The following is a 144,179-nucleotide window of genomic DNA, read 5'->3' as shown; positions in this document are numbered from 1 at the left end:
GCACTCTCTTGCTCTCACAGCCATATAGTGGAGGACTCTGTAGCAACAGAGAAGTCTGGCATGACAGATGCAGGCAAACTGAGAAGAAGCAGCTGAAACTCCCAAGTCAAGTCTAATAAAGCCTCACCATGTTTTGATGGCCCCAACAAAGAGAAAGTGAGTCAAGTTTGGCACAGTCACGTAGATTACTGCCACCAACAGACCACAAATGCCAGCTGGTTTTGAGGATGAGTGAGGCTTGGGCAGAGGAGCATGATTGTGGCTCATCAGGTGGGAAGGAGGTCTGAGTCCAGGCAGCCTTACAGCAGCACATCGCTGCACTGAGGCTGCAGCATGGTCCCCTGGCTACGTACATGCCACGTCGCTGCACTCTACAAGGCACACACTGCAGGTGTTACATCTGCCTGATGGGGACTTCTATCACACCTGTCACATGAGGACCGACTAGCCGCTGCCATTCCCAAAGTTGTCATACAGGTAACCTCCACAAAGGTTAGCTCTGCACAGCGCAGAGCAGACCACTTTATTGCTTTACTAAGAAGTCAGAGACATTTGATGGCTCATGTACCTCAATACCTTTATAAACTAGTTCTTGAATAGGTCAAAACTCCACTTAAATCAAAACCCATTACAGATTTTTGAAAGTAATCTGCAATGTTGTGCCTCTGCTTTGAATCACCCAGTAGGCTTGAGGATTGACACCTCCGTATTCTTGGAAAAAAAATGACTGCTTGAGGTAACTCAAGGTTTCAGGCAGGCTACCTGATGAACCAGTTGTTCACAAAAGCACACAGAGAAAACGAGGAAAAAAAAAAAAACAGTTGTAAATATCAGATAGATTTATTCCTATACTGTAGGAAACACTGATAAGCAATGAAAATCAGAAGTCTTACTACAGTACCTTCCCAAATGTAATTATCCTATGATTTGAAGGCTGTGCTGTCCCATTTTTCAGCTCAAATAAATTTTTTTTGCTTCAGCAGATTAACAGTGTCTTCGGAAGAAAACAAATACATTTTTTTTGTTCTTCCCACTATTCCTCTGCCTGCTTCAGAACTATCACCTGAAGACCACAGCTGCAGAAAGAAGGAATTGAGAATGGGAGAAACACGTTAAATTCTAAATATGAAAGCATATAATAGCTTTTAAACTAAAGCATGTTTACCAGAGCAAGGCAAATAAAGGTTGCTGAATAATCTGAAAAGGGTAAATTGGATTGTTTTACACTGCTAAAGAAAATCAAACCAGCATCATTCAAGTTTCTCAACAATTAAAAGACATCATGACAGTAAAACCTAAGTGCATGCAGAAGATTGCATAGAACACGAACACTAATACTAAAAGAAGACAAACATCACCTTCATGACAGTCATTTAGAGATTTAAGACTTTTTGAAATCAGTGTGGATGAGATATCCGTGCCACAACATCTGAGTAAAGCAGCAGATTTCTTGTGGTTAAAGGGTTTCAGAAAGGATTCATCAGACCTAGCATCATTTTGCAATCCCACATAACATTGATTTCTTCATAAACTCATCTTGATTCCCTCATTGTCCTGGCAGCAATAAATCACAGCAGTTTAAAAGAAGGTCATGTACACATTTTCATATTTCATACACAATCCTGTTGCACAAAACAAATGATCTGAGATACTTTGCTTGAAGGTTGTAAAGTCATCAGACCACTTTGGATTTACTTTAATATATCTCCATGGAATACTCTCATCCTTTTCTCCTTCAGAAGGACTCTGCACACTCATTTGTTCCCTAGCTACTTTCAGGAAGGCCCCAAACTCATCTGAAATTTAACAGACCACAAAGTTTTCTCTTACAGGGAAGTGCAATACATGAGAACATGCAATCCACCTCACTCCTGACTCCTAAGGGGGATCTCTAACCCTCATTTAGGCACTTCAGCTCCCTGCATAGTTTGTGAAGAGGTAAAAGCACCTGAGAGTAAGACACGAAACCCACACACACACTTAGCACCTGCACATCACTGGGAACCTCCGATCACCAGTATTGCCTCTCAGGAGCCTCCATCCAGCTGCTTCAGCATGCTACAGCCCAGCAAATCCAGCCCCCAGCCACCTCCTCACGGCATACCTATGCTCTTTCCCTCAGGTGCCCAGCAAGGCTGCTCTGGTTATTATTATTTATTTTATAAGTCCAGCACAACCCACAGCACAAGGGAACGTGGTACACAGGGACCCACATAATCACAGAGTGACCAAGTTACATTTATCAGGGAGAGTGTTGGACGAGAGTTAATAATTTCAACTGGATCAGACCTGGCTCCATGCTAAGTCAGTCTGATGCTTTTGCTCCCTTTGTGCCCTGGTGATTCTCTGTTATTGTGGTTTTCCCATCAACCATGTCACATCAGCATGTTGTTAGGGAGAGCTGCGTGTGGTATTGTGTACATGGTAATAATGTCTGATATTATGAGTCTACTATACAATATCAGTTCAGGACAGATCCTAAACCTGTGTATATATGTCCCTGACATCTCTTCATTCCCATTTGAGTTTAGCTTTAACTTTGCGTCTCCAGGTTTTGTAATTGCTAATTAGAGGATATTACTCTGTGTCTTTGCCATTTACTAATAATTTTGCACAGTCTTGTACAATTATTACTGGGTTTTTTTGGAAATATGTTTGCATTTACTAATCTTATAAATAAGTATCAACTTCTGCCTGATATAAAATGTAAAACAAATTGCTGCATATCAGGAGCTTATTCTGGATTATCACAGAAACATATCTGCTTACATTTTCATTACATTTTTAGACGTACATGAAAATCAGATTCAAGACAATATAGAAAATGAGCACCAGCACCTAGAATAGGTCTAATTTTAAAACAGAGGTTTGGATTTCATACTTTATGCACCCTTTTTTATGCCAGACCAAAACACCCCACATGCTACTAACTTGAGCCACAACTTTTACTGCAGTTGAAATCCTGATCCTTCCTCCCAACAAAACTGTCATGGTCCATGCTATAAACCCCAGAGCTAGCAACAGATATCGATTAGGAAGAGATTAGGGGCCAAGAGAACTGCTCCAGACCCAATTTTCATGCTCCAGAGAAAAGTTATTGTATTATTTCTGCTACTGCTGCCTGCTGTCTCCTTGCTTCACACATGGTCAAGAACCCTCCCTGCTCTCACTCTCTCACGCCCCCAGCCAGGCAACAACCTATAATAAAAAGCTGACGCCAAAAATTAGAATCATAACTGTATATTGAAACACTCCTCTGAAGTGCTTACATATCCAACACCATATGGGTCCAGCAAAGGATCTCAGAGAGAGAAAGGGGAGGAGATAGAGACAAGAGCTTCTAGCTGAGAAGCACGTGGACTCATGCTAGCAGCAGCACAGCAAGCTGCTGGAACTGATTTACCACTAAAGCTGTTAACCAATAACTGACTTCTTCCAATTATTGGTTTCACAAACAATAATCAGGTTAAAATTAGTAATCTGAATATAAAACTTTTCTTAAAGGGAAGGGAGTGCTGTCCTGCAGGGGTAGGGGAATAGGGAACACTCAGAAAGGGGAGACATGAAAAAGTGTCCTGAAGGTGGGAAATGTGTTTTGTATTGGGCAGAGCTCCAGGACACCATACAGCACACGTTCAGCTCCCTCTCTCACCTCAGGGACTGCCAAATGCCACTGCAGTGACAGCAGAGATGAGTTGAGAGCCAGAGCAGAGAGTATGAGGCCTGAAGACGCGTGTGCATAAGAGAGGGAGAGAAAGACAGAGAGAGACAAGATTTAATGGCAGAGATTAAAGTCTCAAATATGTAATCCAGTTCTATATGACTTTTCCTACTCTATTGTCAGTTGTCAATTACAGACCAAAATTAACAACCTAGTCTACCATCCACACATTTACTTTATTAGATTTAACAATTGCGCTGGAAGCATTTACCAAACAAGCAAGTCTGTTTTAAGAAATATAACATCATTAAGAGTTGACAGATAACAGAGGTACAAAGGCAAGAGACAACATTTTCAAAAGGGGCGTGTGTGTGTGTGTGTGTCCATCTGTCCATCCTGATTCCAGGTCCACCACCTTGTTTATCACAAACCAGAGAGGATTTTTTTTAAAGCTTTGGTTTTGGTGACTGTAGCCAAATACAAGAGAGAAAACTGGAGCCTGAACACAAATGTCTGGCTCCTATCCTTTTCTTAGACCACCATGCTGGATTACCACCACTGCTAACAGCACTTCCACTGAGAATTGGCAGCTGGGCCCCTTGACAAAATATGGAGAGATGTTGATGGGCTCTGAGTTGAAAACAGTGAAATATTCACTTCATTTAATAAAGAAAAGCATCCAAATCTTTTAAGTCAAAAGTTCTACTGGGAAATAAGCAATAGGCATTGCTGTGATCCAAATGTCAGGTCTTCCATGCTTCTCCTATAAATCGTAGGCAGGGCTTAAACACAAGAGGGGAAATTCCCAGCACAATCCTGCTTGCCACGTGGACCAGAGATCTGGAAAAGGACAACTCAGAGTAACTGCGTTATCCATATAGTTTTCCAGCCTTCTCGCCTGCCCAAAGAGGAGATTAAAAAAAAAAACAAAAAACAGCCCACCCCATGACAGGAAGTGATTTTACTTAACATAGTGGAAATTATGGTGCAAATTATGGGAAATACTTGTACAGGAAGAATTCAGCTTCCTACACACTTGGCTGTATCACTGACTATGAAACAATAATACTAGCTGTTCAGAGATTGCACCGCCCTTTCTAATAACTTGTGCAGTGTGAAATGTTTCTTCCAGTCTGCAGAATCCTGTATAATTTTGAAGTGTATTAGAGTTGAACAAAGTGAGGACCACTGGCTATAAAACACAAAGGTCAAGACATAACCCCTGCCCTGAGAAGCCCTTACATTGCAGATTACCAGCTGTTTTGACAGTTTAACAGTTAAAGCATCACTCTAATACTGCTCTGGTTATAGACTCCTCTCACTACATCCACTACAGAGCACCGTATCCTGGGCTAGAAAGGAGGGTGTTGGCATTTTTCTCAACAGTTCTTGATTTTTTGCCCCATATATTGTTGTTTTTAGGTTTATTTTCTTCCTTTTCCTGCAAGTAAAAAACTTTTTGTCAGAAAACAAGAACTTCACAGCCATTCTTTTAAAAAGCACATAGGAAGTTAGATTCCAAACTCCGTATTTAAGTAAATAATAATTCCTAATCATAACAAGTTCTCATAAGATTTCCTGACACGCTGAAAAACAAGATAAGAAGTTCCAGGATAGCCAGGCTGACCTAAACTGATCTCAGACAACAGACTTTTACATAAGGCTTCTTGCCCACAGTGTCACCACTTCCTGCTCTTCTTTGTTCCACAAGATAGGATACTTCATAAGATTTGCAACCTCCAGCTCATTCTCATGGCAACTCATGGTACAACAAAACATAAGACATTAATCACCATTCTCAAATTCCATCAGGAGAGAAGAAACTGGGCTGTGAGCTGTCAGAATTGCATGACTCACAAATAAATAAGTGCAACAAGGGAAAGCAAAAGTGTGATAGCATGCTACAGTGTCCTAGGGATGAAGGGGATCCAAACCACACTGCATAGATCCCCATCCAGATCTGGATCTTAGCTGTCCTGCTGTTTGGCAATATTAAGAGTAAGTACTTCAACCTGCAGCATTCGGACTCAGGAGGGGAGGAATCTGGGCTCCACAAAGATCATGTATAGTCACATTCCCTGGTCTGTTCCTGCTGAGGGCAAAATCAGACCTAATCCACAATGAGGTCCAGGGTCAACTGACCCAGAGTTCAACTGACCCAATTATTTCTCTTAATTGCACCTCTAGTGGAAATGTTTCCTTATCAGAAGCCCCAGTTGCAAGATCCTCTTCTGAGGGCATGTGAGAAAGACTGTTTATTCTTTTGCTTCACTCCTTTGAATGTTTAATTTCCACTGATAATCCTATTTTATTGCCTGGCTTTTCTCTCTCTCTGAGATAAAGCTACATCAGTGCTAGAATCTTACTGCTGCTGGTGACCTGCTTTCAGTGGGACTTCTCTGTAAAACATTTTCAGAATAAAAGATATTGCAAGACTCACATATAAGTATTTTTTGCAAATATTCAATTTTGTGAACTTGTATCCAATATTCTGGCTTCAAAAGAAAGTCATAACCATTCTTTGGATAGTAAAATAAATATCAATACTAGAACAAAAGCAGAGGAATAATGCATATTTAGATAAACTAAAAAAGTTTCAGACAGTGAGCATTTGAATCGATTTTATACCTATATCTCAAGATGAGGCCAAGTCTGATCTGTGGAAAATGCCCCAAAACAATCTTGGATCATAAAAAGTTCACTGTGCTGTATTCTTCAAGTAAATATAATTCCCCTTGTTCGGATCTCCTTGGGCCTTCTGATTAGAAGCTAACCTTCTTTGACTTGCTGTGTAAACACGGTTGCACATACCAGGTTAAGTATAGAAGGTGTTCCTGCATCCTGCTGGCATAGACATTTCTCCTAAGCCATTATCTCTAGAGAATTTGTTCATTAATATCTTTCTCCCACTCAGTGCTCCATTGCATTAGTTTCATTAGGAAAAACAAAACAAAACAAAACAAAACAAAAATTTCAATAGGATGTTCCTAGAAGCTGAATGAGTTTAGAGTGGTTTTATTCAAGCATACACTCCAGGAGGTAGTATTTCAGAAAGACGGAGTGAGATGTGAATTAAGGTGTGCAATGTAAGTATGTCAGACTGAAATAATCCATTCAAAAGTACTGATGAAAATCATTCCTTAAACTACAGCTTTCATATACAGAAGAGAACAGAAAGCTAGTTGAATTTCAAAAATCTGGAAATCCCACAAAATTACTGAATCCCACATAGCTCCTGTTCAAAAGTATAAACTAACTACAACTTGTTTGAGAGTCCCATCAAAAATCTGTGAACAAGCCCAGTCTGAACTTTGCAACAAACAGTTATGTCTTCAGACTTGCTACCAAACTGCTATTCTGCAGGCTCACCAAAGGAAATTTAGTTATGTACTTTCCTAACAATTAATTTTCTTGCATCTGGAAGGACACTGGAGTACAGGCCCTATGTTTTCACCGCACCTGTTTCTTAATGTTTGTAAGAGCACTGTCATCCCTGATACAGTCTCAGAAGTACAAAATATATGAGAGCTAGGCCAGGGTAGCACTTCTGGGTGTTTTCAAGCTGGAGAACCCTCAGGGAACATACCATAGCTTCCTTAAATGTAATATGAGACTACAAATTTGACCCAATGATAACTGTGGTGGATGATGGGGTATGTGTGGATAGTTTGACAAAGTGGATAGAAATCTTGATTGCATTCCTCACGCTGCTGTGAATTTCTTACATTAAATTCTACTGGTAAAATCTTGCAGCAAGAAAAATCAACTAGTGCCTTGCCTTTAACATCAGGAAGGTCATGATGTTATCTTTGATACTAGAGAAAATTTTTTTTCTATAGAACAGAAATTATAAACTGCTCCCCTGTTTCCCAGAGATCTCCACAGATAAACATCAAGAATTCAGATACAGTGATTATAAGGTTAGACAATGAAAGTTACTATATTCACTTCCAAAAACTTGATGGAATGAACACTATATATTCATGTATGTGTTCATTTTATGACCTTTCTTTTCTTTGCATTGTTTTGCTTAATATAGCTCAGTAATGTTGCTTTTAGTGTTTTTTTGTAAGTTATCTTCATCTGACATGAAAGATGTCAATAGAGACAATGTCAGGTGGGAAACAGTCATCTGTTTTCTAGCTAAATTCTCCTACAAAGACAGCAACTATCAACTAGGATGTATAGCAGCTGAAACTGTAATGGTGCATACAATGTTTAATTGTGTATATGTGATACACGCTATTTAGCTTTCTCTTCGTTTAATGCAGCACATAGAAATTCTCAGGAGGCTGGGGAGGGTCATATCCATGGCTGAATGAGAAAAGAACACTAAAATTAACATTTTAGGCCTTCCTTCCTTTGACTTAGCTGGGTGAACTCTAGAAGATTTAGAGTTTAGGTTCAGTTCAGATAAACATCCAAAAGTTCACAGGTTTACCCAAACTATCCCAATCTCTAGAGCCCCAAAATGAGCTGGAAAACTCCAGAACTGCTTTTCTTGAAGGATTTCCTGCACTTCCACTTTTGGACAAAAATCAGAAATGGAAAAAAAAAAAAAAATAAAAACCAAACAAACGGAGAAAAAACACTTAACATGAATTAAATATTGCAGAACCTCAACACAACTCATTAAAGTTACACTCTAAAAGTCAGTCTATGAACACAGATATCTTAAAGTGTTTTGGTGATTTTTTTTTTAATATCAGCTCTCATGTCTGAATCAGAGCATATTTACTTTTTCACCTGACTTCTCTTAGTCTATCCTACTCATTTTTACCATCAGATTTTTGTGAGTAGAACCCAGAGCAGGTAGTAAAAGGAGGATCTGTTCTACACATTCACAGTACTTCTACACAGCACATTCAGGTCTTGCAGAAAATATCTCTCTATCTAAAATATTTATTAAAGCAGAGGCTAAGAGGTAAAGAGAAGAGACGAGGAGTATAGTGAAGTAGTTTACAAAGTGCTGACATTCGTAACAGATAGCCTTCTCATTGGCATAGGAGCTGCTGGTTTCCCTCTTTGACACTGATATGGAAAAAAACATCAGCAGGCACACTATCAGCAAGAACGCGACCCTCTGATCAGCCGCTGTTCACTTTCCCAGGGCAGATTCCCATCTACCAAATTAACTGTGGCCATTCATTTTCTCTGTTGTAAAAATGTGTTTTCAATCACCTTTGGGACTTAGACAGATGATCTGTATTAAATGAAGAGCACGTTGCCTTGTAGTACTTTCCATCATCCCCTCCACTTGTAAAGCCAGGGACAAATGTGGGCATCCTTGCCACGAGCGTGATTCTCCTGGCACACTGTGCAGAGCCCACCTCATCACAAAACACCCTTCCCGTTCACTTGGTGATGCGTTGTGCCATTTGTACCAGGCTGACAAGAAGTCACTTCTTACACTACCAAGTGGAGTAAAAATATATTTCATAATCTGACACTGCCATATTGAGCCATTCAAAGGTCTGTGTAGTCCAGTCAGCTATAAGAAAAGGGGTATATACAGAGTAACTCTTTCCCTGCCGTACTGACCCAGCTACCAGCAAAGTACTAGCTTAGGGACTTCCTGAATTGAGTATTTGCACCTGCATCACCATGTTTAATAGGTACTCATGAACCCATCCTCCTCTAATTTGCCTAATCCTTTCCTGAACCTGCTCATGCCTTTATACAGGACGATATCCTGTGGCAATGAGGTCCACGACTTCATTGCACTTCCTATTACTTGTTTAAAATTGTCTGAGAATTTAAGTGACTGTTCATAATCCTATTTTAGTGAAAAACATTGAATATAGAAATAGAGCTCCTTATTAACCTTCTCTAGCCTTCATTCTCCCTCACTGCTTTTAAGGATAATGACCATCTTTCCCTGACAGTCACTCTTTTCCAGCCTAGGAAGTCCATCGAGCTCTTTGTCACATAGAAGTCATTCCACAGCATCCTTATGAGCCATCTCTTCATTTTTTCTTAAAATCCTTAGGATTTTAAAATTACAGTGTTTCCAGAGGTTCACATAGAAGACCATGGGTGAATGCTCTGTGGCACGATGCTCCGTACTCTGATTTCTTTTCCCTTCCTACCAACTCCTAGCATTCTAGCTGACTCTGCCAACCATTTTTAGGTGACATTGTCAGAGCTAGCCATAATGACACCTGAAGTGCTTCCCCCCAAGATGGGAATAGCTATTTCCTGATAATCATGACATCTATATATAGTTTACATTAGTGTCATCACTCTTTGTTTATTAAGATTAGAAAATGACCTGAAAAAAGAGATTCAGCCATTCAGCATCCTAATAGCATCTACAGGGTTAATATGAGTTTAGATTTTCCTGAATAGTTTTGTGCCATTAGCAAATCTTGTCCTTTTACTTCTTATCCTCATTTTTAGATCAGGAATAATTTGAATAACGTGGAACAGATTTTTGTCAGTAACTTCCCCCTCCTGTGATTGCTTTTCCTTCTATTACATTGTTGTGATGTTCTAGCTAATTGGGGAGGTGTTTTCTGTGTAATTTTCGCTCATTTCTTGGAGGCTTGCCACATCCATCCTCATAAAAGCATGAAATACTTCTTAACTGACACGGGTTATGAGTTAGTAAAGCAACACATTTCTCTTTCTTACCTTCTTGCTGGGTCTCCATCAATGCTATGATACATGTCAGCTCTTTTCTTAAAGACTCAGCTTCCTATATCTTTTTTGTTTTCCTTGGCTGTTTTTTTGGTTTGGGTTTGTTGGTTTGTTTTTTTTCAACCAGTTCGGTGTTGATCTGGGGCTTGTCTCCTATCACCATTGGCTCAAATATCTGAAGTTATCCAATATCCCAGCAATGTTCACATGCTTTTACTCCTGTGCCTCCTCCTGCACAGCAAACCCAGAGCCTGCTACAATTTCACACCCTCCAGAAAAAGTTACCAATCAATCTGGCAGCTGAAGCTTATGTTTGCTGCATCTCTCCAGAGAAACATATCTCATGGGGTCTGTTCAGCTGCTGATGAAAGGCAGGCTTAAGCATGAAATCCACTGCAGCTCCAGTGGCAGATGATCAGTGTCACTGTCCTGGGTGCATTAATTCAGGGGAAAGAGGAGGGGCACACTATCCATGTATAACCAGGCACACACAGTACATCTTCTCACCAGATGGTGCATCAGACCTGTTGGAATTTAACTTTTAATTAACTAAGAACTAAGGGCCACATTCAGTCACAGCATCAGTTTCTTCAAAACCAGATGCCTGCAAGATACCACAAAAATTGTATTCATGTGAGCCCAAACCCAGGCTGCAGGTGGCCACTGCCCAAGCTTCATATACCATCTCTGTTTGGACAAGAAGTCTTCTCCAGCAGCTAACTCACAGTCCCTTTGTTCTGGGCCACCATGCCCTGAAAGCCTCCTCTCTCCTGCATGGCATGTGTGAAACCAGCACTCCTGCAGCACGACACTACTGCTAACCGGGCATAGAAAACAGCCTGGATCAGAGCAGGAAATGTTCTGTAAGGTTCACCCAAGACTTCCCACAGCAGCATACTCCTTGCCAAGGCACCAGGTAACTGTTCAGTGCCTGCATAGTTACCTTAATTTTTCTCAGCACAATGACCAAGATGCCCTCTGTGCTGAAATCCTAGATGTGCACTGTAGTCCTGGCCAAGAGCAAGCTGGCAGGTGGTGTCTCAATTGATAAGCCTACCAGACATTTGGAAAACAGATAAATCTATGAAGCCTTCAAAATCCCCTGGAAAACATTTTCAGTAGGTGGATGGAAAGAAAATGAAAAAAGACTCAGGCCAAGTTGCATGGCAGCCCTACATCTTTCTTGGAACCCTGCCTGTAGATCTCATCAGTACCATACAGTGATTTTAGAGAAGTGAGGTCCCTAAGGCTCCAAAGAAGCAATAATGATTTAATTTATGTGGATAAAACCCAAATCCAGCAGCCTACCTGTAACATTATTTGTCAAGCAATGGCAACAGACTAGTACAGATTTTTATATCCTGGGCATTGACTCAGTGTCAACTATTTAATGAAAAAAAAATAAGAAAAATAAAAAGTAGCTGATCCAAGGACTGGCAATGACTATACACAAGGATCCAATCCCTCTCTTGCCTCCAGTCCCCTCCTCACGCTTCACCCTAAATTTCCCCTCCCTCTCTGCCTTTCTCACTTGGAAGATGTTATTGTTTTACATGGCACATTCCCAAGCTGCTAGACCTGGACAGTAAAATTATTCACTGACTTTACTGTACTCTTCTACCAGTCACTCGTTTTTTAAGCTTTCAGCCCTCCTTCCCTCCACCTCCACCTACTCCATTCCCCAATGAAATTTGCTTTTTCCCTTCTCTCCCTCCCTCTTTGCTAGGCAGAATCTGGAAAAAAGAAATCAAGGCCAAACTCAACAAAACTACTGCTGCGTAATAGCAGTCCTTTTTCGCACACAGATGGTCAGTCAGAAGAATGAGCGCTTTATAAGACAGACATCGTGCTGGTCTTTGCAATCCTGTTCTCCCAGACCTCAGCAGGAGTTTTTCATCACCAAAGTGGATAATAACTCTGTCAGACACCTCATACACACAGGTATTAATAAAAAAAGAAAATACTGTAGTGACTGATTTTACAAGAAACTGGGAATCTTAATGTGATAGTTAAAAATGCGCACGATGATTACGCACAACCAATAGCTATGTCAACAGGGGTTTATAGCAGGTTGCTAATAAGCAGGGAATGTGCTTATGTATACATCTATGGTTTTTCACTTTATTGACAACATTTCCGCAGCCAAAGTCCATGTATCGTTGCATAGTCATAAACATGCACACGTTGTGTGCTTGTAAACACCTAAGTGACCATAGACTTCTATGTGTTTGCATATGGAAACACCATTTGCATGGCGAATAGCAGTTTACAGCATTGCTGTCTGATACACCACAAGCTGCTAGAAGTTATGCATGCCTTTATTTCTGAAGTTTGGCTGAATCTATAAATAGGCTTTAATGTGTTATTTTTATAGATAATTCCTTTTTCCCAAAAGTGAGTTTTGATGACAAAGAAGGTAGATTCCCATCATTATTAATTAGATGCCAAACCCTCAGTTTTTCTTGTGGTAGATACAGAGTGTCAAGATCGTGTATGAAGACACAGACAGCACCAGCATTCACTAACCCAGAAACATAGTTTCCTTTGTTTAAAATGGAAACATATTTTCAAAAGCTCTAAATTTTCCTACAACAAAAGAAGAAATGCTAAAGAAAATCAGTGCAGCAAGTTAGAAGTAGGAACTCTGTTCTAAGTCATCTTCCTCTTTCTTCCACAAATGGAAATTCCTAGTATGTTTGTAGCTCAGCAGTTTCAAATTCAAATAGAATGAAATTACGTGTGAACTCTCACACTCTCACTTCATTAGTCTTTCCCTTCATTAGTCAAATGAGAAGGGGTAGCACTTAATGCTTCTGTTCATGAAAGAAGTTCTCACAATAACATAATTGAGAGATATTCTGCCATTAAAGTTTAAGAAAAATTGTACTTTGTACTTGATCTGATTCAATGAAGACATAAAAAGAAAAAATATGCCATTTTAGAAGCTTAAAGATGATTCAGATCCCAAAAAGAAATTAATTTCCTGACACCCTTTTATTACCAGCAGACCATTGCACACTAAGCACTGAACAGTTATGGTGTATGTGGAAGGACAAATCCCTGCTAAGGACACACGCTTTCCACAGGTTAAGCAGTGCCCAGTGTTCAGCCCTTGGTCTGTATTCTTCCCTGGACAGAGCAGTAAGAAATATCCTCTTTTCCTACTCTGGCTACCCCATTTCTCCTGTTTGTCCATTCACCAGCCTATGTTTCAGAACCATTTCTTTGTACTATTGAAGTTTCTGGAAAATAAACACCATCAACAGCACCCTGCTGATGATTTGTACTCTCCCCTGGGCGCAAAACTAATTCAGGATTTTGTTCAGGAGCTGCCAAAGAGCAGCATATAACTTATGATTAAAGAGGTGCATGGACAAAGCTGAGAGTGAAGATTGCCAAGAACAGGGCTTTGCTGTGCCCACCTCAGTTTGGTGCTGTCAAGCCTTCAGCTTCATTCTCTAAACATAATGAAACAAATTGTCAGCCTTTTCAGCATCAATCTAATCCATCATAAATTAATTTTTAGGGGCATTTTCCCAGGGGTTCAATCCAACTGACCTGGACTCCATGCTTCTCTTTTACACCAATCATAAAAATTAACAGTAAGTGTTCAAAACAAGATCTCATGCATATGGAGCACAGAATAAGATTTAGGAAAGGGAGGTTAAAAGTGTTCAGCCACTGCAGGGGGAAAAGAGAAAAAAAAAAAACAAAACAAAACAAAACAAAAAAACCCACATAGTTTAAACAGCAAGTCTGAAAGTAACAAAACCTTATTTAAAAAAAATTTATATTATACTGTAGTACAGCACAAATAGAATGTACATTAACTCTGGATGCACAATCACATATACTCCTGTTTTCAATCAGCGTTTTCAAACTTGTAGACACTATTTTTTAATTATTATTAATGACAAGCCTTCAGACTTCACTACATCAGCAGAACTCTTATTAAAGGGTGTGAGAGGAAAGAAGAAACTTACCCTAAACGCAGGTTGTTCTGCAACAGCTGTCTCAGCAACTCATGAAACTTTCTCTGGCATAGACAGTGCTGGCATCTGTGAAACAGAATGTAGGATTGGGCTGGGGACGAGGTTAGCAGGCCCATCCCAACAGTAAGCAAACCAACTTCTTTACTGAGGATCTTCAACAGGAGAAAATAAAAAAAAAAAAAAAAAAAAAACCAAGAAAAGTTTTTCCTTGACAAGAAAATACATGGAGAAAAGGGAAACTGCATTCTAATGTATATTCTCACCTTCTCTCTCTGGATACCTTAGTCTCATAAACTGAGTTTCCACTCCTAAGAGAATCAGTTGCAATGACTATCACAGCAGTAATTTTTGATGGCTAAAGGCAGAGGAAGTCTAAAAACTGATAGGGTGATGTACCCTCAATCTCCTACATTTATCAAGCCATCTTAGGAGAATTTTTATAATGCTACATGAGCTCCAGAGTATTTAACAGGAACTTCTGTGTTCTCTTTCAGAATTTCACTTTTTCCGTGCTGGGTTTCAAAACATTTCCACCTTAGCATGAAAATAAGAAAGAGTATAAACCAAACCTGCAGAGCTCTAGCAACCTTGTGCAAGTCAGAAATACATGTATGTGAATGATTTGACAGGGGCTGAAACCCCAGGCTTGTAAAATCAACCAAGAGTCTCCAGTGCCCTCAGTGGAAGCAGGATTGCTCCCTGGCAATCCCGGATTACTGAGGCTGTAGTTTTTAAAATAGAACAGAGAGTGTATTTCAGCTGGATTTTAACCCAAGAAAACCTTTCTGATTGTAATGGCATTACTACCTTTCTATTTCCCCTTCCACTCTTTCCCTGTTTAGTTTTCTCTGCCAGCAGCTCCCCAGCTTGACCTCCAACACACAATGCTCTTTCTCCATTTCAGCCTTAGTCACATAAATTGCTCTGAAAAGCAGGATCCCCAGGCTCTCACGAAGCTCATGCTGAAGTTAATGAGACTTGGCACAGGATCTTCTCATAGAGAATGATTTGCAAGAGCAGCACCTTACTATTGGAGACAACACAAAAATCACTTCTCCACTGACAGTTTTCATCCTCAGCTCTAATTTTTACCCAAGTCAGGAATACTTTTTTGCTTTACATCCAACTTGACAGTTACTAATACTACTGTGAATATATACCACCTGACTTTATATGATTTAGAAAGAGGAGAGAGAGCAAAGATAACCATTTCATTGTAAGTTTTAAGTGCCCATAAATCTTTCTACATCAAACCATTCCTGATCTCCCGTGGGGGACTCTCCAAGCACTGAAGCCATGCCTATTTGGCAAGAACTACAGACAGGGATTTCTTTTTAGCCTCCTTCATCTCTACAGAGGGCAAAAATCTTGGATAGAAAACTTTGGTCCAGAAGCTTTTTCCTTTTCCTCCAGCAGTTACAGACACAGTGATGGTTTTAATAGAGTTCTCTAATGACTCTATTGCTACTTTTTATGACTATTTCTTGGAGTAATAAAGTGGCAGAGGCAATGATATTGAATCATTAACTTTTCTGTAGCAAAGAAGAGAACATAATGAGTCTATCAAGTTATTTTCATTCAAAGCCCAGCACCAATGCATTTCTGCCTACTGCAAAACACAGAGTAAAAATTCCTTCTCACCTGTGTGCTCTCCTAGTTAATGTCGGGAGGTAAGCTCACCCTGCCCAGCTACTTGGGGGGTAATTTCAGAAGTCCCACCTTGACTTCTGGTTTGTGATATTGCAGTGATTATTCCTCAGAATGCCTGCGATAGAGTAGACCAATGCCTGAAGATCTCATGTTCTCCAGGGAAGTGCAAATTAATGGGCATCTCCGCGGACTGGCTTCTCCCACCTGTGCATAGTGCAAAGCAACTCCCTCCAGAGGCTGAATCAGATTCCAGGTGGGAGAAATTACCCCATCTCTCTCGTCATCTGACCTTGAAAAGGGTTAAGGCTCCTAATTTTGGCACTTCAGTTTGGTGACAAAAACAGAACATGATGGTTCTAGACTCTCATACAAGTAGTTTTTCTAATGTCAGGGACCTTGCAACATAAGATAAAGTGAATATTTTTTCACCACAATCTTTATAAAAAGTAGAGACTGAGATTTGGAAAGCCCATACAATGGCTGTGAGGTAAATACAAGTTCCATTGAAGGAAACTGATATATATTTTACCACAGATTTCAATGGCTCTGGAATTTCACTTCTACTTATGCTCAAATGACTAGGTTTATTAGCATGAGATCCCCCTATCTATTCAGTAGAAAACTTATTAAGTTTACAAGAGTGTATCTAAAATTGCTATCTAAACCAATAGCAGCTGAATGAATGTACCTCGTTAACCAAAACCAAATGTGTGTTCCTCTTCAGTTCTTGCTACAGCTGTAGCTGTGACACAGTTCTGTGCTATGCTGTACTATAGCAAGTCATATCAAAAATGCAAACTGAAGGATAAAATTATTTCATTTCCAAAATAAATAACTGCCTTCGGTCAACACCAGTACACAAAAGGCAGGTATTTTAAATTAAGGGACCTTCAGGGAATTGGTTCTTCACAAAGTTTCAGTTAGCTTTCAAATTATCTCTCACAATGTGTACAAATATTACTAACCAAACCACTGAAAAATGAATTATCAATACTTTTATTTACCTAATAGTTAACACAAGGATAACAACACACTTGCAAATTTAAAATAAAAACATATGTGGAGACTTTTTGCCCTAAATACGAATTTGAAACAGATGTGCTCTTTTAACTGTATTTCTTCACCCAATGCTTTTCTCTTCACTGTTTTTATTTTTTAATGTATTTTTTTCCAAAGGTACATAATAATTTATTCTCCCTTTTATCTGACAAGCATGGATTTCAAATGACATATTCTATCTTTATTTCTTGCTGACATAACTCATTCATATCCATTGGTGTTTTGCACAAAGGGAGCTGCCTGCAGTTCAACTATAGGCAGGGATACTATTTTTGTTAAAACTGTATTTAAAAATCAACATAACAAAGTTGCAGGATGAAAACATTTTAATATTCACCCCTGCTTCTGCCATTCTCACATCTTCCACTGAAGCCATGTTTTTATTGTACACTGTCATCCTACTTATTTCCTCATGTTTTCAAATATTGGTGCCTAATGTTGAGAGATAAATTAGATGTAGCAGCTTTTCAGTCCCAGAAACAGAAAATACTGGAAAATACATTTGATGTCTCTTTTTCTCCTCATCTTTAACTGTAACTTTTGCAGAAAAGCACTGAAAATGTGGTAAAGCAAAATTCCATGCAGTAATGAAACACAAGAGGTATCAAAGAGTTAGCTCTCTACCAAATGTATCAAATCTGAACGTCTTCTCCAAGACTCACATTTCAGGGAATGCTCACTTACACTGCTCTCAGTTAAAGTTATTCAACAGATTAGCAAGAAAGATCTCAACTAGGAAATAGCAACTTGAATTCCTGTAACAAAATGTCTTCAAATTTTCTTTTATAACAAATTGTCTTCAGATTTTTCAGGGACATTTAATCAAGGCAAGCTTCATTAGCACTCACCTGGTCATGAGGTGTCTTGGCCTGTCATTACAATACAAAGTGCTACTGCATGAAAGTGTTTTAATTCAAGCAGAATCTAATTCCAAATAGCACACCCATCTATATGACTTCATATTCAGATGCTCTGAAAAGAGATTTATAACAAGCCCTGTATTTACAAAAAAATATATTTAAGGTGTAAACCCAAGAACTGATAAGTTAGGAAATGTTCCAAAATTTCTACTGGGTCTAAATGTCAGGAGTGGGTATCCGGGGGCTGCATGGGCCCTGCGTGGCGGAGGGCTGGGGCTGGTCACCACAAGGTCCTGCTGTCTCCAACCCCACTGTGAGCACCTCAAAACTGCAGCCCATCAGGGGACTCTGTCGCACATAGTTAAAGAATGTAGCCACTAAGACAGGAGATGTGAGGAAGATACATGTTTTGAGGAAGTAAAAGAAAAAAAACGGAGTGGGACATGTGGAGAGCAGCATTACTGGTAACATGGCTGGAGACATGCTCTGGGAAGGAGGTGCTCCCTGACATAGGAAGGACAGCCCCACAGGACTGAGGTTGCCCCACACCAGGGCAGGGACAGTCCTGAGGGACTGCAGCCATGGGTGACCCACACTGGTGCAGAAGAAAACAAGTAAGGAACAGCAGAAAGCCATTAGGCCAGTGACCCCAAGCTGCTGTGCCACCTGTCACCTCACTGAGGGGACTGGGGCACTCTGACAGCACCCGTGGTGATGGCGAAGGCTGAGGCCAGGAAGAAGGAGGAGAGGAGTCGGACAGAAGCCGAGCCTGGGCAAGGCAGAGGAAAGGTGTTTCCCTAGGTGATAATTTAATTGTCTTTTTTTTCTCAATACTTGAATCAGTAATTAAAAGTTTAGGTTGATTGTCAATAAATTAAATTAAGTAGAATTCCCCAAGCCAAGACTAGTTTGCCCATGAAAAACTTAACATTTAGGAAAATCCTTATCTGTCCCATGCCAGTATTTTCATTCAGTCTCTCAGTGTATTCGTTACCTGACAGGATCTTCAACTGCACAGCTGTAGGCCACCTTCACCACCAAACCCTGCCACATTCACCACGAATAATTTAACCATGAGCACAGAGAAAGAGTCTTTATATGACAATGGAGAAATGTCAATGCTTCATATAATTCAGACTTCATATGCTAAAAGATTTCTGAAAACAATATTAGAATTCTGATTTCTAAAAAAAAAAAAAAAACAAACAAAAAAAAAAAAACACAAAAAAAAAAAAGTGATGATTTCATTAAATGAGGTAAGATTTTTTAGGGTAGATGTCAAAAGATATATTTCTGGCCCAAATACTCAAACACCCCGGCTTTGTCAGGTCTCTGATTCAAAACACACAGCTACAAACACTTTTTTAATCTTTTTAATACTTAACAAGTAAAATATAAATGAAACGGTGTATTTTTTTTTCCTTTGCATTACTCTGAAAAATGTTAGAGGATGTTGATGTGTATTTGGTCTAAGCAAACACATTCTGCTTGATGCAGACACCTGACAAAATTTAAATTTAACAGTTAAAGTCTGGCAAAGCTGAAGTGACTGAAAATAAGGTCTTATTTAATGGGGTCTTACAAGAATAGTTTTATGAAAGTGGACAGAAAAGTCAGGCAAATTCAATAACTGGGGAACTTACTGGGACAATGATATATAATTTGGATACCAAAGAGTAAATCAGAATACTTTGGAAGCTTTGGGATCCTTGAAGAAGTGCAGTTTCACAACAATCAGATAGAAGGGGAAAAAACAGAACCATGTTGCAGACCTGGCACATCTCACTGAAAGTTCACAATAGAAAACCAAGCTGTGATGGCCCTACACCAATCAAAAAAGCCTATAAAGACTGAGACTGAGAGATGGCACTATAAAAATCGTAATCAGACTCAGGAACCAGACTGAGTCAATTACATGTTGGCCTTTGAGCAGCAAATCAAAACAATCAGCAGAGAAATCCAAGCAGCAATTGAACATTGACCATTGGAAACTAAGAGCAGCAGCAATTCACCGAGATTTTTCATTTTTTTAAAGTGAACTCAAGGAAAGCTAGTAAAACTCAGCAATTGCTAACATACCTCCATAACTACAGGTTTAATAATGTCCCATAAACTTTAAGAATTTGAAATTCATTGCTGCGGAGCAGCTTATGCATTCGGTTTGCAACACACCCATTTTCACACTCAAAGACATCAGAAAAGCAGATGAAAGTTTATTTTTCTTTTGATAAAGAAGTTAAACAGATTTTGGCAGCTTGCCATCAATTTGACCCTAACCCTCAGCTTCCCCCCTGCTCAAACACTATAAATTAATCTTACACTGGTTGGAGGGGGGGGGGGGGGGGAACAAAAAACAAAAAAACAAAACAAAAAAAACCACACCAAAACCTGAAAAACTTCCAACATTCAAGTCCTTTGGCTGAACCTCTCAGGGGCATATCCCATGGTGACAATCTTTAGTCTTGACTATCTCAGCTGGCCTCTTCCCCAAAACTATGCTTATAGCGCAGACTTCTCACTTAAACTCCAATTCCATTTTCTCTTGGTTTTGATATTACCATCAACCACAATTTCTTGTTCAGACACTCAAGAAATACCCATTATGACTCTCTTCTTCTGGACTAGCTGCTGGTCTCCACACACACACACGTTTGCAGAATAACTTCACTCAACTGAAGTCACTCCAGGTTTCCACTGCAAAACCTAAGAGCAGAGTATGAGCCCTACAAAGTTAGTCTCAAAAATTAACGATCAAATCCAGGAATTATGCAGGGAGGGAGGAAAAAGATTTAGTTGATTTTGACTGCAAGACAAACTAGATGAAGATTTTTATAATTTTTCTGCATAGCAATGAATATACAAACAGTGAACAAATAATACAAGAGGATTTCCACTTTACACACACACAGAAGTGCAAGGCACACAGGTTATCCTAGGCCAGATTTCAATTCTAAGAAAACTGATATCTCAATCTTCCTTATGAAACCTTAACCATTTTTTTCTCATAGTCATTCTGCGATAATTTCCTCAAATGTCAAATCCCCATCTTCCTCACTTATATAAGTGACCATCTGAAATGATTTTTCAGGACAGCCTGAAAATGGAGGAAAGTTTCAGAGTTTCTAGTAAGTCTGAATTTTGTGAAACAAAAAGCTGGTTGTTACATCACTCCATGAAAAAATATTTATATTGGCTCTAGCTTTAAGGTTACATTTCTCAGTTCATGCAAGTGGCAGGAAACATGCAGAATCTAATCAAGAGATAGTCCACAAGGCTTGTTAAATGAAATGTTAAATAAAGCCTTGTTATGAAAACAAAAAGATGCAACTCAGGAAATGAGCTTGGTCATCTCACAACTCCCTGTTGTTCCACAGCCAAACATTAGCTAAACATTACATTATCATTATAAACAATACACAGGAAAAAATCTGCATTCAAGATTTTACCCTAAAAGTAAATTTGAAGAGCACCTAAGTGACTTATGAGCTTCAGCTTTATTTTCAAATCTAACTTAAAAGATTAATTGAGATCTTAATGAAAACCAGGGAATGTGGCTTCCAAGTCACGTACTTTTGAAGCATTTACATAAAATCTAAAGTACAGTTTTATGCAGGAGCCAGAAAAACCTGCAAGAAAATATAGTTACAAAATGCGAACTCATATACAAGAAAAATCTTTTCACATGGAAGAGTCCTTCTTTGAGGAGAAAGCTCTTTATTTTTCAATGCAGAAGGTCAGTGTTACTAGAAAATAAATAACATGAAAGAGGCGGAAGAGGGCAGGGGAAATTGCTCTGCAGAAGAAAAACAAAGAACAGCAGTCACAAACTTCTCATGAACTCCTGAACTACCAAGTTAACCAAGGTAATCTGTTCCTATCTTCCATATTTCTGGTCCAGCCCTTCTTTCATTTGTTTGGTCTCACTGTTGTAACTTTCATACATTTGTAAGGGTGAACTATGTTTTACCACAGTGAGTACAATCTCTGAGTTTCCAGTGGGGTTCTCAAACTGGTACACAGTCTCAGACCAAGAATTTTTTCAGATTATACAAATGCATCAGCGGTGTCTTGTATTAAGCCTCTGTTTTTATTTGACAGTATGATTGCATTTACATTTGGGGTGAAGCCTGTACAAAGGGATGGCTTTTGAGCTTGGCTCCTGTATACTCTCTTAGCTCCTAAAATGGTGAAATTAATAGCTATTTTTATTTCATCTGGCAGGGAGATTTGCAGTCAATGTAGGATTGCATCTCCTGTGACCACAGGGTTTCTCAGATTTCCCAACAGTTTAATTGCTCTATGCTACGTGAGGTTGCATTTTCAGAGAAGGAGCTATCTCATACAGCCAGAGCTCTGCAAACCAGCCAGCATTCTTGAAATGCAGTCTTTGTTCAGTGACTAGTAGGAAAAGAAAATTAGTAAAATTTCATTGGATAAAGAACCATAACCAAATAAGGAGCTTATGCTTAAAAATTACTATCAGTTTGATAAAATTAAACTAATGAAGCAAAGGAAGTTTAAAGCAAAACCTAAAATTTTCAGTGAAAGTTTGACTATGATGGAATGATTTGTTTCATTATCTCCAGTGTCTTCATTGCTGACATTAAAATTTCATAACACCTTGATTTCTAGAAAGGGAAAAAGGTAAAAAGGGAAAAAGAAAAAGACAACCAAGTGAGTTGGTTGTCTGGACAATCAATGTAAACTGGACAATCAATGAAAACAAATACTTGGTTTGTTTTTACTTTCCTCTCTTCCTGAATGAATTAATGAAACTGTTGAACTTTGGCCCCTTCTTCAGGCTAGAGCAGCAAGGAGACTGGCTGACTTAATATCCCCCACAGCCCACAGCAATGCTGATGGAAGATTTTAATGTGAGAACACTATGTGCTCGTTTGGCATTTCATTCCCTAGAGGGAATATGGTAGACAGTGTATAGATTAAATTTAGCTAGAATTGGACATTAACACACACATACTTGGTGCCTTGATAATAAAGATCAAGAGAGGTCACTCTATACTTGCTTTGCCCTTTGCAAGTTTATAATGCCTTTGCCTTTCTCATTTCTTTTTTTCTTTTTATGGCATAATTGTTGCATAGCAGACAACCATTTTGTCTTTCTTAGTGATGCTAGCTAGACAATATAGGAAGCTTGTGTCAGGAAAATAATCAGGATTCTCTGAAGTACTCTTGAAGTCCTTTCAGCATGCCTCATAATTGATTTCAAGTGTCTGATGAAAAGTCAGGCCCTGTGACACAATTTTTCTTTCACTTCAAAATCAGACAAAGAAAAATTCCTTCCATAGGAAAATCAAAACTTCAGGTCTGAAATGAGAGTTTTCTTGGATTTTCTTTTTGTACATGAAACACTACTATTCAGAGGTATCTTCAGCATTGCACCAGCTAATAATAACACAAGGATAGTGTTCTGCAGCCACTGCTTTGCAGACAATAAAAAGGCTCACTTTTAAAGTGCGGTGCCAACAACAGTTTCAGGTCATTTCCCAACTGGCTTTTCCTGTCTGGTATGCCTTTCAGAGTTTTGGCTCTGTTGACACTGCAGGTTAAATGAAACAAAAAATCCAAACAGAAGCCACAAAACTCAGCAACTCAGACTTTTTGATCTACCTAAGTGTTTTTAAGCCTGCTCATCACCATGGGATCCAAGTGTCCTTTTTCACATTTCAGTGTTTCCAAAAGGGTCAAGCCATGGTAAGACCATAATGCTTGAGTGGTTGCTGCAAGCAAAGATTATTTTAGAGAAGAAACAAGTCCTCTTCTCCAGAAATAAGCCTGAACAGGACAAATTAAAGGAGGAATAGGACAGAAAGGAAAGGCTGTTTTCCCTTGGCAAAAAGATTAGTAGAGTTGGCAGCATATGGAAAGCAGAGTTGTAAAGAGTTGGAAGAAAATGCTTTCCTCTAACCTTCAAGAGCAAGGAGGTCACAGTTCTTTCAAAGGGCTTCCCTTGGGATAGTGTGAATATGGACCGTCCCATACTTTATGGATTGAATAACCATCTGAAAGTACAATAATTTGAGATAAACTCAGATTAGTTTCTTGCATTGACATCTGCTTGGAAAATATAATGGAAAATAACATGGAAAATCTAGTGCAAGGGTCATTTGGCTTGCTATGTTAATGACAATACTGCCAACATCAAGTACCAAAACAATGAGTAATTTGTAAAGATTTGGCATATTACATCCTGTTTAATAAATTCAAAGGTTTGAACATGACAGCGTATTGTAATGTAGTAACATAATACTGTAAATTTGCAGAGCCAGATTCAACCCATAAGCAGACCCAACATTGATTTCAATATACATGCTTACTGCAAGATGAATGAATAATCTGAATACATACTTGGCTGAATACATCCTAACCCCACTATATATACAATGAAAAAAATGTGTGCTGCTTCTTTCTTGTTATTTTATATAGTCATGTAATAAATGTGTTTTTTTATACATATTTGCATCTCTATTTTGGCAATGAGAAAAGTATACATTTAAATGCAAGGCAAGATAATTGGTCTTTGAAGACCTGGCAGGCAGACTTTAGTTAGCATAAGTTAACAGAAGCACAGTCAAGGCATTCATTCAAAAAAGGCACAGTAACTTTGGGATGAAGGGAAAATAGTCAAATGAAAGGTAAGACCTGCTTTAGTAACCCAACATAGTCAAATCAATAATGGAGCCTACAAAGTGGCTGAGGGGACAGTGGAGAGAGGGACAGGATAAACAAATATCAACTATGGCACAGGGGAGAGGCAAGTTAGTACTGATTTTTTAATTTCTTCCAGCAAATTGCTAGACAGATCATCCACTAGAGTGTGTGAAAAATCTCTCTCTCTCCATCTTACAATGTTACCTGGGGAGCTAAAATGAAGACCCAGGATAAAAATCCAGCTTCTGGGAGTCCTGCTGGCAAGATTCTATCATATATCTTCCCAGAAAGAAGAAAGTTTTCTGTTATCAAAAATCAGTCATGGCATTTCTGCAAGGACAGGTTAACCACCACTGTCATCATCTCTCTCCTACAGAACACCCGATGAGATTGTGGTCAGAGCAAGAACTCATCTGGAAGGACCAAGGACTGGGCATAATGCCGGACAACGCTTACGCTTCCAAAAGATATAAATGGAGATGCACAAATGAAACAGACACAGACTAACAATTCCTGTTCTTGCTCCAAAAATGGATTAATTTGCTGTGTGAAGAGTGAAAGTTTCCTCTGAGTTCCTTTGTCACTAACAAATGTGGGAGAAGCGGCCCAATGTTATTTTGTTATCCAAGACCTAGCATGCCTCTTTAGCCACATCGAACGAGCTGGTGGAGGCAGAGGGGGAAGCTGGGCAGTGTGGAGAGATGACTCACTAATCGTGTCAGGAGAAAAAGTGTTTCATGTCACTCAACAGCATCTCCACAGGGCAGTTACAGGAGAAGCGCTGACAGCCTCTGAAAGGAATCACATCCAGTCGTCCTCCAGCAGGAAGAGGTTGGCTTTGACACGAAGCTAATAGGGTGGGTGAGATGAAAGTGGGGGGAAGGGACCTCTGGGCTCCAGGCAGGATTTTGCCTTCCTCTACCCCACGAGGAGACGGAAGAAGAATGCATTAGCAGTCCTGACTGCTTTCAGCTAGCCTGTCCTTTCTGACCCCTTCACCAAGCAGTTCTGTATCTCTCTCATTCCCCTCCTTTCAAAATTTAAACTTGCTAACCCTGCTGCCAAAAATAAAGACAGAAATAACACCAGGGTTGAAAGCAGTTTCAACGTAAGGAAGAGCTGCAGGGACAGACGAGGGATTCTTGCCACATGACATGGAGTACATACCATACCACAACACATGCAGATAAGTGCATTTTGCAACCAATTTTACAGACTTGTCCTGCTTTTCTTTAGAAAACGTTTAGTCAGGCTCTTTCAGTCACTGGTGTGCTTGAATGATTTTCAGCAGTACAAGCAGTAAATAAGTGTAGACAAAGAGGGGAAACATCTACAGAGGGGATGAAGTCACCCAGGACAAAAATGAAGCTAAATAACAATGCATTTAAATCATATAATAAATGTCTGTATTGGTGCAGAGTTACCATCTCCAATGTACAAATCAGAAAGCATAAAAAATGAATGTAATTTACATTCTACATAAGAGCAACAACTCCTTACGGGGTGCATGGGATTCACCATCCCCACACCACACCAGAGCACTCTGAGGGACAGGGTATTCAGCTGTGACCAAAGACCTAAAATCCTCCTCCCAGAAGACACTTCTAGAGTCATGTTTTTAAAACACATAGGTGTCTAGGGTTACAGATGGGCATCTAGATTTTTACCCAAGGTATTCCTAACTGTCGAGGAGTCTGTGCAGCATTTTAACTGCAGCACACTGACTGCTTTCTGCCATTCCCTCTGTGGCAGCAGGCACACATCCCCCTCAGAGACCCTTGTCCTTCTCTTCTAGGCTCTCAGTACCCCTTTAAAGAGGCAATAATTCTCGCCTCAAAAAGCGAGTAAAAATTGATTTTATTTCTGACACTGAATAACAACACAGAGAGCAGCCCCTCGTCCATTAGTGGGGAATAAAATTCAGAGGTCCGGCTGCTCCTTTGCTTCAGTTGCACTTCAACATCACGTTTTTCCCCGCTTTGGTGGATTAAAGCTGAAAGGCTTTACGGGAAACATGTCTGTTACAGTATTGTAAACAATAAATAATAATAGAAAAGAGAAAGAAAGACTGATTTATTGAAGGCTATTCATTTCTATATAGTAAATAACTGAACTTTCAATTTAAGTGGACATTTTTACTGCCAAATAAATCTCCTTGCACAGATATGAGAGGAGCAGAGACTTCGTGTAGCACACAGAGAAGGAAAAGTAACAGAAATTCAGATAAAGCAAGTGAGCGCACAAGGCCAGACTCTTGATGGATGCTGCTGTTTTACACCAACCTAGGACTGTTTATATATTCATCTGCCATTGAATGATAATATTATACGCCAAGATATAGCAGAAATAAACAATTTGCTTTTGAGTAAACAAAAAAAATTGCCACATGCCAATTCAGCAGCCTTCACATCATGAAAACTCCAGAGAAGTTGATAGTCGCTTTGCCCAAATAAGGACTACTAAGATAAAGTTAGGTACTGCATCTATTTTTATACTTATAAATGTCCTGCTCTGATAAACATTTCAATACCCAGCAGTTCCCCCCGACCACAAAGAGGAGTGGCATTTTTCAGCACTGGACCACTGATCTACCTCTGCAGAGCCTGATGGAGATGGGTCTGTGGACTGATATGCACATCCAGAACCAGAGCTCAGGTATGTTCAGTGTTGGTCACTACTTGCCTCATTGTAGAAGTTTTCCCAAAGCACCAGAGGCCAAATTATTGTTATTGTACAGCGAGCCCCACTGTAAATGAGAATGGAGTGATAGATCTGACCAACACAAGAACAATATTTACACCTGGCTTATTACCTGAATTAGACCCTAACTTTGGACCCATCCAGTTTCTACTAAAGAAAAGGTCAACCTGAGTTTCTTATCACTTCTTAGAAATGTTTAGGCCCAAATCTGGGGTCTTCTCCTTAATATTCTTTGCTGATTTCTGCTCTGCAGTTTCTGTACAGTGCAGTGCTAGTAATAATACCATTTCCTCAGTCTGTGTGGATTCTTTCAATAACCTAAAGAAAGGGAATTTAAAATCTACCCTCATGAATTTTCACCAACTCCATTCTCTCTGTCTTTTTCCAGTGAACCAAATCTTGTTTCTTTTTGACTTCATTTCCCACAAAGTCAAAGTACAGTTGACACTCGCCAAAGTAACGTAACAGGTATGGGTATATCTAAAACATGGGAACTCAGGAGTGATTTGGAAAGTTTTACGTGTGTGAAATAATTGAATTCACACACCAGTGACTTTTATCTCAAAGGATGGCCACACAAAATGCTGAAAGTGATTCCTAAGTGGTGAGATACTACTGCACTTATTAGATTTCCATCTGATCTGGTGAACAGTCTTAACAATTTTATGGAATGTGATATATCCCTCAGGCTTAGAGTGAACTTTGACAGGTCACAGTTTTGAAGCTCCAAAACTTGAATTTGTGGAACAGATTTACAAACCTAAAAACTTTTTTGGATAAAAAACAAAACAAAAACAAACAAACAAAAAAAAAAAAAAAACAAAAACAAAAAAAAAAAAAAAAAAAGAGAAGACGACAACTATGGGAGAGAGAATTAGGGAAAGGAAAGAAATACATCCTGCATTTTTTAATATTTGTTTTACTGATTTACTTGATTTTATTTTCAGTTAGTTTAAACACCCGAGGCTTCTTCTATTTGCTCCTTTAAAAAGTAGTAGCCTGTCCATTAGCAGTGGAGAGCTAGTTAAGATTATTCACTATCCAGGTACAAATACAATGGATCTTTCAAAACATATAGTAGACTTTTTATTCTTGGCTGATCTATTTCAAGAGCTCTCCCTGGTTTTTGATCACATACAGCAAACTCACAATTCTGTAGCCAAATCAAGGGGATTGTGAACTTTTCTCTAGACTTGGAGCAGGCTTTGAAGTCAGAGAGTCAGTGATGAAATTAAAATGCAATAGGACATTAGTTCACTGAGTTCATGTACCAGGAAAAATCTGTTTTAAGATTTGAAACTGAAGTTAAAAGCACAATAAAGATACAAATTCCTACTAATCTGAAACTTTCTCTTTCTCACCTTGTCATAAAAGCCCTTTGTGCCTGTAACCACAGTCCCTTATCTATCCTCAAGGCTCTGCCAAAAGGAAGCTGACACCTCATCAGAAGATATCTGGGGAGAATGGTACTGCTTGAATCCCGACTCTATCTTCAGAATGATATTTTAGTCTTCAAGAGACGGCAGAGGATTTCCACAGGCAGATGGATCAGCAGAAAATGTAGCCGAACAGCTCATAAACAACATGTCCTCCTCATAACCAGCTAGTTGGTTTTCTGTTTCATGTTCTTACTTTTAAGAATTCAGCTGTGATGCTGTCTTTGTCTAATACCTGTGAATGTCTCTTCCCTAGCTGTTACCCTGATTTAATAATTATTGTAAATTAAATGTAAATGAAAATAGGCTTTCTCTTCACTGCCAATATTACTCTGGTTTTGCTGTGGTAGTTTCATAACTTTGTAGTATTAAATGTTAGCTATCCCACTTAGCAGAAACTAAGCACTGTAGTTTTTCTAAGAGATTGGAGTTGGCAAAGTCAGTCGCTGCTGAGTGCAAAAGAGTTAAGCCTACTTAGCTACCATGTGGTTAAAATCTGTAATGCCTGTAGGACCTTGCAGGATAAGACTTAGCAGGCACCAGTTATGCTGCAGTAAAAAAAATACCCTTTTGCAGTGAAAACATGCATATAGTCACTCCTTTCCTGCTTTCTTATTCTTTTGCTATATTTCATTTTTCCATGTGTTTACACAGCATTTCTGCAAAAGAAATCTTGGACTTCTAAAGTTTTTGTTCAGTCATTGCCTCTGACTACTTGTTATATCAAAGTGCAACTTTTCATTGATGCCCCTCTACTACAGTTTTTGATCCAAGATAAACAGTTCATCAGGAGCATAGTTAATGATGAATATAGAGTAATGGAAAATGAATGACAGAAAATAATGATCTTTATTCAATAACATCTTTTATTGTGCATGCCACAGTCATTAAAAATAATGTTCTACTAAATACTCAGGAAAAATGAGTCTCTGAGTTAGCAAACCATTTAAGCATGTGCTTACCTTTAAGTCTGTAGAAAGTCTTACAAATGTTAACTGGAGTAGTCATGTGCCTGGAGTTAAGCATGCTTAGAAATACTTCACTGGACTCAGAGCCAAAACCTGTTTGCATTATGGTTTGGGAATAGCAAAGGACAGAGAACAAAAGGAACAGTTATTCAGAATTTGGACAAATAGCTGTAAATACATTTTTTGGTGTTATTAAGACAATATTGGCTCTGCTCAGAATTCACTGACAGAACACACAGTCCTAATAATCACAGCTGAAAAACACAGACCACGGACATTTATTGATTTAGACAAGATCACTCCACACAGGAGAGCGAGCCTCTAGTTTTACAGACCTTTTAATTCCCCGTACACCATTCCTTTCCCTTTTACAAATCTCCTGCTGTGAAACTCTAATGCACTCTTGAGACACTAGAAATCATGGAACTCACTCTGCAAATTGTCCATCAGCCAAAAGAGGAAGCAGCTCCCAAGACCAAGGAGTTTAGTAGTTACCCATGCTATATTTTTGTCCAAGGCATAAAGCAGCAGAGTCACCCCATGCCCCCAGAAACTGAAATGCTATTGCAATAGAGATAATAGCTGCATATCGTTGTTGTTTCTACTGGTGTTATTATTAGCCACCTCCCATCCCCCCAGAAAAGGTACCTAATATCTGCTGTGTCTACTGGCCAAAAACGTCATTTCTTGTTTTAAGCAAATCCAACTTTCTATGCAAATGGAAGTAATTTCTTCGGTACAAAAAGTCCTTTCAGAAAATGCTGAACTGATTAGTATTATGGAAAAGTGGAACTAATTACTATAGTGATACAACAAAAAAACAAAACTAGAAATTAAAGCCATCCAATTCTTGCAAAAAAAAAGATGGCGTATTTCCCGTATACACAGTCTTTATGCACACTCATTAAAAGGTATAAGCAAGATAATCATACATCTATTTAACCCATAAGCACATGCCTTTGCAAATCCTTAAGGACCAGGAGTGTGTATCAAAAGCCCGTACAAACTGTTCACTCCTAGGCTTGGTTGCTCTTCAGCAACCCACCAGAAGCACTAGTTTACTCCCTAAAAATGAGGTTTGCTAGCACAAGGCTTATCTATCAGTCAAGCCCCATGTGAGCCTGAGGCAGAGACCTTTTGCTGGCCCTTCACTCCATGGTAAATTGCACCTTTGGAAAATAGAGGCCATGGGCTCGTCTGAACAACACGTGCCCCTTTTTTGAAGGAAGACTGTCGAGGCCACAGGGCCAACTCATTAACCTACCCCCCAGCAGTCCCATCTGGACGGTCTTATCTGTAGGAATTTGGTCGTTCATTTATTTTTTCAACCACCATTTGTGACAGAGTTTCTTAAAAAGCAGACTCGTGACTTATTATTAGCACATGGGCAGGTCAGCACACAGGTTTATTTGCTGTTAACCAACATCCTAACATGCTGTGTTTAAAATATCCAAAGGGACTATGAATAGGCTGTAAAAGTATGAGGTTGAATTCCTAAAGGTAAGAGCTTATGATGCTACCACTGTCAAAGCAGGTCATATTTTGCTCTGATAACCCACAAAAATTGCTATGCAAAGACATAGGTCATACGTATGTGAATTCCTGACAATTTCCTTTTTAAAAATCCTTTGATGACCCGCCTGTAATACTTCAGCCATGTCACTTAGGGAACAATGTAAAAAAAAGCAAACATTCAACTTTGAAAATGTACAATCCATCCAGAAAAGGTAAAAGAAGGGAAGAATCTAGGGTGAGGAGAGAGGGAGGGAAGGGCAAGAGCTAAGAGAAGAAAGAAAATATTCCCACTAAAGCATATGTAGAACAATTCCTGCAGGCTATTAGGAAGAATAAATACTCCCATCACCCTAGTCCAGGGGCAAGCCTCAAGAACAGGGATGTGACCTGTAGGACATTGGCAGGAATGTTTGGAAGGGAAGATCCCACTTTCTATCAGATCCTAGGTTATTCAGAGCTTCATCAGTGGAAACACTCGCAAAATACCTGTGTCCCACATTGTCAAAATATATTGCATGCACACAGCTGGACACCACATCCCAGGAAATTATACTTCATGGAAGAAAAAATAAAGCATCACCTCCAGAAAAGATTATCCACTTGCTTGCTTTCATCTTGTGCAAAGCACTGAAAAGTCTGGAAAGAGATAAATGTCTGTTATACAGGGATTTACACATTTCATCCAGACAATTGACTTAAATTTCAAGCATGAGGCCAGAATTGATCATTTATCAAGTTAATCTTCATGATGTATTTAGTGTCTAACTATAATACCTTCAATTGCTTTCACAGTTTGCAGAGCACTGGGCAGGGGAGAGCACCTGTTAAGAATCAAGAACTGAAAAAGCGCTATGCAGTAGATTTGAGTTATAAATATTGGCACCAATCCTGCAAAGGCCGGGCATCCGCTGAGCACCAGTGCAAATGAAGCTACAACTGGCCACCTTAGTGGTCTGATGATTGTCTGTCTGTTTTAGGCAAGGACCACCTTCTTAGTTCATTGAAAGGCATGAAAAAGGATTAGATGCTCAGCGTGGTCCAATATTTCTATCTTAATGAAACAAAGGAGCAAATGAAGGTAACTTGATTACAGCATTAACTTAAACTGTTGTGATATCCAGCAGCTTCCTTTCACCACTAGTGCCTTGATGTTTAACCATCACTAAGAAACTTTTGTTTTGACTGTCACTTTCTGTAATGCTCCTGGCAAGTATTAAAAAATATATAAAATCACAGCTCAGACATCTCTCCATCTTCATATACAAGACAGCTTTTTAAATCATGAGCTCTTCCACCCACATAAGAGTCAGAATCTTAATTTCTTTCTTGAATGAATAAAAGAAAGCATAGTTTCACAACTAATACTTTGATGTCTGCAACACTGGCTAAAACTATGAAACTGCTGGTCAAAACTGAATATTTAGTAAGTAAACATATTCAAAGATAAATTAGTCATTTCCCAACGTTCTGCATCTTCAAAACTAAACATTTTCTAATAAACTTTCTTTTTGCTAAACTTACGTATAAATACTAGAGAAAATACTCAAAACTTTATGTGGTGTTTAGAATACAAATCCTGCAGACTTTCAATAAAATTTATGCTCCTAAATCTCTTGAGCATATTTTCAAAGCTCTGCCTGTTTTGTAAATGGCCACTGCCAATTTTTAACGTTTGCTTTTCTTTTCAATCTATCCTTCCTACATATTTCAACTAATCTCATTTTCACTGAATCTTTTCTCTAGATCAGCTTAACTGCAAGCAAAGTGGGCAAACTGCTCATTCTTAAAAGCAAAGGGTCCTGTCTCTGCTGTTACAAATCTAGAAGAATAGATGTACAGGCCAGTTTCTTGGCTGCCTGTAATCACCACACATCAATAAATGTTGACTTACAACAATACTACATGCTGGGGAAAATAAATTGACCCCTTAGATCTCTAATTAAATCACCATCTTCCTTCCCTCTAGCTCTACCCTTTCATTTGATGACCACTTCCAAACTCAGTGGGAGGAGAGGTAGCATCCAACCGCTACTTGAGATCAAGCAAAGGAATGGAGGAGGCTTATGGGGTTATTTCCAAGCCACGTGTCACACGAGGTGATTTTTCATTCTGGTTTTGTACAACACCTTGACACCACAAAATCCTGGTTAGAAAGAGAAGGTTTTCAGCATTCCTGTAATCCAGTAATTCAATTAACAGACTTGGAGGACACTGAAGTTATTCTTTGGCATCACTGTGTGAAGAGTTGGAGTGCCATAGCTCTGCAGTCACAGACCCAGTGTAATACAATTATTTCCATTCCAGGCTTCAAAGATTGACATTTATATACTGAACAATGATAATGGAGTGTTTTAATTACCCAAATGAATGAGAAGCTCACGTTCAAAATCATTGCTGCATGGATTGTCTAAACGATACTTAAACATGACATTTTTCTTTCAGTCCAGTAATCCCAAGTGCAGATCACTAACACGTGTGAAAGTCAGAAATTGCAGAGGGACTAAACTTGTAAATTTGCATTTGTACATTTTTTAACTCTCTGGGGTTAGTTCTGGATTACCTCTGATTAACAAAAAAAAAGGGGGGGACAGGGGGGAGGAAGGGGAAATAATGATGTCAGGGTGAAAATTCACACATCTGGGTAGCAGGGAAACAATGCTATTTTGTCCCTTTATACTCAAGAATGGTTGTATTTTAAGATGCAAAAAATATATAGGATCTGTATTAATTATTAGCAATTTGAAAAATATCAACAAGTACAAGCTCAGCTATGCAAGGTAGATAAAAGCTACTTTGGTCTGACTTTTGCTTTCTTTTCTGAACTGCCACTTCACTAAGTGGCAAGCAGTGGAGGTCAGAGGCCAAACAAAAAGGATAAGCGTCAATGGGAGGCCCTGTGGTGTGACACAAGTGCATAGTGGTATATTGTCCACAGCCCATGAAGAACTTGTCAACAGCTCAGTGAGAATCCCTCAAAGGAGTGTCTACAGTTTCATTGCATCCTGCTCCCTGGAGGCAGTGGCAGATACCCAGGGAAGGAACAGCTATATAAGCAAGATGGCTCTCTAGGAGATCTGCTGTCTTCTAGTATTTGTTTTTATTTATCAGCATAAAGGTTATCAGCAGAAAAAGCTTCCAAATAACTGGAAAGTTCTATACAAGCAAAAACTGTTAGAAACAGGTTAGACTAAAAATTAATTACAACTTAGAAAGCCAGATGTGAAAAATAAATACAAATACTATTTTCTAAATTGGCTCACGCTACATTAAGCCTCTGCAAAATCTTCTTGTGACATCCTAATGTCTGGTCTTTAATTTTCCTGTGAAACCTGAACTTACCTGAGCAGCAGGCCAGGCTTTGATGAACCAGACTTTCCTACAAGGGAAATAACTAAGACATAGTGTCCTTTTCAGGAAAAATTAATTATCAAGTTATTCTCTGAAATACAACCTCTTGCAACAGGCAAGATGTCAGTTAATTCCTTCTCATCACCAAAGTTATCAGAGACAGCAAGCATCTACTATTAAATGATAATGGTCAGATTTTTCAATCCTGGTATACACTTAATGGAATTGAAAAGAGAATTTCTCTCAGTTAAGGAGAATTCCTGTCTTTCTAGAATAACCAGTTAAAAAGTATGCAATATGGACACACATCGCCTTTGTTCTGGTTTTATATAGCTCCTGGAACAACTGAGTAAGAGCCCAGGAAAGGGCTTTCTGGCCTAACATCATATAAGTAAAAAATCATCAACCATATTCTGTTTTGAAAAGACACCAGGAAATAAGCTGAAGAATTTTTAATTGTGGCTGTAACAATACAGACAATGGAACGGTTCATCAGGAAAAGTGATCAGAAGAAATTAAACAGTATTTGCTTGCCGGACGAGGCACATCACAAAAGTATTTGTGGATGGACATGTGGCCAGTTTTATTCATACAAAAACAATAGGCTTAATCAGAGTAAAAAAAAAAAAAAAAAAAAGAAGTGAAAGCAAGCAACATTTTGTTCTCTTGGCAGTGGATTTTAAAGAAGCCACAGCTTGTGTTTCTGCATAACAGGTAAGGAACTAGTCTGGGGTTGCAAAGCACATTTTAATCAATCTCCTCTGCCTCTTAATGAATTCAAGCGTTCTATATTTTCTACCTCACTCTCAGACTCTTCTTTAATCATAATTTTAAACACAGTAAAATATGCAAGTAATGAAGATGGATACCAGTATACTGGCCACATAACTTTAATGCAGTGGAGGAATTCTTGCCATCTGAGAGGCTGAGTCAGGTTGCTGTATTACTTTTAACTGTTTATAGCGGCCTACAGACATTTTTCTTAACTTCTCTATCACCTGTATTATTCCAGATCACCTGTGTTGAAATAAATGGGGTTAAGGCAGCATGAACTGAAACACAGAGGTGATGCAGACCCTTGCACTGTAAACATGATGCCATTTGTGGGGTGTAATGTCACATGTTTACATCCGCTGCTCCCAAGACCAGAAGAGCTCAGGCTGTTTCACTGAGAGAAGCAAAATCTAGAGCACCAAGTTTTTGGATAAATGACTGGCAAGGAGCCAGACCATAACTCACAGGTATTAGAAGATAGATTGAGCCGCTCTGCATAAAATACTGACCAAGTTACAATGAAATAAATACTTTATGATAGATAATAACAACAGTAATGTACAGTTGTTTAAACCTCTGAGAGGTCTTAAAAAGTCTGACAAATACCAGTCAGCCAGCCAAACAAAACAGCATCCCACATCTTCAGAAGACATGCATCGACACTAGAAACAGAACTTTCAACAGTTATCTTGAAACCAAGAATATCCAACTTGAATCAAATATTGCTATTCATCAACACTGGCACCTTCATCTCCTGTCAATGCTAGCAGTCCAAGCAAGATATTTGCACGCTTATGTCACAGCTGAGCAGACAATGTCAAACAGGAGTCCCAGCTCCTGGACTGACAGGCCACAGTTCCTCAGTCTTTGGAGCCTGCTACAACTAAGTTTACAACTTAGTGTTACAATCACTCAAAAAACCTTGGCACTTTCTTCCCCATAGTTATAATGCAATCCCACTCTTTATACTAGGCTTACCTAAAACCAACCTGACTAGAGAGTAGCTGCCTTCTGAGAGCTGCTCATTCAGAGAAGAGGAGCGATGTGGCAATCAGGCTTACTGGGAAGCACAGGCTAACACTCAGCCACGCTGCTGCTTCTACAAGACAGCAACTTCATTTGGGTGCCTGTGAAGCGTATTGTGCCATCTTTCACAAAGCCATGCTTTGATCAGCTGCCTTTAGAAACCTGGAGGAAGCCCCTGTTAAATACAGTATTTGGACCTTTGGTAATAGGAAGCTTTTTGCTTTTTGTCTGAAAGTTTCCCAGTAGGATCCAAAGGCTTGGGAAATCACAACAATACTCATCCTTGGAGGCCACCTTTACTGTTTTTGTCTTGTGAGTCCATTCCCCATTAACATCAACAGGAATTGGACCTGGAAGTTGAAGACCTTAAGGGATCAATCCACTTTTCATCCCTTAGTGCTTGAACCCCTAATAAGAAGGGCATCTAAATTAACTAGACGCAGCTTTCAAATCCACTTTCAAAACTGACTTTGGTCCTGTTCCTTCCCTCTTCAGAGCCAAAAGTGGTTTCAGCTTGTGCAAGCAAAACCAGGCTGTTTGCCTATCCCCACAAAGATAGCATTGGCCCTAGCCGCAGGCGGTCTGCCTCATACGTGGCACTCGTGGAGCCATTCCCCACGGTCACGCTGCGCCTGCCTGCCGCGACACACCAGCACGCTATCGTTCCTTAGAGGTTGTGGTTCTGAACACAGCTGCACTTACTCCCTGGGATAGTCAGAGTGTTAATGGAAGGAAGGAGTAGGAAACCAGAAATTTTTTTCTGCAAATCCCACGAAGTATTCCATTGCAATTTCATAAATGATAGAAGTCATTCAGAAACCGCAGCAACTGTTCAGGGATCACAACACGGAAACAATAAACTCTTCAGATTTCTTTGTGGAAAATGGATGAGAACAGTCTTTTGAACGAAAGGATTATCTGGGCTCTGAACACAGAGAGTTGGCTGACTTGAGAGAAAACCCAAATGACTTACAGGATCCTGCTAAACTTCTGCTCCTCTGTCCAACGAAGGCTACCCAGCAGAGAGCCAGTTTTGCATTACGAACTGCAACTTGCCTTCAGTGGATGATGGGCACTGTAAGGAGATGGAGAAAGGAGAGTGTCTAAGCAGAAAGAGAACAAAATTTACATTAGTTTTATTCACAGACCTGCCAATCCCTGGACAATCATAGTGTGGGAAACCAGAATGATGCACTGAGCCCTAAAGATGAAAACCATGTTGAAAGGACTAGATGTCAGTGTGAAATTAAAAGATAAACAGCATCTTTCCCTTCAATAGCACCAATACCATGTGACTTAATAAATTATGTGAGAACAGATTTACAGGCTCATGACCTAAACTCATTCCTTCTTTGATAAAAAAACATGCAAATATAATGATCTGGAGAAGAAAATTAAATCCCCAGGACTGGATCATATTCAGAATAAAAACAAAGAGGTTCTTCAAAAGCTAATCTCTCAGAAGTCTCAGTACAACATGATACTCTCTCAAGGTGCAGATTTCTCTACCTTGCTGCTTAAGTATGCTTTACTATGCAGAGCGTAACAATAAAGAGCATTTTTAAAAATTCAGTTAAAAGGTAACAAATTATCTTAAATGACAAAAGAAGAGAAACAATACCCTAGAGCATGAAGCGGTAGAAATCAGATTCTCAGACAAATACAGAGATGTCACTCTGATTATTGGCTATTAGATATATTTATTTTCTGAAAATCTAGCATAGCGTTCTCTTTATCAGCTACTATATCAGACATTTCTGAATAAACATATTCAGATATCCAAAGCAACCCCTCCAACAAAGGGAAGTGGACTTTATCATTACACTGACCTGTAAACGAAGCCAACTGCCAAGGCTGTTTCAGGGAGCATCACCCTAATGAAACCGGAGCTGGCAGCTGCCTTCCTGCTGATTTCTCAAAATCCAGAATAATATGAACTGTCCCTCAGGATTTACAGACCCTCCTACCAAAACCTTCCCCACTCACACCTTTCCACTCTGTTTTCAGCTGGACAAACCATTTCTCCTGCCCATAAAATTTGCCTGCAGAAAGGACCCCTTAGTTTGTACCACCACCATAAAATGGGAAACACACCTCATTGCAAGAGGCCACCTGTGGATTCTGAGATCTGGTCCAGTTAAAGTTGTCACCATGGAAATACAGAAACTCTGGATCCTGTGGATAAATGGTTATACAGGAACACCAGTGGCAACAAACGTGCTGACTTGTGTTTAGCCAGATTGTGGCTTTAGGGCCGGTAGTGAAGACAGACGTGGGAGAGAGCTGTAGAAGCCGTATGTTCAGATAAACCAAAGGAGTTTCAAGTTCATATCCCTCTGTGGAGGGTTAACCTCCAACGTGCAGGGAGAGTGCAGGAGAGTAACTATCACACATGTAGAGGAGACTCTAGGTATTACATGGTGACAAGCCCACTCTTCATGGGTTGTCAGAAATCTGGACCCAAAGCTTTGGGGCAGGGAACACCAGATTCTTCTGCAACTTTGGTTCGTAACTTGTAGCTCCTGTGTTGGCAGGGTCAAGGACAGAACCAGGAGCTCTGACTCTAATTCTCCATCTCCACTGAGATGACATTTCTTTCTCCTTTTATCTTCCTGAAAATGAATCTGAGAAGAAAGCACCGCCACAACTGCTGTTCCCTAACCACAATTAGGGAAATGATGCAGCCCAGCATCTTTCAAAAGCTCTCTTCCATGTGGTACAACTTGACAAATGATGAAGAGAGGAGGCAGTCTGTCCCACCTTTGCACGGACCACAGTCTGGCCTTGCACCCTCCTGCTGATGGGAGCTTCTGCACACAGCTAGCATAAAAGCAGAGGAGTGTTTCCTCAAATCAGAGCCTGGCACAGACTGTGGCAGAAGAGGACACCACAACAGTGAGGTGCAGACTCTTTCGATTGACAGCTCCTTCCCTGCTATGGACCCTACCCCTTCAAAATCCCTGCATAACCACAACTCCAAACAACTCAAAGAAGAAGAAGGGGACGACCAATGCATTGCATATTTACTATATCTCTTCTGTGATCTTTGGTGCTGAAATTTTGCCCACCCTTCTACCTTTTGTCTGTCAGCTATTGTGTCACAGCTAAGGATCAATCCTACAAAGTGCTGAGATTATTAAATGTCTTTCAACTTGGTTCTTTGGGCATTCATTGTGTAAAGGGGCTGTTCTGGAAGCGTCTTGAATCAAGATCTACACATTAAACCCATGATTTATTTCCTTTCCCACAGTGCTTTTTTCAATCTCCAAAAAGCTACAAGAGTAGCTCTAGGTAGGTAGGTAGGTAGGTAGGTAGGTAGGTAGGTAGGTAGGTAGGTAGGTAGGTAGGTAGGTAGGTAGGTAGATAGATAGGTAGATAGGTAGATAGGTAGATAGATAGATAGATAGATAGATAGATAGATAGATAGATAGATAGATAGATAGATAGATAGATAGATAGATAGATAGATAGATAGATAGATAGATAGATAGATAGATAGATAGATAGATAGATAGAAATATAAAAATGTCTGGTTCCCTGACTAGCTTCTTCCTACAAAGTTCTCTGTGGAGCAATCCCAATTTCTGAATCAGTGAGGAAGACTTACGTAGGCATCTCTTGCATTCTAGAGGCATCAGGTCAAGCACATTATTGATCATACTCCAGCTGGTCACTTTAGGCCAGTTACAAAAGTGCAAATAAAATTTACTTTAGCAAGTAAGAAATTATGGTGTTTATAGATTAGAAACATACATCTTTAAGACACTCACCTTTTCTTCCACTGGACCTTTGGAAAACTTAAGGATATGTAAAATACCTGCAGGCTGATATCACAATAGTCCATGCAGCTTCTGTTTTTTCCACATATAGATTGTTCCTCGGGGTAGTCACTAAATGTTGAGTGTTCATAGTACTAAAAACTGGGTAATTGGGTAAATGCATGAATCTAGAAATTGCTAAATTCTTTACTGTGTTGTGCTATTTAAAAATGTATGAGGCTACAAGGAGGAAACTTAGATTTATTTTCTAATTTTTTTTTAATGAAAGAACATTCTCTCACATTGAGTCTCTTATATGTATATGCACCAAAAATTTCTCTGTCCTGGGACACACTGATAACTTCTCTTCAACTCACCCTTAAAAATTAAAACTCTTTTTTGACAATTTCTTACTTAATTATATTTATTAAATTACACTTATTGGTAATAATCCTATATTGTTCTAAGGAATTTCTCAAATAATCAAGCATGACTGAAAAAAAGAGTAATATTGCTTTTATTGTTTCAAAAATAAAAGTGCATACACAAGATGCAAAAAAATATATTAAGTAATTCAGTGTAATCTGGATAATTATTTTAAACACATACTCCAAAACTCTGAATGTGTCAGCCTACAAATCCACTTCCTATGTTTTTCTATCTGCAAGATCTGCAAGTAATTTAGTCTTGTTTTCACAGAGCGCAAAGACATTCCAGTTGTTTACACTAGAGACAAATTTTACTAAATTGACGCAATTCCATTGATTAAATAATGGCTTTCTTCCTTATTTTAGGCAATTTTGGCCTTATATCATGACATAAAAGAGGTAAGTGATTGTCATCTGTGTTCATATTATGTGACGGGCAGATTATCGGGTATGAGCCTTACTGCCTAATGACAGGACCTTTTCAAGGGCTGATTTAAGCCTGAATGCTCACAACCTGTTCAGAAAACTAGGCAGATGATTAAGTAAGTCAACAAAGAGTCAACTGTAGGCGAACTACAGGTGATTTAACTGGAGGGACCTCTAGTAGGTCAAGTGAAATAAAGCAGATACAATTTGTTCAACTTACGCATTAAAAACACTGGTGAAGACCAGCTTCTGTTTATCTGCCATCTTTGTGATAACAAGATTATTGGACATTCAGATGCTTTTTACAGATTTTTTTAAAAGGGAAAAGTATACAAAAGTATGCATATTCCTTATCAGCATGGAATTTTGTCTTGGAATAAAATGCAGAATTAGCTGTTGCATTTGGAAGATAAGAAAATAAAATCTTTAACAACCCTAGTAAATAGAGCACCACTGAAACACTTCCACAAAAGAGGCATTTGCCTGAATGTGCTTGCACAGTGCAGATCCCAAAAGCATTACTGTACTCATCCCCAGGCTCTTCAAAACCTGAACATATAATACAGTCTAATTTTCTGGTCTTAAACTTGGGCGAGGTATCAGCCAAGCCCCACACAAGCCCAGCTCAGGTCACCCAGCTTAGCCCAGGAGCGGCCCTCAGAGGGGTGCAAGCCCCGGGATGATGCTCACCTGTACCTCATCTCCTTAACCACCTACAGAAAAGGCTTTTTAAATCTTATTTCAGTGAAGTACCAGTGACATCTAGTGGACAGCTCTCCTACAGTAATGGAGCTAATGGGGCAAACGCGGGTACCTTTCCCATTTCTTTAGAGGCTACACAGCAAGGCTCAGACCAGAGAATGGCAGTTTTAAAAGGAAACTTTAAAGGTTTTCTAGTCCATCTCCCTGCTCTAATGCAGAACCAACTATACCTGCGTCATTCCTAACAAACACTCAGACAACCAGATCTTAAAAACCTTCTGTGATGGAGCCACAGCCGCACCAGCCACACTTCTTCCTGAGCTCTTCAGCAACAAGTTAGGCAGTGAATCACTTGTTCTACTGCAACACCTTTTCTTTCCCCCTCTTGTCCTACTCATGACAAGCATGAAGAACAGCAAGTGCTTATAACTTACCAAGTTACCTGGATGGGCAATTGTAACATGATATATAAGTGGTCCAGACAGGTTAGCTACCTGCCTAGCAAGTCACTCTGCAACATGCGCAGTCTCAGCTTCTCACAAACACATGGTTTGTCCAAAGCTGGGTGAAATTTCACAGATGCAGCAAAAAAAGCACATCCCTGGCAACAGGACAATGCCTCCGCCAGATTGCGATACCTCATTCCAAAAGGAAAAGCACAAAACCCCATTTCTCAATCTCATTTTCAGTAATAGTTTCAAAAATAGCCTACTGAAAGCTCTCTGCTCACACTGAAGCTTTTAGCTCCAAAAGCTAAGGTTTAGCAGACATGTGCAACAGTAGCAGGGATTTTATAAGGGACAATATGAGGCAGTTGTAGCTCTAAGTACGATTTACCTGCATTTGCCTGTATATAATGCATGGGCAGCTAATCCTTTCTTAAATAACACTGCTCAAATGATATTTCATTTCTTAAACCATGGTAAAGACCTGTTGGGTTTCAGCAGTAATTCCAAACACTAAAACCATATAAAAGCTATAAAAATAACAGTAATTTATTTTCTGAATAAGATTCTACATAAGTACTTTGTAGACACTCCTGAAACTTGCTTGAATAACACAAAGATTATTTTTTTCTAAGCCAGTATCCAGACCTTGGTGGTTTAGGCTGCTGTGTGTGCTTCACACCACACAGCAACATCTGCTAGCAGTTAATTTGGAAAATGGGAGACTGTCACCACAAAATGTAGACCTTTTAAAATAAACACAAGAAAAATATTACCAAGCTAAAATAAAACTGCATAATAAATATAAGTGGGTGGTAGCTACACACTGGTATAGATGATTTTATAATAGATCAAACAAATCACCACATTGACACTGCCAACCACAGTGCTGCTTTTGAGAGACTGCTGTTGTCAGGCTGAGATCTGGACCTCTCTCTCATCCCCCCTTGCCGTTTCTTTCCCTGTTAAAAAGAGAAAAAAAAAAAAGGTTGCAATTATCTATTTACTTTCATGGGATGGTCATATTAAAAATATAAACCTCAAAACCTAAATTTCCAAAGTACTCTGTCAGCAAGAAAAGCTCAGTCGTTCTTCTTCACGAGCTCTAGCTAAAGAGGAGCAGAGAAGTACACTCCTTCCCAACGTTAGATAGAATATGGCATAAAAACAAAGTCAGAACTAAGTTACTGTGCCTTCGTGGAAGTGTCGTTCTCAGATGGACAAAACTATTTGCATTAAATAATGGGGTCTGGAGAAAAAGTAAAGTTTTTCCTTATGTCTTTATATTCCTCAGTATGAGCAAAAAAATAATAGTTCTACAATTAAAAAAAAAATACAAACAACTAACATACAGTGAATAGATAATTTTAAAATGTCGGGCAAAAATTCCAGTGGTCCAGGTGATATCAACTGGTAGAGGTTATTTTGTGAGCCTTGACAAATGAGGCTTAGTAGATGTTATTATCAGGATCGTATTGAAAGAAATATCCCACTCTCATATGCCATTAAACTTCAGTCGGGAATCACAAGCCCTCTCCCTTTTGCATTTCACTGGGAAGCACACTGGAAAATGAACTTTTCAGCTACCACTATCATTGCGAGGATGGGAGCTCCTGTACTGATTTTTCTCACAAGCTGATGCTCTAAGGGAGTCACTCCCAAGTTTTCAGAAAGACTGTGGCATCATTAGTCTGAGAGCACATTGCCTCAGGTTTGTGCTTGGCTCTAACAGTTCAGACCTGTTGCCTGATTACATGGGAGTCTGTATCATGAATGTCCGGAGAGAAGGGTTTTGTGGAAAGCTACCCAGGAACCACACTAAAAAGAGTATATGTTAAAAACCAAGTCAGAGCATTAAGGCTCTCCACTTGACCACTGAGTGTTTTAGTGCACAAAATGACCTGGATTTGGTCAGCAGGTTTGAGAGAGTTCCAGATGAAGATGGGGGCGGGAGGGAGGGAGGGGGGGAATGTATTCTCATCAGTAGGGCAGAATAAAATCCCTGTTGAATACTGACACTGCTGGGGAAGATTTTTTAAAAACCCACAGAAACAAATTGCCTATTTACCTTTCACAGGTTTTTACATCTCTGTTGCTTTCTTCCTCATTCTGCCTTTTTGTTGGGAAGACTGGATGGTGCAAAGTGAATGCAGAGACAACCATTTTCATGGCTCTAGCACATGAATGCTGCTCTCAGCAATCCAAGTTTATTCTTGCTGATGGGCAATGCTTTCAGGTGGCTCTAGGCAGCTCAGGTACTCCCAATTCCCCACACGTAATCACCAATTCTGGGAGTTCTACCTTGGGGCGAGGGTCTAAACCATATTTGTCTAGAGTGCTAATTGCCCACGAAACCAGCTGAAATTATTGGAGACTCTCAACATCCTTGTTGCAGTCTTAATCCCCTCTACCACTGGTTTGGGCCATTTCCTCACCTCACAGGGGCAAAGTGAAAACAAATGCATTGATATTAAAGTCTCAGATAACTTCGTGATCAGTACCATAGAAAAGAGAGCACTATATATATAAAGGATTCTTTGGAAACATACATGACCCAGAAGAGCTGGCAAAAATCATGGAATAATAAAGTGAGACACTGAGTAATGGTTCATTCACTGAGCAAGCGCTACCCATCCTGTTCCCTGTGCAAGGTTAAGCTGCCCTCAAAGGTGCACGCTACATATGAGCAAAGAGGGGGTCTCTTCTACAGTGGAAATGGGCATTTCAGACCTGCCCAGTGAGTTCTCTGGCCCGCTGGGTCTGCCAGGAGCTACAGGAAATGGTTTTCCTACCTCAGAAACCTGGCTTTTGTAGGCAATTGAATGTGCTGCAACTGATAGTACTCGGGTCAGATGTCAAAGGAGGACTGGTGCCAAAACAGTGATATATGGCTGGCATGAAACAGCTTGGGGCGTCACCATCACCTTCCATCTGAAGATATCAAAGACACAGTCAGACATGAACAGATAACATCCACTCACACTTGGAGAAACAGGAATTCCAGTGCTTCCTAATATTTCTATCCCCATGGTAGTCCAAACGAATTAACTCCTGTAGAACTTGTAAGCATGCAAGTATATTTTGTTACCAAGCTAGAAACAGGAAAACAAGATTCTGACAAGCATTTCCAGGTGTGCTAAGTGGCCAGTTTTGCTCTTTGATCTGATAAGGAAGAGTAGTCTAAGGTTTCTTTTCCTTCAGTGTGGGTAGATCTAGCACACACAGCTCCCTTTGCTATGGGGAGTGAAAGCTGCTACTGCCACCCTCCCTGCCCCAAGGCTGTCCCTCTATACCCCAAACAGCCCTTGATGAGCCAAGCCTGGGTTAACCACGTTAGACCAGCACTATTTCTCTGCTCCCACTCCTCCGCTGCCATGAGTGTAGCTACGCATCTGTCTTCATCCTTCTGCTCTCAGGTGGGGTGAAGTCAGAGCACATCATCTCCTCAGGCCCCGCAGCACTGGAAATGTGTATGCCCAGGAATCGCTCTCTGCGGTCAAACCAAACTGGACTAGAGCTCACTTGCCTGAGACCCTTGTGTTTATTTCATAGCAGTGATTTTGAAACCAGATCTGTTCACATGGGAACTGTGCTGTGTGTTGGCTGCAACTATGCCCATAATCCATAGGAATCACAGGTTGGGAATAGCACATCATCTGACTCTTTTACTGGAGGTTCTCACTACCCTTTTATTATTACAATATAAAGTTAATGATACAGCCAGGCATTTAACTTTAACAATATAACTGTAATTGTCTAAGGGGCTCAGCTCTTTCTGATTGGGCGTAGATGTCTCACATCTGTACTGAGGACTGGGAGTCTTCTCACTATGGTAAAAGGGAATCCCTGGTGGTTTACCTGATTTACAGGCTTTTACAGCTCATATCACCATATCCCTACATTGCATTGTTTCTCCAGAAACTGCACTATTATACATTTCATAGTTGTAAATTATCTTTCAAATTTCTCTTCACTTATTCAAAGCAGCCAATTCTCCCATGAAGCATTTAAAGTGCTATACTTACCTAGCATGTTTTGAAACTGGCAGTCAACGATGAAGATATGCACAAGTCAGTGGAGCTTTTGCTCACATGCTTGATTTGCTGTTCAGATTCCAGAGCTGGTTTTTACATCTGTCACAGGGTGTCTGTCATCACTTCTCTTCAGAAGCTCAGCAGGGTATCCCAAACAATACCAGCTTTGCAATGGGAAGAAGGTTCCTTTCTTCCCAAGGTTTTTGTGGCAAAATCTCAAGCAACAGAGTGAAACTTTGTGTGTCAGAGCCCAAACTGGAGAAATAAAATTTAAAAAACAAAAAACAGCTTTTCCACCCACCCATCTTTGTCATGAGCCCAAACTCTCTCTGACTTATGGCAAGCACCCTGGAAAATATAAGGTTTTTCCAAATTAAAAGACCATATGTCCCAACCACAGTTCCTTTCCAGAAAAAATCATAGAAAGCCCTACTGCATTCACAGTCTATTCCAGTGGGAACAAGAAATTCTTGTTTATCCTTTCTCCAAGGATTCTATGGGAAGAATGAACAGGGAGTGGCTTCAAGGAGGACTATGTGGTACTAAGACTCACACATCACCAGCACCACTAATTTATAAGCAGATACCTTGGGATCAGTTACATTCTGCTGGTGCCTCTCTTTTTTCTGCAAAGAGGAAAAAAGTTCTTTGTTTCAGAGACGCCCCTCTCAGCTCAGGGCATGTGCCACAGCACTTTTGGTGGCCTGCCCATCAGCCTGCTGTTGTCCCAGCTGCTGGCCCCTCTGTTACAGCCACCCCAGGACCCCAAGAACTAGAGGGCCACAGGTGCCCGTCTCCTCTGCACGCAGCTGTGTGCACGAGACCGGCTGAACATCAACTGAACCTTCGCAGCAACAACTTCCTCCATTCCCACCAGCTCCTGCTGATGGTACCTGTCCCACACAAAAAGAAAAAACACTGCGGTGACAAAGAGGCCTCTACTACAGAGCTGACATCACACAGGCCAGAGGACACGGGAGCCACAAGAAGGTGGCTCATCAGGCCAGGGTGCAAGCACTCCAGCCAAGGACCACTGCACGGCTGTGATCCCTTCTCAGAAAGCCACTTCACACCTTCACCGCCTTTGCTGCAGCTCTGGGAAGAAAATAAAGGTTACACTAAAAAACTGCTCTCTTTTCCCAGAAACCTAGCCCAGATCCATGTCCTTTCCAGAAGCTTTTTCAATCAGCTGCCCACGTAGGGTCCATTTCAAGTCCCCTTGCAGCATTTCTTAATCATACCAGATATCTTCTGCATTGTGTCTGGGAATTGATAAAACAGATCCCAGGTTCCTGAATTATAATTTCTTTGCAGTGATTTGAGGCTGTCTCAGCAAAGCTCTTTTTTCAGAGAGATTGAGAAACATCATATTGATCTGTGGGCTCCTAATCCCTTCAGACCAAAGACTACTTTCAACAGATTTTTCAAATTACTTTCAACTTCTTTGGTGAGATCTTGCAGGAAAAAATCCACAGAAGATCTTATCTGAACCCTGGCATGCAATGACCTTGTTGCTCCATTTCATCACTGATTCCAGGGTCACATTATTAGGGATAACACTTGGAATTATAGGATTACTTTAGGCTTCCAGATACATTTTACTTTGGTTAATTTATTCTGTCTTCCCTTTCATGAATGCCTGGTGTAATATATGAGACAGAGGTTTTATAAGACTCTAAAGGTATGAAGCTTTCATCTAATCACTATTGTTGGAGGTTTTACGGAAACTCAGCCTTATCTGTAGCTGGCTATTACTAGTATCTGACCCTAGACATGTGATGGCACATTAAAAGTACTAGTAAAGTATCTGGTTAGCAGATTCACAAAGGGAAAGTTAATGAACTAGTACTATATGTACGCCGCTGTGCATGTAAGTTATATCTGGCTGCCATGTGTGCCCAGAAGCAGTTCTTTCTCAGAGTATGCTGAAAAGCTCTGTCACCACAAGTCAGGCGCACCCTTGATACTTTTCATAAGGCTCCAGAGGAAATTAATGTTGGTTCTTCCAGGTTACAGCTTTTATACGATAAAAAACCCTACACCAGCTGTATCATATGGAAAACAGAAACAGATCAGAACAGAGACAGGTAACATAATCCACATGCAACTGATAATTCAAGTACAGGTCTGATGTTCAGCATTTGACAGAATAATAGATGAGGCCAGGGTTTACCTCCTTAAAACATCCAATATCAGTGGGAGAAATGAAAGCAACACAAAAACGTGCAGCCTGATCGTGACTGAAGGTGAGCTGTAAAAAGGGAATCATTGTTATTGAAGGTGACCTTTCAGTCTGTAGTAAAGTCCCTGGTTATTTCAGTGTGCTAAATGCTGGGACATATGTGACCAATTTGCAGTATCAAGAGATCTTCTTTACACCACCACACTCTGAATTATTTGGTCCTGAAGATGTAGTGGATATACAATAGCAACGCACACTCAACCCTTGTCAGAGTCGCCAGCCTTATTCACAGGACTGAAAGCTGCTCAGTTAATGGCTGGACACTTAATAAATGCCTCAGTGAGACACATCAATAAAAACTTGGAGGTCACTCCCATCGTGTTACATCAATATAAAACTGGAATAATGCAGCAGTGAGTCAAACCAAGGACATACCAATCAACTAACATGAGGGCTCATTTCTTGACATGCTGCCCATGAGACTGGTGAGAGCACCAGAGAGAACCCTGCAGACAGCATTTTGGGTAAATCATCCTTTCTATCTTGTAGTTACTCGTTCTCAGACACTTTTTGTGGAATAAGACAAGACGGACTATACATACAGAGACAGTCTACGTTTGATGGGACGGAAAAGGTGTGTTTGCAGTGAAATCCATCTCATGTCCAAATTTCAGCTCCAAATTTTTCAGTAATTATCTGCACCAGTACCTTGTAAATGCACCCCTTAAATCTTAACTGAAATGTTAAAAATATCCAAGTATAACTGTACAGAATTTGTCATTATTCACACAAAAATTCCTCATCAGGATCCATCATTTCCCCTGTATCCTAATTTGCCATTTTCACTATCTCTGGGTTTGCCTCATCAGAAGAATTCTTCTTTTAATCCAGTTTCATATCAAAACAAGTTCTACCTTCATTAACACACAATTTATCACAGAAAGAATGAAGATTTACATCTTGTCTACCCAAAACAGGAAATATTCTACCAGCACAGGTCAGCGTGTCTGCAGCTGTAAAGTCACTGACGCTCGTTGTCCCATGACATGAAAAAGATCTCACTTACAGAGAAGGTCTCATAACTTTGCCAAATTTATAAATCTTAAGAGCCTAATTTTTGCACAGCTGAACTACTTTGCCAATACACAACAAAGACCTTGAGCCAGGGCTCCGGTATTTCAAAGAAGAAATGAATTGTAGTTCTCGGATACTACAGCAACAAGCATACTGGATACACCTGGTTTAGCACATAGAAGTCAGATAAAATTTAAATCCCCATTCCTTTGATTCTTGGCTGTTTTCTGTCACCCAGTGCATTACAGCTTGAACCTTCTCCCACACACATGATGCAAGTAACCCAGCTTGGCGATAAGGAGACTGGGGCAAACAGTATTTGCCTTTCACAAGCTAATGAACTGCTGTGCTGGAAGGTCCTTGGTGACAAAGCAGAAATAAGTTCCTTCTTTCCAATTCTCTTCTCTGCTGAGCGAAGGAAAGAGAAGGGAAGAAATCACTCACAAGGAAGATTAACATGTCATTGACTGCATCTTCCCTTTCTTTTCCTGACTGTGTGCTCCCAGCACAGCCCATCGGGTGGACAAGCAACTGTCTGTGGCAGGAGCTCCAGCATCATGTGGCGGGAAGTCCAGGGAACTTGTTTGTCACCTCTTTCACCAAAAATGGCATTGTCTGTGGAAACGAGTCCACTGGGTTAAAGGTGAAATACAGTAATTTGAGGTGATCAAAGCTCTCTACACCCACGTTTTTTGAATGGGATATTTAGACTTTCCCTCTATTTTTTTTAATTTTTTCAGTTCGAAAAAAATCTTGTACAAAATGCAAAAGTAAAAAAGTTCTTCCCCCCCTCAAATCCTAAAGGAGAACCTTTTGAACCTGCAGACAGCCTCAGAAACAGACTCTTGATTCAGAGTAGTGACAAAGCAAATCAGACTTCAGAATTCCAGTACTTAAAGGGGGCCTAGAGGAAAGATGGGGAGGGACGCTTTATAAGGGAGTGTAGTGATAGAACAAGGTGTAATGGTTTTAAACTAAAAGAGGATAAATTTAGATTAGATATTAGGAAGAAATTCTTCACTGTGAGGGTGGTGAGGCACTGGCAGAGGGTGCCCAGAGCAGCTGTGGCTGCCCCCTCCCTGGAAGGGTTCAAGGCCAGGTTGGACGGGGCTGGGAGCAACCTGGGCTGGGGGAAGGGGGCCCTGCCCAGGGCAGGGGGGTTGGAACTAGATGGTCTTTTAAGGCCCTTCCAACCCAAACCATTCTACAAGTCTATGAATTCAAACCAAAAACAATTAATCAGATTTATGTCTGGCCTGATGCATGATTTCCCAGCTGGTAAATGCATTACATGTGGCATCTAGGAATAAAGCATTCAGCCTCAAATAGGAAGGAAATACATATGAACAAAACCTTGTGTGGGAATAGTTAATGCTGTTCTTCCCTGATTAGCAGTCTGAAAATGCTGCTTCAGCTTTCGCTATGTTTTCTCAACTTTAGCTGCACTATGACCTCAGATGACCCAGACTGCTATGAATCTGGCCACTGTACATTTGATCCAGAACACTAAATAACTGGTGTCATTTTCAGTCAGTGCCAAATCCAATCTGACCTAGATAGAAAAGCCCTTACATCTCAATGCTAATCCCTTCAGTCCCATCCAAGCAGTGAAGCCTGTAAGCAAACACAGCACACATACTTTAAGAAATGCAGGCAAACAAATCGAGTTTCATGGAAATCTAAAAACTCAGAATTCAGGAGATCATCCCAAGTAATACCAGCCTCCGTATTCTCTAGAAGCATATTTCTCACCCAAACACTTTCAGACCATTCTGTAATGGCAAATGATATATTCATTATCTCTTTCTGGTCTTCTAAAAAGATATATCTTGCATGAATCTTGCAAGAGGTTAAAAAAAAAAAAAAAAAAAAAAAAAAAAACCTAAAAAAGTAGTTGCAATTTTAAAATATTTTGCTTTGACATGCCAGACATTCCACTTTGCATTTTTTCCCTTAAAATCATGATTCTCAGCCACAGCCACTTCATCAGTATAGAAATAGCTGATTTTCCCACAGTCTCTCCAACACTCAAACAACAAACCTGCACCAAGATGGTTCAATTTCATTGGAGTCAGCACCTACTGAGCAATGTGGTTTAGGTTTCTTTTAAGCATTCAAGAATGTTTTTTGTAATAATGCCAGATGGCCTTGCAGTCAAAACCTTCATATGCAGCCCTTTACCTCCAGATTTGATGCTGATAGCGTATGGATTTGAATTTGAATGCACAATACAGGAGCTGTTCCAGATTTTCTCAAAAACATAAAACAAATTACCTCTGTAGCAACAAATTTTCCAACTGCATTAACTGTTCTCTGGCTTCCAAATATTATGCGAAGAAAGAGAGAAAAGAAAGAAAGAAAAATTTATTGATTACCATCACAAAAGGAATTGTTCCTTAATTACAAACAGGACACCCTTAAGCTGAGAACTGAAGAGAAGGGCAGTCTATATGACCTTTCCCCATCATTTTGCTTTGAAATATGGGGTAGGCAGAACTAATTGATGTGAACAGATTTAGTAAGATAAACACCAGTGGCAACTTTTTATACTTAACAACACTAGGCCTTCTCCAGGAGAAAGAATAGGAACGAGAATACTTGTTATGTACTCTTGCAAAATGTACTGTGTATTTAAAAAGAAAATATTTGCTTATCAGTTGTGGCTGTATAATGTCGAACATATAATAGTTACATGATATTTTAACCTTACCCCCAAGCTACCAGGAAATTGAGTAGACAGTTGGTTTTCTAGTGTCTTTAAAGTAACTTAACATGAAAGGTCAGACATGGGGAGAACAGGAGATAAACTGCCCAACAAGGCCAGAAGAGCTGAGGAAACACGCTCATGTGCAACGGATATCCCACTGTTTGCTTAGAAAAGTGTCATAAACGTAACATTTAGTGATGGTTTAAAGTACCCCATGTGAATAAGTAGTGATATTTACACAAGAAATAAAAGGATATGAGAAACTGATTCAGAGTAGAGAGATAGCTGCATTAACACTTTTAGACCAATTTTAATTAACTTTATGATATACTACTGTCATGGTTAGAGCCTGGTCAGCAGCCAACCACCATGCAGCCACTCTCTCTCTCCCTTTTCCTCTGGCAATAAGAAGGGACAGAGAGCCAGGCTTGGGGTTTGAGATAGGACTGGGATAGGGAAAAAAAAATCACCCTTTATGGGCATGAGCAAAAGGCGGTCTTGTCTGGGGAAGAAAAAAAGAACATACATTTATTACAGACACTAACAACACTTAGCAGAGTAGGACAGTGAGAAGCATTGCCACATCTTGAGAACATCTTCCCCCCACCCCTCCCTTCTTCCCGGGCTCAGCTCTGCTCCCGATATATCTACCCCCTCCACCCAGCGGCGCAGGGGCAGGGAATGGGGGGGGTGCAGCCAGTGCTGCCGCTTCTTCCATCTTCGGTGAGGGAAGTTTCTGGAACTTCTTCCCCCTGCTCCATTGTGGTCCCCCTCTCACAGGAGACAGTCCTCCACAAACTTTCTCCGATGTGAGTCCCTCCCACGGGCTGCAGCGTTTCCCCACACTGCTCGGTTGTGGGTCACCAACTTTCTCTGACTGGATTCCCTCCCACAGCTCCAGCCCTTCCCGAGCTGCTCCAACATGGGACACCCCTGCATGCTGCAATCCTCCCAGCGCTGAACTACAACAGCAGGGGCTACCTTTTCCCACAAGACCCCGGCCTTCTTCAGGCACAGCACCTTGATCATGCAAGCAAAAACCACAGGCCATAAATCAGTGTCTGCTCCACCGTAGATCTTCATGGGTGGCAGGGGGGGCCGCCCTGCTGTCTCACCACAGGATACAGGGGGGTCTCTGCTCCGGCACACCTCCCCCCTCCTTTCTTCCTCCGTTCCTCCACTGACCTTGGTGTTCACGCAGCTGCCACAACTCCTCCTCACAAGTCCCACTGCACGTCACCATGTCCCTTCTTAAATACATTATTGCAAAGGTGCAGCTGATTGGCTCAGTTTCCGAACAGAGGTGGAGCTGACTTGGAGCTGGGGGAGCTTCGAGAAGCTTCTCACAGGGGGCCACCCCGATAGCCCCCTCCTCTGCCACCAAAAAACCCCACCACTCAACCCAGGACAACTACCATAACTACTGGTATTTTTATGATCATGCATCACAGTTAATGTAACTATATTTCCCATAGATTGCCTGCAAGGAGACACCTAGCCTCAGAACAATATCCTGTTCATATTTTAGCCACCATGTATTAGTCCTCTGTAATGACAAAGTGATGGAATAGGGAAAATATGTCCGGACCTGCATGGGCTGGACCACAGTGTCCTCTGAAGTCAACCAAAGTAAATTTTCCACAGACTTTGACATAAAATGCAAGAAGAAACACAAGCACACTTTGAGGTGCTCCTTGTTAGAATTTGTTAAAACTTGTAATAACTGTTGAAGGGGAACTGTAAGAGTTACAAGTTTGTTTCATGCCAAAACAGAATAATCCAGTGTCTTGGAGAAAGAGATGTAGGGTCTGTTCCCATTCACACGATTTGAAACCCCACTACGCAGTGATGGTGCCCAACATGTCTGGAAGGCAGGATGTCTCAGAGGGAGCAATGAGTCCTACCACAGTCACCCACCACCCATGTATAGGTAGGATGTTGCAATGAAAGGGCACCCTTCTTCAAGCAGGTGAGTATCTTACAACAGTAGAAATCTCAATAAATATGGTGTTGTCTAGTCATGAACTCTAGAAAATTTTTGTCTGTTCCAATGGAGGTTTGTTAGGGTCAAATTCAAAGAGAATGTCTTCCCCTCACTAGATTGTTTTCAGAGTGCTGGATCCCGCGCTGGAACTCACACTGTGGAGAGGCTGAAATATTTTCACTGAAAAAGGTAAATATTTTTAAAAATTTTTCTTTGAAAATATATAGATATGTGGGCATAGGTCTGTCACAAAGTTTCCCTGAAGCTAATTACATAATTTTTTTTTAAATCCCATAATACCACTGATAGCTATACATTTGACTGCTTCATTCTGAAACCAGTTCAAGCAGTAGTCACTAACTGTTGCAGAGTTTAGAAATTTGCAGTGGACAAGGCAATGAATATTGCAATTCAAAAATCACAGCTTTCATTTAAACAAATCACTCACAGATACTGCTGTTTTCTTTCTGTGGTTCATGGAATCAAGAAACACATCCCTCACCCAGCTTGGGAGAGAAAACACTCCCAAACCAACCCTGTTTGTCAAACAAGCTCAGCAGGACTGCACCCACCGTTTCCAGGTCTCTCCACCACTGCTCTTCAGCAGCAACAAACGAAGCTGCACAGGAGCTCGACAGGACCGCGGGGCTAGCGCCGGGCAGTGAGGCAGCCCCTGTCCCCAGCCACGCTCCCAAGCTGTCCCGAGACCTTTCCCATGCGCCATGGAGCAACAGTCATAGGGACCCAGGAATGGGATTCATGGGACAGAAACACCATGTGCCTCCTTCCGACACCGTCCTGAGCCGAAGCCTGTGCTCTGCTTCCGACAAACAATGGCAAATGGATGTTGAAAAATCGCTAATTTAATGGAGGTGCAAGTGCCAATTTGAAAAAAATCTGTTTAATCTGATATTCCCCCATTGTAGACCTGTGATACTGTACTTCGCCTCAATTTTTATGAAATTTTTTTTAACTGAGGGTTTGAGTGTTCCCCCTGACTTCCATAAGTTTGGGGTTTATTGTACACCAGTCAGTTCTCTCACATCCAGCATACAGCACCCGTAAATTTCAGGTTAACTCGCTCACATCTGGTTTTCCACAAGCAGAAATACTAAGTTCTGCAGCCAACCACTATTACTAGCTGAAGTGCTTTATGCTCTCACTTGTCCGGGGATGAAACTAGTGAATCTTTGATTTTTAAGTCTATATTCTTAAAGTCTGATTCCTTGTTAGAAGGCCAAGGGTTATTAATTTCAAAAACAGAAGGTAGAGTTTAATGAATAATGAATAGCAGCTGTTGGAAACAAATCTTTGTAGCCCTGGGACTGTCTTTCCCTATGTTACAATTACACTTTGATTGACCTCAACAATAACTAACAAGCATGCCCAGCTGGATCATAAACCAAGTATATACTATGTCCAGATACGGTGTAAAATTTCACATCAATGAAACACTCCGTGTCAGTCTAACTTTGTCCTATCATATGTCAATCAGACTTACAAATAAACTTATTAGAGCTGGGACATGCGTTTTCCTAGGGAAAAAAAAAGTTCTTTACTGGCAATGAACACACAGTTTAGGAAAATCATGAGTACATAGGGATGGCTCTCCCTCTGAAGAAAAGCCTTTTGCCATGACAGACATGTGGGGTTTGTTCACTGTGTGAATATATAAGGGCTTTAACAAGGAGAGGCAGTTTTCCAGGTCACCTAAACCAGCAATATCCCCATAGTTGGAAGACTGAAAGCAGAAAAAGATTAAGTTTGGCCTGATCAAGCATCTGACGTATTTTCTTTATGAAGGAATGTGCTGCGTGGGGACCTGGTGCTTTTGGGGGTCTGTGGGTGGGAGGCCCATGGAGTTCACTGGGGGTTCAGTGGCTCTCTCCTGTGGACGACCACATAGTGCCACATTTAAATTTGGGATCTGTCTAAATAAATGGGAATATAAATACAGGGACAAACTGTTTGCACACTCAAAACCAGAAAAATCTGGCTTGTGCTGTTTGGGGGATGGATTACTCACAGTTTTACATCCTGTCTTATCAGCTAGGAACTTTGGCTTATAGCCAAACAATATTAGAGATGAGCCACTGGTGAATAAAATACTCCAGCCTTGTGATTTACATGTACTCTCAGCTTTCTAACGCCTTATCCTCCCTCTCCCGACAGTTCCAGGCAAAACAAACAGAGAAGCAGCAGATCTCTCCTAGGCTTCCAAATTTAAAACAGCTATGTAATATTATTTGTATTATTATTTCTATTGCTCAAGACAACAAATTCATCTGTCACCATTCCTTCCTGTTCATGGACTACACTATTACAAACCCCCAATATTTTTTACAGGCACTTTCTTAAAGGGCACAGCACAGCCACACAAAATTACGTAAGATGCCCAAATATCCCAGGTTTAGCTTTCCAGCTTTGCTTTCCTTGATGCACCCTATGAGACCATATCAGGACACTTTATACAATCTGCACTGAGCAAGAGTCGGCTTGGCTTGCAAGTTGTGTGTTCTGCACTGCAGAACTGTAACTGCATGTCCTACCTCTCTCCATCAGAAATTAAGGTCAAGCACATCCCATCCTTTTGCAGCTTCCCCTCTTCTGCACCTTGTTTAATGAGCTGAGAATAAAACAGATTGCATGACAAACATCAACACGGATTTTGCCTCCCCTTACACTACTGCTTGTCTTTGCTTTGTGTTTCCAATTGATATTTCTGCTCTATAATGGCGTGTCACTGACCTCAGTCTTAAAGAGAAGCCCTGTTATCAGGGTTTCCTGATCTCATCTGTCTTTACATAGAATTCCGTTAGAGATTCTTATCTGATCTCAAAAGTTTCACTTGGGGGAATAAATCTTAGTACCAGTGAACAAGCTGTATACTCCCACTGATTTCAATGGAATCAGAAATATCATTAATTAAAATGCCATTGGTAGTGCCTCAGCTTCAGCCACATGATTGCAGGTAAAACTTGTAGCTATGGTGTGATTTCAAAAACAATACACTGTTCTTTCTAACATAAAGGAAGGAAAAAAACCAAAACAAAACAACAACAACAACAAAAAAAAAACAACAACAAAAAAAAACTAACAAAAAACTCTCACCAGCAAGTAAAATTACACACCACCACCAGCATAAAGCAACCCCCCAGTACCTCACACCATCCCCTATCAGGTCATCAGGCAGACAAGCTGAGCTTACAGCACACACTAACTTCTGACAGACCCCAGCCCAGGTGGATGGATTTGGGAAGTAAATTCCAAAGCCGAGGTCAAGTGTCTCTGGCTGAATCCAGTCAGAAGTGCTGCGCTGCAGGAAGGGAAGCAGCCTCCTGGGTAACCATTTGGGGCTTTATAGGTTCAAACTAACACCTTGAATTCTGCCCAGGAACTTATTAACAACCAGCAGAGCTGATCTAAAGCGTTCTTGGCATGAAGCTCCACATTGTGCACCAGCTCCAGTTTCCAAGGGTCTCAGCACACAGCCCCATATGGAGTGCACAGCGATAACATAATATAGCGTCAAGGTGTCAAAGGCATGGATAACTGTGACAAGGTTTCTCTGCCAGATAGAAAAGACCCATTTTTCTTACAAGCAACATAGGGGGAAAAAGATCTGGATATTCTGTCAAAGAATTTTCTCAAAGTGTTTTTATGCCCTGGACACCACTAATCTTGGAGCCCTTATAAAAGTTCTGTTATGGACCTGCTCTGTGCTTTGAGAATTTGTGGCTTCACCCTGATGAAATTAATAAAGTTACCTAGGTGCAAAAGCAGCATGGGGGGGTCACATCAGCCCCAAAACTTCTCAAGAGTGAAGATTAACTAGGATACACTGGAGAAATTTTAGTGGATAAATTGTCTTTGTTCTCCACAGAGCTTATTTCTGCTATGCTCCACTGAAGGTTTGTGGAGGTCAGTTAATTCTTCCCCATTCTCAACTGAGGACTGAGCTGTACCATGTAGTATTTTTTGGGAAAAAACTATTTAAAATCATACCTAGTTGAGCTGATTTTCTCCACATTTCTTCTTTTGATACTTATGTCCTGACTGTAATTATATAAAAAATTCAAATTACTTTAGGACTGGAGAAAAACCTAAATTAATACTTCACTTTGTTCTAAAAGACTTGCTGGACCAAAAGCAGAAATAAATAAATACTGTAGAGTAGATTCCTACATACATAAAGGCAATTTGAGTCTCAGATAGTCCAGGTACAAATGTCCAGCACAAAGTTGGGGACACAAACTCTGGCACACAGACTGTGTTACTAATTTATGAGCAATAATATGCAGTAGGAATGCAAATTATTCTAGATTGAACCAGTCAATGAACTGAAGTTACTAGATATGCAAAGCAAAGTATTATTTTAGTTTCTTATCCAACCTGGAAAATTGTAAGAATTTCCTCCATGACTGAACTGATCTACTCTAAGTAGGAAGCTATGTATTAAATTATTGAGAATGCATCAGAGTGTTTGCAGTTAAGTATCTTCTTTGTAAGTCATGAGTCAACAACATAAGGCTCCCGGTCAAACTAACAAAGCTGGCTAAAAAATCTGACATCAAAAGAACACTTCAGTTAAAAAGCTTTCTTAGAGAAAGGGGTCATAGAAGCTATCTAATGAGACAGACTGACAGAAAGAGTGAGTGAAAGATTACAGAGTGGGAAAGCATCCTCCTCCATGATATTACAAATGGCACATACTAAGGAAAAGTCAAATAGTCTGGTACCTTGGAGAAAGGAAAAAAAAAAAAAAAAAGACACACTTGTTTCTGAAGCAAAGAATTTTAAGTTAAACATATCTCTAAAAAATGTATATTTACTTTAAAATCCATTTACTCTATACTACTAAGCTAGAAGGGAACTTCAGGTCACTCTCCTCCTCTTGGAAGGAAGAAAAATGAAAGACCAGAGTTCGGAACCATTCCCACAAAAATGGTTGCACTTAAAGCCAGATACACAACAAGGAGAAGACCTGAAATTCAGAAAATTCTGTGATTAGGGGGTTCTCCCATGTCTTTTCCCTTACCTGGGAAGGCATATGAGTTGGAGCCCATCTTCAAACCCATGTTTTCTCTGAATTTTCCATTCAAAAAGAAATTCTAGACTGCAGAAAGCTGTGAAACAAGCGTGTTCGAGTCCGGAAGAATACCAGTTATCACTATGCAACGGCTCAAGAAAAAGCCCATGTGTTCATTCAGAACTGGTGATTTCAAACAGTATCCATCACGTTCACAAGTTCCCAGAGTCTCAACTCAGAGTCTGGTGGAATGAGTAGGGGAACAGAGATCCTCCCACAAAATGGCATGGTTCCAAGACACTTTAGCAGTTGTACTGTCCTTCGCACGGCATAAACATTGCTCCAGGCAGCTTACCTGCAGACTGAAGTTCCATAAAAAGGTGAATGTTCAAGTTTTACTAAAGTGGGCTCCAACTACTATGAAGATTACGGCTAAGCCATTGAAGAATTTAACAGAGCCCACCGCCATCCGCGCTCAATCTTGGTGCAGAGGTGATCACTTCTTTAGGGCTCCACTCCTATTAGAGGCAAATAAATTTCAGTATTATCTGAAGGTCCCGAGAATATAAAGTGTCAGTCTTTCTCATGTTGCTGCTCATCACCTGAGCAGAATAGCCACAGGTATTAGGAAAGAAGAGGTGTCTACATACATCACAACCAAACCTTATAAAACACCCACAGAAGTTACACAAAATACATCTGCGAATCAGAACATCCCTACCTTAAGATTTATCCCACTCTTATTGTGACAGTCAAGTACTTGTTCCTAAAACTTTTGGTTTTGTTAAAGTAGTAAGATTCCCCACCTTTGTCAACAAGTGTTGAGACAATCCAAACATAAAACTTATATCCTATACATCTTAATGTGTCTTGTACGATGTACCAATTCTACCAACATATATTCTACCTCCATTGTAGGAAGAAAACACAGTTATTTGGATTGAATGGGGCAGGATTGAAGATAAACTGTAAAAATATGGAGATTAACCAGTCACATAGCATCGGAATCTGGAAATGCTGATCCAGACAAACAGAAAGTTTTCCATTTGGCAAAGAAAAATATTCCCTGTATCAAACCCTGTTGAGATGCACCTTATAGGTATAGTCACAGTAAAAATGCACGACACTAATTTTGTAATTACAGCTACACTTCCGAAGGACCCTGATTTTAATTGTGACTGACAGAAGCCCAAAACAGTAAGGTGTAAGAAATACTTGCCATAATGTTGAAATCTTTCCTCCACTGACAGCAGCAAACATTTTTATATTAGGTCACCAGTTCAGACTTAGCTGACTATTTGGACATGAAACCAGAAGAGGTTCTTTTGCTGAGACATTAAATAACCTATTCTGAAAGTATCAAAAGACAAAACACAGAATTTGAGGAGAGGTTTTTCAGTATTCATTGTCTTATCTAAAATAAAGTCCATTTACTCCAGTCATTAGAAAAAATAAATAAATGCAGGAAATGCTACATCATACTACAGAAGCATCTTGAAAGTGTTCTTTAAAGAAAAAAAATCCAAAAGTCCTACCAACTACCTCTACGTTAAAAGAAAACAGAGGTCAGATTTGAATCTAAAGAATAGCAAGTTAATAAAATATCCTCCTCCAAGCTTCCAGAAGAAGAAAAACAGAAGGGGGTGTTAAATCTTTGAATAAATCTCCAGTAAAGACAGCCAGAAATGATGCTGCCTTTAGCCACATGAAAGAGAATAGAAGGATTTCTCTTTTTAAATTAGTCTTTATTGTCTGCTTCGTAAATCGTGATCACATGTGGTATTTATTACAATGAAATTTTATTGTTGCTATAAGCCCTCTTGCTTGCATTTGGTGCTTTCTGTTTATTTTAAAAAGAAAAATGTCCAGAATTCCTTCCGTTCTGTGACTGAAATTTTATGGCTGCGCACATGGCAGAAGGTCACGGTGGCAACCAAGGAGCCTGCATAAAATATAATATACACATTTTTAAGTTCAGATTCAATGCAGTAGAAAACAGTCTAGGCCGTGTTATCCCATCTCTCCATTTCATCCTTGCACAGATAACTTTTTATAGGTAGGATGGGAATTGAAGTCTAATGAGATTTTTCTGTGCCTGTGTAACTTCAGGACTTACACTCCTTACTCAAAGCCCACCAGAACCATCCCATTAGGCACAATTATTTAAGCCCTTCTGCAACTGGCCAAACCCTTTACAAACTTGCCAAACAGGCAAAGCCAATTCACGGATTGACACAAATTCACCTCCCCACTGAAGCCATGAATCACCACATATATAAAAACTAAAGGAGACACCGATATGACCGTGGATAAACACATTCCTTGCATTTTTTTTTCCAGTTGGAAATTGACCCACGTTTGGTTTGAATTAAAGATTCATCGCACTGAAACAAATAACTAAATGGAAAGATATGAGTCCCTTTGAAGAGCGTGCAAATCAAATTTGGGTGATAATTAGCAGCAGACAATTGAAACCTACTGTTTATTTGCACAGAACCTGATGTTACTGAAACGCGGCTTGAATTCAAGCATGCTGAGAATCAAGTGACTGAGTTTTCAGGAATTAATTTAACAGTTTAATATCTGAGGTAGAAATAACTATGCTTTTAACAAAATGAGACAAATGTACATGTGGTCAGACCCTTCATTCCAGCTACTGTCCCCTACTGTAGAGTTACTGCGCTTTCAAGACTTGATATGCTGTAATTTTTTTTCCCCAGAATATTCCTCTCTTGGGAAAACATTGCACAGGGATGCCATAATTGGAAAGGAGAATAAGCTGCTCATGGTCAAGTTATAATGAAGTAATACCTCCTATAATGTCTACCCAACGGAGTCCCTGTTTGTTTAACTTGGTTTGCCAGGGAGCATAAATACACGTGTCATCAGCTGCATGTTTGGCAAACCAAGCAATTTTTTTCTCAGGATGTGTTTGGCCTCAGCATAAGAAGCACAATTTTGCAGCACAAGTGAAGATGAGAAAAATGGCTCTCCAGCACAGAGCAGGCTAGAGTAGCAACTCCCATAAGATAGATTTGGCCTGAGCATTGAAGTGAAATTTTGGTGTATTTTTCACTTTACCACATGTTTTATAGATTATTTTTTTCCAGTCAGCCTGAACCACCAGCAAATAAAAGAAGGCCTGATAAAGATTTTAAAAATATTAGAAATCATAGCATCTTTGTGATGAAGGGAACTAGCAATCAGGATAACAAATTACACAGGAAAAAATTGCTGTTGCAAGCTTTAAGATGCAGATATTCCTGTCTCGGGAGACTGGTCCCAGTGTGAGCTACTAAAGCCATCACTCCAAGAGAAGGAGACAGCACTCATTTCACGCTCACTTTTATCTGCTGGAGTTCTGAACTACACCTGTAAGTTTTGATTCTCATTCTTTGTTATTGCCTCATTTTATGTCAATCGTGAGCGATGATAGGGATGGACGTTTGTTACTGTGGCAGAGGAGGTAACACCTCTCCCATGCCAGTCACCGACAGGGGAGCGAGAGCCGCATCCCAAGCCGGGCACGCTGGAGGCTGCTGGGCAGTTTTAAGAAGCACCAAGGGCACCTACTGACACGCATTACTGGTATTCCCAGCCCTGGGCAGGGATCAGCGAGGAGCCATCCGCCACTGAAGGGAGCAAGGACCAGACCAAGGTGGTCCTCGCTCCAGCCTGACCCCAGAGGGAAGCCATCAGAGCTTTCTCTGCAGCTCCCCGTCGGCTTTTGCTCTGAACCTGCTCTTGCTGGAGAATTTGAGGCAGTTCCTCCCCTTCTCACCCAGACGGAAAACGGCGGGAAGCTTTAAGGTAACCATGCTCCCGTTTTGCTAAATGTGACCTACCTCCCATGTAGGTATTGCCCTAACTGAGTCCTGGATTAATAATAAAATAGAGAAGTCAATGTATTTTTTCAGGTCTCTGGAGATAAGTTTTGCCTCTTCTGGGACAGATAACTCGCTTAATTTAACACAACTCTGGAGATCGGGTATTTCTGGCTAAGGTTATGTTCTTCGAGATAAATGTGTTTTTCTTCAAGTAGTTTGGAAGGTGTTCCCATATATTTCCCCCTCCTCCCAGAGAAAACATATCACTATTAAATTTCCATATTGCTGAAGCAGAGTGATTTCTGTTAAAGCTAAGATTCTATTAAGCATATCTACAGTCACCTGAATTTTAAGCCTCTAGAGAAGAATGGCCATCTGACTGATTTACCACACTAACAGACTGCCACTAACCACCTGAGTCTTCAGTAACAAAACATATTCTTTTAGCTGTCACAGAAGCCTGCAGACCTTGACTCCTGTAAACCTCTTTCCGAAAAGTCAATGTTAACATTATTTAGTCTGTCACAAGCTAACATATGTAAAGGAACAGAGACCAAACCTCACCTGAAGTACAGATCACATATCCAATCTGTTAGAAATTTCAAAGTCCTGGCTATGAGCTAGATGAGTTACTATCATAGGTGTATCAGTCAGAAGCAAGAAGAAATTACGGCCTTAACTGGCAAAGCTATGCTGGAAGAAGCCCTCACGTATTTTGACAAAAGTAAATATTGTTGTTATTTCCTTTAAGTAACTGGCACAAATAATACGAGCAAAGGCGGGGCAGGGGGGCCGTGTGGGCAGGGGGAGGGGGATGAAGGAAAAAAAAAAAAAAAGCAAGCAGCAACTAAACCAACCAACCACTTGCACTTGCTCCCAGAAAACAGAAGTTTTGGGACATTGTAGAATGCACTCCTCTGTACATTTAAGAACAGGATCATGGACATTTTCCCCTGATGGCAACACCATTTGTCAAGTCTGCACCCTCCACACCTCCCACTTCTTTCTAACCTCACACTTCATTTCACAGATGCTTTATTTGTGGCAACACAATGCTTGAGGGAACACAGAAACAAGCAGCCCACAGAAAACGTTTAAGCTAAAGGGAAGCAAAACCACTTTTTGTATAAGCTCATAACTGCAACCTTAGCAAAGTTCTGCCGAGAGCTGCATAGGCATAGACGATCACACATTAAGGATGAAATGGCTCCTCAAGACCCCTTTCCAGCCATCTTTCCAAGCAATTTACTATTTCAGTTTTCTCCTGTGTTCACTTCTTGTAAATCACCTTAATAACATCCTGTTCCGATGGCTTTTTACCTTGATGCAATTAGGTTATCCCTGTCCAACTCAGAAACAACCTTAGTACCACTGCAAACGTTAACACCTTGAGAAGTAACTCACATGATCTGCCATAAGTTGACCAGTCAAAACAGAAGCAGTGTTGTCGTGCATACGTGTGTATTAACAGAGAATTTTTTTCCAACAGAAATTAATGGAATTGAATTTTGAAACCAACCAATATTTTCTATTTTGGGCTGACCTGTTTCATCACAGGCAAAAATAAAAATCAATTGGATGACAGGGTTTAAGACAAGGAAATGAAATTGTGAATTCTATGTGTTTTGATTTTTAGGAGGTGCAAAGACTGAAAACACAGGACTCTTGGACACGCAAGCTTGGGGATAGTTGTGCATGGTAACTCCTTCCAAATCCCACCACAGACAAGAGGTAACCTGAAACACTGTTCACAAAATCAGAGCCCTTAGCAGAAACCTAGCTTAAGTTACAGTATTTTAATTACAGCCACTAGCTGTTATTTTTCCTACTTGTATTTCATCCATAAGGAACACCAATTTTGCAGTGAAATTGACCTCTCGGACTGCATACACCGCCGCACAGCGAATCTCAGAGAACCAGGTTTATCTGCCAGCCCGGGCACTACCTCGCTGTATGACCACGGGACAGGCATTGCGCAGCTGCGGGATGAACCTTCTCCGATGGAAAAGCAGACGTGATCACATCGGCATCCTCCATGAAGCCCTTAAAGACCTCCTGATGAATCATAATACTGAAGTCCTCGTTATCATTTTCAGAAGGAGCAAACCAGTAAGAAACGTTCAGAGCCCGTCGGTGCAGCCGCTTCCCCAGGCCGGAGCCCGCGCCCCGGCACTCGCTGAAGCACAAGCTGCTTCCTCCACCTCGTGGAGGATCATGAAACTGATGCGCAAACCGCAGTCACCAAGAATTGATAAAATACAGAAATTTTAAATCCAGAGAAATATCCCTTCCCCAGCCCAGAAAGCTCCAGAATTTTTTAAGTTTCCCATTCCACCTGATCTATCGTAAGTGGTTAAAAACCTTGGATTTGTCTTATTAGTATAGAACATCATTAAATTTACAAGATATTCAGGGAAGCAACTTAGAGACCACTGCTGAGAAGGAATGGTTAGATCTTAAATTACCTTGATAGTTACAACTTTTACAAATTGCTTTCTCATTAAAAAGTGCAGAGTCTCCTCAATCGGGGTGGTTATTTTCATCTCACTGCGCTCTACGTTTCAAAAGTTTTTACCAGTAAATATCATTGCTATTACACATGACATTAACTACTATCCTGTTATTATTCTGGAACATTTATATTCTTAATAAAAGGGGTTTTACCTCAGTTGATGCCTATCTCTGTTTCACTACCAGTCCTGTTCTTCTGTATTTCAAGTTTATATGGAGGTAACAGATTCACCTTCTTTGTGTCAGCCACTGTTTTTGTCAGGTTCCCTTTTATTCAATACCTTTGTCAAATTTTTTCATTTCCTCTCTCTCAACTCTCTTTGTGCTACGTTTTTTTTGACATAATAGAAATTAAAATTTTATTAAAATTAATTTTAATGGAACTACAATATTACCAGCTTTTCCTAGCTTATTCCTGCTTCCATAGCCTTGGATTTTGTTTCCTCTTTAACTACTCACTTATCTTAAACGGATGTTTTGATTGAAGTGTTCATATTGACACCCACCTCAACACAAAGTGTGGTACCACACAGCTGAACTAACCAAATGTATTAACTGGGTGTTAATTGAATAGCAAGCAGCAGCGAAATTAGGTTTTAAAATCAACACTCCATTAAGACAGCTGGGACAAATTCACACTTTGCAGTACTATTGTGTCTGTCTGCTTTCAGAAAGTAGTAACATGTATAGGTTCTGCAAAGTAGTCAAAATGCAGGAAAAAAAAAAAATGGGTCTGCAGAGCAAATTTTAGCTTTTACCCAGATTCTAGTGTTTACCTGCCCCCAATTCCTTCTTCTTTTGGGAAAACTAACAAAAAATAAAAAAAAATCCCACTCCTAAAAACTTATTATCCAGAGGTATAAGTGATTTCAGCCCAAACCCACTCACCCGGCGGAGGGGAAGGGAGGCCGGAGCCCGGCCTCAGGCACCACGTACCCCCTGGCTCCCCAACCCCACAAGGTCGACACGTTCCAACATGCGGGAGAGGAAACAGGAGTGTGCAGTCTTGCATGCAATTTTTTTGCAAGAATCTGTACCAAAACTACATGCAACTGTAAATAGCTGTTACCAATTACCAGGGCTAGCTAACGATTTCACTACCACCTTTATAGGCAGCAGTTCCCTGATTGCATTTACCTTTTCCTCCCTGCTGCGGCTGCTAAGTGCCTAGCCAGCTGGACGGCAGATTGCTCTTTGGCTGGATCCCTTACAGCACAAAGGCACTAAATAAATAATAAATTTTTATCACAAAGACTGATTTCAAGGTGCAGAAAAAGCCGAGGCTCAAATGTCTGAACCTTCTAAATTTGCCATCTGTGCTCAGAGAGCAGTTGCCAGCGCTGCTCTCACCATGAGCTGAAGGAAGACATCAAGACTGTTCTCAAGGGGGAAGCTGGCAGCTACTGCAGTAGCAGGTGATAGACTACATAACCAACAGACACTGTAGCAAAGAGGACGTAGATGAGGATGGACATGGAATATTTTTAACCTGAGAACAGGCAAGGCCTGTTAAAATGAAGAGCATTCACTCCACCCAGGGAGCACTTTATGACAGACTGCCTGGAGTGACGAGCCACAGCGTACAGCAGACTTGCCAACATAGGATCAGTAGCTGTGGCATTTGGTAAATGCTCAGGAGCCAGCTCTGCTAAAGGTGACACCTACTTTACTGCCGGTTGCTATTTCGGCTTCACAAAGACTGGTACTGGGAGTACCCGAGGATCTGGGAGATCAGCGCTCTCTTCCCAGCAGAGTCAATCGCAGGAGGAAATTTGGCTTTTAGAGGAAGTGGGAACTGAGGCTAATCGTTTTGCTAGGGGACAGACTCTTACCTAGGAAATGGAGATGCTGTTCAGACGGGGCTTTAGCCTCATTAGGCTTGGTGTAACTTTTACACATCATGCAGATAACCCTTTAGATAGCCCTGACTACAGTACAAAGTACCTGAGCTGTCCTGAGCACTGAGGCATTCTTAGGAGAAGAGCAGGCAGCCATGTAATTAAAAAGCTGTCTGACAGCCGAGGACAACTGCAGGTCCGAAAGGTCGAAACGTGGCGGAGAGTGCGTAAGCACGTGAATGCACTGAGTGACAACGTGCACAAGGCAGTGCTAACATGTTCTTAGAGCTTAACCTATGAGAGAATAAAAATATGCTCCCTTAAACAGGATAAATAGTCATACAGGCACCTCTAGTTCTGTTTTGTTTTTTCTAAAATACTAGGCATTTGACTGGTAACTATTTTAACATGTTTCTGATTATATATTCTCTTTCTAAGTCATGAAGAACTGAAACCAATGTATTTTTCAATACACCCATCACCTGTGTGACCCCAAAAAGTTCAATTCAAAACTGCAGTCAGTGAAACCCAAGTTACATTTAGTACTGCACACTTAAATACTCTTTCTTCACAGTTTTTGCTGAACGTAATTGGCACAGAATCACGGGATGGTTGAGATTGGAAAGGAGCTGTGGAGGTCATCTTGTCCAACGCCTCTGCTCAACCAGGGTCACCTACAGCCAGTTGCCCAGGACGATGTCCAGATTACACAGCACTGCAAGATTTCTAAGGCAATGCTCGACCTCTACTTAGTCAATCACTGCATCAGACATTTCTCATATTGCCTTATTTTCTCATTAAAAGCCTTCAGTTTGTAGTTGATGCTTTTGGTGGAGGAAAGGCATACAAACTGTATTTCAGTGCCCTCAGAGACTGTAGGCTGCTTCGCTACAGAGAAGCAAATAGCCTGCCTATAAAGATTAAAAAGAAAATTACTGGAGTAGAAAAAATATGCATGTGAAAGAACAGCTGACCTGATATTGCATAAGGGAAAACAGTATCTGGGGAAAAAATATACTCACAATGAGGTCTGGTTACATCTGTGTAACTTTAAAACTTCCTCTCCTTACTCAAAGCCCACCAGAACCATCCCATTAGGCACAATTATTTAAGCCCTTCTGCAACTGGCCAAACCCTTTACAAACTTGCCAAACAGGCAAAGCCAATTCACGGATTGACACAAATTCACCTCCCCACTGAAGCCATGAATCACCACATATATAAAAACTAAAGGAGACACCGATATGACCGCGGATAAACACATTCCTTGCATTTTTTTTTCCAGTTGGAAATTGACCCACGTTTGGTTTGAATTAAAGATTCATCGCACTGAAACAAATAACTAAATGGAAAGATATGAGTCCCTTTGAAGAGCGTGCAAATCAAATTTGGGTGATAATTAGCAGCAGACAATTGAAACCTTCTGTTTATTTGCACAGAACCTGGTGTTACTGAACTGCCCCTGGAATGGACACACACATACGGCTGAGTTTTCTGCTTTTCACCCTCACTTTTCTTTTTTTAAACTTTTTTACAGAATATTAAGCTAACTGACCAATGTCAAAGCTCCCGCAAGCCTTGTTAAGTAAAGGAGGGGAAGCAAGAAGCAAGCAAAAATCCTCATTTTTTGACAGTTCTAAAAAAACAATGGACCTTTAACAATTTATGTCTGCTCTCTTCTTCGTCCCCATACACACAACTAAATTTCAAGTCAAATGCTGCCTTTGCATTCCAGTACAAACAGGTCTGTATTTGCTTGTAACGTTTCAAGGCTCCTTTAACCTGGTCTCGCCCTTCGTGGCACGGTGAACTCCAAACTTCAGTCTTGCTTTCTTTCAATGCCTGGACCATGGTATCAGAGCTGTAGCCATAAAACTCATTAGCACCTTCAGGTCTGAAAGAGCCCGACAGATGAAAAAAAATAAAATTAAATTTCCATTTTTCGCTGTCACCAGTAATCTTGCACTGGTATCTAGATTAGTATTTATTTCTACTAAACTAGCCAGGTAAGAAAGAAAATACCTTCACCCTGCTTGGCATAGATGCTAAACACATCTGCACGTAAATAGCAAAGGGGGTCTCTTAGCTAGATAGTTTACAAATTGAAGACATAAACCTAAATCCCCCCTCAAGTTATTACATCTCAGTTAAGTAAATGAGGAGCACAGAAATAGTTACAATTACTTGTGGGATCCTGCTTGATCACAAAGGCTCTGAAATAAACCTGGCAGTCTTTGACAGAACACTGCTGCAGAAACAGGATAGAAATACCTGAGAATGGTTATTTCCTTCGGACTTCAGATTTGATTTCCAAAGGATAAAACAACAACAACAAAAAAAATCAGAGTGGGGTGGTACCTCTCCTATGGCTTTGACAAATCAAATGTGGTGTGATTCAACTTTAAAAAAAAACAGGTCTTCAACTCCTTGGGCATCTGGCTGTCATGGAATTAAAACTGCCCTCCTTAATACATGAGTGCAACATAATGCATTCTCATAAATTGAATACTAATTATTACAGGTGTCATAAGGTTGTAGAAGTTTTCACTAAAAACCTGGAAATCTACTCTATCAATGGGTAAAATGTAGCCTCACAAAGAAACAACATAGTAGCAAATACATTCCACTCCTTCCTTACCTCTTTGGTAAGGAATATGTTGCCAATGATGCTCATTCAGTATCATGAAAACATTTCCCCAATGACACAGTATTTTTGAGTTTACACACAGTTTTTAGTAATGTTCAATTTAAAACAATTTCACAACCAGCTTTCAAACTGTGTGTTGATCCCATCCCTGGCAACAGTAAGACATATAAATCTACATCCAAGTATAATATTCACTGTTAAACTCATTCTTCAGCCAGTGCTATCCAGGTATTTTTCACAGACTTGCAAGGGGAAAAAAAAACAAACAAACAAACAAACAAACAGTATGTTTAGTATTTTTTGTTAATGTTAATTACGTGATCTAATACAGAAATGGATACAATCCTGTACAACTTCCTATGTGTACAATACATCCTCTGTTTTTAAAATCAAGTTTGGTCATTCGAATCTCAAAGGTCCCCATAAAACCCACTGCACACTTACCTGCTTTCCTGCTCATCTCCTCCAAACCCTGGAGCTTCAGCTCCTTCAGCTTCATCTGAATTTCCTTCTCCGTACACAAAGGTTTCCGAGTGCCTGATCCCAAGCACTTGGTACCCACAACTTTTCAGACACAGCAGAACAGTCTGTTATTTGCCCCTGTTATTAGGGGCCTCCCAAATCCCTGATTAATTTTACCTTGAAAGCAAGGTGAAATTGAATTGTTCAACCTCAGTAATATTAACCACATGCATTTTTATTCTGCTTGCCATTTGTCAGCCTCAGGTACACCCAGCAGTATCAAGCTGTGAAATAACTACAGCAGGTTTCCAGCAGTGTTATTCTCTGATGATGCTGCTCACTCAAAATATATGCACAACATCATCCACAGCACGGCTGAAAAAAAAGAGCCTAAAAGATGTATTAGGAAATTTAAAAAAAAAAAAAAAAAAAAACCAAACATAGCTATTGTGTATTACTGCATTTTGGAATGAGACTTTGGAAGTTCTGAGATGAAATCAGCTTCAAATTGGATATTAAATCATATTCAAATTCAGTAACAGTGCAGAAATACAATTGTTTACATCACTTAGATGTGTATTTTTTCACTGCTGGCCCAGTGGCTCAATGCAGCAATGTAAGAAAAGCATCTAAATATCGTATTTATATTAGCCCCTTGACGTCCAAAATAATCACTGAAGCCAAATTGGGCCTTATTTTCTTTAACTGAGTTTTTCTGTATGCAGACAAGTACATGCTGCCTACAACTCTCAAAGACCATTAGCTGCCTGACTTGACAGCAAATCCAATTTCTTCACAAAAACAATAGCATAATTTGTGATTACAGTTTTAGAAGTTATATGAAAAGTTTAAAAAAACAAGCAGCTTCTCCCAGCGTCATTTGTGTGTCATCTGGTAATTTCAAAAAGCAGTCACTTTTGAGTATCTCTAAATTAATTCCAAAAGCTTGGAGGCAAGGATAATCCAATTGTTGAGATGCAGTTCAGGAATGACATGCATTATTTTACTGATTTCAACCTTGTACTTCTCCAGTTAAACTTCACAGTTCGTGATTTCTGAATTTCAGCTGCTATATTTTTGATCACAATAATCCAGACAGGATTTTAGCTTCATATAAATGTCAACTATTTTAGCTCACTTTTTTAATTCCATCCACTGTACCACTTACTAATGTTAACTACTTGCACTAATTTCTCACCATGACTTGTGCATGGTTTCACATCTCAGTATGAACATCTGGAGTCAAAGTTCACAGGAGAGAGTAAACCTTTGCATTTGCAGAACTGTGCAGTAATTATTAAAAATGTATAATGTTTAGAGGAATAAAATAGCAGCCTTATATGAAAATATTTTATTCAATCACCATCCCAAATAGCACCGTTATGTAAAGCTACCTACCTAAGTGCGGAGATGGTCATCACTGGTTTATAACCTGAGTCCTTGCATCACCTTCTACCCAAGGATATTGTATCAATTACATTAATTGCTTTTTTCAGTTTTTAAAGGTAAGTAATACCACCGTAATCCTTAACTAAACAACATCTTTCCACTGATTCAACAGACTGGATCAGGCCCTACATGCCAGGTGTCTAGAAAGGAATGTCAGAGTGAGGTCTGCACTACGTCCGCCTCAGCGGTGTGCAAAGACAGCGGAGCTTGATCAGGACAAGCCTGTTCTGGTAAATTAATCAGAATGAAACATCACTTCCCAAGGTGTAATAAATACGTGACAGTAAGGAACTTGTATAGCCCAGAGTTCAGGATGACTTTGAAAATTTGGCCTCTGGTTTGCCTACACTATGCAATGAAAAGCTACTAGACATAAAAGCTAACTGAAACATTAAAAGCTGGCTAGATATATCAGCATGGACTAACCTTGTTTCCCCTTCAAAGCACCGAATTCTAAAATTGCTGTTGTTTCACTAATATAGTTGCAGCACTACCTCAAATGAGAACACTCCATTTGACTTGGTGGTTGGACCCAACGATCCTATGGGTCTTTTCCAACCTAAATGATTCTTTGATTTCATAGAAAAAAAAAAAAGGAAGACATTCCTCAAAAAAATCCTGCTATGCAAAAGCAGCAGTGCAGACTGAGCACTACATTCTAGAAGGATAATAATCTGCAGGAACAATGGCACCCACCTAAACAAAAACTGGCGTAGGAGGTCAAGCAGAGTGTACTTCAGAAAAGCCTTAAAATTCTGATTTAGTTTGTTCCTCCATTTGTGAAACACTTTTCCCCACAAAAATGTATGATATCAAGTCTAGAAAAAAATAAAGCAGGGGCTTATGCTCAGCACATACCAGGTCATTTCACAGGTTTTTGCTTTTACACTGAAAATATTGGTTCATCTGGACACTGTGTCCTTTTTGTCTTTTTCTTTCCCTATACAGCAAGCTTGCTCAAGCTTGCAGCTTGCCTATTGCAACTCATTACTAGGGATACATTTTTTCAATTTGCAGTACATTGACTAGTTGCAAGATGAGTAGCCCAGAAAGACAAATGCTGATCCATAAATTATAAACAAATAATTCAGTATACCCACCACTACTGCAATGTGAAATGCGTACAGTGTATTTTATCTGTGCACCAGAGCTGCTACTGTTCACATCTTCACCAAGAACCTGCTTATCTTCTACAATGACTTTCTTTAATCAAAGTGACAGCTGACCCCTAAGTCATGAAGACAATTTCTTGCATTTCTTCAAGCTGTCTGACAAACACATCGCTGTGAAAACTCCAAGGAAAAGCGTGTACAATCGTAAAGGAAAAATTCAAAGGCTTATAAAGAAAACACTTCCTGAAGAAGAGAGGAATTTCTCTAAGGTTTAAAATTACTTACATACATTTCTTTGTGCCAAGGTTATTCTGTTGGGTTTTTTTAATTTGTACAGATCCTTAAAATGAAAGGTGTTCTTTCTTAAGTAAGATATGTATTAACATGCATGCCCAAATCTTCAGAAATTCTGCCCTGAATGTTGGAATAAAAATAACAAACCCCTCCATAAAAATGCTATTGAAAGGCAATTTTAAAAAATACACCATGTTCTTGTAACGAAAAGATATTCTAAAGTGAAGACACCTGCACCGCAAACTGGACTTTAAATACTTCCCAACCCAGACAGTTTGCCTGGTAATTCTACTGGGATATGATGCAGAGAAAAAAAAAAAAAAAAAAAAAAAATCGAAGATGCTCAGCCATCCTAACCCGAACAGAGATTAAAATAATATATAACTGATTTTATGCATTTTGTTACTGTCTGAATTCACATGGGAAACTTTCAAAAAAAGCATGTTTATTTTGTCTTGTCAAAATAACCAATACTAACCAAAAGGATTCCTACCTTTCAACACTGCAGGCCCTACTCCAAGTTGAGAAGCAATGCACTTCACCAATCCTTCGTTTTCATAGCCTCCAAAAATAAAGTGTTTAAGTTCTAAGCATAAGAGCTTTACTAGATCAGGACCTCAGCATACTTTCTGAAAAATTCCATCACAGTAAGAAAAGATTCATCACCCCTCTAACAGTAGGAAGAAGCATCGTATCACCAGCCAAAAGGAAGGAATGGGCAATACTGCAAACACAGGTATCTATAACCAAATACAACGGGCACAACTCTGAAAGCTGTAGCACAGATGAGGCGGTCAGCTGACTAACAAAAACCCTCTCTTTTCTTCTATCTCCCAGAGGTATCACAAAGACGATGCCTCTACCTCAAGAAAACATGCCAGAGAAGGAGAGTGTGCTTCAGCAGCCTCACCATGGCAAACTTTCTAATGGCAACAGAGCAGGACCACTGGCAATCTTGCTATGTGAGGATCAACATGACTGTATGTAGTTATAATGCCACATGAACCAAATCCTAATAGCGTATGTCCAGAAAGATTCATGAAGAGTATGGAAAGTTGGCTGATTACATATTTTATAACAGGGCTGCATTATTAAAAGCACAGGAGTAAGAATATTTTGCAACCGTATTACTTAAAGCTGAAAACAATCCTCTTCTGAAAAATGTAAATATTCAACTTGGTTAAATCAAGACAATCACAGATAGACAGTTTTTCCCAAATCTTTGGCTGTATTGCAATGGTTGTTTCAATTTGTAATCTCCAACTAAACATTTCCTATCCATGGATTAACAATATATTTACTGACTTGTGTCTTTTAACAGTATTTATCCAACATAACAAAATAAACTGCAATTTGTTATACTTTTTTTTTTACAAAACATTTTATAAATATTTTTACAAAATGTATACAAAGCAATTTCAAGTGAGACATACTTTACAAATGAAGGTATTTAAGCAAATAAAGTCCATACCACACTGACAATAAGTGACACATCCTCTTTAAGTGAAGTCAGTCTGTAAGGCCTCCCTAATCTAACAGATAAATTATACTAACATCTTCAAAATGAACATAGTTTTCTTAATTGCCAGTTTAAAATTTGTTTTAATATTAGGCAGTATTAAATAACATTGAAATCACAATGCTGATCCAGCAAAATAATGAAAACATGTTTAAAGTCATGCACATTCACAATACTTTGCTGGACTTGAGCCCATATGATTAATAAATTCATACTTTTTTTTTTTTTTTAAGCACAACAAAAATACAACTCTTTCATTTACTGCTTCACCACGTACCAGAATTCCTTTAGAATTGAATTCAAAGGAGTGAACAACAGAACATTAACAATCTAAGATTAATCTTGCTAGGATTTTCAATGGGTTCCTCTCGTAAGCAGTTCAGAGAAATGTGTCTGACCAAATCAACCATGATTACTTTTTATAATTTGTCGGTTTTTATATGCCATTGTCCCCCATCCCCAAATGAGATCCAATAGAAGACACATAGCCTGATACTTCAATTATGTATTTGCTGCAGAGAGGCTGGAAACCCCATACCCATTTTGAGGTGGTACAAAAGCAAGTGGATCAATTAATGTGCAACTCTTCTTTTTTTTCCCTATAAAAGAAAAATCTGACTAACATACAGCTGTGTAACTTACTGTTTTCCTTCCTAGATAGTTTAGAACAGTTAAGTTTCCAGAACAATAAAATAAAATATGCATCAGGATACACAGCCATGAGCATATTATTAAATCTAAAAAGGCAATAGGTGAAAACTATATTGTCAGTTTTGCCAATAAGAAAACAACTAACCGCCTGAGAGTCTATTCTATGGACATCTAACTAAAAATTTAAAACTGGCAGTACTTATTATTACCTTGAATATTTTATACAACACTTGGGAATGTTGGATTTTTATAAACATGTACTTTAAAATTGGCACAATTGTTTTAAATGGCAACTAGTAACATACAAAACCAGTATTTCACGTTGAAGGGGATATGACTTTTAAGTAAGTTCATCTTTCTCACATTGCTTTCTAGATTTGGTTTCCTCTACCGGTCAGACAGTGGACTGTAGCTCAATACTGAGTTGCACTGTAATCTTCTACTGTCACAAGGATCTAATTCAGCTTTCTTTTGCATTATTCAGATGGACTGAAATAAACGACAGCAAAACCTTTTGTTTTCTTTCCTGGCAATCTGACTGACAACCACAGCTTGTCACAATGAGCCTCTATATCATGAAAATTGTAATTAGCAAGTCTGGAAAATGGCTGGTAATTTTTCTAAGACATTGTGGAGAAGGTCTGGGGGAGAACATGAGCATACCTTAGAAACCACAAAAGCTATATCCTCCTGAGCAGACATATGTACTACACGCACATGACGAAAGTCAGTGCACTTACGTGCACAAAAGCACTCATGACCAAAGTAAACTAGGAAAAAGCAGCATGGGCAGCAAAAAAAAAAAAAAAAAGATGTCATAGATTAAAATAAATAAATAAAATAATAAGATTCTATCTTAAAAACATGACAGCAAGCCAAATACAAACCATGCAATGGTTTCACTTGGCTCTACAATATGAATTAATAATTACACACTTTTCGATATGTTTAAACAATGGGATTGCTGATTGACTTTGGTCTGTACATATCTTGATAATCATGACTGCTATGGTGGATGATTTAACATTCTCTGACAGCAAAAAGCAAAAAAAAAAAAAAAAAACCAAAAAAACAACACTGGCCTTTAAATTTAATCAGAGTAAGGCTAATGTCCTCTTAAAATATAAGCCACAAATATCATAACAGTTTTCAAATAAAAGTGCTTTTGACACTTGGTCTAAAAAAAACAAACAACAAATAATAATAATAAAAAAAAAAAAAAACATTTATACCACTTCAGAAAGACTCAAGGCTGACTACATCCAATTATAAAACGCAAAATCTTTTCCTCAAGAGTTAACATATATATGTATTATATATATAAATTCATGGCTCTATCATGGCCTCATCCTGTACACTTTGCCATTTACTGGCTTCCATTCTACCTTCCTTAGTCAAGCATTTATTACTTCATATCATGCCACTGTGACTAAGATCATATAATATCATCCCACAGACTAAAGTTACCCACTACAAATATATCAAGTACTAGTTTCTGCTCAGAAAGCAATAGAAAAGCACTTTAAGTTTAAATTTTGAAGCCTTGTAAACACACTGATGATATCCTTCCAACTTAAGAATCCTAGAACACAGATTCATTAACAAAGCAAATAATCACTTCTGAAGAGAGGTACAGTGGGTTTTCCAGAAAAACTAAACATCTGATGATTTGTGGAAGAGAAGGGTAAGGGAGAATTGTTGCTTCCATCACTTTTTAAAAACATTTTCTTAATAAATATATCCTTTCAAATGACTGTGATTGTCAGTATATTACCATATTACACAGGGCCTAATGACCTGCAACCTTGTTATGTTGCAGTACTGCACAATTATCAAAAGCACTATCATAATAATACTTGAAATAGTAAGGCCCTAACAGACTGCATTCTAACAAGGATTAACTTTACTTGGATATCTCACTGTAACCACAATGAGTATTGCTCTCAAACACAGAACAGAATCTAGTTTAGAAAGGTTAACCTTAAATGCATGTCAGGCTGTACTTGTGGTGTCATTCACATTTGCTTCTGCTAAGAGAAACATAACTTGTCCATGGTACTGTAACTATTAACACTCTAAGATACTATTTACAGCTGCTTCTAAAATAGAGTCAGTTTCTACAACACCTTCACTGTGGTCTGGAATAAATTTTTCCAGGCAGTTTTCCTGTGAAGCAATAGGTGAAAAATTAGGAAATTCTAATTCAACTGAGCCGCTACTTGTCGCCTCATTTTGCGGCTGTCTCCCAGCTTTTTTAAGTTCCAAGATGTTCTTAAATGTAGTTTCTAAACTCTTACTGAGCAGTAAGTCTTGCTGGGGCTCACCAGAGCCTTTCCTGTTATCAGGATGTAAAACCTCATTCTTTGGAGAGCTCCTCAGAGTTTTGTCTTGGAGGGAATTATTACATGTTACCTTTGAGAAAGACTGAACTGTGTTCCTTGATATTTTATTGTGTGTTCCGTGACCACCTCTTGACACAGTTTTTGACAAGTCTTCAGAACTCGAAGAATTCTCAGTGGACTTGGCAAGATCTTTCCCAGCCATCTTTTCTTCAGAAAGGGCCACATACTGGCTCTCAGAAGAACAATTGGCTTTTTCAAACTTTAAAGCTTTAGTGAAGCTCTCCGATTTTTTAGTAGAAGCTATTCCTTCTTGTGGTGTCAGAACGTTGTTAGGCACTAGAGGAAGTTTACTGTGATTTGTGGACTCTGCTGAGCTGGATTTTGGTCGGTCTCTGGCTTGGGTTTTGGTAGCCTGACTTCGAGAAGGTAATGTTTTGCTAGACTGATGGTTACTTTTGCTGGACTGTGCTTCTTCAGCTGGTTTATCAAATTGTTTGGCAGAACAACAAAAATCAGCCTGATAACCATCTGAAAATTAAGAAGCAACATTTTACTTACATTACGTATACATCAAAATAACAAGATGCTCCAACATAGTTTATGAGTATTAAAATTCAAATAATATCCACAGCCTACAGATTCACATCTGCAGGAGATGTACGGATGCTTAAGTGCTCTACTGCTTCCAGTGTAGGAGATCACCAAATCAATCAGCATACTACACACATATGTGCACTGTAAAACCAGACTAAGAGCACTTCCCAGCATTCTAAATATGCAAATATGGTGTCTGGAAGACTAATAGCTTCTTCAATACATCCACTGAGTATCTTTTAACACATGCAGAATATGCATAACCTTTAAATAAATAGTAACTGTTATTTTACGCAAATAATGTGTTTCTAGTTGCTACGTTCAGCAACAGTCCGGTTAAAAATGCCATTTAAGCAGCCATAACATTCCAAAAGCAATACTTCATTAAGGTGAACAACAGCATCCATGCTTCATACAGCCATGTTCTTTCTGGCTGTCATCAAACTCAGATTCTTCCCTATGAGAACTGAGACCACATAGGAGTCATGACTACTGTCAAAATAAACTCAAATATTTCTCTGCCTAACAGGCCAAATTATTTTTTCCCCAAATAACTGCCTTCAACCTTACAGTGTTTCTGGATTACTGAATGGGAGTTACAAAAAATTTAACTTGCAACTGCTTATACAGCATTCTGATCACTGGAATCCCTAGGAATTAGTGCCTTACTGTGGCCACAAATATTTTTAAACACTCCATACTTAGGCTGGCTCTTATGAGATTCAGAAGTTAACCATTACCTACCAGGATCCACAAGTGCAAGACGCTTATCCCGGGTCAGAGATGCCCTTTCTTCCTGGTTAAACATCCTATCAATCATAACCATTTCTGCAGAGGGATTTATCCGCTGCAGAAAAACAAAAAAACCCAACCATTTCTGTAGTCACTCTATGTTGGTACCACAACAAAGCATTTGTAGCCTACTCTTCAGAGAAAAAGAAGTATCTTTCATTAGGTATTTGTAGACAATGTTCACAATTCCACAGCATCTTCAACAATCTTAACTGTGACCCAAACCCCTACTGAAACTCAAATCATTATCCACATTATACGGTACATTTTATTTGCTAAAGGTTTTTCAACAGAACTACTAAAACTATTCCAGTTTTAAGAATTGTACCTTTTCAGGACTGAATACGTTTACTACTGTATACCACGATTTTTAACATCATACAGCATCTTTCTCTTTTAGAAAGAAAATCAGCAAAAATCTTGCAATGGGACCACCCTATCATCTTGTTTCTTCCCTACACTTCTCTCCCATCTTTCTAACTAGCTGGTGCCGAGTTGCATTTTGCTGACAGTGCCTTCAAGCCAGGTGCATCCAGCCATCACAGAAGAAAGTTCACTGGCTATTAAGCCACAGCACAGGCAACCAATTCCAAACCTGAACACAACGTGAAATAACCTCTTCAAAATGACTGAATGGGATTTAACATACAACATACCAGATGCTACAAGAACAGATTTTAACCTCCACTTCCCCCCTGCACCCGCAATTACTTGCAAATATTTGATGGTTAGTATCTTTTTTAATGGAACTATTAGATTCCAAAACCATATTAATTCTAACACTCACATTATGTATTCCTGTCTCTAAAGTAGAGTGATTTAAATGTCTATTATACTCAAATTCAAAACTTTTCCAGGCTTGAAAACTAGCACGTCTGAAGCCACAATGACCTCTCCTGATCCTTGTAAAATACATTCTTAAAGTAACTTTGTCAGTTTTCTTTTCAGCTCATGCTTGGGATTATGAAAGCACTTAAATCAGAAGCACTCCTGATGAAAATCTGAGACTCCACCTAGCTCCTAAGGAGAAGTAGTGATTTCCTAAATTGTTGTACGATTTGGCTCCAATTATAATATGGCTAGAGGCCTCTGAATGGAGATTTTCAGCCTTCTTTCAGGCTCTATCACCCACAGAAATATACAGCAATCACCTGCCTGACTACCACAGCCTATTCAGTGCAAGTGCAAAATATAAGCAAGAGCAGAAGCAGCTCATGTGTCTTACGAAGGCAGACATACGATCTCAACCCATTTCACCGATCTTAAGATGTGCGCATACACTTAAAAATGCAGGTTGGCCATTGAGATTGCTGGTGCAGTGACAAGTACACTCTTCAAAATCTTCATGTACAGATTTATCATCTTCTTAAGGTGATAAACATGTATCAGCAAAATTAATTGTAATGCTAGTTCTCATCTTCATGTAGACGGTTTGTTTTTAACAAACTGAATCATATCCTATGAACATAAAAATGCATCTAGGTTGTACAACTTACCATTGCATCTTCTATAAGCAAACATCTGTATTTGTTCAGCATAGCCTGTGTCCTCTTCAGAAGCTGCGTAGCTACAGATTCAAATTCACTGTCCACTAGAAAAACAAGAGCATACTTTTAAATACTGTTCTTCAGTAACCTGCACAAATTTAAAAATGTTCCCCTTCTTATTGCTCTAACTCACATAAAGAATTTTCTCAGTACATTGATTACAAACTTATTCCCAATGTTTAAAAAGAAAATTACCTTTTCTTAAATCTTCCTCTGTTGGCAGTGATCCCTGGCACACATGGTATGAAAGAAGTCTCTGAACTGCATCATTTAATGATCTGAACCGACTTTTATCTGGTGTCACAGCATGCACCTGATCCTTCTGTAACTGTTGTAGAATACTACAAGGAAAATTAGTGATATATAATCAACATATACTCTAACACAAGTTTATACATTGAAAAAAAACTAAGAAGAAATTAACATCAGAGGAAATGTCAGAACAAAATTACAGAAGAATGACAACTTACAAAGCTCCTTTAGTTAACTGTTTAGCAGCAGGCCTTTTCTGTCCAACTAAATGACCATCCACCTAAATTCAAAATAAAAGACAAATTACAAAATATCCCCTCCTTAGCAAAGCCTAAGTACCAGCATTTATTTCTGCCAATTAAGTGTATCACCAATACTAAGTGTAACCACCACATAAGTATAAACACTTTCAACTATCTCCTATTTTCACAGGGCACTGTATCAGTGAAATAAGGAAGTCACTTTTCTTACATAAACCAAAGGTCTGAAATGTTGTTTGTAGGCAAATTCCACTCTAGCGCATATACATACATGCTTCACTAGGAAAAAGGTTATCAAATTTAGCAGGTGAAAAGAAGAAAAGGTACAACTGAAAACTTTTCCAAAGAAATCTGCTCTCAAGAACTGTCTCTGCATCTCCCAGCTGATGTCATCTTGCCCAATTTTGATGGATTAGACTATCTGTCAGGAAAGCAGGCTAAGGTTGCATACTTAAATTCTCAAAAGCCATGGTGGATAGGTGGTGGGTGAAAGTGGTTCTAGGAATTCTGTTTCAGTGTTGGTGCTACAGATATACCCATCAGGTAAATTTATGTCATCATCTCCTTTCCTTAGACATTTATGAAGCTAAAGTTTTTCAGTGGAACACTGTCCTAAGATGTGAGGCTCTCTGAGGTGGTAGGCTCACATTCCTACTGTATGAGAGGCATTACTGCAATCCAAGTATTCTCCCAAAGAAACTGTTCTGGATGAAAGTGTCTGCTTCATACAAAGTTGTTAAGTTTTTTTTAGTCAACTAGTCTTTGTTCACAGAGCAAAAGTCACTCATGATTTAAAAAACAATTGCATCAAAGCTCTTTTAAACTACAACATGGTTAGAAGGAACAAAATAGCATCTAGTACAGGGCATCCTTCATAGCAAAGTAGGGGCAGGATGAAGCAGGCACACTGCAGTGATACCTGCTGGCCAGAAAGCCTCCAGCTTCAGAGCATAAAAAGTATTCACTGCCACAAAAGAATGAACATCTGACCAACAGTTACAAAACCAAGTTGAACTCATAACTGAGCACTACTGTATCTTCTGCTCTATTCGTGTATCGGTAAGACAGAAAAATATTCATGTCATATTACACTGACAAATATATTTAAAGCAAGGAACAAAAATTCTAAATCAAATCCTCCCTTGTTTTCTTCCGTGACTATGTAGTTTAGTTCCATCCACAAAGAAGCCCACACTTTCAAGTCTACGTCAACACCCTCAGACTTGCTGCCCTCAGCTACTCAGTCCATGAATGTAACAAATGTCTCCTCCCTCCCGAAGTTCTTGTATTCCCTCTCCAAAAAATCTTGTCTCTATTTCCAGCCTCATATTCTGGACATAGTGTTAAATTTTTGTATATAGTTGCCATATATAGGAGGACTCGAGGGGGGAAAAAAAAAAAAAAAAGACAATATAGTAAAGAATACGACAGACAAAGACCAGATGGAATTTTTCTGCTACTTCTCACGAACCATGCCCTCCCCATGAGCTAGAGAACAGCTGAGTTTGTAAGAAGTAATGATAAGAGTAGGTCTAATTTATGTCCAACTCAATGAAGAATTGCTGTCATACAGAATTATTTTCAGGGAAGAGTACATTCAGACTCCACTTAATTAAATCTCAAAGCAGCATCTGGAGTATCACTCTGTAAAATACTCAATGTTTATTATGTCAATGTACAATCTAACAAGCTTGAGTGACTTCATATAGTCTAAAAAAACTGCAAGGACTCCTAGATTATCAATATGGAGTTGAAATATCCCTACTGACACTAGAATTTTAAGGAAAAGGGAAACATATAAATAAAAGTATTCTCTACCTGTATACTCTGTTGAACTGATGACGATCCTATTACTTTTTCTTGTGGCTGTGCTGATCCTAGAGATTGCTGTATGATTTTTCCTCCAGAGTCCTGTCCTATAAAAAATATGTTAAAAAGACTCTGTCATCCCAAGCAAGAACAGAATAATTTCATGTACCTAACCTGATCATTTTACTTGAGTTGTTAGCTTTCATGAGAAAGATGCATGCCTCGTATGCTTAGAAGCATTAGTGCAAATACCCTGTGGAGAAACTGGCTCATAAAAATGAAACAGGACTGATATTTTGTGCTGCAAACTTCAAAAATCCTCAGATAAAAATAATCTCCTACCATAGTACTGCAATGTAAGAAGAAATTCAAGTACCTTAAGTATAGTGTCCCAACAATTTACTGAAAATCATACAGTACATTTTATCAAGCTTTTCAACACCAACCCTCCCTCAAACATATAAACCAATTTTTTCTAGAGCTCCTGAAAATATTTAGACAGCAGGCATAATACTTTTTTTTTTTTTTTTTCTTTTCTCCTACGATTTCTAGATGGGCAGACTTCCTCCAATTGCCTTGCTCAGGAATTCCAACAGCATCTTAGCAGCCATGCTACAATTACAACTAACAAAATAAGAATTTACTTTTTTTCCCCAAAGAAGCCCACACTGTGCTGATTGTAGAGAATTACAGGGACAGCTTATACATAACAGCACACAAAAAAAAAAAAAAAAAGCAGGTAGATTATGGGACCTTTTTCAAAAGGGTTACTTAGGTATGAAGAGAAGTGAAGGTTACTGCATTTTTCTATTTGCTTTGAATATGTTGGTTTTCTTCTTTTAGTAGCATGGTGCTGCTTGAAAAGCCCAGTATTTTGCCATGAACAATGCATTAACTATTCTAACTGAAGTAAAACATTCAAAAACAAATTGAGTGATGACAGCCTGCACTTAACCTTATAATTGCTATTTCTCTTTCCTCTGTATCTGAAGCAGCCATCACATGAGAGGGTCTAGAAGTTTCACAGAATTTTTAGCAGATAGCCCTATTTTGAAAATCAGTTATTTCTATTTTCCTAAGCTGAAAAAAAAAAATAAGAAAAATGAAAGATGGTACAATTTCGGACTTTATAGAGGGGAGAAATAATTTCTTATTGTAGAAGTTCAACTTTTCACTCTACAAAATGAAGTGCCATGGCTGGGAAAAACAGAAGTTCAATACTGAAAAATTCAGTGTGGGATCTTCTAAAAATTAAATTCTGATAACTTCTGGGACCCTATCAGCATAAGCCATCAATGCAAGTCTGACACATCAAAGAAGAACTAATTTCTGTTGCTGGAGAAAATTAAGAAAATGATTTTAAAAAGACCTTAGTTGACCTGATAGTGTGTTGCTCAGAAGACTTGTTAGCTGAGGTTGTCTCAAATTATCCTGTGTCTTCGATGCAGAAACTGGTGATGTCTGGTTCATAGCTTTTTTCTGTGCCACAAACATTTAAAAAAAAAACAAAACAAAACAAACAAACAAACAAAAAAACCCCAAATATTTACTGAAAGCTTTAACAGAGGAAAAAAGCAAAAAGGCAACCAAATTTCAGCTCTACGCATCCTTTTTCAACCTCACACTCTTAAGTGGTGAAATTTCAGACATTTCAATTCCTCCTAAGTTCAAGTATTTTATAAAGTAAATCAGAGAGGAATAGAAATTATACTAAGAGTATAAATATATACCAGGTACCTTCTAGAATAACCATGATCTACCACTACAAGTGGCCCCCAGAAAGCCCAGCTTTTGAGTCTCAAAACTGCAAGATGACTAAATAAGCTGTCTCCACAAAAAAAAAAAAAACACCAAAAAACCTCTTTAGTGTTTAGCAACTACATGATACATGGTTTACAATGCAGTACAATATTTACAGTTATTATCGGTATTTTATAATGATCAAGGAAAAAAAAACAAAATCAAAAAAACTACAGAAGTGGAATAATAGCTTGTTGCTAATCGTGTGGTAAGTTAAATATTGGCAAAGTTTAGAAGTTCACTTATGGAAACAGCCAGCTGAATATATACTGCAGCTGCATCAACTGGACAAAAAAAAGACCAATTCTCACCTTAAAAGTAAACTCAAAAAAAATTTTTACCTTATTACTAAGTAGTCCTTTTCTAAAGAAAGTATCTTTTAAATTTTATGCTTTTACAAACTGCTTTAAAATGTATTTCTTTTTAAGGATTCTAAAAAACACCTCTTGCCTTGTCTTTGCTTCAAATCTGAAAGCTTCTAACTGCTCCAGACTCAGAACTACAGTGGGCAACATGCTAGCATGGTAAACAACAAAGAGAAACCCAAGAAACCTTTTCATCTCTAATTTGAATAGGTCAAACCTTGAAAACACATGCATAGTTTTAGTGAGGTCAAAAGACTCCTAAATGCTAAGAACGCACCCATCTAGCTCTATGGTAAGATTTTCAGGAGAGCTCACAGTTGGGTGATCTTACAAAGTCTATTCCTTTAAATGGGAGCAGAAATAGAACAGTGATAAGCAGTTCTGAAAGTATTACTACAAATCATCAACAAAATCTTCTGAATTAATGGAAGTGACAGACTCATTCACTCAGTCATTGACTTTAGAAAATACTGAGTGAAATGATGTCTCTGGGTTACAGTAATTTTCAGCAATTCCACAGTATTTCTAACAATACAAACTAGCAAAATTAACATTCTCTGTACTAACACCAACTTTAATACTTTCTTAACCAGATTTTAGCACAGCTTAGAAGCATTTTTTTGGCTACCTTCTCAAGCAGCTTTCATACCTGACCAAAGGCAAACTGTTGTTGTGTTACTCCAATTGACGTGTGACTAAAGGTGCTGACAGATTTGGAAGAGGATGCTGGAAGACGATGTGATGCACTGACGGGAACTTGAGTTCTGTTCTGCGTGAGCTGATCTCCAGTAAAGTTTCCTCCTGATGCAACCGACTGAACTGATGGTCCCAAGCTAGGGTGTACTGAACCAGAAGAACTTGCAACAGCAAATCGATTAGAAGCTGACATATTTGAGACTGTAGACTGCCCAGGTGACATCGTAGTAAAACTCGATCTACCTTGAGAAACATTAGCTTGACTGGGTGACAAATGCAACACCGTTGGCGATGCCTGCTGCAGTGGCACCTGTCCACCAACAATTTGTGAAGTTCCATGATTTACTATAACTTGGTTTCCAGGAGTTGTGAATGTCTGGCCAGAAACAAGCTGAACAGCTGTGTTCTGATTATTCAGCATCTGTCCTGAATACGACTGGTTGGCTCTCAGCATGTTTGTAGAGTTCCTGTTGAGCATTACATGCTCAGCAGACACTTGGCTGGGAACCAGCTGGGAAGGCTGAGTCTGAAGAAGTTGTCCATTTATGGTCTGGACGTGATGAACTGAATTAGAATTAACAGACAAACTTGTAGGTATGAGAAACTGGTTTTGAGGTGCATGAGGCTGTCCCATAGGAGAATGGATAACAATACTACCTCCAGCATTGCTAACTGTCTGAGGTGTAACTGATTTTCTTGTATTTTGTTGATTAACTATATTAACAGACATATGAGGACCGACTACTGAACTCTGAGGTGAGTTTGCAGAAGCAAACGGAATCCCTTGCTGTACGTGATGTTGCTGTATTCCCAAGTTATTCACATTGTAAGCAGTCTGCTGACCCATCTGGATAGGCTTTGGTTGGATATTAATGGGAACTTTGTTTGAGTTTGGTGCCAAACCCCTTTGAATGATGATATTATGGACAGGCAATGACGTCTGAAAATTTGTGCTGTTAAATGGAACGGTTACAGGTTGTGCTACTGGACTTGAATTTGAGTTACCAAACAGTGAGTTACCATTTGGAGTTTGTCTATGAACCAAGAGGCCACTACTCATGTTTGCAGGTGTTTGTTGACCGTTGCCTTTCAGTATTATCTGAGATCCATCAAGGTTATTAATGGTCATCATTGAAGGTTGATTACTAAATGAACCAATTAGCTGTATCTGCCCAGAACCACTGATCTGGCTGCTATTAGATAAATGCTGGCTGGGAACACTAATTCCGACATGTTGCATAAAGCCATGTTGCACACCAACTGTATTGCTTGCAAAAGATGCTCCAACAGGTTGCTGTACCACTTGAGTAACTCCTATAGGTTGCAACGTCTGACCTGAGTAATTAGAAACATTAGAAGCCTGAGTAAAGGATGCTGATGAAGAAGGATGAAGCTGAGCTTGTGCAAACTGTTGGCTAGAACCTACACTGGCATCCAAATATGCCTCTTCTGCCAAAGTCTGTTCAGTAATATTGGCCTCCTGCAAGGACTTCTGAAGAATATCAAAAGGCTGATCCTCAGTAAGATCAGGTAAAGGAGAAGATACAAGTTCATCTTCAAGAAACTGAAGGCTACTGGACAGCTGCAGTCCATCACTAGGCCCCTCTCCAAGCTGACTGCTTACACCTTTTACAGACGACTTAGGATCAGTGTTCTGCAATGCAAAAAAAGAAATAAATCATTTTCAGACATTCCAAGCTCTACACTGTTTCCCCATTAAGCTTTCTTTCATGCAAGCAAACTTCCTTTACAAAGCCATATTCTTCGCATAGTATGTATATAAGGTGACATTCACCCCTTCCAGTGGATCAGCAACGCTCACTTCCCACTCATGCCCTTGTAAACAGGCTGCTGGAGACACTACTGTCCCTTCAGTTCTCAAATCTCCCAATTCCACAGCACTCAGCTCTGTAGCTGCACTGTTTCAAGAGGATGTGACATGCTCCTGAAGAACCATCTTGCCTTCCTCAAGCTGAGCACAGACAAAGGTACAAAAGAGAAGAGTGAAAAGACCTCCACTCTAACTCAATTTGGGGCAAGGTTTCAGTAGCAACAGTATTAGCAGGGGAAAGGCAGGAGAAAGCTGCTCTTTCACTGACTTCCTCTATCAAATAAGATCCATCTTCAAAATCCTACCAACGTTTCTATAGTCACATAGTGCAAACTAGTGACCATTTCATAACATTAAGGAATTACACTAGTTCTTTGTTTAGAAAAATTTTAGAAACAAAGCAGTAAGAAAAGCAATGCTACAGACTTTGTGATTTAAGCAAGTAAAAAGATTAGGGAGAACTATAAACACTGAAACAACAAGCAAATATTAAGCAGCACCTTGAATGAAGAAATCCTTCAAATCTACATCCATAAATACTGTGATAAGGAAAGTCAGAACCTACTTTACTTTGGCCTACTGTCACTAAGGTTTTACTGAAACAAAATTATGTCCAGAAACTCTAGACAACGCAAGTATCAGGTTTCTACAGGTGGAATGATGAATTCAAATGCATACTAGTACTTGCAATAGTTTTAAGTTAAACAGAGTACACCTTTCTAATTTGCAAAATCGTATCTCAACTATTCAATAACAACATCCAATTTCTTTTTTAGGTCAGGATAAATGCTAAATGTGGGTGTGAAATTCAGTCACATTCATATTCTGAGCCTTCACTCCCTGAAGGTCATCGACACTTGTTTTCACCTCCTATAAACAGTGTGAAATGCTGCTAGCTGTAATTATCACATGCAATAATGTCCCCACCCTAACTTCAGTTCCCCGCATGTATTTATTTGGAATTTTACCCCAATCTGTTTCTGAATCAGCCTGTGTATTTTATGAAACTTCAGTCATGTTTTGAAATACTGTTCTTAAAAATCAGTGTTTTCAAAATACAATTATAAAATTACAATAAACTTTTTGAACATTTATGTTAACAGAAGGAATTAAACTGGTACTTAAATGTCTCAATGTCTGCACCTGATGAACCTAAAGTTACAAATCAGGTTCTCAACTGTACCTAGCTACCACCAGACAGAGCAAAAAGGAGGCACTAACTAGGGAATTATAAGGACCCATAACTGTCAGCTTCTTGTGGAGAATTCCCTACTGCATCTATAACACGTCTCCAGTGACAATGACCAACCTGGAATCTTTCACAACTGTGTAACTCAATAGTGCTTCGGTTAATGTTATTATGGTTAGGACTAACAATACAACTATTACAAGTAATAACAGATATTCTTGACTGCATGTAATACTAATAGCTTGAAACTCTCCAAGGGGAATGAGGAATTCCAAGTTTCATTCCCTGCTCCCAGGACTGTTTAACATCCAAAACCAGTTTTATGTGCATAAACTGGAACCAGGGACTTTCCAAGTTAACATCTGAGTCATTGCTGCCCAGATTCAGAACAGCCATGCAGAACACCATATTAATTTCAACAAGAAATCTGTGCTTCTGCAACTTCATGAATCTGCTTACCAACACGAGTCTTACTGTCACAGGCTCCGTGAGTATTTTGCTCTCTTAAGGTGTTCTGCCATACTATAATAAGGAAGGTGGAAGCAGTCACCGAGTACAAGCCAGATAACAGGACAATGGCTAAGAAACCCTTTCATAAGAGACTAATGATCACCCAAGAAAACCAATTTGGAATCAGAAGAGGTGGTATACAACCATTCAACTCAGGGGTGGGAGGAAGGAGTGGACACTGCTTTCTCATCCTTCAGTCAGCAGGAATTTAATCTTGTTTGTGTTAGGTGTTGGCTGAGCATGCTTACCAGCTGAGGCACAGAACCCTTGACAATGAATTTGTAAGCTCTGCCACTGAAAGGCATGAGACGGGCATCAAGACAGTCAATCCTACTTCATGGTAGCAATTCTGAATACATACAAAGACAGAACTTTCAGTATCTGCAAAAACTTCAATAACAAACTCAGAAGCCTTTAATTTTTCAGGTATCTTAAAATATAAGCAGAGACTGTGAAACCATCCATTTATATTTATAATTTAGATACCCCCGTGCTCCTTCACAATGCACCGTAAGAACCTATCTCTGCAATCAAGTCATTCTCATTATATCAGCACAGGGGTCTCACATGAGGGAGAGAAGAAAAGATGGCATTGGTATTCATTATGAAAATACAAAAGGATGTGAACAGAGCATGAGAGGAACAAGTGCTGGAGAATGAAAATACAGTAAGTCATCCTAGGAACAGACACCAAAAATCCCTCCTCCTCTCCCCACCTGCCTTCTAGATTACGTACTTCCCAATCTCATGTACCAGAAAACTCTGCTGGCTTTCACCAAATATTTTTGTTTCTTCCAACTGCTACTCCCTATACAACAATCCCACCTTGCCCAGGAATCTCCCATTCAAAATTACTCCAAAAACTCACTTTCTGAAAATACACTCGAAATACACCCTGACTCCTTCCCAGATACTCATGTTTATCTCAAGAATTACAAAGAACAACTAGGAAGTTTAGGCTATGACAAATGCATGTCATATGTACCCCTTTCTTCCTCATAACCTCATTTTTCTTCGGGTAAGTCCTCAAAACCCACCTCTGCCATGCTGCATACAGGAAGCTGCTGTCCAGTAATGGCAATCATGGTACCAAGTTGAAACCACGGTTCCTGATTCGCTGAAAATTGGGCACACCCCATTACTGTTTGTATCCCAATCCCCCACCACTATCTCACCCAGCTTAACTAGAGAAAGAACTGTCACCTATGTTCCTTCTACAATATTTTATATTGATACTGAAGGGGGAAGGGCAGGGGCAAACACTTCACAGTACTGTGGCTACAGAGAAGTCACTGGTTCTCTACACACAGATAAACAAATTTCAGGATTTATTTACACCAATGATTTAAGGTGGCTCCACACCTACAAGTATATCCACATACCCGTTAGGAACATGGGACAAACAGACAGAGTCAAAGTAACAGTACAACAGAAAGGAGAATTATCAAGGAAACCTTCTCTATGTATTCAAATAACTGAATTGTGGGATGAAGAATTCAAGTTTTTTTAAAAACATGCCAATGAAATGGAAGACATATGGGTCAGAAGGGATCTCCAGACATTATCTAGTCCAACCTTCTACTCAAATTGGGACTATTGTCAGAACTAGAGCAGATAAGCCTTGGCTTTATCTCCAAGGATGGGGATTCCACAACCTCACTGCATAAAACTTGGCCCAGGGCTGCAATATACTCCTGGTGAAAAAAGAATACTGAAGACTACTTGCAACATCTAATTTAAAGTGACTTCACTAACAGTGATGTTACAGGAAGGACACATCGCAAGCTAACTACTCCATCTAAAAACCAAAATACCCCTACTCATTAATTTTAAAAAATTGCTAGCTCAGATGATACTTAGAAACAAGAAACAGAACTATCCTAACATACACATGAAATGTATGAATTACCAACTTTTATGGTCTACATTTGAGCACTACTACACCTACAATCACTAAAATTGCAAGTCCAGTTTACTGGAGAGTTACACTGGAGAGTATTTTCTCTGCTCGGCAAGCTGTTTTACAGATTTACAAAACATGGTCCAACAGCGCGGTATCTTTCAATTAATTCCCCACCGAAAAACCAATGAAATACTTAAAATACTAACAGCATGAGGTGGTTTTATGTTAGCACTCGTTATTTTTGTACAAAAAAGGTCAAAACCCACATCTAATTCAGTTTTATAAAAGCCAAGTAAAGCCATAACAGAAGCATGCAATCTCAATACAAATATAATTTATATCCTAACCACTTACATTGGAGTTGGCGAAAATTGAATTTGAGTTGGCTACAGAATATTCTGCATTAGTCAAGTCTTCATTGCTCTGGTAAAAGACAAAAATCATGTTTAGAAATAATACACTCAATGAAGCTTACGTATGCCTAATACACACAAATGCTACTTACAGATTTACTACTAGGTCCATGTAGAAAATAATTCAGCGCCTGTGGGTCCCTTAAGAGAGGGGAAAAAAAAAAAAAATTACCACTTTTAAGAAGCTCTTCCTACTAAGGAGGCTAATGTAACTAAGCCAGACACTTTATGCATATAAATCTGGTTTGCAGTAAAAACACATTTCTTTCACTGACTCCAATGCAAAGATGAAAGTTAATACCATCTGAGGATCTGTGTTTCTGTATTAGCACAATTTCAGATGTTGGTCATATTTGCTGTCATTGTACCAAGGCATTTCAAGCAATAAACTATGTTCATCACAAAATTTTAGTTGTATTCTATTTTACTTCACTTTACAAGGGTCTTACTCATACTCTCTTAAAACACACAGTATTTTATGACATCACATAGTACAAAACCTAAGGAAAATAAATACTACCACCAAACGATATAAACGAAGTAAAACAGGTACCGTCTCTAGCTACTGTCTAAGTCAACACGGTATTTACAAACCTGAATCTTTAGCATGTTTTCTGCCACTCTTAACCTAAGTTAGCAAAAATTTATGCTTTCCAGAGCAACAGTCCCTTCATTTAGAGAAGAAAGCAGCACCTTCTCCAAGGGAAATCAACCACAGAAATAACTGATTAAATATTATGAAATACAACTTCAGTGTATTTCATTAACTTAGCACTATCACTGAATAAAACTCAGATTAAAAATGTAGTCTGATAGAATGAGTGTTGGCAATTCAAACAAATCAAAAATACATTAACGTAACTGCACATATAGACCAAGTAAAGAACATTAAAAGGTTGTGTTACATGGAATTATTTTAATACAACAATTATACAGCATTTCCCAACATATCCACTAGCATGAAGAGTAAAATGACAAGGAATTTTTTTATTTTAAAACATCATTATTAACAAGTAATAATAAAACATTTTTGAGAAGCTGGAGATTCCCATGCATAAAAATATTAATTCACAACATCTTTCCTTCTCTCTTGATCATCCTAGAAAATAAAGGGAAAACAAGTTAAAGATCTTTCAGGTTTACAACTACTCTTCTAAAAGCACAAATACACCTATATTCCTTTTTTTTTTAATTTAAAAAACAAATGGCATTCACGTGTTTATAAAAGACGTGTTAAACAGGAAGTATTTGTCAGGGCCTCTATGGTACAATGATGTTTACAACTCAGAAGCGATTATATATATTTTCAACAAAAAGTGTTGTTATTATAGTAGATTACACTAAATGTCAAGAATTAAGGAGAACAGAATTCATGATCTCATATAGGGCTCTATCATGCTTTTGAGTTTTACCAATAAAGTAACCAGGCCATTTAATACTAATTACACTCACTGGCTTTAAATCATGAAAAACGCAATTAAAAATGAAGAACACTTCATCACCTTAAATACTGTCTTTAGCAAGGAAGACATTTTAGAAGGCACTTACCGAAATCAAATATCAGATAGAAAAAAATGATGTTTTCCATTCTTCTAGATGCTTAAGACAGTAATTGCTGCCAGCAGCAGGAAGAGCACTGTAATTTTTCACACGAACACTCATCTGTACAGAGAGCACTTCATTTTGAGAACCACCTGTGAACTTGTACCAGAATTCTCATGATTCACACTCATGACAGGGCAGTTAATTGTCCCATGCAGTCAATTATCATCTTGATGTTCCAAGCAGGATGTGTTTTCATACAGCTACCACCAGTAATCCTGTACAGTCTACTTCACAAAATATAACTGTGAGCCATTACTGGCAATGCTTTTGCTATAGTAACCCCCAAATTACAGCAGCCACTGTGGTGATACTTTGTTTTTTCTGAAGTTAAAGCTCTCACTGGTTTTGCTGGAAGCTTTGAGTGCATGAGAAAGGTAAGAGGCCTACTCATCTACTACATTTAAGACAATAAAAAAATCTTACATGAAGAAGAAATGATCTACGAAACTGATGTCATACTAATTTCTGGCAGAGTTTGAACTAAGTATCGTATATGACATGCTCCACTTTCTTCTTACATTTAAAATGCATTATAGTGTCTTATCTGTTCTTGAATACTAACATAAATGTTTGCCAAAGGAAGACAACTTATCACATACACAATCCACAAAAACCTTGCTCATGCTTCCGCTATTTTATTTGAGCTTTCCATATAGAATTATAACCTCCAAATATATTTTATGGAAATAATGGAAAAACCAAACAAATAAAACAGAACAAAAAAAAAGGACCAAAGTATCTTTGAGCAAAATGCTGATAAATTCTTGTTTATTGTGAATACTTATCAGTACTGGGTAGCAATCCTACTTTTCCAACATTTTTCTGCAAAGGCATGTTATTAGAAAGAATTATTTATAACTAAGGCAGTAATTTTACTTTTTCCTTTAAAATACAAGCACGGTGTTAACAAAGTATCTAGTTCCGCTACTTAAAAAACCCAAGATCTTTATCTTTTCTTTGCAATGAAGCTTGTAACAACATCCCTAGTAATATGCTTCAGCTCTGACTTGATACTACCACTAGCTGAGAAGAGAATCCAACCTCCAGGCACACCCACTCCTCAGCCTCTCTTGAGGAGAATGTCAGCCAGTGGACTGTCAACTAGCATACACTGGGATTAAAGGCTTTGTGATACACACATCTCCACGTAGAGGAAGTGAAGCACAGCTACTCATTCCATTTGCAAGTCTAGTCTTAAGACAATACGGAGATAGAATCAACTTCTAGAAAAGATGATTTTGCAAAATTATTTTTCCCAACTTTTCTAAAAAAGTTGCTTAAGGAAAACTTACCCAATAAGATCAAGGAGACAGGATTCATCATCATCATCATCCATGACAACTACAACAGAAAGGGAGAGGATGGGTATTTGATATGTATGAAACAAAGGATTGCTTTCAACAGTAACACCAATTTAAAATATCTCAGGTTTTTAATTAATGATTTATGAAGTTGACGAATGTCTACTGCTGGTAAAGTTCTTAAATAAACCTGCATCTTCTACAGAGGTCCACTGATTTACCTCAAAATCAAATTCAGTCACATGTAACAATGCCCAAAATCCCAGGCAATGTTTTACCATTTAGGGCTTTTTTTTAGAATTTTAAACTGGAGAAAGACAAATGATTAACCAAACTTATAAACAGAGCTTCTATGAATTAAAAAAATTAGCAAAAAAATCAACACAACGTAATCTCGAAACTCCATTTAAAATGCCTCTATAGGGATTTACTCCCAGCTAATCCCAGTGAAGGGATAACCGAACACTACAGAACCTACAAAGACTGTTACAAATTAGTGGCTATAACACTGACCAGCCAAAAAAGTAAACAAATTTTGGCCAGTCCCATGACAGTGCTGTTATAGGCTAGAACCAAAACTATAGCCAAGACATTACAAAGCCTGAAGAGAACACTATTTTCTAGCAGACCTTTCTTAGCTATTGCTAGCGACAACATGGCCACTTCCAGTGTCTCCTCAACAATACTCAGAAATGTACTTAAACTTGTGATTAGTAGCACAGAGTACGGCCAATCCTTCCAACCACAGGTGGGGAATTCATTTGCATTAGCCAAACTGAATGTAAGCATCCATTCACTGGGTGCAGAGCATTTTTAGCCTCGCAGTATCATGACCACCAACTGGGTCGGGTGCTGCCTGTACCACACACATTCCATCACTCTTTCCTCCAATCGCTGTTCCATCGAAGCTTCTGTTTGCACATCCTGGTGGTTCTCCTGTTCACCATAACTCTCAAAATGTCATCTTGGACTGTACCTTCTCCCGTGTCCCTGTCAGTAACTCTCAGGACCACTTTATCCTCCCTTATTCTCTCTGTGAAGGTGCCATCTAATCCACCAGTTCAATTATCAACTGATGCTACCATTTCCTAAACCTCTTGGTAACCTGCATTCTATTTAGTTATCTTCACATTATTACCTAATCACATCAAATTGATCACTGTGCATTCCATGCTTGCTTTTTTCCCAACTTCCCTTAAGAAGTCTGCTATCACACTTGTTACTCAAATTTATTAATATAGTTTTGACTTTAATTCATTTTGCTCTCTCTCTTACTTCCTGCCAAATAGAAGCTTACTCTCCCCGATGAGATCCACCTTAATCATTCTTTAGGCCCTTCCTCATACAGATCTCCATAATGATAAAGACAATGAAGGGACTGAAGCATCTGGTATATGAGAGGCTGAGAGAAGCGAGACTGTTTTGCCTGGGGAACAGAAGGCTATGGGGCACTCTCCCCTGTGTATGTAAATACCTGGTGGGAATGTAAAAAGACTGAGCCAAACTTTCCTCAGTGGCATCCAGTGAATGAAGAAGAAAGGCAAGAGGTACAATTTGCAACAAGCAAACAAGAAAAAAAAAACTAAGAAAAAACTTTAACCAACATAAAAACAACAAAAACCTCTGAGTGTACTCAAATACTGGCACAAGTTTTCCAGCAACATTTGAGAGTCTCCATCACTGGAGATACCCAGAACTCAGCTGGACACTGCCCTGAGCAGCCTGCTCTGGCTGAGCCGCTGTCAGCAGCATGGTGCACGAGGTGATCTCCAGACCTCCCCTCCCACCTCAGCTGTCCTGTGATTCCATAATCTCTTTTCTAAAATTTTTCTATACTCCACTGATTTGAATCTGGTTTATACTTTAAACTGGCAGAGGGTACTCTGTCCCTTGGACTGTATAGCCTCATTCAGATTTTTTCTTCAGTCTCCTGTGTTTTAGTTTGCAGTGAAGGTGAAGCAGAACCAGAGCATACATCACTATAAAGATCCCTCAGTATCACCTCTCTGGGAAGACAGGAAAACAAAGCACAACTACAGAGAACTACCTCAAATGTCAACAAAATCAGTATTCATGAGCTGATTATGCACCTTAAGAAAAATAATTTCTCCCATGATTCAGTATTACATCTGCTCACTTTTGCATACAGCCACCAGCATGAGCACTGATCTTGCAATGTAATGCTAAGCAAGTAACATGACATTTTATGATGTCACAAAATTCAAATGTAAATGGGCATTAGTAAGAACAAATTAATAAGCTATTAAGTGATTAGCATTCTGCTTTAACTGCAGCTAGTACTACCTACAGAAAGCTGTTATTTCCCTTAACAGCTAAACATTATATCCATCTCTCAAGAGCAAGGTTTCATAGACTCCTAGCTAATCAAAAGTAAAAATCAGTTCTATCGAGAGTCGACAAGATCTTTGTTTTCACACCGCATGCCTAGTTTTGAAAATCCCATCCCATGTGCATATGGCAATACGGACATCATTATTTAAATAGAATAAAATGTCTTTGCTTTACCAAACTAGGTATTATCTGTGATTATACTACGAGGGTTCAACATTATCAAAAGTGACCACACAGAACTTTGTTCATTCAGTGCTCCTTCGGGTATCAAAACTACTAACTCAATTTAGACAAATGTTGTAAATTCCCCGAATTTTTGAAAACCTGCATATAATGATCAGAAGGAAAATGAATTGCACAAAAAGACCAGTGAGAGTAATGGTAATACATATCCTTAACGGTAATACATATCCTTCGCTATTCAGCCCTCTATCTGAGCATGCAGTTGGCTTTATTAGAAAAAATAATCTGCTGGTTTTCACAAACATGATACAAGAAAAATCTACCCAACATACTGTAAACTCATACCAGTTTATGACAGACAATTAGACCCAAACAAAACAGCTACATTTTTGATAAATGGCAAGAATCACAAGCAGTGCCCTCCAGAAGTGCTGCTTCTTAACAAGCTTTAAGAACATTCTGGTCATCACCAGCAGAATTCTATACACACATGAAAAAGAAGTATTATGTCACCTTTTTTTTTTTTTTTTAATGAGCGTTTACCGAAGAGCTGATCTGTATAAAACCATTACCAGGTTTTTATATAGCTGATCAGTGTACCATCAGAGAGCCACAAACACACCTATCACACAACACTGAAAAGTTGTTCTGCTCAGCATGCACAGCCTAAGGGGCTACATGCTCCCACACCTTGAAAACCGCAAATAAAGCACAGACAAATCACTACCATCTCAATAACCCCACAAACAATAACCAGACAACTCTAACATAATGCCGCATAGCAGTGCCTTCATGAAATACCACAGGACCAACACACAATTTAAACAGCACACGTAAGGGTACGTGCTCTGTGAACAATCAAGATCACAACCAAGCCACAAACCTACCCATTTAGACTAAATTCTGCTCCTGTTTTGCCACACATAACAAGGTCTACACATTCATGTAACTGCAGGTTTAAATTTTTTTAACTGATGCAGATTTTCAAGGAGGATTAGTGTCCTGTCAACTTCAGGACAGCAACAGAAGAGGTGCACAATCAGACCAAGTCCTTGCACACCCAAAAGCAGCTACTTCTTCAGTCTATTTATTAAAGAGGGCAACTTTAGCAACACATGACCTTGACACAGATGATCATTTAAAAATGTGTTAATAACAGCAAGCCTATCCTATGAAATTTCCCATTTTCTACATCACAAATGGTAGAAAAGTTTGCTCTTTTCTTGACAACTATCTTTTCAGGCTTTCTGTACACAAGTTATACAAATTCTGTTCTCCTCACTGTTAACATACAGTGGGCCAAATCAATGACTGATGTATCAAATTGGTATAAACAATATTAAGCCAAGACAAGTTTGAAAATAAAAGTTGATACAATGAGTGGAATTAAAAGATTAGAGTTATGTAGCCTAGACCAGTGGTCTCCAAATCAGGCTGTGTGCAAGGCAATCCACTGAGGTACAGGAAGAACTATCAGTAGTATATGCATGTAATTTATAAAAAACTTTACCAATACAGGGGTGTGATCAAAAACATATGGAGACCACTGGCTTAGACTCTTAAAGACTGACTTATTTCACTAGTTGTATCAGCCGAGGAGGGCTTCAGCCTGTGGGCAAGAGGTGTGGCTAGAGGCTTCACACAAGGCCTTGTCTGAGCTACTGGAGCCCATGAGTGCACCCAGGGCCCTGACAAAAGCCCACACTAGAGACATTTTGGGGAAAATATGCATTGGAAAGATTCACACAACCTGCTGGAGAGCTGTTACAGTTCAGCCTAACAAATATCTAGTTAGCATCAATATTGTTCTACAGTGTCTTTTTTTTTTTTTATAAAAAAAGTAACACAAAAAAATCTGTTTATCATAAGTAGGCCAAACTCAGCCCTGCTAGTGCATCCAACTAATTTACAAAGGGCAATCCTTACTAATTAGACACAATCCAGCACAGATATTCCCTGTAACTTATTATTAGCAAAGCCTCTACTGTTTTATTTCATTCCCCTGCTACTGCACTGGTGAACCCAGTATATACTTCAACTTGGGTCGCATGTACTTGTGGAAGCAGCACTGCTTATCCTTTCTGGGAAATAACCAGAGTGCCCTTTACCGTACGCTCCCAAACAGAATATAAAAAAAGGTGAAAGTAATAAAATTGACAAGGAAATCCCAGGTATGCAGGCCAATCCTCTGGGGGACTGTTATTATTGGCCTTAAAGCCTCTGCCTCCCTTTCAACTCTCTCACCTACTACAGAGTGAAGACCAAAAAAAGAGGAAGAGAGCGGTCCTGTGCCACCCTCATCTACTTTCCCCAACTCAGCTCAAGGCTTTGAACAGTCACCTAGAACAGAAAATTGATCTCACAAAATACATTGATCTGTTTCAACTTGGATTAGCTTCTTGATTTGGTTCTGGCTTGCCACAGGGCTACAAGAATGCTAGTGCCAGCACAAGAGAGGGAAAAGGAATGAGGGAGCTGGGTAGTTAAGTACAGGGGAAGGCAGCGGTGCTTCAGCCAGCTTGAAGCAATTGTTGGGACTGCAGCTGCACATGTACCCTTAATACCACCGCCACTCTCACCTCAGCTGCAGGGCAGGCAGCAGGTCAAGGAAGTGATTATTTCCCTCTACTCAGCACTTGTGAGCTCCCACCTAAAATACTGTATCCAGTTGTGTCATATACCCACACACACACCCCCTTTAAAAGAAACGCAGAAAAGCTTGAAAGAGTCCAGCGGAGTGCCAGTAACACCCTGCAGGCACACAACACAAAGTCTGATGGAACTACATTTCTTCAGCCTGGACAACAGGGGGCTAACAGAGGTGCTACCTGCGGTCTACCACTAACTAAGAAGGGTACTGAGACAAGCAGAGCCAGCCTCATCTATGTTCAGGAAGACACAAGGCAACAGCCAAAACATGCAACACAGAAAATACTGATCAGATACAGGACAAAAAAAAATTCACAAACAAGAATGCTCAAGCAAGAGGGTGGAATCATCCTCTTTGGAAATTTTCAAAACCTCAAACGGCCCTGACCAACCTGTTCTAACATTGAAGCTAGTTCTGCTTACAGCAGAGAAGAGGGCCACATAACCTCCAGCAGTCCTTACCAGCCTAAATTTTTAATCACCTTGCTACACAATCCATGGTACCATGAAACACATGCAGCATCTCCAACCTGCACAGTCATTAAAACTGGATTTGTTCAAAAACCGTCCAACTATTCATACATGCTTCATATACTGTATATTATTTTTGTAATTTAAAAAATGGGAGTATTCAAAACTACTGTAAATACTGGATTTTAAATTCACCCAATTTATATTCAAGCTTGTCACAAAAGGATTATTTTCCTTTCTCAAAGTCACTTATAATTTCATACAACCTTAATACATAACTTCAGATACAAAGCAGTAAAATACTATTTTCACATTTTGTATAAAGCCTAAGATACTGGCTAGTTTAGAACAGCAACATTTAGAGCAGTAATTCCCAACAAAAAAACATCAAAACTTGATAAGCCACAAGTAAATAAATTTATCGGCAAAACTGTTGTAAAAATCTACAGACTCTTAATTTCCATGCAGCTACATGGGATCAATTCCTGACTGGCAGCATGCTGGCCCATGACTTCTGAGAGTGAACACTGACCTTTGGAAATCAATGCTTTAAAGCAAGGAAATGACTGCTGTAGTTACAGCTTTGTAGCGGGAGATAATCAAACTTGCATACAGTAACATGCATAGCACCTGAAGCAACTACTGCTTGAGTTATGAGATATGCCCACTAATCCTTACAAAATCAATAAGACTTTGCACACATCCAGTCAGCAGGAACTCTTGACGACACCTCCGTCATGCTTTATAATGGATCTGAGCCATCAAATCTTCTGTACTGTTCTGTCACCCTACACCACTCTCCACAATTTTCATCTACAACCCCAACATTAATAGTAACTTCCCTATGCAGTATTTGAAGAAATACACTGTCAGTGTAACAGTAATCATCAGAACAACAAAAATAGAAGAAATCAAACTTACTGTAACAGTCACTGTAGAGAATGGCATTGTAGTGAACTGAATGTGCTACAGCAAGTTTATGATGTTTTTATCCCTCGTATCTTTTCTGAATACAGATGTAAGATAACTCTATTAAGCCAATACACAAGCATCCATCCCTTTTTAAATTATAGCAAAGGATCACAGAAGCATTAAATGATTCCACACTGACTGCAGAGGCAAAATACCCTGAGTCGAAGTCTTTCCCTCACACAAATTTCCACCATGACTCCCATTAATTTTCAGAGTGTTAATAATTTCACTCAGCGTGCTTCTGAACTAGAGGAAAATAAATAAAAAACAATAATTTTAAAAAGTGGTATTTTACCATATATTAGGTACTGCATATCATTTAAGCAGTATGCACTCCAGTTTGCTAAGGTGCTGTGCTACTGCCTTACTCACTGTAAGGTGTCACACTCTTAAGTTCCTAACACACAGCCTTGGATTCATTGAAGGAAACTTACCTACACAGGGCCCACCAGCCCTTGCATTCTCTGCAACACAGGAGTTTAAAAAAGGAGTAAAAACTCAAACCCTTATTACCATGTATTTTCAGCTTAGATTTCAAGTCCATATTACTTTTGAACAATCTAGTACCTCACAAACTACACAAATTCAGATTCTCGTAACTAACACAGTATTCAATGGAAAAGAGGTACTGAAAAATTTGATTGCAAACTAAAATCTCAATTTTATTCAGGTAAAAACACAGAAGGCATAATTATCAAAAAGTTTTCACTTCAGGACAATGGGAGTAAGAAAGCAAAACTAATTTTTAAAATGTGCTTTGCTAAACACAAGGATTTAACTACTCACTTGTCAACCATGCTGTGCTTATACCCTACAATACCTAATTGTTCCTGTGAATATTTTCTCTTCCAGTGTAATCAACAAATAGCAACTACTATACTGTTGCAAAAATCTACCAGGAACTGTGCTCTAGAAAAGAGCTAACAGTAAGAAATTTGGGATTCTAACCTAGTAACACAGTGCAGTATGCAAGTGTGAACTTTCTGTATATATGAAAATGTAGTTTTTTTCCAAGATTCTAAAACTGAGTAGCACTTTTAAGATTAACTTAGTGTTTGAAATTAGCTGTGGAACTGAATTTAATCATCAGTATTTCAAAGACCTCTGTATGCAACAGAGTACAAGAATAAATTTGTAATTTAAAATATACAGAAGAATGACGTAAAACCTCTCTATGAAAAACTACTCCAAAAAATAGGAACTATTCAGGAGTCAGAAAAATAGCAATAAAAGAAACACAGACGTGTTACCTCTCATGAATTGCTAGGCACAGCATTACGAATCTTTATGGTTTCTAAAATGTGACAGGAGATGAACACCTAAAGAGGACAGGCAGGTTCTTCACACAACTGTGAAACACCAGCTCCACATGCAGAAGGGCAAATGAAAACCACACATTAAAGCACAGACAACCTACAATAGGTTGCTTATCGAACTCTTAAATTTTATTTCCCATTAGTATACCATAAAAAAGATTCTTGAGTTTGACAAATGGCTTAATTTATCAAGCTTCCAAAAGCTACAGTGATATTTTAATATATTAAGAAAAAAATTGAAACGTGCAGTTCAACTGTTAACAGTATGCTTGATAGTAGTACAGGTTAATTCAGCCACAGTCAAGCACACAGTGTGAACCCCCAGCGCAGCTGTCTAAGATCTGGTTTCCCTCAGCCACACATGTTTGGCATCGAATTTCTAATTTATTCAATACAATTTTTTCATAGTGCATCCAGATCTCCTCTCGGCAATGCCAAAATCTTGACGAGACTTTTATCTGGAAACAAATTTTTTTAAACTACATAGAGAAAATTCAGAGTAACTCGCAGCCTGGAGGTCAGGATGCCTTCCTACCCCATGGGATTCACCAGGCTGAACACTCAGCTCAGCCCATTTCCCCAGCAGTGACCACCCTCATCACTACGCTAAGGCCTGTTTTGGGCTCTGTTTTCTAAGGTGCTCCACTGCATACACAATTCCTCAGGAATCTCAATATCCATAAAACATTCTGAAAGCTCCTTTCATGCCCTTAGATTTCATCTCTAGAAAAAAAGGAAAAGGAGGAAAAAAGAAAAGAGGAAAAGGAGGCAGCGTAATTGTTACAGTTCCTTTGGAAATAAATGTTCACCTGCCCAAAGAAAGTTAGATGCGCTTAAGTATTTCTAGAAACTACTGTACACAATAACATAGACTATGACCACGTTATTTGTGCAACACAATTCTTCAAGAAATGTTGAGTCAGTTCTTCAGATATTTTTATCTTGTTTCTACTTGAGAATACCTGTGTATACTTCACGTTCTGTGCACTTTCAAACATTCTGAAAACACACACAGTCCCAGAATATAACTTGCTAATGGACTGATCGTTTCTCAATTTATTTATAAACCAATGTCAAATTAATATCTCTTCATGGCCACTCCAGTCCATACTAGTTTAAAAAAAAAAAGTTACCTTGCCACAGGTACGGTTCACAGAAACCAGTAACAGCTAACAACTGCCAACAGTTAAAGCTGAATGGAGGTTTATGCTCCTTTCAGTTATTATTCTCAGGAAATTAACTAAAATTTTAATACGATTGACAGATGCATAACTAGTTGTCGTGGTTTTACACCAGCTGTCAACTGAGCACCACCCAGCTGCTCGCTCACTCCCCCACTGTGGGATGGGGGAGAAAATTTGAAGAGCAAAAGTGAGAAAATTCGTGGGTTGAGATAAAGACAGTTTAATAAGTAAAGCAAAAGCTGCACACACAAGCAAAGCAAAACAAGGAATTCATTCACAACTTCCTATGGGCAGGCAGGTGTCCAGCCATCTCAAGGACAGCCGAGCTCCATCATGTGTTACCAGTGACTTGGGAAGACAAAATGCCATCACTCTGAATGCATGTCCTCCTCCTCCTTCTTCCCCCCACTTTATATGCTGAGTGTGATGCCATATGGTATGGAATATCCCTTCGGTCAGTTGGGGTCTGCTGCCCCAGCTGTGTCCCCCCAGCCGGGCTCACTGGCAGGTGGTGTGAGAAGCAGACAAGGCCCTGACTTTGTGTAAACCTGCTCAGCAGTAACTAAAATATCCCTGAGTTATCAACACTGTTCCCAGCACAGATACAAAACACAGCCCCATACTGGCTACTGTGAAGAAAATTAACTCTACCCCAGCCAAAAGCAGCCCGTTAATTCAGTCCATATCAACACCCCCTAAAGCAGATTGAAAATTCTCCACAGTGCCGATCTTGTCCTTGCTGAAGCCAATGCCCTGCTGAAGCCAGTGGAGATTTTGCCACCTATTTCAGTGCAGCCAAGATGTTTTTTGTAGTTGACACATACCAGTAAATTCAAGCTTCGATGCCAGATCCTGAAATTCCACACTCAGATCAAGTTCACAGTTAAACTACTTCAAGTTCCACCTGAGACAAAGCATAAGATCAGCCCTTACAAAAATAATTAGTCCCTTGAAATGAAGTTAAGACTTTCTCCCTGGACTCAACTCTCTTCACTTTACCACCCTTTCTTAATACCTGCAATGAAAGAAAGGCTACTATATTAAATTTTGACAGTGATTTGCCCATTTTCTTTCTTTTCTTTTTGGTAAGCATTCCCTTAACCAAAATAACATTGGAGGTAGCTCTAGAACATTTTAAGACTAGCGCAAGAATATAAAGCAGTAAAAAACTTCATAGTTTATTTGTGATGATTAATCATGTTAATTTTCATCTAAATCCTCAGCAGTTCTCAAATAAAGCAGAAATAATACAGAACTAGCTGTTTTTTCAACAATGAAAGAAACAAACAAACATCTGAAAATAAAGATACACATATTCATTTAACTACATGATGATCTTGAAAAAAAGATGGCTTTACCCATACTGCTTACTCTAACTTTCTAATTAGAACAGTTGCTGGTCTCAATGAATGTAGCAACAGTTTATTAATCTTGCTGCTTTTCCTCTACCATAAGCAAGCAAAACATGCTTGTTTTTGTAGACAATCCCCTTGTCTATATTGGACAGGGCATGTCACCATAAAAAAACCTTTCAAGCACAGATGCAACTTATTCCATCAGAACTACTAAAAGAAATTATGCAAACTCTCTGAACAGAATGATCTACATTATCAAAGAGGCTCTTATGCCTGGACTGTATCTATTACTTAGACAGGGATGACACACTTTCATGCTCTCACTGCTACATCAACGCTAAAAAGCGCCTGCCGTTAGACTTATCACAAGCCTAATGCAGCATGAAAAGGCATGATCATTGACCATTAGAGCCACATTATAAAACATAACTGCAGTTATGCAAACAGAACTTTTCTGGAACCGACGTGCAAGTATACCAGCAAAACTCTGAAAATACAGCTAGAGTACAATGAATGCCCAAGTAGCATACCAACGCATCCATGCCTGCAAAGCTCTTCAACTCCACACTATGAACTTAACTGTCAGAAAATTTTCGACATACAAAAAAGGTCCCTGGAGTAAATTTAAAATACAGCTTATACAAGCAGGACTTTTTTTAATCTCAGGACAATTAAACTGAATGTATAAACTCCACTGGAAAAAGACACAAGGGAAGGGGCAGGAAAACTACACATCTGTAAGGTGACGTAAATATTTAGCTATGGTAGAACCATCTCTGGCAAGTTCACAACTATGTAGTACTGACCTCACTTAAGACCATACATATACTGAGACTATTATCAACTCAAGAATACAATATACAAGGCAAGTGCTCGAAGTATGTACGAAAGAAGAACACACTTAAAATACATATCATACTAGCAAACAAGCCTAGGTAAATCAATAAAAGCACAGTTAAGCTTGTTTATCAATATGGTGAGCTTCTGCACCCCTCCATCACCGTAAAATAGCTATATAAAATACAAAGTATTACTTGCAACAACAAAAACAAAAAACTTTTAAGCTCAGACATAATCAAAGAAATACATCTACAAAAACAGATCTAGTATATTTAAATACTATCTGCCAAAGATCTCAACTCAAGATGAGAATACATTCTGCTTTAATGCAAGCAATTCAGATAGTCATTTGGCAAGTATTATGTCCTGAGATAATATAAACTGGTCATTTTGATCCCATTTTTGTAATTTATTTTCACAAATTAATGCAAAAAATCCACACACAATCTGCCAGAAGTTAGTGCATAATGGAAAAATTTTATTGTATAAAGATATACTGCCACTAAAAAAAAATTCACTATCTTGATCCCAAGACTGTTAACAAAAACGCAAAATAATCACTTCAAGAAAGAGTGAATTTCATGTAATAATAAGATTTCTTAAGCATGTGAACAAATCATGTACTCCATAATCATTAGGTTTCTTTCAAAGTTTTAGCAGGTGTATTGTTTAAAAAGCTAAAATGTTAACAAGGTTGTCCCCAATAATGTCTTTGGAAAATAAAGTTTATATCCAGACATATGTGCTTAAATTTAATTTAAAACCCCTCAACATCAACAGGAAAAGAATTTAAACAGCCTTAAAATTAATCACAAACTTAAAAAATTCTCCCACTTCCTTCAGGAACCAGTGAGAGGGATGGGGAAGCCCTCACGTGATCTGTCAAAAAACATAGAACGAAGAACTGAACAAGTATGCCACACTCCTTAGTGGGCACAGCATGAGTTGGTCTGGCAGCACACTTGCTGCTCCTGAATACATATTGTTGGTACTAAACTTAAGCCTCATGAGCATTGCTCAGATTACACAGAATTACAACACGCACACACACAGAAAGTTTTGATCAAAAATAAGAGTCTGTTTTCAACACTCTCCCTAAAAAACAGCACCAAAACAGAACTTTAAAAGCATATTAACGTGGAGCTGCCACATTTGAATAATCTGGGAAAAGCAATGCTTCCTGAGAGACATAAAGGAGTGATAAAAAACTTTAAAATATATTAGTCCACCCCTCAAGAATCATTAACACCAGAGTATCAGCAACAAAATGAGTCATCTACCCACTCACCAAAAAACTACTTGCCCTTGTATTTTTGCAAGTATTTTTGAAGGTATTGAAGGCTCTTCAATTAAGATTACTTGCCCCTATGTGCAATACTAGCTCATTTTTCAAGGTGGACTTTTTAATGACATGGTGTGGTTTTTTGGTCATCAGTGAACAAAGGTGGACATTCTTTCAAACCTTTTTTCTTCCTACACCCTGAATGCATCTCATGTCAAGAAACACATATTTTTGAGATATGAAAACAAGGTCTGAAGTCATGTTTACAGGCTTTAATCAAAGAGTACAGGCCCCTCCAAGCCAAAGCAGTTTAATACCTCACAGGACCGTGACCCAGACGACTCAGAAGACGGGGGAAGCCTGACAAGGCAGCGATTCAGGACGAAAACCCTGGTGGGTCCCTTCCTGAAACGACCCATGCCCAAAACAACCCACCCTTTTTGCTCCCCTCCACACACACAGAGACAAGAATCCTTCACCTCTCTCCCCAACTTACACACAGAAGAAACCCCCTTACAGCAATTTCTCAAAGAAAGAAAGAGAACCGGGGGTGGGGATGGGGGGTAAAGCAAGCAGGTTCTGGGATTTCAGGGAGAGAATCTCAAGGCCCGAGAGAGTAATGCTTCCGAGACAGAAAGAAATGGCCCGAGCGGGGCGCGACGGCAACGCCCCACGCGGCGCGGCGACAGCAGAAAGGGCCTTAAAATGGCGCCCGTGGGGGAGGAGAGTCAGAGTGAAACTGCGCAACAAACGCTGGCAGGAAGCCAGACAGCGCCATCTTCCCCGCGCTCTCCCACTCCCACTCGCACCGAGAGCTGCACGGCAAGCGCTGGCCGCCGAGCCCGGGCGCGGCTGGCGCCTCCGCCAGAGGCCTCTGCCTTCTCCTTCAAATCCCGCTTCGTTCCGTGCTGCCGAGCCCCGAGGAGAAGAGGAGCGGGGAGCCGCGAATCGGGGAACAGCAAAGGCCTCCACATTTCCCTCCTTCCCCCAGTGATTATTTAGTAACAATTCTAAGTATAAACGTGCCCTCTATACGCCGTTTAATTTTGCCCGGTTTTTAACATTACTACAGCTGTTTTCTGCCATAATCTGTAAGTGAATTTTGTAATTAATAGCAAAACCAAATTATAACAAGTACTGAAGCCCCCACCCCCCAGCCAATAAATGTGAACTGCTGAGGATTTCTGAAAATCCCCTCCACAATCCTGTTCTAAGCCACAAGTAAAAGCTAGTCATAAAAAAACATGTTATGGAAAATAATCCCAGCACCACAAAGGATCAGATTTACATCCACTCTACAGGAAAGCCAAACGGGTTACTCCGGAAAGAGACGGTTTATTGTTTTATTTTAAAAACAGGCGTTACAATTAAATATTCTCTCTCCAAAAGGGGAAGGAGGGGAAAAAAAAAAAAAAAAAAAAAACACACAAAAAAAGAAAAAGGCGGAAAACTTGGTCCCGAAAAGGAGAAAAAAGCTCATTAGCCTAAACCTACCGCCCGAGCATTTTGCGCACCCACAAAAAGCAGCACCGTTTCCATTCCTTGGTTAAAAGCAGGAGGCACGAAGCAATTCTGAGGAAATTGCAAATAAAGAACCAAACAAATCAAATCAAATCTAGTGGCGACACCGAAAACGAGGAAACGAGTGAAAAATAAATCCCCAGAAGGCACAAATCTGAGACACAAGCTCAAAGAAATGACAAGATTAGGGTGGTGGCGAGTGGACGGGGGAAAGGAAAAAATCAAGCCAGGAGTGAAAAAGGAAAAAAGGAAAGAAAAATCCTTCCCAGCTCCACAGCCAGGAGAGAGACGAAGTGTCTCCATTTTCCCGACGAGGAGGAAGAAAAGAGTGTTTCACAGACCACAGAGCTTTAGAGAAAAGCAAAGAAACGAGGAGGAAAAAAAAAAGAGGGAGGAGATTTGAAAAGATTATTTTTCTTTCTCCCTCACACACTCTCTCTATCCCCCTCTCTCCCTCTCACTCTCTCTCTCACACTCACACATACACACACACACTCTCTCTCCCTCCTCTCCTCTTTCCATCCCTCTCTTGATGGCCATCAAGGGGGCGGAAAATTAAAAAAAAAAAAAAAAAAAAAAAAAGACAACAACAACAACTAATTTTAAACCGGCTCAATCAATGAGTCATTAAAAGAGATTTTTCTTCCCTCCTCTCCTGAATTTGCATGGCATCAGCAAGAAAAAAAAAACCCACCCCAAACCTCTCCCCTCTGCAGCTATCAGCCTGGACCTGAAACCTTATCTCTCCCTTCTACCCCCCCCCGCCCGCCTTTATTTTAAGAAACAACTTTTTTTTTTAAGTGCCCTCAGCAGCCACCACCACCAGCCTCACGGAAAAAATAAATATATAGTTCATTTCCATGTGAATCCACATCTGCCCAAACAACAGCCACCCACAAAATATCCCTCTTCTTCCTCCTCGTCTCCCCTCTCGCTCGCTCTCTCTCTAGATATATATTTATATACATAGCCCCAGAGCCAATAGCTCTCTGGGCTGAAACCTAATATCCTGGTTTTGGCAACTCCTGGTTGTTAATTTGCTCCTCTTTCTTTTCTGTCTGTCTGGAGATAGATTTCCCCCCTCTCTTTTCCCTCCCCGAAGGAAGGGAGGAAGGAGGTTGTGTGTTTTTTTTTTCCTTGAAATTTTTATCACAAAATTATAATACACTCAAAGGGAAACTCACCGTCATGAAAAAGCAGTGCCTTGTCAACGGGGTTTCTTCGCCATCACATCAGGGGCTGGCAGTGTAAGAGAGAGAGAGGGAGAGCGAGAGAGCGAGGGAGGGAGGGGGGGGAGAGCGAGCGAGCGAGCGAGAGAGGGGGAAAGAGAAAGAGAGCGAGAGAGGAGCGGAGCGGAGCGGAGCACCGCGCCGTACCGCGCCGTACCGCACCGCGCCGCGCCGCGCAGCACCGCGCCGCGCCGGCGGGGCCCGGCCGCGCAGCTCCGCCGGGAGACAATGCCGCAGCCCGGCGCCCGGGCACACGCACCGCCGCCCTGACATGATGAGTCCCCAGCTCCAACGCGAGCCTCGCTTCGCGTTTTTTACAGTCAGTCCCTTTAAAAACTTTAGCTGCCTTTTTTTTTTTTTTTTTTTTTTTTTTTTTTTTTTTTTTTTTTAGAAAGCCGTGGATCTGGCAATCTATACGTGCCTGAGCTGTTTACTTTCCGTTAAAAGTTGGGGTGTGTTTTGGGTTACAGAAAAGTAAAAAACCACACAGGTTTTTCCCACTAAAAAGAACATTAATAACTTGGTTGGTTTCCTTCATCTTAAAGTTTTAAACCACTACGGGCGGGGGGGGTCCCCAGAAAAATAGATGCAAGGTCACCTTGAAAAAGATAAGATTTGATCCTCTTACAAGTTGCAATATTTTGAATATTTTTAGATACGTTCTTTTATTTCCACCGTGGAAATAAATGACATGAATTCCAGCTGCTTAAAGTTGTGGGTAACCTATAAATGCTAATTTGGAGTCAATCTTACAGCTCTGGGAGTTCACTGATAGAATTCTATAATATATTTCAGCTAAAAGCATTAATACAGTCATTTTGTTCAAAGCTTTTTCATTATACAAAACTAATTCAACTTAAAATACTCACTTTACTCATTAAAAATATAATTTAAAAGTATTCAGATAATTCAGAGAAGCCTAGTTTGTTTAAAACAAAACCACTCTGATTGAAAACAGAGTTAGATTCTTAGGATGTAGAGATATGTATAGTAATGCTTTTAAAACAAGAAATATCCTTAAGACCCTTTTTCTGCTAGTAATTCCCAAGGACTTGAACACAACAACCTTTTCTATTTTTTTCCTAAGAAAAAGTAACTTTGTTAGAACTCCTTAGAGACAAGGATTTGAAGACTTTATTTAGTAGCACATTCTTCTTTATTAGCTTTACAGCTCAAAACCACTTACAGTCTTTAGTTTTTAAATACAAGAAAACAGTTATGGGCAGTGTACTAAGTGAACCTTCTCAAAGAAGTTGGCCACACTGATGTTCAAAAAAAAGAGTCAGTACCTCAGCATTATTTTCAATTAGCATCTGGTTATATTATTTTAAAATAATAAAACAATTCATATTGTAATGTGGGAAACAAAGGTTAAGCCTGATTCCAAACCTTTGCCAAAGCCAAGACTCATCTGCAGTGTGTACCCACCACAGAAAATTTAGGTGATGTTTCAAGTCACTCCCTAAATGGAGAGGTTGGGCCCTCGCAAACAGGCCTCAGCAGGAGTCCAACAGGTCCTTTATGCAGTCCAGACATACTGACCACAAGCATGGTGCTGCCTAGTCCATCAGGCAATACACTTTCCATAAATACAGAATGGACCTGAATAGCCAACAGTGTGGATGTGAGCACCACATGTCAGAGAGCTCAGTGTCCAAATTGCTCTTACAGCCTAAACTCCTGACACTAGCATTAGAAAAATGGAAAAGGCCAAACTTCAAGATCCCTAACTTCAACAAATGCTTCAGGGGGCCAAACTCCGCCCTGAATTAAAACCTACTCAGCATCACTGGCTTCAGAGAACATTGCTCACGCAAGAACCTGAGAACTGGAGTGACCCCAGAAATGTTCCTCTGACTGGGTTAAGAGGAAGGAACTTTGCCTCAGAGGTTATGAGGAAGAACATCTGATCAGTATATTATTCTTCTCCCAGTCCTACAGAAACCACAGATATGAAGTAGGCAATACAAAGAAGGAATAGGAAGACAGAGGAACAATTATTTTGAACAGATTCCCTTATCATAAGAAACATAAGGAAGCCTACATAAATTGCCCATGGTTGTACCACAGTTTACACTTACTTCCCCTGAAGGATGTTTCAAAGCAGTGTTGGCAATAACCTCGCTAAGTAGGGACGGCACAGAAAGGGAAGGAGAGCTAACATCTACACAGTGAAGCATCCTGAAGCAGCTAAATTTCTCCAGATCTACACAAGTCAGTGAGTTTATTGAAAACGCTTTGCATTGCCAGTGAGTGGACAAAAACAAACCAGAAGACACTGTACCCTCTGCAGAAGTAAATTTGCATTTATTTCTGTATTTGCTATATCTGTTCAGAAACAAAATTGGCTCAGATAGAAACGTTTACCAAAAAAAATCAAGGGTTGGATGTGACTTTATAGGTCAGACTTAAGAACGCACTAATGTTCTCTTCAATACTAGTAAGTCTGAATGCAGTCTTCAGCCCTAGTGTCATCACTTTCTGGTGTACTACAGAATTTTCCAGACCACATTTGTAAAGAAATACTGCTTTTTTTCACAAGGTACTCATGCTTTTTTAAGCGGATCACATGGTATTTCTGAGACCGAGTGTCACTGCCCCTGGAGGTTGCCCCTCTTCTCATTGCCTTACTCTATTAACACAAAAGACCTTAACATGTCAAAATTCTTCTACCCCAAGGTCACCTGCCCAGAGCTGTCGTCCCCAACCGGAGTCCTCCAAATTATGTACAATGCACATTCAGTTGCTCTCTCCCTAGCTTCCTCAATCACATTCATTCATTTTCTCACTCATTTTCCTGTAGCAGCTTCAGAAGGAGTAAGGGGAAATAAACATAAAAAGAAAGGCAAGACCAGTGTCAAAAAGGAACAGGAGAAATCATTAGAAGATAGATGTTGGCATAATAATTCTTAAGTACACCTACTGGGAACATTCATGTGCACCCATCACACAACATACTACTTGGCTATATTTTGACATCAGCTGTCAAACTGACCATGCTATTTAACAACTACCAATCTTATAGACGCGCAAAGACAGCAAATGACATGTGGAGTGAGCTGAGATACATAGCCCTGAAATGACAGATTGTGCACAAGTGAAAACTAGGCTTAGATATTGAGAGGGAGAAAATAAGGGGGTACACAACAACCCACCCCATTCAATCTGTTTCCAGGTTTCTCCTAGATCAAGTCACTTGATTATTATCCAGCCCATTTTTCCAGGTCTGCATCACAAGCATTCCAATTCTTGTGCAATCATAAATTAGTACCCCAAAAGAAGATTAAGCAGCAGATTATTCATACGGAAGAATTTAAGGACTAAGCTATTTGCATTAAAGGAATTAATTCCTCAGTCATCCCAAGATTGTTGCACGAATAGCTGTTTAGAACCTCAACTCACTGCATCCTCTCTGAGGTGTACTGGATGGAAAAGAATGCCAACTACTCCACTGCAGACTTGCTTCCTCAGACTGAATGCTTCGGCTCTATTGATGGCACTTCTTCCTGCCATGCTTCTGTCTCTCTCCATCCCTTAACATGTTTCTTGTGTGTCAGCTCATCACCAGACACACCATTTATCCAACTACATACTGCTTTATTAATTACTAATTTAGATACGAATAAATAACTCAAAGCTTGATGGCACAGAAACAAATAGGTCATCATTAAAAGGTATAAGCAATAGTAAGGTAGAGGTCACGACACTTGAAAAGTAGGGCAGTCAAACACAGTGGCATGAAAGGAGACAAGGGCTTTAACTTGGAATATAAATGCAACATACCACATGAAAATTTCAGTTCAATATTCATATCAACTGCCAAATTTTGAATAGTTGCCACCAATACTTTAATGACCCACCAGTAAAAATTTCTTAAACATTACAAATTTCAGCTTGATACTAGGCCTTACTTGCACAAAACAGTACTTACAAAACCAGGGTCATAATTGCATGATGTAACTTATAAAGCTGTATGACTCCAGTATCAATCATCATACCAAACACAGGACTATCTAACCAGACCGTATCTTGAGGGGTGATTAGTTAGGACGTAGGTAGTAAGAGGAGGTAACGAAGAATGAACCTCAGAACAAGAGGTTTATGCCAATGCCAGAAGACAAGACAGGTTTCTATGACTGGAGATTGTGTGAAGGCCAACAGGGCTGTTCTGTGATGAATCCAAAGAACAGATTTTGGAGAACTGTTCTTCTCTGAGATGTGGATCTGACATACGGAAGGCAAATAAAACCAGAGAAAATGTGCTGACTGGACCTACCATTGAAACAAATGACAATGCAAAATTATTACTGGAACAGATCAAGAATAACTGTATCATGCTCTAGGTTACTTAGATAGTCTCACATTCTTCAGCTCAGGGTACCTTAAAAAGAGAAATTAAGTTTGAAAGATTAATAGTTCTCGCTTCCAATTTAGAGTAACCTTAAGATACTCTGCCACTGAAATGAACTGGAAAAAAACACCTACGGAGTCAGAGCTTTATTACAGTATCTGGAGAAATAATCTTCAACAACTAACACCACCAAAATTTACAGAAGAAATTTAAGCTAAACATGATGTCAGAAACTGGGAGAAACTTCTATAATATTCATAGTTAATTTGGTTAGCATAGATGAATGGGAAAAAAAGAAAAACAGGTAAGTAAAGATACAGAAATACCTAAGAGCATGTTAATGAGTAGATAGATGCAAGGTTTAAAAAAAAGTAGCAGTACTTCAAGACAGCAGCCAATGAAGCTAACAAAGGGACTATTCCTAATACAACTGAGGTGTTGTGCATGATTAAAAAAATTATATAATCATTAAATATTAATAGAAGGAACATAAGCAAAAAATGGAAGCCTGAAGCATGAAACAATGCACTATAGGGATAACAGAAACAGAGTGGAATAGTAAGTTATACCAAAAGCATTCATGTTCAGGAAAGAAACACAAACATGCTAAGCTATACTTCCATAAGGACGAGACAAAATGGAGGAACAGAAATGACATTATGAATAAAGCACCATCTAAGTCACAACCTTTGAGAAAGAAGGGCTTTACCTGGGTATTTCTGGGACCCTACTAGAGACCAACTGGGTAAGATCTGGATACAAATAAAGATTGCTGTAAGATAAGTCTTAATATTATCACCAGAAAGTGCATCAATATGAATGGAATTATTCTCTCAGATTTAGACTGAAGAACAAATGCTAATAGGAAAAGGCAGTCCTCTTTCAAAATAACTGACAGATTTTTTCATAAGATGAATAAAAGGCAAAAAGAATATAAGTGTAATTTTGTTAACTAATGAATATACTACAGGAGAGCTAACAGAAAAATAAGTAAACTTGGATACAATGGCTTCAAGTTAATTTTATTTAAATTATTCAGAAAAATAAATGGAACGTGTTTGCAATTAAGATTCACAATTACAAAATGGAAAACTTTGATATACTATGGAACCTAGGTGGTCCATTGAATTAGCTAGTCCGATATTTTCTGAAATGCCTCAAAATTAAAACCAAATAATAATAATGTAAAAAAGAAAAAAAAAAAAAAAGCATCAGACGTCTAAAGTAAAGCACTGGAGAAAAAATCTCTGACAAACTCCAGAATTAATAATGACCTCAAAGGGAGAGTTCATAAGACAGCATCTGTAGCTTACATACTTGGTCTTTGGAATTTAACTAATGTCAATTAGCAAGTTAGGATTCTAAATACCAGTTAGTAGCTAGGCCTGGACCAAACCTAAGTGCTCTTCTGCTCTTGAGCTTTTGTGTTTAGCATATTTGGGCCTTGCTTTGTTAGACTTGAAATGCCTCTTGTCATCAAATGTTACGCTTTGAAGTCTGTCCCTGGTTTTGGAGGATAACTCTTTTTCATAAAAATGAATTTGTTTCTCCACCTTTGGCACTGGGAATACCAGGTTCTCAGAAGGGACCAGTTCAGACTCGTTTCAAAACAAGTGCACCTTGACTGGTCAGAATATAATTAGTATCTTAAGCATTCCCAAGGATTACATTTCAAAGCTTTTGCATTACTCACAGCAATTAATATGCACCAAGTAAGTTTTATAGTTTTAGCTCTAACTCTCTAATTAGCAATTTAAAACCACACATATTTTACATTGTCTTGCCTTTCCATATGGCCAAATATATAAAGCACAACATTTCAGTGCAAGCAAAAGCTTTTTAAAAAACAATCAGCATGCCACATGTACTGTTAAAGGAATTTATTTTTTTCCAAGAGAACACTGAGATACAGCGACTTGACAGTCACTTTTACTGAAACCCTATTCCACTGTGAAAACTGCACAGTCTACAGTATCTTAAATGAATCATAATATAGCTTACATTTTTAATGCCTGGATCACAGTGCCAGAGGAGTTCAAAAACCCTTTACTAAAACCAGCATTAGAATACCATCGTTGCACAAGCCACTGAAGTACCTACTTTGTAGCCAGAAGTAATTACGTGCATCTGCTAATCTCTTCTGGAGAAACTCACTCTAACAGGCAGAGATCACATCTATCAGATAAGAGCTCCATGCCAGAAACAGGGGCTGCTGCTTTTCCTGAAAACACAGCTAAAAGACAAAATAGCATCTTTTTGTGTTTGTGACACTGCAACGTGCATGCATTACACCCTCTGGAATAAAAAATGTCAGTGTTGGCAGTACATTCCGATGACAAGGACTAACTGTATTTACTTCCTTCCTTTGCTTGAAAGTGTGCAAATCTACATCTCAAGATCATGCCACAACTATGAGGTTCTTGACTTTCAAAAGCTCAGGAACCTCAGGTTTAAGAATCCATTACTAGGAGCCCGGACACCCAGTTGCCTCTGTGGATCTTGGTTTTACTCCCCACTCTTCTTAAAATAATGATGGAATGAAAAAAGATCTTGAACCTCCACCTGAACTATGCAACGCATCTTACTTCAGAAGGCTGAGTTAATAGTATTGAGCTAGTTGAAATCAGTACAAAATATTTCAGGTAGATAGCGTTCAAGAGCAATAACCATGGGATACAGATTTAAACCTGTAAGCATGCGTAATGGAGCTTATATTTTGGAGTTTCACAGAGCTAGATCCAAGAAAGGAAGTGCAACCTGCAACTTCATGTAAAACAAATGACACTACACAGTCCAAGCAACAGCAAAAGGTCTTACTGAAATGACTGCGATCTACTTTCGAACCAGAGAGGAACTAAAGCACATTCCCTCCCCGCCCCCCCCCCCCCCCCCCCCCCCCCCGAAAGTAGGAAAAAATTATAACACAGACGTAACTATGTAGCTTACTTTCATCTGATATCCTCAGATAGCTAAACTGCTTGTTGCAGTTTACCAAAGTGAGTCCAAGCCTGAGCTAGAAGGCTTACATTTTATGCAGGTGGTTACTGTTTGGGAAATTGTAAATCCCCTGTTATCTATGGCTTATAATGGAGCACACTATGCAGCTGTAAAACATAAAAGTTCCTGCCAGTAAAGTCAGGAAGAAAATTGTCAGTCTTTGTATTACCACAAAAATATATATATACACCAATATCAATTATACCAAAACCTCAAATTGTAAGTGTGGAAAGTAATTTTGGAACATCAAGCTGAGATAGTCGGAAGAATTTTACTGTTCCCTTTTTAATTTTTCATTATGGTCATACTCTTTACCTTCTTGTATCTGGGGTTATTTTCCTTCTAACCCAAAAAACATTTGTGCACATTAGCAAGGTGAAAAGGCTCTAGTCTCTCCCAGAAGCTCCTGTTCAGAAGTGTATTTGGTCCTCATTAATTTAAACCTCTAATCACCTCTAGAGAAAACAATTTAGAACACCTAGCTTTCTCAGTGCCCAAATGTAATAAACAGTAAGCATTATACTGCAGCATAAAATACTTGGCATTTATTTTGAGCTGTGTACACTAGCGCTTTCTTGCGATCTTTTCATATATAAAGTCGTTTTACCCACTGCAGTTCATCTACCAGGTCACATCTGTGTAACAATACCAAAGCCACACTCCAGTAACATCTGTGCATACTGAAAAACAGCAAAAGCCTTTTTCTGTCAATATTCTCATGTATGGGATAAGCTCTTAGATCACTGTGACCATCTGTATTACCTACACTGGTGAGAGCATAAGGCAAAAAAGCCTTCTATGTAAAATGAAACTTACACATCTTTCTTACAGAACAAGATAGAAATAAGGATTTAAATTTATTTTTTTTTACAGTGAATTAATTACACCATATTCCTGCCTAGTGTAACATTACTACAACTACTGCATGAGTCGATTTGACTATTTATTAGCAAAAATGGCTAAAATTTACTAAATGCATCATTTGAGCACATTGGTAGGGAAAAAAAAAGTAAGGCTATTTCAAGATACCCTTCCTTTTTCATGATTGAGCATTCTCCCTTTCTACAAACCAAGATATTTTAATTTGTAAGACTCAGTACCTCGTTTTTCAGAAACAACATTCTGGACACATTAACATTTCAGTGTTGCGACAGTTAAGAGCTGTAATACATCAACCATGATGTTACCCATTCTGCTGCCCCCCATCCAACCTGCTCCAAAGTACTACAGTTATACAGCAATCCCTTGAAATCCTCTGATTTTATATTCTAACAATGTTAAGGAAAGAATATTCTCAATTTTAATGCAAGTTTTTTATGCATTATAAAGATTAAAGGCATTTCACTGCCTTTTGACTGCCATCCTAACTGGGCTGACATTGTTCCATGTAAGGTTCTGGTACTCCCTACCCTCTAATGATGTTCTATCATGTCTGACATAGAAAATAGAAACCATCATGTCTGACATAGAAAATAGAAACCATATTTCTCAGGAAACAGAAAACAACAGCTACTTTAAAACGCTAACCTTCAGTAGCATAACAATCTGTACTTCCAAATAGGAACATTATACAAAAAAACCTCATGCTATCACCAAAGAGAGGACATTAAATTTGGAGTATCTACTTCGGGTTTACCACCTTTTTGTTCCAATGGATAGCTTTAGGTCCTGTGTTAATTTATTACAGGTAACTTTGACATGCCAAGGGAAAGGAGATGGTATTTGTAGAACCAGACAGGAGCTACATTTATTTTCATACGTTTTTAAGAGAGCACTTTGTGTTAACTGTCTTTGCAAAATTAACATTCCATGAAATTGAAGAGCAGGTGTCAAAAGAACGGGTAAGAATGATGGTCACTCATCTACTGTGTAGCCCAGTGTACTTCATTCCTGGTTCCTGCTGCAAATTTACTTAAAACGCATCTTCTCCTAGCTGTAAAACTTGGCTTCCTTGCCATGTTTGCAAATAGGCCTCTGTGGATTTCTCATACAGACCTCCCGCTGGGGCACCCCAATCCGCAGAGGCACGGCCCTGCTCCCGTGTTTTCCCTCAAGAACCGAACTCTCTTCTGAAGCAAAACACTCAAGAAACCAAGCGAGCAGCGGGGTCCACTTGGCAGCACCTTTGCAGTTACCTGCAAGCATTAACAGCCTTTTCCACCACCACTTGGCCGCCGAAAAGGAAACGGCGGGGAAGGCTCAGGAAAACGCTGCGCTTCCACAGCCTCCCGCAGACACCCGGGCCTTGCCAGGCGGCCCGTGGGATCCGCCCACCCTCAGGCACCACGCTCGCCCGTGGGGTGGCCTGGCGTCCACCAGAAACACGCGGCCAGCGCAGCCCGACTCTTTTTATTTTTAACGGCAGGCGGAGAAGCCGCCGCCGCCCGCAGCGGGCAGCGACGCTGAGGCGGCTCCTGCCCTCCGCCGCCCCCCCCGCCGCGCCCGGGCCCCGCCACCGAGCCGCCCTCCCCCGTAGCGAGGAGCCAGACGCCCCCAGCCCCAGGCAGGGCCGCGGGGGTGCACCAGCCCCAGCGGGGCCCCCCGCCGCCGCCCTTCCCGCCGCCGGCGCGGCCTGGGAGGGGGGAGGGGAAGGAAAAGGGTGGGAAGAAGCGGGCACTTACGCGCGCGCGCGCAAGGGGGAAGGTGGAGGGGGGTGGGGGGTGGGGGCGGGTGAGTTATTTATAGCCCGGCTGCTAATTTAGGAAGCGGGATAACGCGCCCCACGGAGCGCAGCACCTGCCGCCAGGACTCACCCCATCCCGCAGAGAGGCGCCGGCCCCTTTAAAACCACAGGAGACCCCTCCCTCCGGCCCTCCTCCCCCCACCCTCCGAGAGACACCACCCCACCCCCCCCCCGCCCCAGCCCGCCAATCGGCGGCGGCGACGCAGCTGGGGCTGCCGGCAACCAATCGGCGGGCCGCTTAGTGACCGGAGAGGAGGCGAAGAGGCAAGATGGAGGCGGCGGGCGATGAGGCGGCGGCGCCCGGCGGGGAGCTGCGGCAGCCACCCGAGATGGCCGCCGCGGTGCTGCCGGAACGGCTGCAGCGACGGGAAGCGGAGCGGCAGCAGGGCGTGGAGCGGCAGCGGCAGAAGAAGGAGGCGCAGGTGGTGAAGGAGGAGCAGAGCGAGTTCTTCGTCGCCGCCTTCGCCCGGGAGCGGGAGGCGGTGGAGGCGCTGCTGGCGGCGGGGCCGGTGGAGGCGGCGGCCGCCCGTCTGCAGGGGCTGCGGAAGCTGCTGACCGAGAGCGTGCGGTTCCTGGCGCCCTACGAGGTGCGGCAGGGGCAGGAGGCCGTGGCGAGGCTCCAGGCGGAGCTGGCGGCCCGGCGCCAGCAGCTGCAGCCCAAGAAGAAGTTCGCCTTCCGGGCCCTCAAGAAGGCGGCGGCTCCGGGCAGCGAACCGCGCCCCGCGGAGCCCGCCGCGCCTGCCGCCCCCGCCGCCGCGCCGGCCGCCGGCCTCGCCGAGGGGGAGCCGGCCGGGCCGCCGCTCTGCGGGTTCAGCGGCGCCGAGGACGAGGCGTTGGAGCTCGGCCCCGGCGAGCTGCGGCAGCGCGACGTGGTGCTGGCCGGGCTGCGCGGCTGCCGGGTGCGGCTCCGCGGCAACGCCAACACGCTGCGGGTGCGGGACTGCCGCGGCTGCACCGTGCTCTGCGGGCCCGTCTCCACCTCCGTGCTGGTGGACGGCTGCAGCGATTGCCTCCTGGCGCTGGCCTGCCAGCAGCTCCGCACCCACCGCACCCGCCGCAGCTGCTTCTACGTGCAGGTGACCAGCCGAGCCGTGATCGAGGACTGCACCGAGGTCTCCTTCGCCCCCTACACCTGGAGCTACCCCGGCATCGAGGAGGATTTCGAGTCTTCTGGGCTGGACAGGAACAGAAACAACTGGAACTTGGTGGATGACTTTGACTGGCTGGCGACCGACGAGCCTTCGCCCAACTGGAGCCTCATCCCTGAGCAGGAAAGAGTCAGTTGCTGGGACTGACTGCAGAGGCGGCTCTGTGCTGAGCCAGAAAGCCTGGTGTCAACACCTTCTTGAGTAATAAACTCGGGGACTTCATCCCCCATATGCCATTATATGATTCCATTCGGTATTTAAATTGTGAATTACAATGTATGACTGCACTTTTTTTAGTTGAAGAATACCAGTCAGATCCAGTTTACTGTGCTTACACAAGTTGCTGCTATAACCCTTGTGTATCACTGTGGAAGTTGCCAACTACTGCAGCATCTCATTGCTGAGTTTTTCTAATTAAGGTGGGGCGGGGGGCACCGATACACAAACAACACTGAGCCTCTGTTAGAGCCGTTGTGCTGCTTTCACTTACCCACGCAGAGTCAGAATTACCTGCAAGTAGTACAAGCTGTACTGGAATGGAAAGATCAGATACCAAATTTTTCATATTTTTGGGGTTCTCACATTGCAGACATAGGGGAGAGGACTTTTGTGAGGTAATGGAGACAAAAGGTTAAAGTAATTTGTAACTGAACAGTGTAGCAGACTGAGATGAATCGTAGGCTGTGATGCAATTACGAGCCAGGTTCTGTTGATGTGAGTGAAATCTGTAAGTTGTCTTTAAGCTTTTATTTCAATTGAGAAGTCTAAAAGAAAATCTAATGAATATTTAATGCTTTCCTAACATATTAATGATTGTTTGAAAATTAACAAACCTGTACAGCCTCTATAAATACTACATCTTGACAATCTGAAAATATGTGAAAGGATGCTTCTTCTGTAAACAGTTTTAACCCGAGATGATTAAAATGAGTGCTTTGAGTGTGCTTTCAGGGGCATAGAGTAAGTGCTGATTAACATTACAGAAGCTAGGTAAACTGTTCTACTGCAGTCTGAAGTTTCAGGTGAGAAGTGTTCAGGTATGTCCTAGTTGTTTCATACCTTGACCAGACAGTAGGCTTTGTGGTGCTGTGATCTGAATTTGCAGCACCATGCTACTGCTTAAGTACAGTGTTACAGAGTGGGTCAGGAAAAGGGGAAGATGAGGTGCTATATTCCAGTTCCGGAACGGCATGTTATCTTTCATAAAGTACACTCCTTAACTTGTGATATTTTGCAAGAAATCACTGTTTATCTTGCCTAAGAACTGGCTTAGAATTGTATTTTAAAACTGCAAAATAGTTATGCTGCCCTATCATCACATAGGTGCCTCTAACAGAAAGTGAATACTAGCTGAACCATTAAAAACAGCATCATTGCTATGAGAAGTACTTGAAGCTTCACTTGAGTACTTGACTGGTTTTGGGGAGAGAAACTTTAAGTTGTTTTCAGCATATCTAATGTAAAAGGGGTGGAAAAAAGGGAATTTTTACATATTCTTTAGAACTTTCAGTTTTGTTTACTTCTGTTAATGTATACTTTTTGACCAAATCAAATATTGTGTTTCAAATATATTTGTTTTGAATTGTTTCAGTTGTTCCTTTACTAATGATTCTTCTTTTCATTAACAACATCATGAAATGATTTAAACAAAACACCCTTAGCCTTGCTTTAATGTACATAATTTTTAATACCTGTTGTTAAAGGGATGTGGTCAGATGAGACTCACAGGTATCTTAACACAGCCATCTTGGTACAGAATATGATTTTGTAGTTAATCTTTCTTCCCCACGTATCCTGGTAGTGACAGATCCCCTTAGCGTCCTCTCGTGGGACTGCAGATTTTTCAGCTTGTAAGAACTACAGAAATGTCTTCCTTCAGCTAGCCAAAAGCTATAAACATTTTATATATTTACTTACTATGTTGATGGACACTGGCAAATCTAGAAATGGAGAGACTACCACTAGGCTGTAGCAGGGGTGGGAGATGGACCCTTCTCAATACACTTCAAACTGGCAGGTGGGTGCGTTCCTGTATGAGCTGTCAGTCCATAGCATGCAGTATTGCCTGAATAAACAGAGCATGAGTCAAAACAAGGAAATTTAGACTTCGATTTCAGTCTGAAAATGCTTCCTTGGTGACATTTTTTCAGAGGTCAGTTATTGACATACCAGTTCCTAATGTTTTCTTTCCTCCAACTACTTTTGTCAAAGTTATTGGGTGGTAATCTTCAGGAACATGACTTCAGTAAAGGCTGCTAAAGACGTTCCAGACAATTACTTTGCCTTAGAGATTTATCATTACCTTTGTAATACGAAACAGGCAACTGAATCTTGGTCTCAAGCATGACATGGAACAAGAAAATTCAGTTTGAGAACAGCAAGTCTGAAAAAGTTTGGTCAGGCAAATACTTACATGTGATTTATAGTTCTAAGTGTGTACCTTCAAATACATGTATACACACACATATATACATGTTTCCCTGCACCTTTTTTAAATGTTAATTTCCTAATGTAGAATCATACTAGGAGAAGTTCAAACCTATTTTGAAACAAGTATGTTATGTAGTATGTGAACACAAATTACATACTAGAACAGGTTTGCTAGCATAGTCGTAGGCTCTTACCAGTATAGAAACTGCAACTTTTTCGGGTCTGGAAGAAAGAGAGACACCTAAGCGTTTCTTTCTAGTTAGTTATTTTAACAACACTGTAATAGGTTTTTATTAGAAATACATATGGTAAAGGAAGTCACAGTAAGTATGAGCACTAGCAGGCTGTCATGTGTGTCCCAGAACACTTCCTCCTGATGGCACCGGTGCAGAGAGCTCGTGTGTTGCTCGCCTGTGCTATGACCCCAACATTCTGCAAGCCCTTGTAGGTAGGAAAAAAACCTAAAATGCCATGTGAGTGAGAGAATATTAGCTGATATCCCAAAAGTACAGTTACTCACTTGAGAATCCATTTTCCAGTCAAATCTAGTGGAAAGTGCTAGCTCGGCTATATTGCGACTTATATACTCATTAGATTTTTACAAAAGTATTTAAAGCGTGGTAAGAGTAAGTATATGTATATATCCATATCTAAATGCTTTACAGGGTAGTTAGATGTATATAATCGGTATTTAAAATTTCTCAGCTATTTCTTAAACTAATTTCTTAGCATCTATTTTCTTAGATGGAAAATTATGTTGACACTAATATTTTGGAAATAACTTGTTGGGGATACTTTGTCAGGTCTAGACTAAAGAGTTGTCTAGAGTATTTCATTGGAACTACTTTGTAAGTGCTAAACATGAGAAGACTAAAAATCTAGTCCGCAGTATTTGTAGCTTCATCATATTTCTTTACCTTTTGCCTCAACTGACCAGGCATCAGAAAAATTGCTTCCTGTCTGCAGGTGAGCCTTAAGCTGTTTGTTCAAGAGGTCAGAAGCATATCTTAAGTATGAAAGCGATTAAATAGTTTTACTGAGAGTGTCTTGTTTCAACGAGCGAGGAATTTTGTTCTCTCTCGTCTCTAGATGACTTGATGATGGAGCACCTCATACATCACACTGAAGCAAACCTTCAAAGGGAGTCAGGAGCGTGTCACGGCATGCCATGAGCTGCCAGCGCCGAGGGGCTGGGCTCCTGAATTCCCCTGCTGAAGCTTGCCACTAAGAAATATTTAGAGGGAAGGTTGAGCAGAGTTGGTGCAGAGGCTGGTTTGAGGGGATACGCCGGGCTGTCTCCGTTCTCCTGGGTCAAGGAGACTTTGCGATGCCAGCCTGGTCAGAGCTGCTTTGCCTCTTCGCTAATCGCGGCTTGGAGAAAGGAGCACAGCGCACGCTCGGCTTCTTCCCTTGGATCCATGAGCAATGCTGACATAAAGAAAATGCCTCTCCTAGGCCAGGAGCCGGGATTGCCTTGTGTCTAACCTGCGAAGGAGAGCTTGCAAAAATCCCCTTCCCCGGACACCCGCAAGGGAAGAGGTGCTTTGTCCAGGCCTGTGTGCTGAGCAGGTTTCGTGGCTGAGGGGGTAGCAGGTAACACCAGGCTCACAGTCGTGCTACAGGGAGGGCAGAAGCAGTCAGAGCTGATGTGAAAGCAAGCTGTTTTCAAGCTACCTTGCCTAGTAGCAAGATGGAGAACTAAAAACACGATGCAAGGGAGAAGACTATTGAAAGGATCCCGCTGAATGAACATGTTCAGGGACGGTAACACCCCTTTGCATCCATCTGCAGCAGTTTGTCTGTGTGACCCGTGTGGGATATGTGTAACCTGCATAACGCAAGACTGAAACAAACAAAGCCTCCTCAAGAACTCCAGCTCTGGTTTGCATCTCATTACGACCAGAATAACCAAGGAGCTTCTTTAAAAAAAAAAAACACATACCCTAAAGAAATTAATTATGCTAGGCATCAGAAGGGGCTGAAAAACAAATGCCTGTCAGGGTCAGGGTTTTGAAGACATTACGAGGATAACAGAAATATCAGCACCATAAACTAGGTGCAAATTGGCCATGAGTAGAGGACTAACTGGCAGAAGGTTTTTAAAAACAGTGCCGGGCATTGAGGTGCAGAGCCATTTTCCACAGGCAGTCAGGAGAACAAACTCCTGGCTTAAATGTTTTTGAAAGACAGCCTGGCTGGACAGCCTTCCTCCAGCTGACAGCTTTACCGAAATCTTTAGAGCCAGTGAAACATCCTTAATTCACCACAGCACTGTTACTCAACTTTTTAAAGCTCACATGTGTCTGTTAAATAAATAAAATAGTTCTGTGCAAAAACACACAATGAACCTATAGAATAAAATCAAGAGCATGCTTCAGCACCACACAGAGCTTGGAGTGTTAGCATTTGCTGAGGCCATGAGAGGTAGCATGGACTGCAGCTTGCCTCTGGAGAAGCGTTGGAGAGCTTTGCTTGCTGCTCCCAGTGAGGCCACCATCTCACCTGGAGGCCCGTCCCGAGAGTTGGCCAACCCACTCAGTTCCCACTGGAGTCCAGGCATTTCCCTCCATCTGCACGTGTTTCTCTGAATACCATCAACAAAATGGAGCTACTTGCATTCTCTCTTTATCCAGTGCTCTTTCATTTAAATAGATTCTGGTGTGGACTCTAGCAAAATTGTTGTGTGAAAAACAGGTGACAAATACGTCCATAAGACAATTTCTTACACACTCCTGTGCATTTGAAGGATTGGATTTCTTTTTATTCTTTTTTTTTTTTTTTTTTTTTCATGCTTCCTCCTATTTAAACAATTGCTATATGCAGACAAAAATCAATTCTTAGTGGCTCTACTTGGAGTTGCTTCAGGTGTTACAAAATACTTAGAAATTCTTTAGAGGACAGAGTTTCTGTGAATACATACAATCCTTCCCCCCAACCCAGCCTTCATATACATCCTACTTCTTTCCAAATGGATTTCTCCCAGCATATGAGTGGCATCCGAGGGCAGACTTCTTGTGTTTGAGAACTGTATGCAGACAAGTACATTTCTTTACCTGCTTTTGCTTCCTTTCATCCTTTTGCTACTCAGCCCTGCCCCCCCTCACTTTCCATCAGGCTCTCCCCACCTCCTGTGACTGCAGCCCTTTTTCTACACAGCTTTCATGTTACGGCCATTAGATCTGTGGAAGAGAGCTCATAGCCTGTACTGTACTAAAAAGCCAATTTCATCACATACACGGAAAGATATGAATAGCAAGGGAAAAAAAAATAAATCTGTGCAACTCATGGAATTTCAGCATTTCCATTAACATTGTGATCTGATTTATCTGATTTACTTGAGTATCCATCTGTTGTGCTGAGATGTTTTCCAGCAGTAATGACTATTATGAGCCTTTTGCAAGATTCTTTCAATTCCCAACATATTTCTTTCCTGTTTCTGGAAGTACAAACATTGATTTATAACTCTTATTCTTTCAGCAGTGAACACAACACCCTAGGCATCACAGTAACACAAATAAATACTCATTATGGGCATCTTGGGGGTCAAAGAAAAATGTATTTTCTGAACACTTTACACTCACACTGTGGATAAGGATGGCTGAAATGCTGGGAAGGATCCAGAGCGAGACAACACTAAAACCACCCCCACTGTGCCTGGGAGTCCAGGAGGACTAATCACCCTGCCCAGGGTGTACAACAGCCCCCGTGGTGAATTTAGAAACTTGCCTCTGTTTTCAGCTTCGGGACCTACAGTGACCTCACATGCCACAAAAATAGTAGCCTACCAAGTCACCTGTGTACATAGGAGGAAATCATACAGCCATTTTATCACAGTGTTCCTCAGGAATGTCCCTGTACACACCACACAGTTACAAGTGCAAGCCAAACAATAAACTACAGTGCATAAACAAACCTCTTATCTCCACACAATAACTTCCTATCATAGGTAAAACCAGACATCTCCATCCTTGCAATGAAACCTAACCACTTCTAAGGAAAGAAAAGAAAAAAGAACCCAAGAAAGCCACATGTGTCATATCACAGAGCAGTGTGAAAGAAAGATTGGGCCAGGAAATTTATTTTTTTTTTTTTTACCTGCTAAGAGCACTTCCATAGTTTAGGCACACGGGATATACCTACATAAAATGAATTTGCCTTTTAGATCTCATTCCTGAAGATGGAAAGAGCACGGTTAGTCTGGGACTGGTCAGCAGACTGTGTAGCAAATACCAGATTGAACTGTCTGCATTAAAAACAACTTCTTTCTCCCTCTTAATATTAACTGGTAAGTTTGTGGCTTATATTTAGGTTAGCAGGCATAGCTTTTTGGAAAGGTATAAATATCGTATTGTTATCCATAGAAATGATAATTCTTTAACAATGTTTTGAACACATTCATGCCAAGTTCTAACAGATCAATAATGATTTGAATATTTTATTCTACCTTTTCTTTTTCTCCAAAATGACATATGAATTATACATTTGAATTAATATACAACCTCTGAGGAGACCATTAACTCAAACATCCTTGCTGCAATTAGCTTTCATCTGCTATGGATCAGTTCCAGTATTTTCTATTTGAAGTAGAAAGCAGTAGTGAGTCTGGCCAATTAAAGGTGAATCCCAGCCAAGATAAAGATTTGTAAGAAAAGCAGATGCCAGGCAAAACCAGTTTTCTTTTCTGTGCTGACCACATTCCTAAACACTTCTTGATGATCCCCCATAACCTTGCTTTTCCTTAGGTTACTCTGCTTGAGACAGCCCTCAGCTGATCAGTTTGTGCTGAAGCTTGCACAGGGCTCATCAGCTCTACGTCTGGGATAAGCAGGAGGCATTAACGCCCCACTTATAAAAGTGTTAACTTCATGTTTTGAAGGAAGCATCAGAGTATAGCATATGATTTAATATCACCAATCCCCTTTAAAGTTTCCAAGCATGGTGAGTTGACTTGATAGGTGGGTAGTTTTTGCCACTGTAAATCCCCAGCTAGTAGTGAACTATTGAAACTATTTAAATAAACACAGCAAATTTCCAAATCCGCGTTATTTTGGTTGTGTTGATTGCTCTCTGTGTTGAAAGGTATTACCTGAAGTCTTGATTGTCTAATTAGTACCTGAGTGTCCCTTCACTGATCACCTCCCAGAAATCATGAAGTATTTAGGAGTGGGGTTTATTAGGACCTCTCCCAGTACCTTCATTTAAGGAGAAGAGGGGATTAATGAGCTCTGAAACATATGCTGTATGTTCTATTTCACTATTTTTATTCCTGAATTAACAGGAAACACCCTAGTGTATACAGTAACAGTTTTGCTGTATCAGATTTATTGCAGACATCTGAATGGTAATTAAGGTAATGGGTATTCAGACCATCATCTGTGCTCCTGAATATAAGCTTCTCAACATCCAGAGCAGCACCAGACATATCTGCTGTTGGCAGGTTTACTATTTCTTGTCCTATTAATTGCATTGCAGAACATATTTCACTGTATATCCTCATGATCCACAGACCTGACAGAAAATTCTTTTTAACTTTAGCTAGAGTTTTCCTCTGTCATCACTGACAAGAAAGGAAATAGTTTCAGGTTCATTTATCCAGACTTAACTTCAGGCTGTCCGACAAACGCACCTTCTAAACTATCTTGTATTTCCTAGCTGAGCCCTGGAGGAGTCAGTAGTAACGTGCACTGCATGGTTATAGCATATTTTGCCAAGAAACCAGGAGAGATGTTATTTCAGAGCTATAGCTTATTGCACAAAAGTATTTAACATAACATTTTCTTCCAAGAAACAGCACTTTTCATCCATTTCATGGCAAGCAGAGAGAATAGCTCCCAATGGATAATTCCATTCGTTCTTTCCTCCCACACCCCTACCCTTCACCTGCAAGGGCAGCAGCAATGCAGACAACCAGGCCTGCTTTAGGAAAAATCCCGGTTATCAGCTCCTCTCCAGGTCACTGCAGTACTGTGCAGATGGACCAGGAAAGGCCTGTGGCAAAAACCTTCTATTAGCACAGAAAAAAGTAGCAGCCTGTTAGCCTTTGTCCTTCCTGAAGAGACCTCTGGCATCCCAGGATCTCAAGCAGTACCTGAACAGCATCCACAGCACCCCACTACCAACATGCTATTTTGTAAGAATTATTATAATTAGTTTTCACACTTGCCTTCCTCCTGGGCAGGTCTCTTCACCTTTCCCTGGGGGTTGGTGCTCCATGCTGCTAGCAGCTACTAGAGGATACCCCAGGGGCACTTGGACAGCAGCACATCAGGTTGGCTTGGGGCAGGGCAAAACCTCCCCTGGTCCCTCTCCTTTCTCACCTGCGGCGTTAGCACCCACACCCTCACACATCTGCTGGTTATTTTTGCATTGCTTGATGTTGCCTCAGGCGAATTTCGGGTTTCTGCAGCAGGTGGTGAGCCAGCGCAGGGCATTCCCAGTAACTCTGAACCTCTGCAGGCTTGGGGGGAGCAGGAGGTGACATTTCAAAGCAAGTAAAACTCCTAAAGCACTGGAAAGAGCAAAATCCCAGCGTCCGTGCTTCCCTGAAAGGGCTGTGCGGCATGGGGAGGAAGGCTGCTGCCAAAGGAGGGGTTGCATCCCTCCTTCTCTGCCCACTACAGCACGAAAGGAGAGTCAGGCTGCAGGGCCCTCAGCAGACCCCAAGGACCCTGGGGGTTCCTCCCTTGCATTGGCTAGTGACAACAGTCTGAGGGTCCCCCTCCCCAGCCACCGTGTCAAATTCCTCCCCAGTGTAAGCTCCTGCGTCTCCTTAGGCAGCCCTGCTCTCCTCCCTGGCCCAGTGATTATCCAGTAAGCTGCTAATTTCAGCTTGCTTTTCATAAAAGCATCTCTAGATTTCAGCCCAGGGTTTATTTATTGAGTTTCTCTGAACTTTTCCTTTTTCCTTCCCTCCTGCCAGGGCCCAGAGATGGTAAAAGCCCTGGAAGTAGATAGAAAATGCCAAGTTTAGGTTTTTTAGGTCACTGTAAACTACACGCTTATCTGCTTCCAGAACACATAAGCCACAGGATGTCATCCCAGGTCAACACAGAAGGATAAGGGCTAGAAAGGTGTCTTTGGCTGTAGATATGAATAAATCAGGGTCTCATAGGGGAAGTATATATCTGTATCCAAGAAGCCTTTTTTAATCACGGAGCCCTCTTCCTTTTTCCTCAAAGTACCCATATTCTTCTGGCAACAGAGATCTTTTTATATTTCTGAGTTTTCATATTCTGCCCAGCAGCCTGTCATAAGAAAGCACAAAACTACTAAATAGTAAAATGAGGGATTATTTCCACTCATCTCCTGACAGACATTTCTCCAAATTGGATCAAATGATTAAAGGTATTAGAATGACGTCTTGCAGATCCAGATCAAACCATTTGAAACCTTGAGTCTGTTTCTCCTTTGCTTGGAAAGAACCACCAGAAATAGTTGTAGATGCTAATTGCCCATTATTCTCACTAATGTGAAATTGTTAATTGAGATCTTTGAATATTTTACTTGCTTGAATCCTAACCAGGAAAGCTCAAGATGGAAGGACTGTGCAGGGGCTCGCTTCCCACCATGCCGTTCGGGGTCTCTTCCAATGCCTGAATGGTTCTTACTCAAGTCGCTTACACTCAGAAGAGGGGTACAGGCTGTGAAACCTTCCAACATCTCGCATTACGAAGATGGCACTGCTGAAAATCAAATTCAGTCAGAAGAAACGTGTAAAACTAGCGCAGGGACTATGGCTCATGAACTGGCTTTCAGTGTTTGCTGGAATTCTTGTTTTTAGCATGGGATTGTTCCTCAAAATTGAACTCCGGAAGCGAAGCGAAGTGATGGACAATTCTGAAAGCCACTTTGTGCCCAATTCTTTGATATTGATGGGTATATTATCCTGCGCCTTCAATGGTTTTGCTGGCAAAATTTGTTACGATTCTCTGGATCCCGCTAAATTTGCCAAGTGGAAGCCTTGGATGAAACCTTACCTGGCACTATGTTTCCTCTTTAACATATTAATTTTTTTCGTTGCTTTGGTTTGCTTTCTCATGCGGGGGTCTCTGGAGAGTACGCTGGCCCAGGGGCTCAAGAACGGCATGAAGTTCTACCGGGACACAGACACCCCTGGAAGATGCTTCATGAAGAAGACCATCGACATGCTCCAAATTGAGTTCAAATGCTGTGGGAACAACGGCTTCAAGGATTGGTTTGAAGTTCAGTGGATCAGCAACAGATATCTGGACTTCAGCTCCAAAGAAGTGAAAGAGTAAGTAATTTATAGGGGTTTGTATTGCGTAGTATTGTTATTTGATCAGTATTATACTAAAGAAATGTACGCTGCCACAGGCACTGACTGGTGATCAGCTAGGTTGCTTCCTCTTCTGACAAATTCCTCTAATATTATCCAGAACATAAAATATAAAGCATCAAAATACAGTTCTTACTCTTATTCAGCGTGATGTAAACAGACTTAAAATAATATTTTTTATTGTCTTTTATCTCTTTGTAAACCCTATTATGTTGAGCCAAAATCAACAGGAAAGTATCAGAACTTCACTATTCCTAAAGCAGATTTCAATGCGATTTGCTAAGTTCCTAAAAAAAGACCTCCCTGGATATGTTATTGATACCACTTTTAAAACTCCACTTTAGATATTGGCAATTAATCAGTCTCATGGAAACAATTAGAAACAGTAACACTTTACCAATAACTCACGTGTTTTAAACCCTTAAGATTTAGAATTTTATTTTTATATTCACTCAATGGATTGCTTCAGTGCTGTGACAATATTGAGCATCAACATCTGTTGACATTCCTAGATTTATACAACATCCCTTGTAGCCAAATGCATTTTAAGATCTCTTCTGTATAAAATCATGTTCAGTATATATACTTCTGACTAATTTTTTTAAACCTCACATGAAAACAGCACTAGTTCCCTTTCTGCAAACCAGAACAGATTTTTGACCAGAAACACCATAATGGCTCTGATGTCAGTGCCCAAAGAGGCAGTAATTTCAACATTAGATTAGGTGCAGTAAGTGCAAGTGAAAAACAAACATGAGAACAAATGAACTTTTCAAATTAAAAAATGAGCAGAGCATAAATACCCACAACCTTTTAAAAAATTAAGCATCTGGGAAAGAGATTGTTATTCAGAGTTCTTTGGGAACATCATTCATTAATGGTTGTACTGTGTGGTTGCACAAAGGGTCTTGTAAACTGGAAGAAATCTGCCTTTTAAATATACTGCCTATATTAAAAATGTCTGAAGTAATTTTGGAAAAAAGCTTTGTGTATCTCTTGGGATCCCTGCCTGGCTGTGTAAATGGGATTTCACTTGTGTGTCTCTCTGCATACTGTTTTGACTTGTTGGGTGGTCTGGCTGTTTTTGCAATTCTGAATGAGGACTTTATAGTGAAAACTGTTACAGGCTTAACCTGTTGCACTGTGGGGTTATAACAAATACATTTGCTATTTAATAAGGGAGTATTTGCATTGCCAAGGTATGCCCAGGGATATAAATAACTACTTGAAAACATAATAAGTTCACCTTGCCAGCATTATATAGAGATTTGAAAGCTGTAACTTAATCCAACAGCAGTGGAAGGGCAAAGCGTAGGGGGAAAACAAGGTTATATTGTCCTTAATAAATGATGTCTTGTTTGGGACTGAGACTCAGGGCAATTTATTTGTACTACTAGGGCATTAACGATCCACAAATGGATGTTAATGAGTGAATTCAAGGTTTGAACTATGCAGTGGTGCACAATCTCTGCTCACACTCCTGGTGGGATATTCTGGCCCCTTTGAAGTCAATAGCAAAGTTCTCCTTAATTCCAGGGAAGGCAGGAGTCTGACCTCCGCAATGTGATTTTTATATTTTGTTTTGTATGTTGTAGATCCAACCTGTCTGAAACTGGTGGAGCATTTACACATCAATGTGAATTAGACCCGACTCAGAGCATACTTTATGTGTAGAGATAAAACCTCAACTGCATTTGGCATTTAGATATATTTAGGTCATGACTGCAAAGTGGAATTTTGCTTCACCAGGATGTTGCAATCACCTCTCTCTCTATGACACAACTTTAAAATATCCATAAAGAAAGCTACAAGCAAATCTCAGATTTTTTTTTCACCTTTCTAGATCACTGGGGCTCTCCGTTTTCTAATCAAAATGGCATTTGTTAGAGTTGCAGTCCTCTTATTATAGTCTTTTTTTGCAGTGCCAGTGAAACTACTTTTCCAAAATCCTGCTGCTGAAGCACATTTCATATTTTAAATACTGGCTACCTTCCCAAGCCAAGAATAAGTGTATAACCCCATCCTGGAGCTATTATCATCAAAGAGAAGCTATTAGGTTTGCTGGATCAATGGTCTAGCTGGATATGGTGGTCCTGAGGCTGTTGTGGGTCCTTTTTCAAGCTCAGGTCACCTCCAACACCTCCCACCCTAACTATGCTGTGATCACTCTTTTCTGACTGCCTCTCCTGAAATTTCTCTCTGCCATTTACTTTTCTTAAAAATTAGTTTCTTTGAAGAAGTCACCCGAGAGGGTGCATTCCCATCATGAAGAGTTAATCATAAACTCGGTGTAGACTTGACATAGAAAAGGATTTCAGAGAGGAAGAACACCTATATGCCACTATATGAACAGGGGATGTAGAGAAACAGCATGGCCAGGAGGCATGGTGGAAAATCTGCGTTGCCTTTGCTTTCCTTTCTCGTGCAAATTTGCTCTGATATATCTTTATTTGTGTGTGTGTATTCACGCTTCCTTCTGCCCTTGCCCATAGTCGGATCAAAAGCAACGTGGATGGAAGGTACCTGGTGGACGGCGTCCCTTTCAGCTGCTGCAACCCCAACTCCCCGAGACCCTGCATCCAGTACCAGGTCACCAACAACTCGGCTCACTACAGCTACGACTACCAAACGGAGGAGCTCAACCTCTGGCGCCGTGGCTGCCGGGAAGCCCTCCTGAACTACTACAGCAACATGATGAGCTCCATGGGTGCTGTCGTCCTCCTCGTCTGGCTTTTTGAGGTAACCCTCTCCCCTCAGCCATGCTTTGCTGAAGCACCAGCTCCGGAGGGGCAGAGCGTTTTCCAGCATGGACTTTCAAGCTAAAGATCAGATCTGTTTAAAATAAATCATCTGCCGCCGTTCTTTGGCTGAGAAAACATCTAATAGTGAACATGCGCATAAGGCCCAAAAGGTCCCAGACTGGAGGCACAGCTGGGAAGCATGGGGTGGGTGTTAGATTACAGATCCCCCCTTCAGAGCAAGGGGCCAGAGCCTGGAGTATCCCACAGCAAGAGGGGAAAAAGGGACCAATTTTCTGCCAAATGCAGGGTGCTGAGCAGGGAAGGGCATGTGAGGGCTCAGCTGCCCAGATGCATTAATTTTACGTGTGTCACCATTAGTGGGGAATGAAAAATACACAAAGCAGTGCATCGGAAAAAGATGGCACTAATTTGGGGGACAGAAAGTACAGTTAAGGGGCTTATGTGCGGATGAAAATAAGACCTAGAGCCATGCAACATATCCAGCTTCAGGGCAGCATTTGGTTTAAGGTCCATCATCAGTTCCACCAATGCTTTTGGTCTCAAGAAGTCGTTTAGGTGAAGCAGATGGATTAGTTTTATTTTATTCTGCTTCCCAAAACCACTGTGCCAATACTACCCAGTGCAGATGTTTGTGGGCACCATAACACGAAGTGCAACTTTGCTGCTAAAATACTGTTCATTCAGCGTGAGGAGAACATGTCCTTCTGCATCTGGGAGATGATCAATTTTTTAGCCAGGGTGTTCAATCAATACTGATATGCAGGGAGGGTGGGCTGGCAGTGGCACGAGGGCTGGCACACAAGGTGCTGGATGCGGAGGTAGGGCAGGAATGGATGGCAGATGGGGAGGGTGCATCTCACCATGCGACACAGAGCGCAGCAAACCCTTTCTAACCCTTGAAATGACTGGTGCAAATGGCATTGCCTATTTTAAGTGATTCAGCCAGCTTTTTAAAAATTTAGATAAATGCAAATTCAAAAAGGATGCATTATATTTTGATACGATCACTGACCTATACCCTTCCAGGAAAGAAGGTGCTTTTTAGAAAATAAACACCTACCTAAATAATCTGTGAACTGAAAAAAATAGCATAAAGTTACTTCATGTTGTGTTATTGTAAAAATAACTACTCTGCAGGGCTGAGAAATGTACTACCTCCTTGTAGCACTGTTATTCTGGTAAGAAAAGAAAGAGAAGCTTGTGTCTCAGCCCAGATTCAAATGAAGAGTTCCTGAAGAGAGGGGAATTTCAGCTGTATATGAAAATCAGAAGGAAATTCAAAACCTCAGGGGAAAAATGCAGAGAAATACTAATGCCAGCTACAACAAATCATGACTAGGAACCTGTAACGTAACTCTGCTGACCTGTAGGAGATTAATGACAGTGGTACGTTAACATTAATAGAAGCGATAAAAATGCAGTGTTTTATTTCTAACTCTTCAAAGTACACCCAGGTATTTTTTTCCAACCTGTGGCATAATGAGAAATATGATATTCTCTTTCTTTTCTTTGTCTTTTTCAAAATATAAGGTGAGATTTTTTGCAGGCAATCAGAGGACTCTCGGGGCAAAGCTTTAAAGAAATATCATAATCCTGGGTTATAATAATTGGCCCTCTTGAATATTTATGACTTGCTTGATATTCTACCATAAAGGGTCCAGATTTAGGTCTCAAATTCCCTGGGCTTTTAAGTCAAACTTTGAAGGGAGGAAGCAAAGCAGGAAGCAGACAGTAATTTAGTCCCCCTTGAAATATAACCACTTCCTTTAAATTCCAGTCAGGTAGGGAACAATTTTATACTGAGTAGAAGCACAGCAGAGGCCCCGACTCCTGGCCAAGGTAAGATGTCTGTCTGGCCAGGGTGCAACCCAGCAGGCAGTTAACGTGCTGGCTCCGTGCTTCTCATTTTCCCTTTGACTGGCTGGCTGAGGAGCTACAGAAAATCGCGAAAGCAAAGGAGCATCCTGGTTCGCTTTGTGCCTGGAGCCACTGTGAATTCAAGCCAAGAGGCTCAGCCACAGCTCCTCCCCAGCAAAGCCCTTCTGGGGGCCGACGGAGGACTCTTCCAGCTGGGTTGGTGGTACTGAGGTGTGGGAAGGGGGACAGAGAACAGAGGGAAACACTAATCACAGCTGTTATTGGAGCTGTAGAAAAACATAATGTGCCAGATGGGTGTAGGGACCTTGGGGAAGGACATTTAGGTTTAGTGTCTCTATATTAGGTGTAAGGAAGAATGAACTTATTCTGAAGTATCAAAACTTCTATTTGAAAAAAAAAATGTAGCGTGTCACATTTTCTGGAAATATATTATTATCCATGTACTGCTTTTACTAGCAAAAGCTTTATAGTGAGTAACAACCAATCGTGAGAGTGACAAAAAAAGATCACACCCTGCTCTAGCTAAGCTGCCTCAGGCTAAACCCTGGCAAACAGATGGGCTTTGCTGCAGAAGGTCAAGCACAGCAAGCCTGGCTGTCTTCCTGACCTGCCTCAGCCAGCAAAGAGGAAATGGGGGTTCAAAGGTGCCCTGAATAGAGCATTTCAAAAGAAAAGGAGGGCAGTAGCCAGTTCCTGAGATGCTCCAGGTCCTTGACATGTACAAATATGTGGCTCTTGATAGGTCACAGCTACTGCAATGGCCAGCGCCCTGAAAATCATCTCATATGTGGTACCACAGAGGGGGCCCATCGCCCTGAGAGCGATGAGACAGGAGCAGGGGGGTGCATTGCACATCATGTACTGGAGAGTAAACTCTCTGATGCATTGCACGCTAGGAGTGAACTCTGATAACCTTCAAACCCAGCCCACAGGCAGCAGGGACCCTCCAGAAGGACAGAGTTTGCTCTGCTGGCACAGATGGAGAGGCTGAGCATGCTGTGGTGCAGGGGGAGGCACCAGCCCAGCCTGTCCATACCTAGCCCTGGAGAAACACTGCAGCCTTGCTCTTGCTGCCACTTTAAAGTTGCTGTAAGATGACAAGAGTTTTCATGACTGTTGGCCAGGGGACATCGTCACTCAGCCAGACTGGGCTAGCTGTGGGACCCTGATGCCCAGGCCTTCTCTGCTGGGTTGTGATTAAGCACAGGTTTATAACTCAGAGTCACAGACTGGTTGAGGTTGGAAACGACTCTGGAAGTCAGCTTGTCCACAAACCCCTGCCCAAGCAGGGCCAACTGGAACTGGTTGCCCAGGGCCACGTCTAGACATCTTTTGAATATCTCCAAGGAGGGAGACTCCAACACTTCTCTGGGCAACCCGTGCCAGTGCTCAGTCAGCCTCACAGTGAAAAAGTGTCTGCTGGTGGTCAAACAGAAGCTTCTGCGTTTCAGTTTGTGACCATTGCCTCTTGTCCTGACATTGGGCACCACTGTAAAGAGCCTGGCTCCATCTTTGCACCCTCCCTTCAGGTATTTGTACACGTTGATGAGATCCGCTCTGAGCCTTCTCTTCTGCAGGCTGAACATTCCCAGCTCTCTCAGCCTCTTCAAGGTGCTCCAGTCCCTTCATCATCTCAGTGGTCCTTTGCTGGACTCCCTCCAGTATGCTCACATCTTTCTTGTACTGAGAAACCCAAAACTGGACACAGCACTCCAGCTGTGGCCTCACCAGTGCTGAGTAGAGGGGAAGGATCACCTCCCTCAACCTGCTGGCAATACTTTACCTAACGCAGCCCAGGATACCATTCACCATCTTTGCTGCAAGGACACATTGCTGGCTTATGTTCAACTTGGTGTCCACCAGTACCCTAATGCTCTTTACTGTCAAGCTTCCTTCAGCCAGTCACTTCCAGCATATAATGGTGGATGGGGTTGTTCCTTCCCTGGTACAGGACTTCAGCAAAACTGATGGTCCAGGGGTCTATACTGTCATACAGGAGATCGATTAGTTTATCAGATAGTTGAGGACCAAGGTGTTACAAGTCATGCATTCCCATGTTAAATAGGATATGGATAACCTTTGGCTATGGAAGTATTTGATGAAGCTTGTTTGGTTGACCAATGTTTTTCCCTTTCTGGTCTTGAGTGAAGGCAGAGAGACATGAACAACTGAAAATTCTGAGAGTAACCAGTGGTAGCTTTAGTCTTCCAAGAGTTTGGAGACACTGACCGTACACAAGCATGATGACCAGGGTAGATAGGCTAATGAATGGTCCACAGCAGCACATGCTTGAACAGTTCCATGAGTCCAAAATCCAGATACAAATTTTGCCATTGGCCAAGCTATGTGGCTGAATCCCAACTTCAAATCTGCTCAGCTACGCGACACTGTAATCCTGCACGACAGTTTGCAAGCTTCCTCCGTCTCTAGTTCAAAAGCCTCAAACCAGAGCAGCACCTTGTGGGTCCAGGGGAGCTCTCCAGGGGCTTCAGCTGTGCCACCAGATAAGCAACACACATGGAGGACAACTTCTTTAATCATTAGGGTTTAGGAGGACCAGAGATAATCACTTGCTTGGGAATTTGGATAGGATAACAGAGGTATCATACCTCCCTTACAGAACAAATCCTGTGAGGCTGTTAACAACAGTAGGTGGTCTTGACCTTAGCTTTACCTAGCACATGAAAGACTAAACTAGTCTTACAGCTGCCCCATTCTGACCCCCTGCTCTACCACCTCATCAAGCTGGCTCTTCTGGGTGCTGCCTTTTCTTTCTTTCTCTACTTCACAGATCAATCATTTTTCTTCACAAGCACCACAACGGTGGAAGACATGGTTCTGCATGGTGTTAGAAGGCAGGAGACTGGCTAAAAAACATTCTTTCTCTCTGGAGACAGGTTTGGGGTGTTGCCAGCATCAGGGGTGTTACACCAGCATAATCTAGTAGAATAAGTCTCAGTCAGGGCTGTTGGGACTGGTAAATATTTTATCAGAAATACAAATTTGTTTTAGATGGAACCAGTGAGTGATACAGATCACCTGGTGCCTGGGTTTCCTTATTTGCACATACCTATATAAAAACAAAGCCAGAATTTGAAGTAGACAAGCCGATGGCTCAAATCCTAATGCGGCTCTCTTCTGCACACTCAGGAATATTTCCTTGATCAGATTAATATACTTGCCAGACATATGAAGGTCAACGTGAAGTAAAAATATTTAGAGTTAAAATTAAGTGGATGGTGGCAGAGGATGTTGTTGCACATATAAATGGCTTTATGGACATCTAGTGCCCAGGAGCAGAGGTTTCACTGAAATCTCCCAGGAGGCACCGACCCTGTGACGTGGTATGTGGAAAGGCCCCTTGTGCCCATGGCCACACAAAGCTGCTGTTTCACAGCAACCAGCATGTGCTTCCTTCGTAAATTGATGAATCCACTTGTTGTTTATCAGCAGTCACAATTCCCGTGGGGCTCACTGGTTTCAAACCTCCATCCTCTCCTTTCCTACTTGTGAAGGGGCATTTTCCTCCTGCCAGCTCCCCCTCACCCCTCCTGGCCATCTCAAGGGGGAAGGCTGCTCAGGATCTCCTCTCATGTGGAGGATTCCCGCAGCCCTTAAGCTGTATCCGTTTGGTCCCTTTGGCATTTTGCTCCCGCCACCAGCCCAGGCTGCTGATAGTGGGGGACGGTGAAGATGTGGACAAGGGTATAAAGTTTGCCTGATGCGCTCTGTCTTTTCCATTGCACGGCACAGATGTCCGTGACGGTTGGCTTGCGTCTTCTGCACACCTCTCTGGAAAGCATTGCAAATCCTGAAGACCCCGAGTGTGAAAGTGAAGGGTGGATCCTGGAGAACAGCCTGAAGGAAAGTTTGAAGTCTGCGCTGGAGAGTTTGAAAAAGATTGGTAAGTTGAACCAGGTGGAAGCAGACGCCGAAGGGGCCGAAGGAGAGGAAGCCGGGAAGACACCAGCTGTCACAACGGTCAGTTGAGCTTCTAATTGATGTGGACTTTTTATCAGAGAAGAATAAAACAAACTGAAAATTGTGAATATTTATGTTTTAAAAGCTATGTATCAACCATCAGAATACATATTTCTACGCTTTTTTTTTTTTTTGTGTGTGTGTATGGGAGTATACAACATAGTGCACCTTGGGATAATACAGTTATCCACAATGTGAGTACACCATATTCATATCTTCTTGGGGAAATGACCCTACTACGAGTTGCAATATTCACATGTTCCCTTAACAGGGACAGTTAGTTTAAAAAAAAACCACAATAAATTGCTGGCATCACACAGTGATTCATTCCATCTTATTTTGAAATTAAAAGTGGAATTTGAAAAGTTAGTATTTTTTGCTCAGGTTGTTTTACCAGCATGCTTTATGTACTTCAACTTTAGAAGACAAACAGATAGATTTTCTGGGGAGTAACATGTTAGAAGTCAAAGGAAGAAGGATTTCCAGAATTGTATATAACTTAGTATACAGGAATTTTGACAAACCTCTCATATAATGTGATTTTTGTTAATGTGCTAAGCAATGGTATTTTCTGCTGTATTCTTAAGATGTACATAGAACAACATGCAAACTTATGCCGAGAATTTATGTACTAAGCAAAAATTGTAATTTAATGAAACAGCACAAGTATCATGAAAACAACATTAAGTTAAGATTTATGGGTTTTTCTTCTCTCAGGATTTTTTTCAGCCTGTATATCTTGAATGAGTGTTTTGTAGACTTATGCTTCACCTTGTATTTAAAGAAGCAGCTTAGAAGATTTTACTTGTAGTGGGTGGAATCAATGCTATGAGCATGTGCCAGTTAGTTATTCTGGACATTTTAAAAGGTATGTAATCTCATAGCTTGCTCCACAATATTCAAGCCCAACTATTTTTAAAACAAGAAAAAAAAAAAAAAAAAAGCTACTTAGAACTAACATTTTAAATGTTTTCCAGTGTCCTAGCGAATGGATACCATTCATTCGCAAGTACATCAAGCCTCAAATTTTGAGGCCAGGGAAAAAGTAAGTTTAAATAAATCCACAGTGTGCAAATTTTACCAGTTTTATTTTTCTTTATCAGTGATAGGGCACCCTTCATTATATCTTTTAAGTCAAAGGGAAGGCACATTTTGCATGTGCTGCATCTCTCCAAACATACTGTCATAGCTGGAGGGCCCTGTTCTCATATACAAAGTTAGAATAAGACATGGAAAGTGTTTCCTGTGGTGCATGGCCTCTAGTGAGGGAACAGAGCATCATCCTGAGTTTATCTGCAGCTGCCAGATAATTTCAGCTAACGGGCGAGAAACCCAAGAGCAAGCCCCAACTCCTGCACAAACGATCGCAGACATCTCAGTCCCTCAGCTACAAGCCAGGCACCACACTTATTTTTACCCCAGCTGGGTAAAACTTCTACTTCTCTGCAGTGTACCTGGGGGAGTTTTCTCAGCAGGTCCCTTCCACCTGTCTGGCGGCCGGTCTTCAGATGAAGCCATGTTTGCGGCTGCCTAATCATCACACAACCTGTTAGTTTCCATTCTTAATCACTTGTGCACTTGCCCCAGCAGCACTCAGCTCCTCCGGCTTCTGTTCAAACTCCTTCTAGGATGGACAGACCAGTTCACAGCAGGACAGGTAGGGACATGTCCATACATCAAGCCATAGTCTACATCTCGGTGGCCAGGCTGTTTCAGGCCATCTGCACGCAAGGTTTGATTTTGACAGGTATTTGTGGCATCCATTCACATTTTCAAAGCTGGTCAAAGCTTCTAACTTTAGTTACAATAATGAATTAAAAAGTCAACTCTGTTCTTTTGTGCATAAGACTGATTAGAACAAGGGCACTAACATGAAAACCAACTTGCTACTCACCGCAGCCTATCGTCTATTGTTTTGCTGAGGAACACTCTGCGTGGCAGAACTGTACAAACCAGACCAACTCCTTTCTTCTCAGTAAGAGATGGCTACAACCGGCTGCCCCTTTCAGCTGGTCCTTAAAGAACAGCAGCACTGTGGATGGAACATGATGTGGCCACATGTATCAGAGAAGAGCTTTTCAGAGGAGTCACATATGGGTAGGAGCTGCATTACGAGGATTAATTACACTTTTTCCTGGTGAGGCTTCAGTGTGCTGTGATCTATACTGGTTACATCTGATTTTTCAAAGAGATCTAGATTTATTGCTGCCCTAGAAATATGGTTTAGGCCATTGATTTAGACAGGACTCTCCAATTATTTGTGGCCTCTATTTTTTTTTTTTCAGTCTATTGCTAGAGTGACATAACAAATTGTCAGATTATTCTTTCAATGCCACATTGGAGAAGCTAGTTCCCAGAGCAAGGGTGTCATGGTATTAGGTGTGTAGAGAGACCATTTGGGACAGGTTTATGAAGAATAGTACTGGAATCAGTTTCCTACAAATAAGAACAAATAGTATATATGCTAATGCTATCTAAAATAAAGCCTCCTGGTTAAGATCTTTGTAACATCTTATGATTACTACAAGATTGTAATATGACTGCTTTGTAAAATATTACATATAATATACCATTCGTCCAATCTTACATATACTTTCTTGTGACATCGTAAATGCTGTTCTAGATAAAGGTATCTCTGCTGTCTGCAAATGTAAATTTAGGTATTAAAAAGTCTATTGCAAGTAAAGATCTCTTTAAAGAAAATTTTTAAATATATACAATTTAATACAGATTTCTTTAATTTGAATTACTGCTCACTTTTTGCTTCTGAATTTATTTTTTGTGACGCATTTTATGCATTCCTATAAGGTGGGAAGCTTCCCCCCTCTATATAATACTCTGAGAGAAAGCAAACCTTCCTTCTCTCACGTGTCCAGCTAAACTCAGAATGTGCAAGCAGACCCCTAAATCACTTGCCTCTTACTAGAAACAGAATTTTCTGGTCTGTTTTAGTAGTATCCTCTTGTGGTACATAGGAATTAAAACATCTTTACAGGCCTTAACTTCTAGACATGTTCAATAAGTGAAACAACCAGCATCCTCAGGATCAGCTAAACTGGGTTTATAACCTCTTTTTTTCCCCATTTAAATCTAACTAGCAACAGACATTCAAAAGAAAGCATTGTTATTTTAAGTCTAAAGCTCATGTGGTCATATCTGTTTGCAGCAATCCAACAACTTCCAGAGCCATGCCCTGATTTTCAAACTAACAAACTTCAGGAGGATGCAAGCTTAATTAATACAAAACAGGCCACTTCTTTTTAGGTACCTCCATATGGCTTACTGGCTTAAACCCAAGTACCCAGATCTGAGAGCCAGCCCTAGGCCTTGAAGTGTCAACTTCTAAGAAACGTCATTTATTTTTTAAAAGAAATGACAAGAAGTGCACTATTTTACCTACAGTTATTTGAAGGTACACAGAACATTCACTAAAGTGCTTTAAAGGAGAAAATGCAAACAGCCTTAAAGCTATTAATTCCTAAGTAACCTTAATACAATTGATAAGATTAGCCGCTATGCATTACATGAGCTTGGACATTTTATAATACCAGACAAATGCATGTGTGCAGCTTAGTAAAGAGCAAAGGAATGCTATATCAGGCTCATCGGCACCATGCATCTCCTAGCTAACGGTCAGAGAAGATTTTCAGTGCTGATATAAAGAAAAAGGGATCCCAGCAAAACAGTTACTTATTTCTACCCACCTGACTTGT

General features: G+C 40.2%; 3 protein-coding genes and 1 long non-coding RNA gene across 6 annotated transcripts; 2 read left to right on the top strand and 2 right to left on the bottom strand.

The window, feature by feature from the left end:
• Positions 1 to 29,676: 29,676 nt before the first annotated feature.
• LOC116960784 lies at positions 29,677 to 37,307 on the bottom strand. Its single transcript, XR_004406571.1, has 3 exons — positions 37,271 to 37,307; positions 31,730 to 31,785; positions 29,677 to 29,727 (listed from the first exon to the last, which is right to left on the bottom strand). It is a non-coding gene; the product is annotated as an uncharacterized LOC116960784 (long non-coding RNA).
• A 37,108-nt stretch (positions 37,308 to 74,415) lies between these two features.
• BICRAL (BICRA like chromatin remodeling complex associated protein) lies at positions 74,416 to 110,053 on the bottom strand. Of its 3 annotated transcripts, none has more exons than XM_032989353.2 (12): positions 109,896 to 110,053; positions 94,578 to 94,626; positions 91,773 to 91,821; positions 91,622 to 91,690; positions 85,788 to 87,488; positions 84,353 to 84,452; positions 82,983 to 83,080; positions 81,123 to 81,184; positions 80,848 to 80,993; positions 80,602 to 80,696; positions 79,058 to 79,160; positions 74,416 to 78,247 (listed from the first exon to the last, which is right to left on the bottom strand). In XM_032989353.2, the coding sequence occupies exons 2-12, from the start codon at positions 94,619 to 94,621 to the stop codon at positions 77,445 to 77,447; spliced, it is 3,270 nt and encodes a 1,089-aa protein (XP_032845244.1). In that variant the 5' UTR covers positions 94,622 to 94,626; positions 109,896 to 110,053; the 3' UTR covers positions 74,416 to 77,444. The 3 variants fall into 3 exon arrangements, with proteins under 3 accessions (XP_032845244.1, XP_042645390.1, XP_042645391.1); XM_042789456.1 differs by lacking the exon at positions 109,896 to 110,053 and adding an exon at positions 108,685 to 109,144; XM_042789457.1 differs by lacking the exons at positions 91,622 to 91,690; positions 91,773 to 91,821; positions 94,578 to 94,626; positions 109,896 to 110,053 and adding an exon at positions 89,613 to 89,706.
• Positions 110,054 to 120,148: 10,095 nt separating this feature from the next.
• TBCC (tubulin folding cofactor C) lies at positions 120,149 to 122,706 on the top strand. Its single transcript, XM_032989182.2, has one exon. It carries the CDS (start codon positions 120,241 to 120,243, stop codon positions 121,264 to 121,266), a length of 1,026 nt encoding a protein of 341 aa, XP_032845073.2. The 5' UTR covers positions 120,149 to 120,240; the 3' UTR covers positions 121,267 to 122,706.
• A 7,897-nt stretch (positions 122,707 to 130,603) lies between these two features.
• PRPH2 (peripherin 2) lies at positions 130,604 to 143,212 on the top strand. Its single transcript, XM_009976278.3, has 3 exons — positions 130,604 to 131,803; positions 134,338 to 134,584; positions 140,239 to 143,212. The coding sequence occupies exons 1-3, from the start codon at positions 131,223 to 131,225 to the stop codon at positions 140,473 to 140,475; spliced, it is 1,065 nt and encodes a 354-aa protein (XP_009974580.1). The 5' UTR covers positions 130,604 to 131,222; the 3' UTR covers positions 140,476 to 143,212.
• The last annotated feature ends 967 nt before the right edge of the window (positions 143,213 to 144,179 follow it).

Source organism: Tyto alba, unplaced genomic scaffold (genome assembly GCF_018691265.1).
Source record: "Tyto alba isolate M040663 unplaced genomic scaffold, T.alba_DEE_v4.0 Super-Scaffold_16, whole genome shotgun sequence".
NCBI classification, from domain to species: domain Eukaryota; kingdom Metazoa; phylum Chordata; class Aves; order Strigiformes; family Tytonidae; genus Tyto; species Tyto alba.
This window is presented reverse-complemented; position numbering and strand designations above follow the sequence as displayed.

Bases quoted from the DNA above. Each gene is read 5' to 3' on its own strand.
- BICRAL (XM_032989353.2), bottom strand. From the start codon at position 94,621: ATGGATGATGATGATGATGAATCCTGTCTCCTTGATCTTATTGG. The intron at 91,822-94,577 runs GTAAGTTTTCCT...CCCTCTCTTAAG, and splicing joins TGTCTCCTTGATCTTATTGG to GGACCCACAGGCGCTGAATT. The intron at 83,081-84,352 runs GTCAACTAAGGT...TATTTTTTATAG, and splicing joins TCTGAGCAACACACTATCAG to GACAGGACTCTGGAGGAAAA.
- TBCC (XM_032989182.2), top strand. From the start codon at position 120,241: ATGGAGGCGGCGGGCGATGAGGCGGCGGCGCCCGGCGGGGAGCTGCGG.
- PRPH2 (XM_009976278.3), top strand. From the start codon at position 131,223: ATGGCACTGCTGAAAATCAAATTCAGTCAGAAGAAACGTGTAAAACTA. The intron at 131,804-134,337 runs GTAAGTAATTTA...CCTTGCCCATAG, and splicing joins AGCTCCAAAGAAGTGAAAGA to TCGGATCAAAAGCAACGTGG. The intron at 134,585-140,238 runs GTAACCCTCTCC...TGCACGGCACAG, and splicing joins TCCTCGTCTGGCTTTTTGAG to ATGTCCGTGACGGTTGGCTT.